Here is a 144,179-nt window from a genome sequence, read left to right as displayed (position 1 = left end):
CATTTGTCCTCTATCCATCCGTGCTTAGCCTTTTGCACTTCCTGTCGATCTCATTTTTGAGACGTTTGTATTCCTTTTTGCCTGCTTCATTTACTGCATTTTTGTATTTTCTCCTTTCATCAATTAAATTCAGTATCTCTTCTGTTACCCAAGGATTTCTACTAGCCCTCGTCTTTTTACCTACTTGATCCTCTGCTGCCTTCACTATTTCATCTCTCAAAGCTACCCAGTCTTCTTTTACTATATTTCTTTCCCCAATGGCTGTTAATTGTTCCCTTATGCTCTCCTTGAAACTCTGTACAACCTCTGGTTCTTTCAGTTTATCCAGGTCCCATCTCCTTAAATTCCCACTTTTTGAAGTTTCTTCAGTTTTAATCTACAGTTCATAACCAATAGATTGTGGTCAGAGTCCTTATTTGCCCCTGGAAATGTCTTATAACTTAAAACCTGGTTCCTAAATCTCTGTCTTACCATTGTATAATCTATCTCCAGGGTTCTTCCATGTTGTCGAATTCCAGTCACCCATGACTATTAAATTTTCGTCTCCCTTCACTACCTGAATAATTTCTTTTATCTCATCATACATTTCATCAATTTCTTCATCATCTGCAGAGCTAGTTGGCATATAAACTTGTACTACTGTAGTAGGCGTGGGCTTCGTGTCTATCTTGGCTACAATAATGTGTTCACTATGCTGTTTGCAGTAGCTTACCCGCACTTAGTAAAGCTACTCCTGCAGTACCCCTATTTGATTTTGTATTTATAACCCTGTATTGACCTGACCAAAAGTCTTGTTCCTCCTGCCACCGAACTTCACTACTTCTCACTATATCTAACTTTAACCTATCCATTTCCCTTTTTAATTTTTCTAATCTACCTGCCCGATTAAGGGATCTGACATTCCACGCTCCGATCCGTAGAACGCCAGTTTTCTTTCTCCTGATAACGACGTCCTCTTGAGTAGTGCCCGCCTGGAGATCCGAATGGGAGACTATTTTACCTCAGGAATATTTTACACAAGAGGACACCATCATCATTTAACACGAATACAATATGATTCTAAAATCCTGGAAGAGTAGTGTGTCTGCAGATGATATTAACACGCCAGCTGTTGGTTAGTTTGCCTGTGCAGATAGAAGTTTCAGCTTCAAGTGTTATTTCTTTTATAAATGTTCTTCTGGTTACTGATTTATTGCTGTATGAAATCTGTTTTCGCATCCAGCATTTTGATTTCGTCTTGCTTGTACTCAGCTCTTGTCACAACTCTAATGCTGTAACCTACGCTGTGACATTCATATCTGCCCATAAGACTTCAGCTGATGCCGTATTAAACCATAGAATTTGTGGCGCCCAGTGTGAATGGTAGCTCATCATGCCACTACCGAAAGAGACAAGTTGTTGGCGGCTCATTAGTTGCGTGCGTGAACCAGACTTAAAGCTGGTATCCACTTGCAACGAAAGTGATGCCACTTGGCCGACACTCCAGAGGAGTCACCGAAGCTATTTGTGGAAACACCAAAATTTCTGTGGAGCTTAACGCCACTTTTAGCCATTTGCGGGGCGGCGGCGCTGTCTTTTTATGATCAGCCAGAAAGCGATGGAGAACATACTAACCATAGTTTCCAGGCTGCAAGTCAACATTCTTCTTTTGTTCACTGAATGAAATGTTTCCACTCTGTTTACTCAGTGGGATCAGGATATATAAATATAAGTGTTGAGTTCTAACTGATTCAATTGTATTTAAGAAAATTTCACACGTACAACGTGGTAATATGCCTGATGATAATAATAATAATAATAACAATAATAACAATAATGTCTCTCTCGTGAACAACACTATGAGCAGTTCACAGGTGACCTCTACGGTACGTTCCCATTAAATGGTCTTTCGCCCTGACTAATCAAAGTTATTTGCTCCCCACAAAAATGGAAAATAATCTCAGCACTTGATACGCGGATTTATTAACATTACAGGCGGCACACAAACAGTTACTTGCGTGAAATCTAAGCGATCCAGGACGGTGTACAGTGCTCCCGAGTTCACTTCCTATTTGTACCGAAAACGTGTTGAGTTGCAGCGGGCTGCGACGTCACCTGAGGCAGCGTGTAAGCCGGAGCCGACGTTTGACTGACGCAGACCATATGTAGCTGGTTGCGAAACGAAGTAGTCACTGCCTCTCAGGCCGTATTTATACGATGGTTGGAACTTTAATAGTGGCAACTATTTATTTACAGCTTGTACAAAGTAGAAACGTGTTTCAAAGTTACTGACCTTCAAAGCAGTCACCAGCATTGTGCAAAACCCGTTGCCAGCAATGTGGAAGTCGTAGGATACTCTTAGCAATCTGTAGCTGTATGCTGTTCATTTTTGGAACACAACCTACGACCAGCTTAGAGACAGAAGTCATGACACTTTCAGCAGGACCTGACCATCATTTTGTAGGGCAATGCTCAAGCATGTACAATGCAAGCTGTCACTGATTTGTTTGACTGATGGGGCTGCTAAGTGCTATACCACCTGCTGCACTCCCTTGACTTAGCCCTCGTAAGGTCAACTCGATTTCTAAACTGAAGCATTCGCTTCAGAACTGCTACAAATTCGTCGGGAATAGAACCGCACCACTCGAATTGTCAACACTACTGCCACTGCTAAGAGTATCCTACGACTTCCACATCACTGGCAAAGGGTTATGCACAATGCTGGTGACTACTTTGAACGTCAGTAAAACTTTGAAACACGTATCTATTTTGTACGAGCTGTAAATAAATAGTTGCCACTGTTAAAGTTCCAACCCCCATCTATGGGCGCAGCGGACGGCCGAAGGGAACACCTGCAGTCATCCGCTCTATCCCCAAGTAGCAGCATCTAAATTGCTTCTTTCTCGGAGACATTTTATAACACTGTCATGAATAAATTTATAATCTTCGTAATTTTTGTATGAATAGAGTTAACCTCAGAAAAAGTTTCAGCTCACCTGCATTTAAACTTTGCCGTCTAGAATTTTTAGAATGGAACTGACAGTAGAACATCACCTCTGAACTACGTCTTTAAGAGACCTTGTATTCATTGGTACTTGCATCGAAGTCTTGAAACTTGTTATAGCTACATTATTTAATGGGTTTAATCACGTGCAGTAATGAGAACTTTCTAGCATTAACATAACTGATAATTAATCTACTACAAATAGGGACATTTTTTTTACAAACTTAGTTTTCAGTAAATTACTCGAAAACTATTAGAGGTAGAGCTGGGTGCGAAATGAAGTAGTCACTGCCTCTCAGGCCGTATTTATACGATGGTTGGAACTTTAATAGTGGCAACTATTTATTTACAGCTTTTCCTTTCATCCCCAGTGTAGTCATGTGGTAACACTACTTTCTTATGGGCCATTCTTGGATGTTTCCGCATCAAATCTTTATCCTGTAGTTGCCATATGGCCTCACATATGTGTTTTGATGAATCAGAAACACATGGCAGCAGAATGCCCACCTATGGGTCTTAAAAGTAATCTTTGTTATGAGGTGCCGTTCTAATGTTTCGATCAACTGTTGTGTGCTATTAGTTGTTGCGCTTTTGTACTCCTTTCTCCACGAATATTTATAAGGTAAGTTTTGCATAATATTGTTAAAACTGCAATGTATCACTAACTGTAAAATAATAATACATTTGTAACGATTTATACTCAGAACACTTACTGAAATGTGACTGTTGCCATTTGGCAACTATGGGAATTCATGTCTTGGATTTACATAACCTCAGAAACTGCTTCCTTTTTCACAGTTATCTGAGAATGGCGTTCACCCGGAAAAGTCTAACTGATAATGAAATGAGCTGCTGCAGATTCCAGATAGCGATAATTCAGAGTCTAGCTTTTCGTCAGATGAAGAAAATAGTCTCACTTCATCCAACAAGACTCTGACAGTGTTCTAGAATATCCACAAAGTAATCATACTGAAATACACATGCAAGGGAACGATTATAGTATTGAACGTGAGGACATCTGTAATCCACAAGCAACAAACACAGAAAGTAATTTCGTTAAAGTCAGTACCGCCATTAGACTTTTTTATTTGCAGTGCTACATTTACATGATCATGATTTTGGCTTTGAAGTGCCATTATCAGGTGTTTTAAGTGTTATACAGTGCCAAAGATGGCATACTGTCGTATTTGAAATACGAAGAAGAAACACTTTTCATGGAAGAAAGGTGATTTCGTTCTGACAGATGTCACACAGAAAGACAAAATACCTTCACCACCATCTGATGAAGGCCCTGACTCCGATAAATTATTTTCAGATGTTCATTGCTGATTAAATATGCGAATCCATTGCCATTGAAACAAATCATTACACACACAACAAAATGGGGTTGTCATTGATGTTTCTTGCAATGAAATAAAACAATGTATTGGTATTTTACTATTTATGGGCGCAGTTCCAATGCCACAATATAAAATGTACTTATCCCAATAGTGTCACTTTCCTCCAATTGCAGATGTTATGGGTAGGAATAGATTTGAAACTCTATGGTCGTATTTCCTTCTAAATAATAACAACAACCAGAAACCAAAAGGTGATCCCAAGCATGGCCAGTTATTCGAAATGAGGCCCCTGATAGATTCTTTAAGGAACAATATGTTGCAACTACCTCCAGAAGAGAAACAGAGCATTGATGAATAGATGATCCCTTTCAAGGGAAGAAGTTCTTTAGTTCAGTGTCTCAAAAACAAGCCTCATAAATGGGGATATCAAGTGTTTACTCCAGCTGGAGTATCAGGCCTAAAATATGACTTTGCAATTTATGTGGGTGATGAGCACAGTTTGGGAGTTTCAGGAGATATTGTTCTGACGCTTTGTGAAGATTTACCAGAGGGCAAGAACTAGAAAATATTTTTTGATAATTCGTTTACCTCTTTATAACTTTTAGACATTCTCAAACAGAAAGGTATTTTATGTGTTGCAACTGTTCGTTCAGACAGAATGTTACTCAACCCCATAGCAGAAAAAAGGAGCTGAAAAAGAAAGGAAGAGGGGCACTAGATTATAGCATTGATGAATCATCCAACATCATAGCAGTAAGGTAGTACGACAATAAAGCTGTGCAACTGGTTTCCACATATGCAGGTATAAATCCACAGGATAAGTGCAAGAAGTGGAGAAGAATAATCATTCAACCCAGGTAAATCGACCACTGATTGTGAAGAAATATAATGAACACATGGGAGGAGTGGATTTAGCAGACATGCTCGTAGAACTTTATAGGATAAATATCCTTTCCAAAAAAGGTATATGTGAATAGTTTATTGGTGCTTCAATGTTGTAGCTGTAAATTCGTGGTTGTTTTACAGATGTCACTTGAATCAGTGAGGCACATCATCTCATTTTTCTCTTCTGGATTTTCACATTCATATTGCTTATGGTATTACTATGACAGGAAATGTTGTTCATTGCGAAAGAGGAAGACCATCTACAGAAGATATACAAGCTCCAAAGAAGAGGTTGGGAGCCTCCAGGCCTATTGCAGATGTCATGAAATTGGTCACTGGCCACAACAGAGCCACCAGAAAGGTGCTGCAAGCAGAGTGTCATGCATAAAATGTAAGGTGTTCCTATTGTTGTGGCGATTTCTGCCACCAAATGTATCAGGAAGACCAAATGTAGCGGGAAGACACCAAATGTAATGGGTGGGGTAGGAGTTGCCATATTAAAACTCGGTGAGAACTTTCCAAATGATTTATTTGCTTCCACCACAGTGCTCCGTTCACCTCTGTCTGCATCACAGGGCCCCGCAGTGCTGAGAAAGCACCCCAGTGGCGTGTGCAAAGCAATGCTGTGTCGTGACGGCCTTGTATGACAGCTGCAGAGTTCCGATTACGTCAGGTTGGCTGTGCCAGCTGCCAACTCAGCAGCCATTGTCCCCATTGACTCTGCGCTGCTCTTCTGGGAGCAGTAGGCTGGCCCCACTGCTGCTTCTTCCTCGCTGGGGTAGCTGAGAATGCGGTGGCAACGACCACCCGCGATCTGGCGTCCGAATCTGCGGCCCTCGGCTCTGAAGTCTCCAGTGTGTGTCGGGGGCTGAGATGACTGCCCGTGTCAGCGAGGCAAAGAGTGGCCCGCCACTTGCTGGCTGTAGACCCTGCGTGGACTGGGACACTGGCACCCCATCTGTTGCTGCATGTAGGCCGGTGGTGTGATACGCCCCGCCGTCCAGGAGAGCTGCCACACTTGAATGAATCTCGTTAGAAAACAGCACCTATTATAGTCAGATGTGCACCTCTGTTTTGCCAAGCGCGTCACTTTGCATCACATATGCATTACACTTATGTTGGCCAGTGGCCCTCTTCTGCCTGTAACTTGCGCTATGGAAACAGCTGTGTGCCCCCTCTCTGGCAGTTCTACGCCCCTGTGGCCTCTATTTACCTTCGCAACAGCTGGTATGCATAACTTACTGCAATCCGGCCCACACCTGGCTGTAACTCGTGCTCCAAATATCGCTCAAAACTAACTTTCCCTATCCTAAATGTCTAACAAGTGAAAAAAATTACTTTATGTCTTTCCACACCAAGTAATAAATGAAGTTTTCTGTAACTTACCTTGACAGAATGTTTATGTTATGTTGTATAAGAAAACTTCGAAATGGTCATGTCATCCATATAAAAGTACATTCTCCTTGTAGCAATGACATTCTTCCTTGTACCACAAGCATACCTTGTATTTGTATTCAATTCTTAAAAATAAATGATTTTATCAAATTCCTGAAAATCATTTCATTGAGTACTAATGTTGCCATATGGCAACATTTTTTTTTCAAAATTGGCTGTTGAAAATTTTTGAGAACTTCAAATTATATTTCCAAATACATCCTAGGTAACATATTTAATAGCAAATTTTTTTTTAATCACATATATTAATTCAGGGATGAAAGGGTTAATGGTGTCACTTAGTTAATGTTTTTATATCAAATTGACACTTCACACCAATTTTCATCTTTCTAAGTCTAATATTTAGCGCCCTCAATTTTTCACAAAAACGTGAATTCTGACCAAAATATTATTGTGATCAAGTTGTAGCTTGTAACAGTTGATTTTGATATACATTTGCACATTCTGATCAATTTTTGGCGTTCTAGATTTATTATTTAGCGCCACTTGTTTTTTATTTAAAATGGCATATGTGGGAACACATATTCATCTGATCACTCTAAGATTTGACAATTTAAACATTAATACACTGAAGCATATATTGACAAAGTTTGAAAAACCAACTTTAATTTTTAATTTCTTCCTTAGATCATGGCACAGTGCTTTGTATGTTACGCACAGGTGCATTACGATGATGTGCGCTAGTAACAGTAAACTGGGGTAAGTCCCAGCACACTCGCTCGCCTCTGTATTTTTCAAATGATACAGGGCTTGTTTCGCCACACATTCCACAAACACTAAATTGGCTTTAACTTTGTGACATCACTTTCCTTCCCCCACTGTCGATTAATATCTTTCAACTGCCATCTCATACTTGATTTTCGAAGCGGCATTACTGTGTTTTCGTTTCCGTGTCAACAATTTTGCCTTTTGTGTGTTCCGTAGTATTTAAAAATATCTAAAAATTTAGTTGTTAGCAGCAATTGTACATTTATTCTACTGTACGAGAAACAACATTGTTTACGAATCACAAAAACGAGAGCTGCAAATGCAGTTGTTTGAGCATTGCTTGAAACTATGGATGTTATGTGTAAGTGTGTCACCAGCTGTGATTTATTTATTGCAAACGTTAATATAAGAATTTCCAATACCTACACCTGCAAAAATGACAAAGTGTTAAAATCTTATAAGAATGGTGCATCTGCAGGTGCGTATAGAACCTAAAAAGGTTGATACTTGAAAACTCTGTAGCAAATGTATAGCATACCCCCATGTACAGTCATACTGCAGGAGTAAATATATAAGCATTCAAACATGCCTTCAGAGTTCAAACATCACACAACAACGTTTGAAACTTCGTTTCACTGAAGCTAGTGCTGCATCTCTCATGTTAATACGAGGCTTTGTTAATAGAGCTCAAAATACAGCTCAACAAGTATTAGAAATTTACTTTTGTTATTCAAAAGTAGTTCTCGAACAGATTTTCATTTACAAGAAGTACAGTGTTTATGATTGTGTCTGGGGACCCTGTGTTATCTCTGCTCAAAACCCAATTCCGAATCCAACATTTATGCTTTCTCTTGATTTTATTCAGTTCTAATCCCATAACTTGGACGACAACACCAAGGTCTGTCCGAGTAAATTCACTCAGTGGTAAATCCTGACCTTTCTGGGGTAGTGGCTCACGATGTCAGACCACCAGCTGCCTGGCACTTGTGTAAGCTGCCACACTCAGTTTTAAATCTCTGGCAGTTCTTTTCAAGACTTGTGAAAATGACAGCAATGTATTAAATCTATTGTCGGATTTGTCATGCACTGTGTATGTGTTTGCCCTCTGGTCAGACTGCAGGTTGCATCGATTTTACGCCTTTGAGCCTAAATATGAGTTTTTATCTGACAAGGGAACCTTATGTACTGGACATATTCCACTGTTCAAAGGTATTTTGTGCCAGTGGGAACTAGTCAGGAAGAAGAAGTGTCAGCAATGGAACTAACATTAACAACTTCACAGCTTCCTTTGACAAGACTGTGGGAATGCTCCCCTATCTGACTTTTTGTTTCAAGATTCGAAATATCGTCCAAAATTCACTCAGACGAACTAAACTCAATTCTCGACTACATGTGATACTTCAAATAAGGGAAATATGAAATTATTTCCAGTTGCTATCCAGCACTTTGACTAAGAAATTGGGACGACTTCATCTGTTATAGATCTTTATGCAGACTCTGATGAAACATCAGCTTCTAGAGCCAAGAAGCTGAAAGACAGTGTCATTAATACTGGTCTTTCAGGGTCGCAACTGGTTGCTTTTCATACGGACAACTATTACATCAATTATTTTAAAAACCTATCTGATTTCGTGGATTTGGAAAAAATGTTGGAAGCATCACATCTTATTCCAGGACAGTATCACATAGGTCTACTCTGTACTTCACAATACTGTGAAACATGGACTAAAACTTCTGTCATACAATGTTGAATCGTTATTGGGTAGTGTATGCAGTGAGTTTTCTTCAAGTATGAAGGAGGTGAGTGAGTTGAAGAACTTGTTGAGTTCCTGCAGTCAGAGTACTCCACACTATTCCGGCATGTTCCTACACGATTTTTGACTCTATTTTTCTGCTGTAGATAGACTGCTTCAGTTGGACTCCTATTTTCTAAGATAGGATGAAGACAATACTGCCAAACTTATTTGGACATTTGTAGCCCATGAAAACGACAGTGAAGTGGACGATGAAGTAACAATCCTAGAGATTAAAATTTATTTTGCCCACAATGTTATGCATTTATTTAATACAATCAAAACATGTAGAAAGTGATTTTATATTGATAACTGAAATATATTCTTTATTCCTGAAGTTGCGTACGGAAATTATTAATAGACAAATAGTTCATTCAGTTTCAAGGTATTACAAGAGCTGAAAAAAATGTACGCAATGTGAACAAGCAAAATTTGTCGGAGAAGCTCAGCAAGACTAAACTAGGATTCTAGAATATCTAGAAAAATGGCTTGACTTCAGCGAAGATACAGTTTTCAAGCTTAGGTCTCAGTTAAATTTTGAAGAGCCCCTTAAATGAAGAACATAAAGAAACTCATAGGTTATTTCAACATAAATATAAACGGTGACGAACTGCTTTCTAAAACAGTCGCACTGATCAACGTTTTGCCATTCATAGACATTTCAATCAAATGGGTAACATTTTTTAAGAGACGCGAAGCACGTAATTTGCTGAAAGTTGTTCAACATGCGCTAGTCGTATCATCGTCCAATGCCTTTGTAGAGCGGATTTTCAGTGTGATGCTAAATATCTGGAGTAATGGAAGAAACAGATTGAAAGTAAAAATGGCGAAAGTTGAACTATTTTTGAATTTTAACTACCGTATGAAATGTGCTGTGTTTCCTAAATTTGTCAGACACGACAGTGGGAAAGAACTTGTTAAAGTTGTGAAGACAGAGAAGAAGTTTAACTTCAAAATATACCAGCAAAGAAATGGCTGGATTCACAGCATTAACAGAAATTATCGTGTTAAATAAATGCATGCTTCCTGTTGTAGCAGCTATAATGTATGTCTTGTGAATAATAATAATACATTTTTTAGTTGTCCGGTTTTAGCTCTAGTTATAAGACCCTAACTGCGTTATGGGTCTTTGCTTGCCCAGCTTGGGCGTATTCTTCCTGTGTCCTGTTATTTTCGCGTTTCTGTAATGTTGGTAGACACCTCGTCATCACATAGTTATAACAACTTTGCTTAATTTGGTGCGGCGCTTTCGATTTGAAATATTGACTGTTTGTGTTGTGTAATGTGTCTAAGTAATATCAATAATAGTGGTGATTGCGTGAGCTCTTGACTTTAATACTATTGTTTGATCCATTAGCATACACAGCCGGTATAAGAGGATTAGCGTTCAATAAAGTAAAATCTTCTTTTGTTTAGTTACCCGAATTTTAATTGATTCGTTGTTACTCAATTTTTGAGTCTAGTGCAGCAGGGGATGTAACCCGTTGGCTTTGAACAATGATTGTTTCTCAACATTCTCCTCAGCTCTTTCATCTTTCTAATACATGGTCTCTGGCGACTTGTGACGTCATTGTTCAAAGCCGACGGGTTGTATCCCCTGCTGCACTAGACCCTCGCAAACTTTAACCAATGTACAGTTCATTAACACAACTTTTCTAGTTGTATGTGAACACGTCAACTATAAACACAATAACCATCACTATTGCGTTTCACCTAAATGTGAATTGCTGTGTGGCACTCGTGCGAATTTCGCATAAAACATTCACCTCAGCATCTTTCTATAGACGCTACATTCCGAGTTAGCAACATTTGACCTCAACCCAGTGTAAAACTAATTTTAAAATCGTTTCAACTTTTCTTTATTTTGGAAGGAGACCACGTGCAAAAATTGGGGTCTAGTGCAGCAGGGGATACAACCCGTCGGCTTTGAACAATGACGTCACAAGTCGCCAGAGACCATGTATTAGAAAGATGAAAGAGCTGAGGAGAATGTTGAGAAACAAAGGAATGCGAGAGAGATAAACATTGATCTTGTCAAAAGCCGAGAAGCGATTCTTCTTAGTGTTGTACCTCCCTTCAGTAGCTAATAAGTGTTTTTTGGCTTTTTAAAAAAAATCTCACGAGATAGAATAAACTGATCCTACTTTATTAAGTAATAGTGTTTTTTGGCTTTTAAAAAAAAAAATCTCACGAGATAGAATAAACTGATCCTACTTTATTAAGCAATATCTTGTCAAAAGCCGAGAAGCGATTCTTCTTAGTGTTGTAGCTCCCTTCAGTAGCTGATAAGTGTTTTTTGGCTTTTTTTTTTTTTTTAATCTCACGAGATAGAATAAAGTGATCCTACTTTATTAAGCAATCAGTAAAAAAACGAAACTGAAACATAACAGCAAAAGCTGTTTTTTTATTGATTGCTTAATAAAGTAGGCTCACTTTATTCTATCTCGTGAGATTTTTTTTAAAAAAGCCAAAAAACACTTATCAGCTACTCTGCCTTGGACACTAATAGTATCCTATTTGTTACTTGAGCTGTATAGCTATACGCAACATTTTTATCTTGCTCGCGAATTGACATATATAGTGTCAGTGTGAAGGCGAAGTGAAGTACGGATACAAATTATAGTTGTGTCGTCAGTGTAAAGGCGAAGTGAAGGATGTTGTTGTGATGGGGGTTTCGGAAGTACACATTCGAAAATGTCATGCTGATACTAGAGCTGGAAAACGAAAAAAGATCGCCAGCTCCCACCCACCTCCCCAGGAGTCGGAACTCCCGCACCCATCAGAAGATACAGATGCTTCAGTAGCTGATAAGTGTTTTTTGGCTTTAAAAAAAAACTCACGAGATAGAATAAACTGATCCTACTTACGAATAGGTGGAAATACACGTACGTTACATTTGTAACCTGTTTCATTTTATATGTTTTGATTGTTTATTTAACCTTTGTCTTTCACTTGTCTTTTGCTGTTATGTTTTAGTTTAGTTTTTTTATTGATTGCTTAATAAAGTAGGATCAGTTTATTCTATCTCGTGAGATTTTTTTTTAAAAAGCCAAAAAACACTTATCAGCTACTGAAGCATCTGTATCTTAGGATCAGTTTATTCTATCTCATGAGATTTTTTTTTAAAAAGCCAAAAAACATTTATCAGCTACTGAAGCATCTGTATCTAATATCGAGCGATCGCTTTTAGATTCACATTCAATTATTTTAATGATAGTGCTTATTAGAACACAGAACTGCTTTATTATCTATGCCTCGAAGTGAAGACATTACTATCTATGACTAAGGAATGACGTCATTGTTCAAAGCCGACGGGTTGTATCCCCACAGGCGTCTAAAGCTACAGGCGTCTAAAACTAGCGAAATGAGGGATGCTCAACTACCGGGCCTACCGATAGATGGCTCTACCAGCTGATTACTGTCGTCTGTATTGCCCGCCATATTCGAATTTGCCAAGAAGTTTCTCTCGGTCTGTACGGTGTATAAGGAATTAAGGATTATCGAAATGGCGATATCTTGTTCCGCTTTCAATTGTACGAAGCTATGGAGTAAGGAAGTGACTTACCATTTCACAGGTAATAGGACTACCGATACAATACGATAACAATACAGACTTAGTGCGTTTGCTAATTCGATGTTTTTGAACAGGTTTCCTCTGAAGCACCCAGAGCCGCTAAAGAAGTGGATTACTTCCGTGAAGTGGAAAGATTTTAATCCTATGTCTTGCAGTTTTCTTTGTGGAAACCTTTTCCGGCAAGATGATTACGTAGTGAGTCCTGGAACATGGAAGAAACGTTTCAGACCCGAAGCAGTGCCATCAGTTTTTGACTTTCCGGCACATTTGATGCCACCAAATAAACAGCCACGACGACATGTTGTTAGGATTTTGAGTGACAACGATGCTTCTCCATTTGAGGTAGCTAATGAATTTCCTTGCTATGTGTGTGCTTTTTGACTTTTGTGAATTTATTTCGTACGGACACAAATGGGCTACACAGGTCTTAAGCAGAGTTGTAATACAGGTCCATATTTTTGTTTTTAGCGTTCTGTCCTGGAATCCGTGCTCGATTTGCCCACTGCAGAAGCTACTGATTGCATGGAGAATGTTGTCAATGAGAATTCTTCTGTGGAAAGCATGTCCCATTTATCCAATGCAGAAGCTGCGAATTGTGTCGAAAACGTTAGTATAAGGATGTTTTCACATCCCCAAAGTTTTCTTATAATATTTTTTCATCAAGCCTTGAGTTGTTTCAATCATACATAACGAAATTATTTATTTCAGAGTGCAGTTGGTTCTTCAGTAATTGATTGTGGTATACAGTCGAAAGTAGAAATGGAAGACAAGGCGACTGAAACTTGCACTTTTTTTCTCAGACACTGTGCACGAATTAAAACGTTAACTGAAGTGCGCCCGTGAAAAACTTCGAAGAAGAGAGAAGAAAGTGTTTTCCAAGGATGACATCATAAGTTCATTGAAGGAGAAGGGGCATCTTCCTGAGAAGTTACATAACTTCCTCAATCATCAGAAAGGAACACAAGTGGAATTAGTGTGCAATTTAGTGAACAACTCTCTCTCGTCAAAGGGTAATAGATACACAACAAACGTGAAAATGTTTGCGATGACTGTGTACTTTTATTCACCAGAACCATATGAATACCTGCAAAAATTAATGCCTCTGCCCCATAAATCATTAATTTCCAAATGGGTAGCAAGTGTAGACTGTGAAACTGGCTTCTTAAAAGATGTTTTTAAGTACATTGATTTGAACCCAGTTGTAAGGGAGCAGTTCAGCGATTCATGTCTAATTGTAGACAGTATGGCAATTAGGAAGCAAGTACTTTGGGACCAAGGAACTAAGCAATACACAGGTTTTTTAGACTTTGGTAGGGAAGTGCCTCAGTCAAAAGAAGTAATAGAGGCATCTTAGGCTCTGGTTTTCATGCTTGTCTCTATTAAAGGCAAATTTAAATGCCCGATTGCATATTTCTTTATCAACGGTGTACAGGCAAATAATCAGGCCACATTGATAAAATCTACTGTAGAGAGGCTGCGTAGTTCTGGCATTAGGGTTTGGTGTGTTACATGTGATGGCTGCAAGGTAAATATAAGCACTTTACGTTCACTTGGCTGTACTTTAAATTTTTCCAAGGGTGATTTTAAAAGGTACTTTCCTCATCCTGTGGAAAAATACAATGTTTATTGTATCTTGGACATGTGTCATATGATTAAGTTTGCCAGAAATTCTCTAGCAGAAGTATTTGCTATTGACTCTCCAACTGGCATTATTAGATGGCATTTCATTCAGCAATTGAACAAGGTACAACAAGAAGAAGGTATGACATTTGCCAACAAACTATCAGGACAATATATAAGTTATGTAAATAGAAAAATGACTGTTTCATTAGCTCCACAGACTTTGAGTTCTAGTGTGGCAGATAGTATAAAGTTTTTGAGGAGGGTTGGTGATCCAAATTTTAAAGGAAGTGAAGCAACAGTAGAATTCTTGTATAATATTGATAGGATTTTTGATATTCTGAACTCCATAAATCCATTAGGTAAAGGGTATAAGAGCCTCCTGAGGGATGACAACAAATCTTATTGGCTTGCTATTTTCACACACACTGAAAATTATATCAAAATCATTGGTGTTCCGTTGCTGCCCCTTGCAAGAAATACTTTTGCTTTTGGGATAATTTTCAATATGCAATCAGTCAGGCACATAGCTCTGGCAAGTATGCTTTGTGTTGAATCTCCTCTGAAGTATTTTCTAACATATAAACTGTCACAAGACCACATAGAGCTTTTTTTTCCTGCATTCGGTCCAGAGGTGTTTGGAACAATACAAATGCATACCAGTTCAAATGTGCCATGAGAAAGTTGCTCTTGGGTAACAGTGTCACTGCAATGAATGGGAATTGCTCAAATTTTAATGTGTGTTGTTTGCCACCTGTTTATGGTTTTCATGCAAGAAAGCATGTAGTAGAAAGTGATGAAAGTGCTGCAGAAAATGAAGTAGAGAAGTGGTGTGCACTTCTTGATGATAAGTTGATGATTAAGTTCTCATTTTACAAGCAAAACATACTGTATTATATTGCAGGGTATGTGTCATTGCACCTTTCAAGGCAGATCACATGCAAAGACTGTCTTCACATACTGAAGCCACCAGTAGTTAAATCTGCATTAGAATGTGATTCTCTCTATGCTTTTCCCAATATGGCCAATAAAAATGCATTTGTAAATTTTGTTAACCGGGGACAACTGGTTAAAACAAGTGACTGTGTGTACTCCGTTGTAGAATACTCAGAAACTGTTTCAGATGTTTCTGATTGCTGGGGATATGCGACAGAAATATGTACAGGCCTAGATTTTGCATTGTGTTAAAAATAAATTTGTAGATTACCCATTTCCTGCTCTTTGTCATGATTACCATTATGAAATTAGGACTGAGGACTTACATCAGGCTCAACTTGTTTGTAAGATTGCATCCCTATATTCCCGCATACGCTTAAAAACATATGAAAAAAAAGGCAGCTGAGAAAACTTTAAACAACAAATCAAGTATAAGGCAGAATTTAAATAAACTCATATTGTTTAATCATGTATAGTGCTAAAATTGGAAAATATTATGTAATGGGACATTCCATGCAGATGGGTGTGACATTTTGACAGATTTTTTAGAACTATTTTGTCCATAGATTTGTTGTGTAATGATGAACTTCAAAAGATGAATCACATTGAAGTAAAATTAACTCTTTACAATCTGTGTAGATATTGTAACAAAATTATAATTGTTTATTATACAAGCTTATATTAAGATGTTTGGTGTTACAAAATATGCACTTGCATTAAAAACAGGTGATTTGTGTGAAATTAATGAAAAAAAAATGTTCTGAGACTTATTTGACAGATGGCTTTAAGTGTGACAAAATGTTTCCCTCAATAGCTATGTCAACTTGTATTTTTCACTTTAAGAACAGTTTAATCACAGGATGGGTGTAATCTAGTGGAGTATGCAGTGGCCCTATGTTTCAAACAGTAATGTTTGAGGATACTCTGCAACATAAGAGCAATAAAATTGTTACTCTGTTAATTCTTGTTTTAATACTTCCTAGAATGAACACAATGTTCCAATTGATTGTAAGCATTCTTATTACTTTAGAACCTAATTTTTTGAATTTTGTCTTTATTCTGCTAGGATGTCTTTCTATTATATTTTGCTGTGTTGAGGAAGGGGGGGGGGGGGGGGGGGAATGCAAATATCTTTCTAGCACTACAAAGTACAGAATACAGTAATTACAGGAACACTTGGAAATCTAGGAAATTTCAGTATTCATGTTACATGCCTAATTTTCATCAACATTTACCTTAATTATACAGTTACACTTTTTGCTGATTTTAACTGTGTACTACATGTTAAAAAGATTTTGTTTGGTCATAGTAATAAAAGCATTTCATTTTGTTAGTTCATATGTCCCATACGGAACTGAAATTATCAAGTTATGATGACAATGGAAGGAAATAACATTAAGGAATCTTACTTCACAGAAATTGTGCAAAAATGGTTACACTTTTTGCTAGTTAACTTTAACATAAACCATTTAGTTTTCCATTAAGAGTGAAAGCAGTTGCACGAGTCACGTAAAGAACAAAGCTTCCCATAGGGAACTAAAGTACTTTACGTTTGTGTTATTGCAGACCCAAAGTATTGTGATCTTCATATTTCTATTTAAAAAAGTTTGTAACTCAAATTCACAGACATTTTGGAATCTGTACATACATGTGTGTAGCATGGTACTTTTCATGTGCCATGTGGAACCTTTAATTTTCTGGTTTAAATATAATTTATTTCATGAATTACCTTTAATACCAACACTGTCTGAATGCATTATTTACCATTTAGAAGAAGAAATATTAGTGTACAGAATAACAAACCTCATGAAAAATGTGAGAGATTGTTCTGTACAGAACTTGGAATGGCTCTTTATCAATTGCAGGTAAAAAGAAGGCTTCTATTAAATGTTCAAAGAAACCAGTCAGTACTTCTTCGTTCGCCATAGAGGTGATAAAGTAATAAAACAATTTACTTTTTTCAGAATTTCTGCTAAGTATTAAAAGTGTGAAGACCTATTCAATTAGTATTTGCTTTACCAATAACCTGTAGTACAAGCACACCTATAAGCAGGTAATTATGGGAGTGAGGAGTTACGTTAAAATTAAAGATACTGACTGTTATTACTTGCTCACAAAGCATTGTAGTTGCTGTACAGTTTATGCTGTATGTGGTGTACCTAATATGATTCCTAGAGGACATAATATGCTGTTATCCTGTGGGAGTGCACTGGTACCACACCTATTGAAAGGATATTTTGCTGTGGAATGGTTGTATCAGATGTCTGTACCAGAAAACAAATCTCCACTGTGACACCGTCACGTTCTTGGTATGCTATTAGCTATTATTACAGGAATACTCTTCACATGGAGGAGGAAGCATAGTGAGATTTTCTTTTTCATTTCCAACATTGTACACAACTTTCTTGCACTTTTATGTTATCACATTTTTCCCTTGATAATGGAGAAGAGAGAGGGGGGGGGGGGGGGGGAATTAAGTGAGCTTTCATAAAAAATGAAAACTTTACTTGCATCATTTGTTATTTTCAAAATGTTACTCTCTTTCCAAATACTGTTCTATTTCTTTTTGAATTTCTCAGGTTATTACATATTATTTACTGTACATTGTTCACCAATAATTCTGTTGTTACCGGATAGTTTGTAATGTGGCACTACCTTTGTGCCACTGGTTTTGGCTAGTGTACTTTTGCAGATAAGAAAATAGACTGGACTAGAATGTCCTGTCAGTATAGGACAAATTCAGACAATATGGAACTTTTTACACTAAATTTGCAATATAATGTCACCCTTGTCTCACACAGATTGTAGCAGCCATTGGGGTGTCTGTCTGGCCAGCTTCTGCAGCTTTCACTTCCAGATTGGTTTTTTGCTTGGGCCGTATACTGACAACCAGTCATTCCAGTGATTGACACCATGTCAAAGACTGGAACCAACATTCACAGAAACAAAATTCCATGGTTGTAATTCAAAGTGTAATTGATTTTGCACACTGACATGTTTCGAATTCAATTTTAAAATAAAACCATGGTACTAGTCATTGTTTGGGTGTCAGACTGGAAAATTACAGTTTTAAGACACCCCAGCCTTAAAATTAACAGCTGTGATCGAGGTTATTTTCAACAAGTTCCTTCACTTCCTACATCATCATGGATCAGTCCAATATAATATTATTACTAGACTTAACTTCCAAATGATACAAGTCATGCATTTAAGAGGAGCCTTAACGTTGGCCTTTGTGTTTGTCTCATTTAAATGTATGTCTTGTCTCGTATCAAAGACTGAAGCACTGTTAAAAACTGGTGCTTCTACCTTATCACTCAGTTAAAATACACCGTGTCATGTACAGGCGTTAATAAAATCATGGCACTTAAATTTCTGATCAAAGAGAGAGCCAAATTCGTAAGTGCGTGTTGCAATTACAGTGTCAGCATATATGCAGATCGGTGATGCATCACTTCAGATTAAGAAAAAAATTATGATTTTTTTTCCCTTTATACGTAAGTAATACTTTAATAGTTCAGTTGTAATTTCTGTTGTCACTAAAGATACCCCTAAGCAAACGATGTCAACTTTTTTTCAAGAGACGTCTTCACTATTTTCCACATTTGACTTTCCGAATTATACCTGTAGTTAAAAGCTTTGGCAAGTACGGTAATTTGTTGACCTCCATTGAATCTTAAATAGTGTTTTAAAACGGACAAATAAATAAAGCACTCGAAAATTAATAGTAAACAATTTATAGGTCAGCTTGTCAAACTTTCAAAACACAGTCAAATTTAGGAATTTCATAGCAGAACTGTCACTTTTTTTCTCGCTAGATTAGAAACACTTCATTATGTTGATGTGTAGATATCTAGAACATCCAACATAAAATACTTATGAGGGCGCAGAACGAAAAACATTTTCATTTCATCCGTGTTTTGACACTTCGCTTTTCGTCAAATTCAGATATGGCGGACACTCAATGATATGATCTCTTGACCGGCACGCACTAGAGCCATCTATCGGTAGGTCCGGTAGTTAAGCATCCCTCATTTCGCTAGCTTTAGACGCCTGTTCTAAAGCTAGCGAAATGAGGGATGCTCAACTACCGGACCTACCGATAGATGGCTCTAGCGCGTGCAGGCCAAAGATCATATCATTGAGTGTCCGCCGTATCTGAATTTGGCAAAAAAAGGAAGTGTCAAAACACGGATGAAAATGTTTTTCGTTCTGCGCCCTCATAAGTTTTTTTTATATTGGATGTTCTAGGTATCTTCACATCAACATATTGAAGTGTTTCTAATCTAGCGAGAAAAAAGTGACAGTTCTGCTATGAAATTCCTAAATTCGAGTGTGTTTCGGAAGTTTGACAAGCTGACCTATAAATTGTTTACTATTAATTTTATGAGTGCTTTACTTATTTGCCCGTTTTAAAATACTATTTATGATTCAATGGAGGTCAACAAATTACCTTGGTTGCTGAAGCTTTTAACTACAGGTATAATTCGGAAAATCAAGTGTGGAAAACAGTGAAGGCGCCTCTTGAAAAAAAAATTGACATCGTTTGCTTAGGGGTATCTCTACTGACAACAGAAATTACAACTGAGCTATTAAAGTATTACTTACTTATAAACGGAAAAATTGTTATTTTTCTTTATCTGAAGTGATGCATTAGCGATCTGCATATATGCTGACACTGTAATTGCAACATGCACTTACGAATTTGGCTCCCTCTTTGATCAGAAATTTGAATGCCATGATTTTATCAACACCTGTACATGACACGGTGTATTTTAACTGAGTGATAAGGTAGAAGCACCAGTTTTTGACATTGATTCAGTCTTTGATACATGACAAGAAATACATTTAAATGAGATAAACACCAAGGCCAACGTTAAGGCTCGTCTTAAATGCATAACTTGTATCATTTGGAAGTTAAGTGTAGTAATCATATTATATTGGACTGATCCATGATGATATATGAAGTGAAGGAACTTGTTGAAAATCACATTGATCACAGCTGTTAATTTTAAGGTTGGGGTGTCTTGAAACTGTAATTTTCCAGTCTGACACCCAAACAGTGACTGGTACCATGGTTTTATTTTAAAATTGAATTCAAAACATGTCAGTGAGCAAAATTAATTACACTATGAATTACAACCATGGAATTTTATTTCTGTGAATCTTGGTTCCAGTCTTTGACATGGTGTCTATCACCTGAATGACTGGTTGTCATGATATGGCCCAAGCAAAAAACAAACCTGAAAGCGAAAGCTGCAGAAGCTGGCCAGACAGGCACCCCAATGGCTGCTACAATCTGTGTGAGACAATGGTGACATTATATTGCAAATTTAGTGTAAAATGTTCCATATTGTCTGAATTTGTCCTATACTGAAAGGACATTCCAGTCCAGTCAATTTTCTTATCTGCAAAAGTACCCTAGCCAATACCAGTGGTACAAAGGTAGTGCCAAATTACAAACCATCCAGTAACAACAGAAGTATTGCTGGACAATGTGCAGTAAATAATATGTAATAACTTGAGAAATTCAGAATTGGTTTGAAGAAATAGAACAGTATTTGGAAAGAGAATAACATTTTGAAAATAACAAATGACACAAGTAGAGCCCGCATCTCGTGGTCGTGCGGTAGCGTTCTCGCTTCCCACGCCCGGGTTCCCGGGTTCGATTCCCGGCGGGGTCAGGGATTTTCTCTGCCTCGTGATGGCTGGGTGTTGTGTGCTGTCCTTAGGTTAGTTAGGTTTAAGTAGTTCTAAGTTCTAGGGGACTGATGACCATAGATGTTAAGTCCCATAGTGCTCAGAGCCATTTTTGAACACAAGTAGAGTTTTCAGTTCTTATAAAAGCACGCTTAATTAATTAATTAATTAATTAGTTTATTTTCCCCTCCTCTCTCTTCTCCATTCTCAAGGGAAAAATGTGATAACATAAAAGTGCAAGAAAGTTGTGTACAGTGTTGGAAATGATGAAAAAGAAAATCTCACTATGCTTTTAACAGCATATGCTGCTGTAAAGCTTGCTCCTCCTAAGAACATGATTTTTTCTGGTACAGACGTCTGATATAACAATTCCACAGCAAAACTTACTTTCAATAGGTGTGGTAGCAGTGCACTCCCATAGGATAACAGAATATTATGTCCTCCAGGAATCACATTGGGTACAGCATAAACTGTACAGCAACTACAATGTTTTGTGAGCAATTAATACCAGTCAGTATCTTTAATTTTAACATAAATCTTGACTCCCATGATTACCTGCTTATATGTGTGTTTGTACTACAGGTAATTGGTAAAGCAAATACTTATTGAATATGTCTTCACACTTTTAATACTTAGCTGAAATTCTGAAAAAAGTAAATTCTTTTATTACTGTATCACCTCTAAGGTGAGTTAAGAGGTACTGACTGGTTTCTTTGAACATTTAATAGAAGCCTTCTTTTTACCTGCTACTGATAAAGAGCCATTCCAAGTTCTGTACACAACAATCTCTCACATTTTTCATGAGGTTTGTTATTCTGTACACTAATATTTCTTCTTCTAAATGGTAAATATCGCATTCAGATATTGTTGGTATTAAAGGTAATTCATGAAATAAATTATAGTTAAACCAGAAAATTAAAGGTTCCACATGGCACATGAAAAGTACCTTGTTACATACATGTTACACACATGTATGTACAGATTCCAAAATGTCTGTGAATTTGAGCTACAAACTTTTTTAAATAGAAATATGAAGATCACAATACTTTGGGTCTGCAATAACTCAAACGTAAAATACTTTAGTTTGCTATGGGAAACTTTGTTCTTTACGTGACTCGTGCAACTGCTTTCACTCTTAATGGAAAACTAAATGGTTTATGATCAAGTTAACTTGCAAAAAGTGTAACCATTATTACATAATTTCTGTGAAGTAAAATTCCTTAATGTTAATTCCTTCCTTTGTCATCGTAACTTGATAATTTCAGTTCCATATGGGACATGTGAACTAAAAAGAAAAAAAAAAGAAAAAAAATGAAGAAATGCTTTTATTACTATGACCAAACAAAATCTTTTTAACATGTAGTACACAGTTCAAATCAGCAAAAAGTTTAACTGTATAATTAAGATAAATGTTGATGAAAATTAGGCATGTAACATGAATACTGAAATTTCCTAGTCCGCAGCTTGTGGTCATGCGGTAGCGTTCTCGCTTCCCATGCCCGGGTTCAATTCCCGGCGGGGTCAGGGATTTTCTCTGCCTCTTGATGACTGGGTGTTGTGTGATGTCCTTAGGTTAGATAGGTTTAAGTAGTCCTAAGTTCTAGGGGTTCAAAAATGGCTCTGAGCACTATGGGACTTAACTTCTGAGGTCATCAGTCGCCTAGAACTTAGAACTACACTAAACCTAACTAACCTAAGGACATCACACAACACCCAGTCATCACGAGGCAGAGAAAATCCCTGACCCCGCCGGGAATCGAACCTGGGAACCCAATGTGATTCATCCTTCGAAGTTCATCATTATACAACAACAAATCTATGGACAAAATAGTTTTAAAAATCTGTCAAAATGTCACACCCATCTGCATGGAATGTCCCATTACATAATCTTTTCCAATTTGAGCACTATACATGATTAAACAATATGAGTTTATTTAACTTCTGCCTTATACTTGATTTGTTGTTTAAAATTTTCTCAGCAGGCTTTTTTTTCATGTGTTTTTAAGCGTGTACATGAGTACATGGATGCAATCTTACAAACAAGTTGAGTCTGATGTAAGTCCTCAATCCCAATTTTATAATGGTAACCATGACCAAGAGCAGGAGCAGGAAATGGGTAATCTACAAATTTATTTTTAACATAACACAATGCAAAATCTTGGCCAGTATATATTTCTGTCGTATATCCCCAGCAATCACAAACATATGAAACAGTTTCTGAGTATTCTACAACAGAGTACACTTGTTTTAACCAGTTTTCCCCAGTTAATAAAATTTACAAATGCATTTCTATTGGCCACATTGGGAAAAGCATAGAGATAAATACATTCTAATGCAGATTTAGCTACTGGTGGCTTCAGTATGTGAAGACAGTCTTTGCATGTGATCTGCCTTGAAAGGCGCAGTGACACATACCCTGCAATATAATAGAGTATGTTTTGCTTGTAAAATGAGAACATAAATCTTATCATCAAGAAGTGCACACCACTTCTCTACTTCATTTTCTGCAGCACTTTCTACTACATGCTTTCTTGCATGAAAATCATAAACAGGTGGCAAACACCACACATTAAAATTTGAGCAATTCCCATTCATTGCAGTGACAGTGTTACCCAAGAGCAACTTTCTCATGGCACATTTGAACTGGTATGTATTTGGATTGTTGTTCACCTCTGGACCGAATGCAGGAAATGGTCTTGTGACAGTTTATAATTTAGCAAATACTTCAGAGGAGATTCAGCACGAAGCATACTTGCCAGAGCTATGTGCCTGACTGATTGCATATTGAAAATTATCCCAAAAGCAAAGGTATTTCTTGCATGAAGCAGCAATGGAACACCAATGATTTTTAAGCTTTTGATATAATTTTCAGTGTCTCTGAAAATACAAAGCCAATAAGATTTGTTGTCAAGTCTCAGGGGGCTCTTATACCCTTTACCTAATGGAGTTCTGGAGTTCAGAATATCAAAAATCCTATCAATATAATACAAAAATTCTACTGTTGCTTCACTTCCTTTAAAATTTGGATCACCAACCCTCCTCAAAAACTCTATACCATCTGCCACACTAGAACTCAAAGTTCCGCTTCCACTAAGGAAGGGATTCTATTTGTGTTTATCTGCTCTGCATAGTAACTAACAGTTCTTGATAAAACTTTACGTAGTTTTCGTGTTAGATTTCTTAGTGTTTTCTTGATCGTTTAGAACAGAAAGCGCCCTAAAACCGTCATTTGTTTGTTTCGCGGCCGTTAGCCACTAGTCACTTGAATCAGCAGTTGTCTTGTGACAGCCAGAGCGAGAGCACCAGCAGCAGCACAGTACTGTTTGTATAAAGCGTTTATTTTGCATTTTGTTTACGACCTTCCACTAAGGAAGGGATTCTATTTGTGTTTATCTGCTCTGCATAGTAACTAACAGTTCTTGATAAAACTTTACGTAGTTTTCGTGTTAGATTTCTTAGTGTTTTCTTGATCGTTTAGAACAGAAAGCGCCCTAAAACCGTCATTTGTTTGTTTCGCGGCCGTTAGCCACTAGTCACTTGAATCAGCAGTTGTCTTGTGACAGCCAGAGCGAGAGCACCAGCAGCAGCGAGTACTGTTTGTATAAAGCGTTTTTGTACTTATTTGCTGCGCTTAGCTTTTAAATAGTTTTTCTGGGAAAACCTAGCGTAGTTTTCGCGTCTCGTATTTCAGTGAGTGTTTCTTGATTATCAGAGTAGCTCATCAGAAGATTATCTTGGGAATTTGTCACCGTATAGGGTAGGGTAAACATAGTCATGTGTAGGGACTGTGGTTGTTGTGAGCGGACGCAAGGAGAATTGGCCACTCTTCGGGGGCAGGTGGAGGCTTTGTCTGTTAGGCTCATCGAGCTCGAGGCGCAGGCGTCGGCTCGTAGTGGCGTTGGGGCAACTGTGGTGAGACCTATGCCTACTCCGGTGGCCTTGGAATCACATGGAACCCCTGATGTCGCTGCGTCTTCCGGCAGTGAGCATCTTACCGGTCAGCCATCACTCCAGGGTGAATGGCGGACAGTGGTGGGCTCTCGCGTGCCTGGCCGAAAGGCGAAGGTGGGATCTGGCCGTGTGGCAGCTGCCTTACCCCTTTCCAACAGGTACGGGGTGCTTCCTAGTGGTGATGACATCGTTTCCGAGCCACCACAGGATGCCTCGCCTGTTGGGCCAGTGGCCGATTCTCCGGCAAGGTCCCGACAGTCACAGAGGGCGGGCCTATTAGTTATAGGGAGCTCCAACGTTAGGCGGGTTATGGAGCCCCTCAGGAAAATAGCGGGTAGGTCGGGGAAGAATGCCAGTGTGCACTCGGTGTGCCTGCTGGGGGGTCTCGTCCGTAATGTGGAGGAGGCCCTTCCGGCAGCTATTGAACGCACTGGGTGTGACCGGCTGCAGATAGTAGCACATGTCGGAACGAATGACGCCTGCCGCTTGGGTTCTGAGGCCATCCTTGGTTCCTTCCGGCGGCTGACTGATTTGGTGAAGACAACCAGCATCGCACGCGGAGTGCAAGCTGAGCTTAATATCTGCAGCATAGTGCCCAGAGTCGATCGCGGTCCTCTGGTTTGGAGCCGTGTGGAGGGTCTAAACCAGAGGCTCAGACGACTCTGCGACTATAATGGTTGCAAATTCATCGACCTCCGTTATTGGGTGGAGAACTGTAGGGCCCCCCTAGACAGGTCAGGCGTGCACTACACACCGGAAGCAGCTACTAGGGTAGCAGAGTACGTGTGGCGTGCACACGGGGGTTTTTTAGGTTAGAGGGACCCCCCCCTTGGGCGAAACGATAAAATACCTGACGGCTTACCAGAGAGGACATTATCATCGTTGATAAAGAACGTCCGTCCTCAGAGACCAAAAACAGGAAAAGTTAACGTAATATTGGTAAACTGCAGGAGTATCCAGGGCAAGGTTCCTGAATTAGTATCTCTTATTGAAGGAAATAGTGCGCATATAGTATTAGGAACGGAAAGTTGGTTAAAACCGGAAGTGAACAGTAACGAAATCCTAGACACAGAATGGAATATATACCGCAAGGATAGGATAAACGCCAATGGTGGAGGAGTATTTATAGCAGTAAAGAATTCAATAATATCCAGTGAAGTTATTAGCGAATGCGAATGTGAAATAATCTGGGTTAAGCTAAGTATCAAAGGTGGGTCAGATATGATAGTCGGATGCTTCTATAGACCACCTGCATCAGCAACTGTAGTAGTTGAGCGCCTCAGAGAGAACCTGCAGAACGTCGTGAAGAAGTTTCGTGATCATACTATTGTAATAGGGGGAGACTTCAATCTACCAGGTATAGAATGGGATAGTCACACAATCAGAACTGGAGCCAGGGACAGAGACTCTTGTGACATTATCCTGACTGCCTTGTCCGAGAATTACTTCGAGCAGATAGTTAGAGAACCAACTCGTGAAGCTAACGTTTTAGACCTCATAGCAACAAATAGACCGGAACTTTTCGACTCCTTGAATGTAGAAGAGGGTATCAGTGATCATAAGTCAGTGGTTGCATCAATGACTACAAGTGTAATAAGAAATGCCAAGAAAGGAAGGAAAATATATTTGCTTAACAAGAGTGATAGGGCACAAATCGCAGAATATCTGAGTGACCACCATCAAACGTTCATTTCTGAGGAAGAGTATGTGGAACAAAAATGGAAAAAATTCAGAAACATCGTCCAGTACGCCTTAGATAAGTTCGTACCGACTAAGGTCCAAAGCGAGGGGAAAGATCCACCGTGGTATAACAATCATGTACGAAAGGTACTACGGAAACAAAGAAAGCTTCATCATAGGTTTAAGAGTAGTCGAATCATAGCTGATAAGGAAAAGCTAAACGAAGCGAAAAAGAGCGTAAAGAGAGCAATGAGAGAAGCATTCAACGAATTCGAACATAAAACATTGGCAAACAATCTAAACAAGAACCCTAAAAAGTTTTGGTCATATGTAAAATCGGTAAGCGGATCTAAATCCCCTATTCAGTCACTCGTTGACCACGATGGCACCGAAACAGAGGACGACCGAAGAAAGGCAGAAATACTGAATTCAGTGTTCCGAAACTGTTTCACTGCGGAAAATCGTAACACGGTCCCTGACTTCAGCCGTCGCACGGACGCCAAAATGGAAAATATTGAAATAAACGATATCGGAATTGAAAAACAACTGCTATCACTTAGTAGCGGAAAAGCATCCGGACCAGACGAGATACCCTTAAGATTCTACAGTGATTATGCTAAAGAACTTGCCCCCTTTCTATCAGCAATTTATCGTAGATCGCTGGAAGAACGTAAAGTACCTAGCGACTGGAAGAAAGCGCAGGTCGTTCCCATTTTCAAGAAGGGTCATAAATCAGATGCGAATAATTATAGGCCTATTTCGCTTACGTCAATCTGTTGTAGAATAATGGAACATGTTTTGTGTTCTCGTATTATGACGTTCTTAGATAATACAAATCTCCTTCATCATAACCAACATGGATTCCGCAAACAGAGATCATGTGAAACTCAGCTCGCCCTATTTGCCCAAGAAATTCACAGTGCCGTAGACACTGGCGAGCAGATTGATGCCGTATTCCTGGACTTCAGGAAGGCATTTGATACGGTTCCGCACTTACGTTTAATGAAAAAAATACGAGCTTACGGAATATCGGACCAGGTTTGTGATTGGATTCAGGATTTCCTAGAAGAAAGAACTCAACATGTCATTCTTAACGGTTCAAAATCTGCAGATGTAGAGGTAATTTCGGGAGTACCGCAAGGAAGCGTGATAGGACCTTTATTGTTTACAATATACATAAATGACTTAGTTGACAACATCGGTAGCTCCGTGAGGCTATTTGCAGATGACACGGTTGTCTACAAGAAAGTAGCAACATCAGAAGACTCGTACGTACTCCAGGAAGACCTGCAGAGGATTAATGCATGGTGCGACAGCTGGCAGCTTTCCCTAAACGTAGATAAATGTAATATAATGCGCATACATAGGGGCAGAAATCCATTCCAGTACGATTATGCAATAGGTGGTAAATCATTGGAAGCGGTAACGACCGTAAAATACTTAGGAGTTACTATCCGGAGCGATCTGAAGTGGAATGATCACATAAAACAAATAGTGGGAAAAGCAGGCGCCAGGTTGAGATTCATAGGAAGAATTCTAAGAAAATGTGACTCATCGACGAAAGAAGTAGCTTACAAAACGCTTGTTCGTCCGGTTCTTCAGTATTGCTCATCAGTATGGGACCCTTACCAGGTTGGATTAATAGAAGAGATAGACATGATCCAGCGAAAAGCAGCGCGATTCGTCATGGGGACATTTAGTCAGCGCGAGAGCGTTACGGAGATGCTGAACAAGCTCCAGTGGCGGACACTTCAAGAAAGGCGTTACGCAATACGGAGAGGTTTATTATCGAAATTACGAGAGAGCACATTCCGGGAAGAGATGGGCAACATATTACTACCGCCCACATATATCTCGCGTAATGATCACAACGAAAAGATCCGAGAAATTAGAGCAAATACGGAGACTTACAAGCAGTCGTTCTTCCCACGCACAATTCGTGAATGGAACAGGGAAGGGGGGATCAGAAAGTGGTACAATAAGTACCCTCCGCCACACACCGTAAGGTGGCTCGCGGAGTATAGATGTAGATGTAGATGTAGAAAGTCTGTGCAGCTAATGAAACATTCATGTTTCTATTTACATAACTTATATGTTGTCCTGATAGTTTGTTGGCAAATGTCATACCTTCTTCTTGTTGTACCTTGTTCAATTGCTCAATGAAATGCCATCTAATAATGCCAGTTGGAGACTCAATAGCAGATACTTCTGCTAGAGCATTTCTGGCAAACTTAATCATATGACACATGTCCAAGATACAATAAACATTGTATTTTTCTACAGGATGAGGAAAGTAGCTTTTAAAATCACCCTTGGAAAAAGTACAGCCAAGTGAACGTAAAGTGCTTATATTTACCTTACAGCCGTCACATGTAACACACCAAACCCTAATGCCAGAACTATGCAGCCTCTCTAAAGCAGATTTTATCACTGTGGCCTGATTATTTGCCTGTACACCAGATTATTTGCCTGTACACCGTTGATAAAGAAATATGTAATCGGGCATTTAAATTTGCCATTAATAGAGACAAGCATGAAAACCAGAGCCTCAGATGCCTCTATTACTTCTTTTGACTGAGGCACTTCCCCACCAAAGTCTAAAAAATCTGTGTATTGCTTAGTTCCTTGGTCCCAAACTACTTGCTTTCTAATTTCCATACTGTCTACATGAATCGCTGAACTGGTCCCTTACAATTGGGTTCAAATCCATATACTTAAAACATCTTTTAAGAAGCCAGGTTCACAGTCTACACTTGCCACCCATTTGGAAATCAATGATTTATGGGGCAGAGGCATTAATTTTTGCAGGTATTCATATGCTGCTGGTGAATAAAAGTAGACAGTCGTCGCAAACATTTTCATATTTGTTGTGTATCTATTACTCTTTGAGGAGAGAGAGTTGTTCACTAAATTGCACACTAATTCCACTTGTGTTCCTTTCTGATGATTGAGGAAGTTATGTAACTTCTCAGGAAGACGCCCCTTCTCCTTCAATGAACTTATGATGTCATATCCATGGAAAACACTTTCTTCTCTCTTCTTCGAAGTTTTTCACGGACACACTTCAGTTAACGTTTTAATTCGTGCACAGTGTCTGAGAAAAAAAGTGCAAGTTTCAGTCGCCTTGTCTTCCATTTCTACTTTCGACTGTATACCACAATCAATTACTGAAGAACCAACTGCACTCTGAAATAAATAATTTCGTTATGTATGATTGAAACAACTCGAGGCTTGATGAAAATATATTATAAGAAAACTTTGGGGGTGTGAAAACATCCTTATACTAACGTTTTCGACACAATTCGCAGCTTCTGCATTGGATAAATGGGACATGCTTTCCACGGAAGAATTCTCATTGACAACATTCTCCACGCAATCAGTAGCGTCTGCAGTGGGCAAATAGAGCACGTATTCCATCACAGAACGCTAAAAACAAAAATATGGACCTGTATTACAACATTGCTTAGACCTATGTAGCCCATTTGTGTCCGTGCGAAATAAATGCACAAAAGTAAAAATCACACACATAGCAAGGAAATTAATTAGCTACCTCAAATGGAGAATCATCGTTGTCACTCAAAATCCTAACCACATGTCGTCGTGGCTGTTTATTTGATGGCATCAAATGTGTCGGAAAGTCAAAAACTGATGGCACTGCTTCGGGTTTGAGACGTTTCTTCCACGTTCCAGGGCTCACTACGTAATCATCTTGTCGGAAATGGTTTCAGCAAAGAAAACTGCAAGACGTAGGATTAAAATCTTTCCGCTTCACGGAAGTAATCCACGTCTTTAGTAGCTCTGGGTGCTTTAGAGGAAACCTGTTCAAAAACATCGAATTAGCAATCTCACAAGTCTGTATTGTTATCGTATTGTATCGGTAGTCCTATTGCCTGTGAAATGATAGGTCACTTTCCTTACTCCATCGCTTCGTACAATTGAAAGCGGAACAAGAAATCACCATTTCGATAGTCCTTAATTCCTTATACACCGTACACACCGAGAGAAACTTCTTGCCAAATTCGAATATGGCGGGCACTACAGACGACAGTAAACAGCTGGTACAGCCATCTATCGGTAAGTCCGTTAGTTGAGCATCCCTCATTTCGCTAGCTTTAGACGCCTGTTGTATCCCCTGGGGCACAAGACCCGTTTGCGACTTATATCATTGCCATCACAAAAACGTTTGTAAGTAACGACGTTTATTTATTTAATAGTTTGAGATGTAAGTTTATGTAACACGTCGAAGAACTCATTATCTTTGTATTCGTTTCACAATGAAGCAATTAGTAAAGATATGCGTACAAAACTTTACGGATCGAGTCGAACAGTTTTCAAATTTTAAACATGAAACTTGAACCTTGCATCACTGCGGATAAAAAAAATGAATTTAGCTGCAACAAACGAGCCCACTGATGTAAAATAACAGAGCCGCCGACTGTGTTGGTTGGAAGCTTGGGATCTTTTAAACGTAACGTGACAACAAAACGGAGGTTTACTTATAAAAATGTGCATTTCATTCGTGGAGCTGTTGTTATAATAGTAACTGTATTGGCTTAATTTTAAGAAACGTGCCTTGTTATTTTGGGCAATACAGTCCGACCACTGGCACTGTGTAATTAATATATGGGACTTTCGTGTCACATGTTAGTTCCTTCACATGCCTTCGTTGTCAGATGTTTGCTTTATACTACTTAGAAATTAATTCTTTCTGGAGTTCTTTTCTTTAATATGTTGTTTTCATGACAAAAATGCCCTGGTAGTTCGTATAAGTGCCTTATTTTATGCTGTTGTTGAATCTCTGCAAGTTACATATTTTGCCACATGCCAGAAATAGTTTTCCTCATCAATGTGGCAATTTAAATTCATGACATAAATAAACAATTTTATGAAAAATACAGACGCTTACCAAGTAGAGAAACTGTTGAGCAACACTGACTGTGCAGCTTTCAGAAGATAGATTGCTGTAGTTGGTTACTAGTAGTGATACTGTGTGGTGAGATTTGGCTTGCACCTGTAACAAGGTCGTGCAGTGAGCTTTTATGGTTTGCTTAAATTGGTTAGGCATGTGACTGGAGGGTTCTTTTGAAAAGGGTGCAGTGAATTTGCTTTCCCAGCTTGTGGTTGTTCACTAATGACCTCATTATTGACAGGCCATTGAACTTTCCTATTCAGTCAGGTTAACTTCAGATCATCGGTACCCCCTCACCAGGTTTTGATCAAATTATCACCTTTCTAACTTAGGTAGGCTTTGAGCTATGCTACAGATAAGTCTGCCACACAAACTTGCAGTCCAGTAATCAATATGGACTCAAGAAGTATTGTCCTTGTGCTATTGTCGATGCATATGGGGCATCACATGCAGTACAGTCACTACATTACAGGCTGAAGCTGATGTTTGGTACTGGTAGCTTCAGCTCACCCTTTCATTCCTACATACAATTGTTAGAGGTCCAACTTGGCAATGGAAAAATTGTTTCATTGCAGTTTTTTATATTTTCAAAACTATTCTTGTGTCACATAACATCTTATTGTTAGATCTGCACTCCCAACTTTCCATTCTTAAGCATGTAGTCACAAATGTTTGGTATGCTGTAGCAACATACAGTGAATACATCTGTTCAGTTAAACAGTATGGACATTCTGTATTCATATATATAAATGTGGTAAACTTATTTCGATACTATATTTAACATTTTTTTTCACCAGTAGTTCCCGAATGTGCAGTCTTTAGGTATGCGTATTGTTAGCCAAAAACATACAATTTTTGCATCTCATAAATACATTAAAAGGTGTAAACAGAAAGAACTCCATCCAGTGGTAGCATGTCAGTCAAAACCCATAGTAAATTTAAATAAACGTAAACTGAAGCTAAAAATCAATATTATTAGCCAAATGGCTATGCAGCAGATCACCAAAGTTAAGCGCTGTCGGGCTGGGCTAGCCCTTGAATGAGTGACCATCCTGTCTGCTGAGTGCTGTTAGCAAGTGGGGTCCACTCAGCCCTCGTGAGGCAAATTGAGGAGCTACTTGATCGACAAGTAGCTGCTCTGGTCTCGTAAACTGACATACAACCAGGAGAGTGGTGTGCTGACCACATTCCCCTGTGTATCTGCATCGAGTGACCTCTGTGAGCTGAGGATGACACAGCAGCTGGTTGGACAGGTGGCCCTTTGTGGGCCGTTCAGACGGGGTTTAGTGTAGTTTTTACTATCTAATTGGGCACAGCTCTTCATAAAGGTGTTTTATAGATTTGTTGTTCACAAGTAGTATAGGTAATCTCTGTATGCTTCTTAGATACCTGGTGCTCGGATAATAATATGTCGTATTCCAAATGCCTTTTGTATTATACTGTTTGTAGATTATGATAGGCCTATATTTTGTTATGACAATTATTTCTTGAGAATGTGTTATTAGCATTGACCTAGTTATTCTACTTTCCATGGCTTCGATGCAGAAAGCTGTAGGCATATGCCATATCAATTCAGGCAGGCTAGAAAAAAATCTTACGTTCATAGTCTTGGATGTTTTTAAATTTACCATGTGTTGAAAGGAGGACTAAGTAAGGAACATGTATTTTTTTATTTTCTCAAAATCTGCTCAGAGATACAGCCCTCCAAAGATGACACTGCGCATACCATATTGAAGATGCGAATTTTGGAAAAATTTTTAAAATTCTGTATCTCTGGAACAGTTCTGGATATTTTTTATTTTTTTTTTTCTTAAAGGAAATTGATTTATGATTACAAATAAATCCTCCATTTGGACTTACCTGTCAAAGTTCTTTTACTGTATGTAGCATTCTGAAAATTATAAAAAAAATCCAGTAATGTCTAGCCATAAAATTTTTATTTTTTTTATTTTTTCTGTTGATTAGTGCCATATAGTTCTACATTCTCTGAAAAGGAGAGCTGAACTTTTAGGTTTTATAAACAATAGAAATTTTTGCTATACATAAAACATGTTTTATTACATTCTCACGTAACAGGCTCATAAAAATCAAAACCTAGCCATGTTTAACATGATTTTAGTTTTGTAAGATGAGTAAGAGACTCATTTTTTTCAAGCATTTTAAATGGTTCCAAAATGTATGTGAAAGGTCCAAAGACTATAAAAAAGCTTCTGTATACTTGGTTTTGTACTGAAATTAGCCAGTCAATCAACTAAAAATGTGTTCCACTGCTTCAGTATATTCCTTTGATGTAGAGGGATGCCTACCTGTTGAACCAATAGGAACTGGAGTACTTGCAATCTTCAAAACATTGTGAACAGGAAGTGAGCATTGATGGCATTGTTGCTGTCCTTCAGCTTGAAACCTTTATCCAGTAGCTGGCCCATGTGGTAGGATAAAGTTCACCGTAAGTTCATTTAGCTTATAACTGGTGTCTATTATATCTGCCATCTACCAGTCACACACACACACACACACACACACACACACACACACACACCACCACCACCACAAACATCCCCCTTGCCAGTTTGTGAATCTGAATATTATCCAGCTGTTTCTGAGGTGTTGGCCGAATTAACAGAGTTTCTTGTTTCTTGCTTTTTAAAATGTGTGCAGTATGAGTTCGCCCATCACTTTTAGTCCAAAATGTGTCTTCTGAATTCCTTTCACAGAAGTAGTTTGTTTGGACCATTCTTCTTTTTTATGCTCACAGAATTCTTCGATTTCCTCTTTGGACAAAAGAATGAAGGCTGTGGATGTGTAAGATTTCACAACTCTCATAAAATCCTTTGCATTCTGAATTGCAGCTGTATTTGGTCTGGAAAGATTGTTTTGTAGCATGGTGCTTCAGCAGGCCGCCTACACCATCACAAGGCCCCTTCCCGTGACCAGTAGCCACTGTACATCCAGTCAGTTGGCACAAGCGACTTACTCAATTCAAACAGCTGGTAATGATTTTCAAAATGACTAGGAGTACCATCAGGAATGATGATGATCTTCTTTGCTCCTGTTTGCAGTTGAAGAATTTTGTGCATTGCTAGCGAAGCGTGTGCAGAGTCATGCCCTGTGTCATAACTGCAACACTTGTGGTCTTGTTTTGAAAATATGTAAAAATTGAAACCTGGTCCTTACTCCAATGATACCCTTGTACTTCTTGTGGGATAATTGCAGACCAGTTCTCAGCAAAATCACAGTGAAGCACCAAACATAGTTCTTCAGCCTTTACACAAACTTTCACTTCTGCAATGTGTTGTGTTGCAACTTCTTAAAGTGCTGGTGTGTTACTGCTTTCACTGAGCAATTACAAAGTTCATCAATGATACTGTCAAAGGCAACAGTTTTCTTAATTCATTTATTTTCCTCCCATGTTGCATATGTAACTTCTGCAGAGGTATCTGCTACGTCTTCCAGGCCAAGTATCGGTAAAGACAGTCCTCCCTTTCCAGGGCAGTCACCACATTCTGGAAACAAACAAGTATCTCGCTTTACGTCACAGACTGCTAATGACTTCACATGCCCAAGGATGACCATAATAGGGTTCTGGTCTTCCGAAGACTCCTTTTACGGACCTTACATTTCTTGATTTCTCTACCATGTACTTTGATTCTGAGGGGACGTTGTTCAAAATTGTTTTCTTTGAAAATGTCTCTGGAATAATAGTTAAAACTAGCACCTTTTCACTGGAAGATGGTCAGTATTCAACAGCTGAATTGATATTTGTGAAAAATTCCTGGCAAGAGGTGCAAGAGTGCTTTGGTTCATTTTCTTCTGAAGATGGAATTTCTACTTTGAAGAGTGTGGCCAGTTTTGCTGTAGTGTATTAATCCATAGCTTTAGTAATTTCTGTGCACTTTTCATGATGCATCGAGCTTATGATGATTAGACTTCACTGACCACAGTTTCTTAACAGAACTAACACCTACCTCTGTAGTTGACTGATTCAGGGTATTTAATTCTTGCTCTATTTATGCAAAATCTGCATCATGGGAGAAATAGTCAGCACACTTCACTTCCCTGTGACCCCAGTCAGAAGACAAGACTATTCAGTAAACAAATTAGCACTGAACAACTACAATACAGAAACCTGCCATGAACAACCCTGACAAAGACACTGAAAAAAACAAAGTGTAAGAAATAACTGCAACAAGGAAAGTGAAAAGAAATAACTGCAACAAAGACACTACAAAAAAACATTGTAAGAAAGAAATTAGTAAGAAACAACTTTAGTGAAAACATGCATTACCCTTGAAAGTTAAAAAAAAATTTAAATAAAACCTGTCCAGCTTAATAGTGGAAGCTCTCCTTTACAGAGAATATAGTACTGCATGGTACTAATCAACAGAAAAAATCTAACTTTTCTGGATCAGAATGTTTGGAAAAAAAAAAATTCTTTAAATTATAGGAAAAAAAATTCAGAAGGCAATAGTAAAAGAACTATGACAGATGTCCAAACAGAGTATATCATTGTAATCATAAAGCAATTATCTTTCAAATAAAAAAACACCTCTAACAAAATATCTAGAACTGGTTAGAGATACAGCATTTAAAAAAAATTCCAAAATTTGCATCTTCAAAATGGTGTTCATAGCATCGTCCTTGGAGGCCTGTATCTCAAGGCAGTTTTTTTTACATAAGCCTGAATTTTAACATATGCTAAATTCAATAACATCAGAGACTATGATATACTATGAAGGCAACTCCGTACATGAAGTGATATGCATTATGCCTGTACTGTTCTTGGACACTTTAAAGTTGGTTAAGTATAATGTGTTAGTCTTTTATATAGTAAATATTAAAAAGTTTGTAAGCTACCCTGAAATCATTCTGTTTGGCACTAAACTCTTGAGATGTTGAATTGGTATTGCCTTACGTTCCTTTTTGGAGGGACATATTTACAACATCACTGTAAATGAACAACAGCTCAGCTTACTGAGATACAAACTGAGAGCTTTTGTTGCTTTTTGGATTTGATGTCTTTAAGTATTTGTCAGCCTTATGTGTGGAATACCATAAAGAAGACATTAAGTTGCAGACAGGTTGAATTAAGATACTTACATAAAGCTTTCATCCACAGCCTTCATCAGTAAAAGAGAAATACACACAAGCAAGCACACCTCACCTCATGCATGCATAATTGTGCATGTCTGCAACTTAGCATTTCTTGTTTACAATAAGTAGCAATCTGTCTGCTCCTGCATTGTTGTTACTTCTACCTGGAGTTTCTATTGTTTGATTGTGTGTGGAATAGCTGTTCGTAATCCGGAGATATTTTCTTTACTATATTTCCTATATAAGTCTAGAAAATTAATCACGTTTTAAGCAGATCTTGCCAGATTCTGTGTTTGCATATCTGTATTGTATCTTTTAGTAACTGTTAAAACAGATTGGTGGCAAGTAGTGTTTTTGATGTTCAGGCTGTGGAGTAATTGCCGTGGGAAGAGGACATGGACTACTTACAGAAAGTGCTTGCAGAAATTTCAGTGAAAGTGGATAATTTTCCTATTGGAGCAGCAAATGTCCATGACAGTGTTTCACTAGAGTCTGAAATAAACACAATACAGTCCAAGATACAATGCGCTCAAGCTGATGTACTCATCTTACAAGCACTGACAGAAATTGGTGAGTTGTTCTGCTGCTCCTGCTCCATGTGCTTCAAGGATACATGACATATTTAGCAAAATCAGTTTAGTTTTTTGATAAACTTAAGCAAATCACTAATATTTAATTTTAATGTTGGTCTTCACAGAAGCATGAGATTCCACGTGACTGCTTTGACCCATGGCTTCATCAGTGTGGTGGAAATGGCTAGTTCCAGCATACACAAAATGACAACAATGACGTCACTACATACACGCACAGACAGATGCGAACAAAATTAAAAATGACACAATAACGTTTCCAAAAGTGAAATGGAACTAACGGGACAACCACAGAAAATTGGGGGTATAGGGCAGGGTCAAGCTAAATATACAGCAATAATAAAATGCTGCACCATTCCAAAACAAATAATATCCAAAAAAATTTAAACTACAGAATTCCGCTTCAGTAACAAAACCACAAGAATCGAACATTTCCTGTGACCTATATTGCTCAACCACAAAAGAGAGAGAGAGAGAGAGAGACTCTCATAAATCTCCCAAGTTGTTGCCACAAACATGACACCTAACATATTCAGCAACAAGACTTAAAAATCTTTCGGTCTTACCCATACGTACCAAAATAACAATTAAAAAAGTTAGACTTCTTTCTGCACAACAAACACCAACCTAATGATCTAACAAAAATTCCAAACACGTCAACAAAAAGAAAACCTTAATAACTCACCGAAAATACTTCCACAACCTATGTTATCGCACTAACTATCTGAACTCAAAACCATGTTAGCACGATGACAGTGAAAACTCAAATAAACCCAATACCACACATTAAGCTCAGCACATTCACATCCACCACCAGAGGGCATCATCAGATATAACAACACGACATGTACAAACACAACCAACTCAAAAACTGCGTGCTGTAGTGGCGTTGCACACCACAACTCTCTTTAAGTCACAGGTCATAACAGTCGTGCGGAATTGCACAATTCCTTTGTACTCTCTCATCATGCTTTGTGGAACATAACTTACAAGTTAGTAGTGCTTCATTTGCCGATCAATCATACTAACGATATTAGACATATAATGACTGTCCAGATTTAAACAAAATTACAGTTTGTTTACAGGTAAATGTTCGATTCAGAGACAAGGAAAAAACAGTGATAAATAGCTATTTTTTCCACCGCTAATAACTGGCATCATTAACCCACAAATCTTACAGATAAAGACAGAATACACAAATGTCGTATGTCCATCCCTTACTGCTGAAAAACTAAGAAACAGTTTATAAAATGGAGACATTATTTCTGAAGTGAATTAACCCTATTATACTGCACAAGAAATGTGGTTCCATTCAAAATATTCTCAGCACTTATCTTGATTTCCCATTTTAACAATTATAACAGTGTTAAATGCAAAATGGGCAAATAAATACAGAAATTTTTGGATAAATTTGTTACACCTGACATTTTTTTTTTCATTTATGTATTACATATTCCTGCCTATGTATTTATGTCTGCTAGTTCCATATCAATGCACCTAGTATATTTAAACAGTATAAATTATCTTTTTTCATTTATGTAATATGTATGCAAGGCTTTGTATTTATGTATGTATGTTAGTTATACATCAAAATACCTATGCTTATTAAACAATGTAAATGGCATTTGCTAAGAAAATATTTAGACTTCATCCCATAATTTGTACATTCACTGACGACTTCCACACACTATATGTTGTCTAAGGATGAATAAATAAATAAATGTCCTTATTTTACAAGAGTACTTTTAGCTAGCAAATAGTCAATGAACAGTTAATGTAGCAAGTTACGGCGCTGGAACAGTACTTACCTGCAAATTCCAGGGATCATAATTGTAAGCTCTATAAATGTGTCAGTCAGTTAACAGACGTAATTATTAGTGAAAACATGAGGCAACATGGAGATTTGTGAATGGAAGATATGTTGTGCAGTTCAGGGAAGCTGGTGATGGGTGAAGAATCTAGATGGCATGGGCACTGAGGCAGTTGGTTTAGTCATATAGTATACTCCAGTGAACACTGCCCAGTGTGACAATAAATGTGATAACGTACTTCATCAAAATCATTTGATTCAGGTACAAGAGAAACATCGTACTGCGGTAAAATTTCACCATAAATAAAGAACAGCTGATGTTAATGAACAGCATAATAATAATAATAATAATAAATTACTGGCTAAAGAAGTTCACCTCAACACATTCACATCTAACTAAATTATTTAACAATATGAATATAATAGAGGGAAACATTCCACATGGGAAAAATATATTTAAAAAAAAAAGATGATGAGACTTACCCAACAAAAGCGCTGGCAGGTCGATAGACACACAAATAAACACAAACATACACACAAAACTCTAGCTTTCGCAACCAACGGTTGCCTCGTCAGGAAAGAGGGAAGGAGAAGGAAAGACAAAAGGATTGGGTTTTAAGGGCGAGGGTAAGGAGTCATTCCAATCCCGGGAGCGGAAAGACTTACCTTAGGGGGAAAAAAGGACAGGTTTACACTAGCACACACACACATATCCATCCACACATACACATGTGTGGATGGATATGTGTGTGTGTGCTAGTGTAAACCTGTCCTTTTTTCCCCCTAAGGTAAGTCTTTCCGCTCCCGGGATTGGAATGACTCCTTACCCTCGCCCTTAAAACCCAATCCTTTTGTCTTTCCTTCTCCTTCCCTCTTTCCTGACGAGGCAACCGTTGGTTGCGAAAGCTAGAGTTTTGTGTGTATGTTTGTGTTTATTTGTGTGTCTATCGACCTGCCAGCGCTTTTGTTGGGTAAGTCTCATCATCTTTTTTTTTAAATAAATTATTTAACAGTTACATTGCAGACCCATACACATTCCCAGATACACTTGCACATGGAATAACCTATCTGAAACCTAAAGATCAAGCAGACACAGCAAACCCAGCTAAATATCGCCCTATAACATGCCTACCAACAATATACAAAATATTAACTTCAGTCATCACACAGAAATTAATGACACATACAACACAGAACAAAATTATAAATGAAGAACAAAAAGGCTGCTGCAAAGGAGCACGAGGATGTAAAGAGCAACTGATAATAGATACAGAGGTGACATATCAAGCGAAAACTAAACAAAGGTCCCTACACTACGCATACATTGATTACCAAAAAGCCTTTGATAGTGTACCCCACTCATGGTTACTACAGATATTGGAAATATACAAAGTAGATCCTAAATTGATACAGTTTCTAAACACAGTAATGAAAAACTGGAAAACCACACTTAATATCCAAACAAATTCAGATAACATCACATCACAGCCAATACAGATTAAGCGTGGAATATACCAAGGAGACTCATTAAGTCCTTTCTGGTTCTGTCTTGCTCTGAACCCACTATCCAACATGCTAAATAATACAAATTATGGATACAATATTACTGGAACATACCCACACAAAATCACACATTTGCTATACATGGATGATCTAAAACTACTGGCAGCAACAAATCAACAACTCAACCAATTACTAAAGATAACAGAAGTATTCAGCAATGATATAAACATGGCTTTTGGAACAGACAAATGTAAGAAAAATAGCATAGTCAAGGGCAAACACATTAAACAAGAAGATTACATATTGGATAACCACAGCGACTGCATAGAAGCGATGGAAAAAACAGATGCCTATAAATACCTAGGATACAGACAAAAAATAGGAATAGATCATACAAATATTAAAGAAGAACTAAAAGAAAAATATAGACAAAGACTAACAAAAATACTGAAAACAGAATTGACAGCAAGAAACAAGACAAAAGCTATAAATACTTATGCTATACCAGTATTTACCTACTCATTTGGAGTAGTGAAATGGAGTGACACAGACCTAGAAGCACTCAATACACTTACACGATCACAATGCCACAAATATAGAATACATCACATACATTCAGCAACAGAAAGATTCACATTAAGCAGAAAGGAAGGTGGAAGGGGATTTATAGATATAAAAAACCTACATTATGGACAGGTAGACAATTTAAGAAAATTCTTTCTAGAACGAGCAGAAACTAGCAAAATACACAAAGCAATCACTCATATAAATACATCAGCTACACCATTGCAATTTCATAACCACTTCTACAACCCTTTAGATCACATAACATCAACAGATACAAAGAAAGTAAATTGGAAAAAGAAAACACTACACGGCAAGCACCCGTATCATCTAACACAGCCACACATAGATCAAGACGCATCCAACACATGGCTAAGAAATGGCAATATATACAGTGAGACGGAAGGATTCATGATCGCAATACAGGATCAAACAATAAACACCAGATATTACAGTAAGCATATTATTAAAGATCCCAATACCACAACAGATAAATGCAGACTTTGCAAACAACAAATAGAAACAGTAGATCACATCACAAGCGGATGTACAATACTAGCAAATACAGAATACACCAGAAGACATGACAATGTAGCAAAAATAATACATCAACAACTTGCCGTAAAACATAAACTAATAAAACAACACGTTCCCACATACAAGTACACACCACAAAATGTACTGGAGAATGATGAATACAAATTATACTGGAACAGAACGATTATAACAGATAAAACAACACCACATAACAAGCCTGACATCATACTCACCAATAAAAAGAAGAAATTAACACAACTAATTGAAATATCCATACCCAACACAACAAATATACAGAAGAAAACAGGAAAAAAAATTGAAAAATACATCCAACTGGCTGAGGAAGTCAAGGACATGTGGCATCAGGATAAAGTCGACATTATCCCAATTATACTATCAACTACAGTAGTCATACCTCACAATATCCACCAGTACATCAATGCAATACAGCTACATCCAAATATATATATACAACTACAAAAATCTGTAATTATTGATACATGTTCAATTACCCGAAAGTTCCTAAATGCAATGTAACATATACCGTACAGTTACAAGGAAGTCACGCTTGACCGAGGTCCGCGTCACGTTCCATTTTTAACCAGACTTAAGTGTGAGAAAAAAAAAGTCAATAATAATAATAATAATAATAATAATAATTATAACAACACAGGCTACAGATCAAAATAGAAAAACTGAGAAAAGACATCGGACAGTTAACATAATTTATAAGAAATAAAATATCAGACAAAAAACGAAAAAGGTTAGGTAAAATCTCACAACAAGAAGTGATTGAGCAGTTAGATGAAAAGAAGCAGAAATTACAAGCACTGGCCAAACGTCTTAGAAGATACAAAAAAAGTGAAAATAGAAGGAAACAAAACCAAACATTCAACACAAACCAAAAGAAATTTTACCAGACAATAGGTGACTCGCACATTAAAATAGACAATCCACCAAACATAACAGACACAGAACACTTCTGGAGCAACATATGGTCAAACCCAGTACAACATAAGAGGCATGCACGGTGGATACAAGCAGAAACACACACATACAAGATGATACCACAAATGCCTGAAGTGATAATCTTGCAACATGAAGTCACCCAAGCAATTAATTCTACTCACAATTGGAAAGCCCCTGGAAAAGATAAAATAGCAAATTTCTGGCTAAAGAAGTTCACCTCAACACATTCACATCTAACTAAATTATTTACATTGCAGACCCATACACATTCCCTGATACACTTACTCATGGAATAACTTATCTGAAACCTAAAGATCAAGCAGACACAGCAAACCCAGCTAAATATCGCCCCATAACATGCCTACCAACAATATACAAAATATTCACTTCAGTCATTACACAGACATTAATGACACACACAACACAGAACAAAATTATAAATGAAGAACAAAAAGGTTGTTGCAAAGGAGCACGAGGATGTAAAGAGCAACTGATAATAGATGCAGAGGTGACATATCAAGCTAAAACTAAACAAAGGTCGCTACATTACGCATACATTGATTACCAAAAAGCTTTTGATAGTGGTACCCCACACATGGTTACTACAAATATTGGAAATATGCAAAGTAGATCCTAAATTGATACAGTTCCTAAACACAGTAATGAAAAATTGGAAAACCACACTTAATATCCAAACACATTCAAATAATATCACATCACAGCCAACGCAGATTAAGTGTGGAATATACCAAGGAGACTCATTAAGTCCTTTCTAGTTCTGCCTTGCTCTGAACCCACTATCCAACATGCTAAATAATACAAATTATGGATACAATATTACTGGAACATACCAACACAAAATCACACATTTGCTATACATGGATGATCTAAAACTACTGGCAGCCACAAATCAACAACTCAACCAATTACTGAAGATAACAGAACTATTCAGCAATGACATAAATACGGCTTTCGGAACAGATAAATGTAAGAAAAATAACATAGTCAAGGGAAAACACACCAAACAAGAAGATTACTTGTTGGATAACCACAGCGACTGCATAGATGCGATGGAAAAAACAGATGCCTATAAATATCTGGGATACAGACAAAAGCTATAAATACTTATGCTATACCAATATTGACCTACTCATTTGGAGTAGTGAAATGGAGTAACACAGACCTAGAAGCACTCAATACACTTACACGATCACAATGCCACAAATATAGAATACAGCACATACATTCAGCATCAGAAAGGTTCACATTAAGCAGAAAGGAAGGAGGAAGGGGATTTATCGACTTAAAAAACCTACATAATGTACGGGTAGACAATTTAAGAAAATTCTTTCTAGAACAAGCAGAAACTAGCAAAATACACAAAGCAATCACTCATATAAATACATCGGCTACACCATTGCAATTTCATAACCATTTCTACAACTCTTTAGATCACATAACATCAACTGATACGAAGAAAGTAAATTGGAAAAAGAAAACACTACATGGCAAGCACCCGTATCATCTAACACAGCCACACATCAATCAAGATGCATCCAACACATGGGTAAGAAAAGGCAATATATACAGTGAGATGGAAGAATTCATGATTGCAATACAGGGTCAAACAATAAACACCAGATATTACAGCAAGCATATTATTAAAGATCCCAATACCACAACAGATAAATGCAGACTTTGCAAACAAGTAGAAACAGTAGATCACATCACAAGCGGACGTACAATACTAGCAAATACAGAATACACCAGAAGACATGACAATGTTGCAAAAATAATACATGAACAACTTGCCATAAAACATAAACTAATAAAACAACACGTTCCCACATACAAGTATGCACCGCAAAATGTACTGGAGAATGATGAATACAAATTATACTGGAACAGAACCATTATGACATATAAAACACCACCACATAGCAAACCTGATAGAATACTCACCAATAAAAAGAATAAATTAACACAACTAATTGAAATACCCATACCCAATACAACAAATATACAGAAGAAAACAGGAGAAAAATTTGAAAAATACATCCAACTGGCTGAGGAAGTTGAGGACATATGGTATCAGGATAAAGTTGACATCATACCAATTATACTATCAACTACAGGAGTCATACCACACAATATCCACGAGTACATCAATGCAATACAGCTACATCCAAACGTATATATACAGCTACAGAATTCTGTAATTATTGATACATGTTCAGTTACCCGAAAGTTCCTAAATGCAATGTAACATATACCGTACAGTTAAAAGGAAGCCACGCTTGATCAAGGTCCGCGTCACTTTCCATTTTTAACCAGACATAACGTCTGAGACAGAAAAGAATAATATAATAATAATAATAATACAGTTTTGATATATATACTTAATTTCCCCTTGCTCAAATTATCATTTCATCCTCTATGAATTCGTCTATTGAATAGTACTATTTTGCCGACAGAATCTGCTATAGCCTCGTTTCTAAAATTTCTAACTTCCTATTAAATATTTTTTTGCCCATTAACTTGTTGTGTATTGTTGCCTCCCTACATTGTGGAGTCTGCGCATATAATTTCAACTGGCGTGTGGCTAGCATAACATTATTTTTGTTTTGTGTGTAATATGTATGGTTAAAATGATTCTCCTCAAATAATTTTTGTCTACTATGTAGGAAGATTATAATTTCATAACTCGGATAACAAAGCAGTACATTGATAGATAACTTTTTTATAGACCAAGATAAGTTTAAGGACATAAATGCTTATCCTGTTGAGAATGGTCTTCCAGATTATGGTGCACAGCTAGTTACAGTACATGACATAGCGCTATGCAGTATATCAAATCAGACTTTAAAAGCAGTGCGTTCAATTAACAATGTAAATACTGCAAACTTTAGGGAAAGCCTACAGCAGCTAGACTGGGATGAAGTGTATAAGGAACCTGATGCAAACTTGAAATAGAACTTATTTCACAACATATTTTTAAGGGTATTTGAAAATTGTTTTCCCAAGAAAATAGTGAAACATAATGCCAAGAAAACATATAAAAAAACCTTGGCTAACTAAAGGAATAAGAATATCTTGCAACCGTAAAAGAGAGCTGTATCTAACAGCAAGAGGGAGTACTGCCCCCGAAATTGTTCAATATTATAAGAACTATTGTGCGGTACTAAGAAAAGTTATTAAAAAGTCCAGAAGCATGTGTACCATTTCTGAGATCAATTACTCTGATAATAAAATTAAAGCAATTTGGAATATTATTGAAAGGGAAACAGGGCAACCAAGAGCACAGGAAGACTTTAGTGCCATAAAACTGAATGACAAGTGTACTAACAAACAATCAGAAATTGAAAATATTTTCAATAATCATTTTTTAAATGTTGTGGAGAAAATAGGATGCAGATTTTCACTAGAAGAGGCAAGGCTACTAATAGAAGAGGCCATACATGTGCAGTTTGATACAACTGTAATTCCACCAACCTCTCCCTCTGAAATCAGTAAAATAATAAACTCACTGAAAAGTAAAAGCTCTTACGGAATTGATGGCATTTCCAGCAAGGTACTTAAAGCTTGTTCCCCACAAATAAGTAGGATTCTCAGCCACATATGTAATAGCTCTTTGGAGCAGGGTGTTTTCCTTGATAGACTGAAATATGCCATTGTAAAACCATTGCATAAAAAGGGGATACGTCGAATGTCAACAACTACCGCCCAATCTCTCTTCTGACAGCTCTATCAAAAATTTTTGAGAAAGAAATGTATTCAAGAGATGCCTCACATATTTGTAAAAATAAAGTACTAACAAAATGTCAGTTTGGTTTTCAGAAAGGCTTTTCAACGGAAAATGCCATATACGCTTTCACTGATCAAATATTAAATGCTCTGAATAACCGGACATCACCCATTGGTATTTTTTGTGATCTCTCAAAGGCCTTTGATTGTGTAAATCATGAAATTCTTTTAGATAAGCTAAATCATTATGGTTTGAGTGGGGCAGTGCACAAATGGTTTAATTCTTACTTAACTGGAAGAATGCAGACAGTTGAAATAAGTGGTTCATGTAATGTTAAAACAGCTGATTCCTCAAACTGGGGGGCTATCAAGTACGGGGTCCCACAGGGTTCGGTCTTAGGTCCTTTACTGTTCTTGATATACATTAATGACTTATCATTCCACATTGATGAAGAAACAAAGTTAGTTCTTTTTGCTGATGATACAAGTATAGTAATAACAACCAAAAACCAGGAACTAAGTGATGTAATTGTAAATGATGATTTTCACAAAATTATTAAGTGGTTCTCAGCAAATGGACTCTCTTTAAATGTTGATAACACACAGTATATACAGTTCCACACAGTAAATGGCACAACTCCAGTAATAAATATAGACTTTGAACAGAAGTTTGTCACTAAGGTAGAATTTTCAAAATTTTTAGGTGTGTCCACTGATGAGAGGTTAAACTGGAAGCAACGCATTGGTGGTCTGCTGAAATGTCTGAGTTCAGCTACATATGCTATTAGGGTTATTGCAAATTTTGGTGATAAGAATCTCAGTAAATTAGCTTACTATGCCTACTTTCATTCACTGCTTTCGTATGGCGTCATATTCTGGGGTAATTCATCATTGAGTAGAAAAGTATTCATTGCTCAAAAACATGTAATCAGAATAATTGCTGGAGCCCACCCACAGTCATCCTGCAGACATCTATTTAAGGATCTAGGGATCCTCACAGTAACCTCACAGTATACATATTCACTTATGAAATTTGTTGTTAATAATCCAACCCATTTCAAAAGTAATAGCAGTGTGCATAGCTATAACACCAGGAGAAAGGATGATCTTCACTATGCAGGGTTAAATCTGACTTTGGCACAGAAAGGGGTAAATTATGCTGCCACAAAAGTCTTTGGTCACCTACCAAACAGCATCAAAAGCCTGACAGATAGCCAACTAACATTTAAAAATTAATTAAAAGAATTTCTAGATGACAACTCCTTCTACTCATTGGCTGAATTTTTAGATATAAATTAAGGGAGGGAAAAAAAAACTAACTTAAACATTAGTGTCGTGCAATATTTTGTGTAATGTAATATCTTGTACAGACATCTTTTATTAACCTGACACGTTCCACATCATTACGAAGTGTCGTATTCATGATCTATGGAACAAGTATTAATCTAATCTTGTTTCGTCAACCATAACAGAAAAATGTTCAGTCTTCTTGATTGTCGCCAGTACCTTTCTCAACACACTTTCGTAGTAGATCAATGATCTCATTTTGAATATTGTGGGACGTCCATTTATACCCCAAACGCCCTAATCTTTAAACTCAGGTATGTCGTTCTTTCAGAATACCAAGAATTGAAAAAAAAAAGTGTTTACATCTTCATGCCCTCTAATTGCTAGTCCTTGTCGGCAGAGAAACTGCACGGTAGAAAAAATTGTCTCAAGAGCTAAACGGCCTTTCTTCAGATCGCTATCTGTTCATCCAATTGGAAGGCCACACTTCGGTTAGTGATAGAATTTAGTTCAGAACACCTTTAAGTGTAAACATATTTTCATGAAGACGGAATTTTTCCAAAGCCTTTTTCCAGGTACAAAACCCTGCGGAAGTAAATGCATCTTTTATTATTTTTAATTCAAGAAAATTGTGATAGTTTTTTAGCATCTGCCTCTTTGTAGGTTTTGCAGAAAACTTTTTTGGTAGATGCTTCATATTCTAACCATGTATATTTGATCAACCAAGACATGAAATGATCTTCCCCAACTTTAACATTAGTGTCATGCAATATTTTGTGTAATGTAATATCTTGTACAGACATCTTTTATTAACCTGACATGTTCCACATCATTATGGAGTGTCGTATTCATGATCTATGGAACAAGTATTAATCTAATCTACATGGAGGGAATAGTTAGGATATGTAATTTCCGAAATAATGGGCGACCAGACTCTGTTTCTTGTGCAGTACACATGTATGTTACAATTCTCTTTTCCAGTTTCATATTTGAGATTCAGTACTCGAACTTTGCCAGAAAATTATCCCATATCTAATGACAGATTCAAAATAACTATAATAAGCAATTTTTAATGTGCATGTCACCTCAACAACAGAATTACAGGAGATGTGAAAAAATCATTTAAACTCAAATGAGAAATACACTGAGACAGTAAATGGTAAACATAAGACAACCATTAACATACTGTCCCCAAATGTTGGTCAAACTACTGTTTCCCTAGCTGTTTGCAGCATCAAATAGGACACTATACACACAGTGGTTTGCTGCCAAGTATTAACACACAACTACTGAAGCACACTCACTTGTCACTGTTACGGAAATGTGATTATTGTTTTGTAGGTATTAAACCTTGAACAGACACACCTATGTATAAAGTGCACCAACCACAGATAACGTCTTGTACTATTCCATCAGTTGTTGATTTACAATTGTCAGCCCATATGTGTTCATTCATTATTGCTTCAGCTAACATAGTGACAAGCTAACCTGTCTTATGTCCAAGAAAGCAGCGGTAATGTAAAATAAACAGCAAGCTAGTTGAGAAAAAAATTTACAGTCCATGCAAGAGAATGATGCAGGTTCCAAGCTAGAGGCACAATCCCACAATGAGGCAGTTGTCTGCAATATCATTAGCAATTAAGCTGTCAACTGGGGTCTGATGCAGCTGTGCTGTTTAATGCTTAAAGTGGGTAATCACTGTGGGGGTAAGACCTCTACATGGCAACAGAGTAGTGTAATTAAAGTTTATTTCTTTATTGTTTAATTAAACAGTGATTTAGCTCATATAGTGTAAGTTTATTTTTCTTTACTTGAACTAAAATTAAACTGTGATTTTGCTCGTAAATGTTTACCTTGGTAACATAAGGATAGCTGTTTTGTACATGTGTACAAAATACACCATGCCGCCACTCATGTTATAAAAAAATGGCACACCTACTTGAGAGGTTAAATATTGTTGTACTTTTACGTAATGGTTGTCAGTACATGTATTATTCAGATCTGTGAAAGAACTTTCTTTTTGTAAAACAAACTGAGAATTAAGTCTGTGGAGAATATGGAAAAGAGTTGTCGTGGTTTGTAGTCAAAAGAATGGTCCATGCGGCTCTCCAAGCTAATCTGTTCTGTGCAAGCTGCATCATCTCTGGATAAGTACTGCACCCCACATTCTTTTGACCCTGCCTCTTGTAGTCAAGCCTGGGACAATCTACACAATTTTTGCCCTAACCCATCCTGTCCCTTTGTACATGCCATGTACACACCTCCCTCCATTACTTCGTACCTTTTTTTATTTTTTTCTCCAGAATCTTGTAGACCCTCTTATCTGTACAGTTTCACTGGCATTTCATTTACATATAACTGCTTTGTAAGCAAATACTTTGAAAAAAAAAAAACTTTCTAAAACAAATTTTGTGTTTGACATTAACATATTGCTCTTCTTGCTGTTACTTCCCTGCATTTTATATCCTCTGTACATCTGTCATCTGCAATTTTTTCACTGCTAAATAGCAAAACTTATTTACTAGTTTGTTTCTCATCTAATATAATTCTATTGGCATCACCTGATCAAATTTGATTACATTCCATTACCATCATTTTGTTACGAAGAAATATGCTGTAGGCCACAACCTAATGCCCATACAACTAAAATAATTAAAAACTTCATGGTTTTATTCCTGAGGAATTCAGTTGCTTTTCCACATTTCTCCTGAGTTTTGGTTACTGTGTGCTCTATTGCTTTATTACGGAATGGATGGCAATTAAAAAGGGTCATCACATCCTGCTTGCTGTATTTGTGGTTATAGTGAATGTGGTGATCCTGATGAAATTTTTTCCATTCACATTTTTGCACTGACTAAAATAAGTGATAATTAAAAGGTTGACATCTTGGGTTGTCGGGTGTTCTGCCGGATATCAGCGTCGTACTTGCACGATATTTCGGTCACGTAGCTCGAGACCTTCATCAGGTGCGACCTGAGACTGCCTCAGGTCGCACCTGATGAAGGTCTCGAGCTACGTGACCGAAATATCGTGCAAGTACGACGCTGGTATCCGGCAGAACACCCGACAACCCAAGATGTCATTAGATCGCCGGGAAAGCCTGAAGAGTTACAATTAAAAGGTTGCTTATCAGATGAACATGAGGGATGGAGCAAAAGATCCTGTCACACACAAGTCACATCTGTGTAAATTGTAACATTGTTTTTCATTGATACTACTCATCCGTTTTGAGAGTTCTGAACAGTTAATAATTGTTTTCACTATTATTGTATCTTTGGGTTTAACAGTCAATAGTTATCATCCCTAATAATAATTATTAATTGTAATAAATAACACACCATTTTGGTAGTGTGCTGAAAGTTTCACATATTAACTCATTTTGATCACTTATTAAAATGTCGGCAATCAAGCAGTTTCCTGCTTTTTGCTCATCCCCATTCAGTTGTTCTTGCATCCCTCCTATCCAGATCCAAGTTCTACCACTCGGTGTTCACTCTTCCATGCTAATATTGTTTGCATTTTTCTTGTTCTTTATTACCTGCTAAAGCAGATCTAATTGTTGTCATTTTAAAAGTGATAAATGCAATATGTAATTTTGTGGTCCCCTCAGAATAACAGTGTTTTGGGTTTTCAGCTAAAAACTCTAATGCAAATAGAGGCAAAACGGATCACACACACATAGCAAAATATGAGAATGCTCTGGTGGATGATGCATCAGTCATAAATCACCCAGGAAATATGGCAGTTCTTGCAGAGGAGGCAGCAGCTCTACAGGAAGCTCTTGAAATGCAACCCGAAGAAATGGAGGATCAGCCCTTATCGTGTCGCTCACTCGTGGAGTAAGTGAAAGTTTTGTTATTGTTGTTGTTGTTCCAGTAAGCGATCTTCCCTATTTCCTTTGTAGGGTTCCCATACACCCTGATTTCCCTACGGTAGTCTTTTGTTCCCAAATCCTCTTAGGTGAAAAAAATGTCCCAGATTTTGTAGTCTTCAATCACATAACCTCGCAGAATGCTTTCTATCAGAACTATGGACACATTACTCATGCTTATTGCAATCTGTGAAAATATTATTTATCACTACTGCAAAGTAATCTGCTCACATGTAACCAGCATATGTGAACTCAAGTTAATTGTTGGTTGTTTTTCATCAATCACTTGATTCTGGTGAAACAGTTGTAGAACCATTAAAAGAACTGCCGAGCTCATTAGTGAGGGACTACCCCAATTGCACTATATTAGGTAGAGGCAACTTTAACCTGTTGAGTGTAGTCTGGAACTTCTATAGATGGAGTTTAGGTGGTACAGTCAGTAAGCCTTGTTTAGTGACCGTCAACACATTTTCTGAAAGCTGTTATGACCAGTTAATTCAACAATCCACAAAGAGTGGAAATATTTTATACTGTGTAGCTACAAAAAGGCCCAATCTTAACAGTGTCCATGTTGTCATACTAACAGTGGTTGGTAAAATTCATAAATCAATGGAGGTGGAAAGAGCAAATAAACAAGTGTTACCATCCCACTTAGACAACGACTGGACTTCAGTTAGTTCAAATATGACGGGCGTAGAAGAATTATGCGAAGAGTTTAAACTGATTGTAAATCAGGCTTGGGAAAAGTATGTGCCAAGTACTTAGATTACAGATGGAAAAAACTCACCATCGTTTAATAACAGAATTTGGAAAATGCTAAAAGAAACATTATTGCACTATCTGTCCAAAAACGCCCCCCACTCCTGGTTCTTTTGTGAGTTCGTACATACCACTTGCAGAGTCCTGAGTTATTCTGGTCCATTCTTCCTTCCCAGGCTGCTTTTGCTCTCCCATGTGGGCTTCCTTTCCCTCCATCCCATCCTTGTGCCTTCCCCTATGCCCCCACCTTGCCTCGTTCTTTGTTTTTATTGCTTTCATTTATGTTGAGATGGCTATCCACCTTGTTCTCTGTATTCCTTGTGATTTTGTTCCTCTTGCTTATTCTGTCTTCCTTTTGGCATTTTTGGTCCCTCCTTGGGGTTTGATCTCCACTTCTAAATTTTCTGTCTTTAGTGTGAGCCATTTGGGGAACAACTCCTTCTCTAGCATCTAAAATATGGATTCCTCTCTCTCCTTCCCATCTTCTTGTCTCATTATAGTCTGTCCCTCCCTCCTCTCCCCCTCCCACCCCCACCCCTTCAGTCCCGTTAGGTCCCCAGCAAGTGTAGCCAATCCATGTAGTGGGACTATTATGTCCCCATCTGGCTGAGCCCCCTGACAACACAGGGATCACACTTCAGGTACATAAACTATTGCCTCCCCATGTATGCCTAGAATTGGTTGTTCTTCATTCTGGAGCATCAGAACTCTTGGCAATGGCTACCTTGCCAGACAGTTCTTGCTGTGGCTGGGTGTTGCCCATGGGGAGATCCCGTGGTCAGAGTGGGTGGTATCAGTGTGGATGCTTTGTGTGAGCAACATTTTAAGCTCCCAAAAACTTTGGCATCTCTTTGGTTTGTAATTGATCATTTAATGCTGTTGCTTATGACCCAGCGGCCAACCCTTCCCTGACTACACCCTGGGAGAAGGGACAGGTTCGCCGGCTTGTGGTGAAATACTTTCCTTGCTACTTCCTATCTGGTCTCACTGGGACTGAAACCGGCACATTCACTATCACCAAGCTGTAATTTTTTGCAGTAAATATTGAAGAGTAGCCCTTCATGCTTGTGACCATGCTGCTGACATCCTGGTGTCCATTACTCCTCAACCAGTCTAGTTTGTCATTTTTCCTAGGGAATCATCCTTCAAATAGATGATGAACTCCAGGCCAATCTGGAATGACAGGACGTTCATTTTGTTTAGCATGTTCAGAAAGGTTGTACGGAAAATTGCACTGGTATACCAGCACCTTTATTCTGGCATTTGAGGGAGATAACCTTCTGGAGGTCAAGGTTGTGTGTTATTGGTATGACTTGAAGCAGTATGTCCCAGCACCCATGAGCTGATTTAGGTGCTTGTATTATTTCTTCACACTGTAGGGTGGACCCTCTATGCAGTATATGTGGACAACCACTCCTTGAGGGGAGTCCCTGTGTTCTGCTGCCAGTGTGTTAATTGTCTTAACAGTCACTCAGCATGTTCACCAAATTGTCTGGTTTATAAGAAGGGAAAGAAGATACAGGGGTATAAGTTCCTTGATCATTTATCCTACACTGAGTCTCATCAGAAATATGACTAGACTTCACTGTGTGGATAACATCTGACTTTGCCCATGTTATGTCCTTTCCCCTTCTCCCTCCTTATCCCAGTCCCACCCTCCCACTCCTCTCACCCTCCCCTGCAGTTCCACCCAGGGGGCTCATGGTCCTTTCATGAGCATGGTGAGCACGGGGCTCCGAGCTATTGCAGCCTTCCTTCTTTCCAGGGCTACATTTCCTTGCCCTTTCCCTCCTTTCCTCTCCTTGCTCCTTCCCCTTCGCCCTCTCCTCTCCCTCTCTTGGTGTCCTTGTTTAGGTTGGCCCCTCTATCCTCCTGGTTATGTTGGCTTTGCAATTTGGTTTTGTTGTGTGATTACCTCATCCTTTTGGCATTCCCTGGTTCCCATCTGGGGTTTGACCTCCATTACTAAATTTCTATTCTTTAGTGTGAGCCATTTGGGGAAGAGCACCTTACCTAGTGTGTCTGACGTGTGCCCTCCTAGTTCATTCCACCTTTTCCTTCACGTCGTTGTCTGATGGTAGGGTGTATAGCCAGCACGGTAGCGAGCCCTTGTGGTGGGGTTGCTATGTACCCTTTTGGTTGAGCCCCTGAGAACACAGGAATCACACTTCTGATACCTGAGCTGTGACCACCTCAGGTAAGCCCAGGAGTGGTTGCTTGTTGTCCTGGAGCATCAGAACTCCCGGCAATGGCGGCTGTGCCAGACGGCCCTTGCTGTAGCTGAGTGGTGCGTGTGGGGAGAGCCCCTGATCGGAGTGGGAGGTATCAGGGCGGATGCTATGCAAATGAAACGCATACAGATCCAGAACTCTGGCAGTTTTTCTGCGGCCATCTCTCTGCATGGAGCTTATTCTTTTAGTGCTGCTTCTTCTCCCCTTCAGCCTTCCCTTCCATGGCTACCCCCTGGGGGGAGGGTCAGGCTCGTCGGCTAGGGCCGAAACCTTTCCCCTGCTATCTGGTTTGCACCAGGACTGATGGGGATACTTTCACCAATACCAAACCTTCATTTTTTGTGGAACACGTTGAAGACAAGTTTGGTGAAGTGGACTCCCTGAGCAAGATGTGGTCGGGTTCGTTGTTGCTCAAAACTGCCTTAGCTGCCCAGTCTGGAGCCCTTCGTGCCTGTAACCATCTTGGCACAATTCCTGTGTCCATTACCCACCATCAGTCTCTGAATATGATTCAAGGTGTGATTTTTCACAGGGACCACATCCTTCAAACTGATAAGGAACTTTGGGACAATCTCGGATGACGGGGTGTTCACTTTGTTCAACGTGTTCAGAAGGGTCCGAAGGACAATCACATTGATACTGGTGCCTTTATCCTTGCCTTTCTCCCTGAGAAACTAAAGATTATGGTTTATCAATGTGATGTGAAACTGTATCCCACCACCTATGAGTTGTTTTAAGTGTTTGCGTTTTGGATGAATGTCTTCCTGCTGTTTGCAGGCCCCTCTCTGTGGTGACTGTGAACGTGTACTGCATGAGGGGAGTTCCTGTGTTCCCCATCCTGTGTGTGTTAATTGTCATGGCAATCATTCTCCACGTTCACCTGATTGCCCAAGATACAGGAGTATAAGTCCCTTGATTGTCTAACCTACACTGAGGCTTGTAAGAAGTATGTATGTCTTCACCCTGTGTCCAAGACGTCTAAATCTGCTTTAGTTACATCTTCACCCCTCCCTCCCTCTCCCTTACCCCAGTCCCGAACCCCTATCCTGCCCCCCTCCCCTGCGGCTCCCAAACCCTTCCCTCTGGGTGTCACTCTCCCTCCCCAGCCAGAGAAGTGTCCCACTTCTTCGGCGTCTGCCGGTCAAGGGTGCCCCTCCTGCGATACCCCTTCCCAGCACCTCCCAGGCCAAAGGTCTGCTGCCACACAACGACCACGAGAACCACGGTCTGTGGGCCCCCAGGTTGCCCAATCTCTTTCTGTTCCAGATCTTGCTGCAGCTGGCTCATTTATGCCCCACAGCCCTCCTCAGTCTCTAACAGAAAAGAAGACGAAACGTAAGTCCCGGGACAAGGAGCCACTGGTGTCACCAGAGGTCCCATCCCCACCTTCGCACCCTGATTCTGACCTGTTGTTCATGGATGGTTGGTGACGGGTGGTGACCAAGCGGCATGACTGGCTTCAGCCTGTTCAACCCCATTTTTAATCATCGTTTTGTGGTTATCCGATGGAATTGTAATAGATATTACCGTCAACTTCCTGAGTTGAAATCCCTTATTTCGTCTTACTCTGCAGCTTGTGTTGTTCTACAGGAATCTCATTTTACTGATGATCACTCACTGACCCTTCTGTGGGTTCCGTGTTTTCTGTCTAAATCGGGTCGGCCCCCTGCGGGCCTCTGGTGGCGTTTGTACGTTGGTCCCTACGGACATTGCTAGCATTTAGATTCGTCTTCAAACGACATTGGAAGCAGTTGCTGTTAGGGTCCACCTGGACTCTGAGGTCACGGTTTGCAATTTTTTTCTTTCTCCTGACAGGACTCATACACCTGCTGCCCTAACTGCCCTTCTTAAGGGGAGCTGGAACGATCCATCTCCTCCATGTTAATTTTAGCCAATAGAAGGAACATTTTGTCTAAAACCATAAAACATATTGCTCTTAAATTTGGACCACATGTTCAGTGAATATTTCTCTACAAAGTTATAATGCCATGTTAAGAACTATTTATTGGTTTTTGTTTTACAATTTTTTTAAACGGATGCTTATTTTTTCTCTAAAATTTTGCACTTTTTCTTGTATAACTCTTGAACATACAATATTTATTTTTTAAAATTTTTTTATTTTATTTATTTATTTTTTTGTAATTGGTTATAAAAATGAAGGATAAGAAGTAAACAATATTGTGTATAAATTTCATTGATATACTGTCAGCAGTTTTTGAGAAAATGTTCCTCAAAGATGAAAATTTTAACGTTCCGGGAAATGGCTTCCAAAGTTTTTTAATACACGCCTGCCCCCATATGATGGATTATCAGCATCTTCTTCTTTTTCCAGTGTTAGTTTCCTTTTCACCAGTCTCTTCTTCCCTTTTGCTGCATGTTGTAGGCTTTTCTCTCTTTTTCCTGCACCTCTCTGTCTTTTTTCATCAATTAGGCATATTGTGGAAATGGTGGTGTGTCCTGATTGGAAACCTAAATGTTTGAGCACATCACACTTGATAATGTTTCCTTCATTGTATGTTGCCAAAAATGCAATGTTTTTATCTGTACAAACACACTTTTGGGAATCCTAATCCCAATTAAATTATTTACACTTTCATTTGGATTTTGTGTTTTCCCATGTAAACACTTTTCCAATAAACTTGGCTGTGGTAAATGTCTGAACATGGGCTTAATTACATCAATTACAGCACCTGGCTAACTGTTTTTATCTGCATATTCTTTTTCTGATTGGTACTTACACCATGAGTCATCACCTGTGGGGCATAGTGCTTGTTGTGGGTGCTCATTTGTTGATGCAATATGAAAAAATAATGCCCATACCCTGCTCTCCTCATATGCTCAATGCTTCTTGTATTTTGCCTAATTGCACACCCATAATTCCTTTGCAGTCTATCTGTCAATCTTCCTCTTCCTCCAAGGGTCTTACCACCACTAAGCTTCTGGGATCTTCATGCCTGCTTTAGTTTGCGCAAGCAATCCCCCATGCGCTTCTGCACATGTCCAATTCACTCCTGTTTTTTAATGTGAATTTCATTGCCATAAGGTTTGAGTTCCTCTACAGCTTTATATCCCTTAGAATCACCATCTCCTAGATCATGTATCATACATTATACCACTCCTATGATATGGAAAAAATTGTTTTCACTCCCTCTACTTCCATCACTCCACTCGTGTCATGGAAATTTGCTTCACAACTTTCACCGTGTTCATCCTTGGTATTGCCCTTACATCTACAATGTTTTGAGAGAATAGAAGTATCAAGTACTTTGCAACTGTCTCCACTGGTAGCTGTCACAACTCCATTTAGAGACTCATGACCTCTACGTTACCATGATCCATCTGAAGCAACAGTTAAATCTCTACAATTCCCATAATCTGTCACAGCTTCTTCAACTGCTTTCTTCATTGTAGCATGAGTGATATCTTCAGCAGAAGACCCCACCAATTCATTATAAAATCAAAACTTGGTTGATGGTTTTGGCAAGTTCATAATTCCACATAACATTGTCCCTGCAGCACTGCCCTTACCAATGCAACGCAAGCCGTACACTAGCCTAACGTTTGTATCATACACCTTCTTTCCTCTATTACTATTATGAGAAATGCTGTTAGAGTTAGAAAACGAAACTTCTGCAGCACATTTGTTACACTTCAATAACATTTTACATGCCAAACCAATGTGTGAAGTTATTTTCAGTTCCAGTCCTCTTTCTTTGTAAACTTGGCATAATACGTTATGTTTCAAAGTATTAGAGAGCAAGGAAATGTTAGTTATTCAGTCACATCATCACTGTCACTTTCATAGTTTTCAAATTTTTCTTTGCTGTCACAGTGTCTTGTTGGAACAAGTTCTATCACATTCATTTGGAATAGTCAGTGAAGCAGTCTAAGCAGCGTCTCCCTTTGAAACAACAGAAGATTTCTTCTTCCACTCATCGTGCCTTTTCTTAAACACTCAATTGCTGAAACGGGGCATTTTGATATCCAGAAACCAAATACGTAAAACAGGTGCGAGCAAAATTCATCAAATACGCAAAATTGAATAGCTAAACAACACAAAGCAAACTCCACAAGTCAACGCACACGGTATAGCGCTCATGTGTACTGATATGAACAGACACTTGTCACAGAGATAAAGCCATACAACGTTGAAAACAAAACACTGTCTAATTCCACGAAGATACCCTGCTTGCAGCCAGCGAGTGGCGCCGTCAGAGGTGATACACACAGAGTTGCTACAACCGTTCACACGGCGTGTCAACTGTGCAGTGATAAAAAACACACTTAGAATTCACTTAGAAGGGTGAAACTTGATTTGTTTTATTCAGAAAACTCCAAATAATTTGATAGTTAAAAAAACCATAAAACGTTAATTTTGTCTTTTTCATCTTTCCGGCTCCCCCTAAGCATCTTCCTCCTCCTCGGGGATTTTAATGCTCTTCATACCTTGTGGGCAGTGCATTTCCATCTAGTCAGGGTCTTCTCATAGACCAGTTCCTTGCAGACCACGACTTGTGCTTTCTTAATGATAGTTCCTCTACTCATTTCAGTGCTGGTCATGGTACCTTGTCTGCCATTGATTTTTCTCTTTCTTCTCTCACCCTCCTCCCTTCATTAAACTGGTCGCCACACGACAACCTTTGTGGTAGTGACCATTTCTCATTGATTCTCTCGCTCCCTTCCCGCTCCCCGAAGGACAGGTTACCTCATTGGTCTTTCCAAAGCGCCGATTCCCTCTTTGTCGGGATGTATTGATGACGTCCTACATGACGTGTTTGACACGATTGTTTGCGCTGCTAGCCTTGCTGTAACGCGCTCATCTGGATCATTTCACCGCCAGCAAGTCCCGTGGTGTAGTACGGCCATTGCCATTGCCATCTGTTATCGCCGTCAAACTTTGCAACATCTTAAGAGGCACCCATCCGTTGCCAACCTTATTACCTTTAAACACCTTTGTGCTAAAGCCCGTTACTTAATCTTCCAACGAACCTTTTATGAATGGGAACTTCTTTCCACATTTTCTTCTTCTCATGATATGGCCCCTGGCACAGATCCCATACATAACCAACTGCTTCAACATCTCAGTGCTCCACAACGGCAACATCTCCGGGTGTTTAATCGTATTTGGCTCCACGGTGCTTCCCTTCTCAGTGGAGGGATAGCATCGTGGTTCCTGTCCTTAAGTCTGGTAAGGACTCCCTGTTTATTGAAAGCTACCGGCCAATTAGTCTGACAAATGTTGTTTGCAAGTTACTTGAAAGGATGGTAGCCTGTCGGCTCAATTGGGCCCTCGAATCTCGGGATACATTGTCCCCTTACTAGTGTGGCTTCCGAGAGGGACGGTCTCCAATCAATCATTCACTTCGCTTGGAATCCCTAGTTCGGCAGGCTTTTTCCCAGCGCCGCCATTTGGTTGCAGTATTTTTCGACCTTTGCAAGGCATATGACACGACTTGGCACCGTCACATCTTACTTACACTTCGGGGCTCACTCCCAGTTTTTACCTGCCAGTTCCTGTTCCATCGGTCATTCAGGGTTCGGGTTGGTACTGTTTTTAGTTCTCCATGGACCCAGGAGAGTGGCATCCCACAGGGTTCTGTATTGAGTGTACTTCTTTTCCTCATTGCTATAGATGGACTTGCGGCCTCTGTCGGTCCTTCGGTCACCCCTGCTCTGTATGTGGATGATTTCTGCATTTTGGTTGGTTCCTCTTTGATTGCCTCTGCAGAGTGTCAGCTCTGCATGGACCCTCTCACATGGGTTTCAATTCTCTCCTTTAAAATCGCGGGTGGTCCACTTCTGTTGCTGTACTACAATCCACCCCGATTCTGAGCTCTGTCTCGATGCCCAACGATTACCTGTGGCCCCACAGTTTTGTTTCCTGCGTCTTCTTTTCGACAACAAGCTCACTTGACTGTGTCATATCAGGCTTCTGAAGGTAGGATGTTTCCATAAACTCACTGTCCTTCACTTCCTTGCCCACATCTCTTGGGGTGTGGACCGCTCCATCCGTCTCCGCCTTTATAGGGCTTTAGTGCTTTGACTAGGGTTGTAAAGTTTCCGGTTCAGCTGCTCCTGGATCCGGTCCACCATCATGGTATCCATTTGGCCGCCGGTGCCTTCCCTACTAGCCCTGTTGATAGTCTCCTGGTTGAAGCTGGGATCTTCCCCACCCCCCCACCCCCTCTTTCTGTTCAGTGGTTCCAGCGCCTGGTTTCTTATGCAATCGCTGTCCATTCCTCTCCCACTTATCCTTCCTATTCTATCCTGTTCCTAGACCATGGACGTCACCCACCTGATTCCTGCCCTCAGGCAGGTTTACCAGTTGGGCTCCACCTTGTGTCTCTTCACTGAGATTTTCAGCTTCCTTCTTTGTCCTGTCTCCCACGTTCCCTCCCAAACACCCTCCTTGGTTAGTTCCTTGGCCCCGAATTCGGATGGATCTCCGCTGAGGTCCGAAAGATTCCATTTCCCTGATGGCGTTCCGTTGTTTTTTCCGCCAAATTTTATGGGAGTTTCGATATGCTGTTGTTTTTTACACTGATGGCTGTAAATCTGCTGATCATGTGGGATATGGCTTCATGTCCTCTGCTGGAACAGAAAATCATCTCCTGCCACTTACATGTGGCGTGTTTACTGCTTAATTCATAGCAATTTCCCAAGTCCTTACCTTTATGAAACAGTCCCCACTCATCTACATCTACATCCATACTCTGCAAGCCACCTGACTGTGTGTGTGGTGGAGGGTACCTTGAGTACCTCTATCGGTTAACAGTTTTATCATTTTAAACACTAATGGCGTAGATGCAACAATGGACTTACACAAAATGACCATGGCAACATTTAATTATTACATAAATGATAATTATGGGTCAGAGAAGGTACTTTTTGCTACTATCAAAAGAACACATACTACCGAGCTATTTGCATATTTATTTAACAAAAGTGATCAAGACACTACATATGATTGAAATAATTATTTACAGACCATGATATATATGTGACTGTCAGATAGGTCATCCGAACCAACCAGACGCAGAAGACAAAGGAGAAGACAAAAGCGTGAAACAACGAAATCTCTTTCTGATACACTACGATACAGAGATAATAGTAATTACCATTCTATGGGCACGTATAGTGGTTCCATTGTAGTTACATATTGATAAGTTGATTTACATTACTTTTTTTTTCCAAGAAGCAGTGCTGTAACTGTCATTGCTTGCTAAATTTCGTAGTTTAAAACAATTATTTATGCAGGAGGATTGTACAGACATACTATCATATGACTTTCACACTGAATCCCATATAGAGGACCTAGAAATAGGCACTCCTGACTGTGGGAAACAGCTTAGTGTTGAAAGCAGATAAGCTGCTAGGTCCCGATGGAATCCCAGTTTGGTTTTTCAGAGAGTACTCTCTGGCATGGACACCTTATTTAGCTTGCATTTATCATGAACCTCTCATCTGGTGTGAAGTCCCAAGCAATTGGAAAGAAGTGCAGGTGACTCCAGTGTATAAGAAGGGTAAGAGAATGGACCTGCAAAATTACAGCTCTGTATCCTTATTAACGGTTTGCTGCAAATTCTTAGAGCATATCCACTGTTTGAATGTAATAAATTTCCTTGAGGCAGAAAATCTGCAAACCGGCATGGAGCTTTCTTAATTAACGGAACGCAGTACCATATATCGTCCAGAACAGTGTGTGTCCATCAGAGAAATAGTATCATTAGGGGTGTCCTAAAGAAATTTTTGATAGAACTATCCTTGTTATCTATATAGAAAATGATCTAATGGAGAGGATGAGTAGCAGTTTGTGACTGTTTGCTGATGATGCTGTAATGTCACTGTTGACTATAGAATGATACGGGATGATGTGGGTAGATTTCTATTTGTGCGGCAAAGGGCAGCATGCTCTAAGTGTCGAGAAATGCAAGATACTTCACATGAATAGGGAAAACAGTACTCTAGTGTATTAGTGGTGTTCTGTTTGACACAGTCATATCATTTAAAGATCTAGGTGTAATGTTACAAATTGATATGAAATGGAACAAGCATGTGTGTTCAGTACAGAGACTTTCGTTAATTGGGAGAATTTAAGGAAAGTCAGGTAATCTAAAACGGAGGCAGTATATAGAACAGTAGAGAAACCCATTCTTGGGTACTACTGGAGTGTTTGGAATACCCACAAGGTCAGATTAAAGGAAGTCATCAAAGCAGTTCAGAGGTGTAATGCTAGATTTGTTACCTGTAAGTTAGGTCAGCATGCGAGTGTTACAGAAATGCTCCATGAACTGAAATGAAAATCCCTGGATGAAAGATGACATTTGTTTCACGAAATACTGTTGAGAAAATTTTGAGAACTTGTAACCTATTTCGCTTTGTGCATGAATATTTATCCATCAGTTTCTAACAGTTAGGCAAAAAGAACAATCATGTGCAACTTTCTAGAGCAAGTTGTTTGCAGGCATAACTGGTGGAATAGAGGCACATGCTAACTAGCATTGTAGCAGAACTATCTGCAGGTTTCTGAGAAGCAGCGAGACTGTAACCAGGTATATCCTAGATGCAATACTTAGTCTTCTCTCATTCTGACATGCTCCAACTGGATTTTACATAAACGGTGTTTGAGTTAAATAAAGGCCAGTGAGAAGGTTGGTTGGCCAGTAAATAAGCGCCAAATGTGTCTAGTAAAAAGGGGCAATTTTGTCGAGGCCCTGTGTCCTCCAGTTAAGTTGCTGTACACTGATAATAATTTTAAATTGAAGATAAATATGGTAAGCACCATAGTTCCCAAAGCCTGCACTGAAGTCACTAATTCCAAGTAATCATCTTCCTAACATAACTTCGACTAACTAGAAATCTCATTGGAATATCAAAGTGAGGTGCCGTGCAAAACTTTTATAACTGAAACCCCAGGTTAGTTCTGATACTCCATAGCACTTAAACCTACAAGGTTGTCCACTACTATAGAATTTACACATGCAATTGTGACCAGAAGACAATCTGCACTTACCTGCCACATCATAAAGTGTGTACACAATAAGATAAGAAGTGGAGTCCTGCTTGCCAGTAGCAGTGTGAGAGATGACATAGTAGTGTGACATAAGATTCGTTCATCCGATCCAGCCTTGTCTAAATCTATAGTTACTGTCAGTCAAGAATATAACTTTTAAGCACTAATGAAAGTCGATTCCTATGCAACTGTGAATTATTATACTTCACAAATGAACCATCAAAAAAATTATTGTATAGCTAAGGTTGAGCTGTCATCAGCTACAGGTCTGTTGTTAGGCAACACCCATTGTGATCTGCTGAAAACAGATCATACGCCAAGCTTCCTGAACATTCTAAATGCTTCACTTTTGCCCCTCTATGGGCCCTCTCTTTCACCACTCCAGAATGGCTAATGTCCTAGTCAGGCACACCTTATCAACCAGTGTGACACCTGCCTGAGTTATGATGTGCTACTCAATTAAAATTCACATAATTCCGTACCCAAGCGTCAGATTTGGATGCGGTCTGCATGTCAGTTATAAAATGAAGCAAGCATATATTTAGAATATGTTCCTTAATAACTTATTCTTTTTCTGAACTTAGTAAGTTACATGATGGTATTTTTTTGGAAATGTCTGTGGTCAGTGAAATAGCATATTACTGCCTAATCTCAAACAGGCATTCGCATCTGACTGCTGAATAATTCTACTGCCACTAATAAATGTTTTGCATAAGAACCACAAATGCATGGTACGAGAAATTAGGGCTTGTATGGAAGCAAATACAGTTGTTTTCTCCTTGCTCCATTTGAGAGTGGAACAGGAAGGGGAATGACAAGTTGTAATTCAAGGTACCCCCTGCCAAGCACCATTTAGTGGCTTGCAGAGTATGCATGCAGAGAGATAAGTAGATTTAACAAGACTTTTAATGAATAGTAACTGCTCAGAGGTAAGACTCAATCACAGCCTCCAGACCCAGACAAGTTTCACAATCAAATGATTGTTCAAAAGATTCAGGTAAAGGAAAAAGTGCCTTACTCAGTGGCTCGCAAGTTACTGGCTAGTCGCAAACCCTGTGTTCTCCTGTCTGGAACTTGTCGTTCAGATCTTGTTACCCCTCGCTCCATGAAGGTCATGGCTACTTAGACATGAGACTTCAAATTTGGTTCTGAGATTGTGAAGTCACCCAGTGTTAAGGTAGCATCGCAGTCTCCCTGTCCCGCTGTGCAACAAACTATCAAACTCTCGCCTAAAGGAGCAAAGTTGCCCACTACACAACCAGCTGGCAGGAAAAGGCAGGAGTAGTACTCACAAGAAGATTTCCTCTGTCCCTCCAGCCAACCACAACCCAAGTCTTCCTCTAACCAGAAGGGCTTGAAGAAGTCCACTAAGGACAAACGGTGTTCTCCTTCATCAACTCAAAAATCCTGCTCAACGGTGTCACCACATGGTCACTTAGCCCGGCTGGCCTCTGTCTAGTCCGTGTGCACCACCAACCATTTTTCAGCATTGGCCTCCACACGCTGATGTTTCTGTGGACCCCATGGAGCAGGATCCACCTGCTTCTGTGCCCTGTAGTAGTGACTCTACACCAGCTGTCCCTCGGCGGCTACCGAGTTGACACCCCTACATCTCTTCCTCCTCTTGACTGTCCTCCAATGGAACGTTCACGGCCTTCGGTCCCACAAAGAGGATTTACAGCTGTTTCTAGCATTGCAGCATCCCCTTGTACTCTGCCTTCAGGAAACGAAATTGCAGCCTCAACGCATCTCGTGTGCTCTCTGTCTGTTGACTCCTACCCCATCCACATGCTTGCTCAAGTGGCAGATTACTAAGGGTGACTGGCAGCTTTACTCCTCCCTGGCAACCTTTACAGACCAAGTTTTCCTCAGTTGTGACGACGTGGTGGACTAACCCACCATTATCCTTACTGCTGCAGAACGTTCCATTCCTCGCACTTCCTCTTTACCACGTCGTGTCCCAGTCCGTTTTACACCAGCCCAGTTGAGAGTCTGTTTGCTGAAGCTGCTGAAAGGTATGCATGCTGTTTGTCTGCCATGCGTGGACTGAGGCACGCCGCGACACAATTTGCTCACGGAGATGTGCTCTCCACGTTTTTAACCGCCACCCTACGCTGGAAAACTGCATTCATTGTAAACAGATGTGTGCAAAGTGTCGTCAGGTTCTTCGGGATAGCAAAAGAGCTAGTTGGATTTTGTTCACTAGTTCTTTTAACAGTTTCATGCCTTCCTATGTCGTGTGGGCCAACCTCAGACGGCTCTCTGCCACGAAGATCAATTCACCAGGTTTCTGGCCTGACAGTAGGTGCCGATATCATTGTGGAACCTGTTGCTATCTCAAACACCTTGCGCCACCATTTTGCGGAAGTTTAGAGCTCTTCCCACTATCACCCTGCCTTCATCCATCAGCAGCAAGTGGAGGCGGCTCGGGTGATACCTTTCTCTTCTCTAAACCGTTAGTGCTACAATGCTGCCTTCACTATGAGGGAGCTAGATAATGCTCTCAGTTCATCCCAGTCCGTCCCAGGGCCAGATGCTATCCACATTCATATGTTGCAGCACCTCTCTCTTGCGGGCAAGCACTTTCTGCTTAACACATACAGCTGCATCTGGGCTGAGGACACATTTCCCGGATGCTGGCGTGAAGCCACCGTCGTACCCATACCTAAAGTCCGGTAAGGACAAAAAACTTCCTTCTAGTTACTGCCCCATCTATCTTACCAGCTGTGTTTGCAAGGTGGTGGAACATATGATTCATGCCCAGCTGGTGTGGTGGCTCGAGTCTCGCCATTTACTCACAAATGCACAGTGTGGATTTCAAGTGCAGTGTTCTGCAGTTGACCATCTCATTACTTTGTCCACCCATGTCATGAATGGTTTTCTGTGGAAATCCCAGACTGGCTGTATTTTCCGATTTGGAGAAGCCCTATGACACCTGCTGGAGAACTGGTATCCTCCGTACTCTTTACATATGGAGCTTCCATGGGTGCCTGCCCTTTTTTGTACGGGCATTTTTACAAGACCGAGTTTTCAAGGTGTGTGTGGGGGGGGGGGGGGGGGGTTCTGCCTTGTCAGACACCTTTATTCAGGAAAATGGTGTGCCTCAGGGTTCCGTCCTGAGTGTCATCCTCTTTGCTATCACCAGTAACCCTATAACGGCCTGTTTCTTGCCAGGTGTCTCCGGCTCCCTTTTCGTTGATGATTTTTCCATATATTGCAGTTCTCCACAGACCAGTCTCACTGAGCGACGTCTTCAGAGCTGTCTTGATCGTCTTCATTCCTGGAGCATTGTCAATGGCTTTTGCTTTTCCACTGACAAAACTGTCTGTATAAATTTCTGTCAGTGCAAATGGTTTCTCCCACCATCTCTACATCTTGGGCCTTTTGCCTTTCCATTCGCTGACACTACGAAATTCCGGGGCTCCAGCTCGATAGGAAGCTCTCTTGGTCATCCCATGTCTCTTACTTGGCAGCCTGCTGTACGTGGTCCCTCAGTGTCCTGCGTATCCTCAATAGTACTTCTTGGGGTGCCGATCGAACCACACTCCTCCATTTGTACCGGTCCCTTGTCCGTTTGAAATGCGACTATGGGTGCTTTGTTGATGAATCCATTTTACGCCGTCCCAACACTATCCACCATCATGTCATCCGTTTGGCCACGGGTGTCTTTTACAGCAGCCCAGTTGAGAGTCTGTATGCTGAAGCTGCTGAAAGGTATGCATGCTGTTGGTCTGCCATGCGTGGCTATCCTTCCTATGCCTCCTTCTTTGATGATTCCTTAGATTGTCAGTATTGGGCTCGTCCCTCTTCTCTATTACCTCTTGGAGTCCGCTTTCGCCACTTGCTGTGGCGGCTTAACTTCACGCTACCTGCAACTTTCCCAGTGGGTGTGAACACTTCACCACCTTGGATTCGCGAAGCGGCCCATGTTAACCTTGATATTCATTCACTTCCTAAAGACACTACTCCAGCCTCGGTCTATCGCCTTCAGTTTCACAACCTTTGCATGGAACTTACTGCTAGTACTTTTGTATACACTGAAGGCTCTCGGACTGACCGTGGGGTCAGGTGTGCCTTCATCATTGGCACCCATGTCTTTAGATATCAGTTTCCGGCACATTCTTCAGTATTTACAGCCAAACTTTTTGCTTTGTATCAGGCCAGTGACACAGCCTCTGCTCAGACTCACTCAGCACCCTCCAAAGTATCTGTGTGCTGTACACTGCTCATCCCTTAGTGCATTGGGTCCAGGAAAACTGTCACTTGCTCACTCTTGGTGGAGCCAGTATCATGTTTCTGTGGGTCCCTGGTCATGACACTGCTGCCAAGGTTGCAGTCCTCATGCCTCAGCCTGTGAGTGCCTGTATTCCCTCTGTCAGGAGGTGTTGTCCCTTTGATATCGCCAATGGTCCTCCCTCCACAGGACTAAGCCAGGAGTAGATTATTTTAACTCGGCTGTGTAATGGGCACTGCCTTTTTAGCCATCGTCATTTGCTCAGTGGCGCTGCCCCACCACTTTGTATGCATTGCATCCAAATGAAGCACAGGCTGTCGCCTGTGTTATACTTTTTATGCGCCGAAGCAATATGGCGAAGGCCATTTAATTTTAAGTTTTGGATCTCCATTTTTGTATGGTGTTTTTTAGCCCTTTTCCCATATGTCTTGTTTAGCTGTCTCCTATACTGTCCATTGCGATTGACATATAGTAGTTTCCCTCATCTGTGTTTGTGTTGTATAGTTTTGACTTGGGTGCATACAACCTCAGTTGTTTTTTGTGTTCAAAAGCAAAACAAAACAAACAGTGACGAGGCAGTATCATCAGCCCTAAGTTCCATTGACTGCTTTGGACCAGTCAGTCTGTAGCGGTTCCCCTACTTTGTTTCTTCGTTTGTTGTTTGCTGTCCTCATTGTCGACTTACTGCATTGCTACACTGGCTGAAAAATGGGGTTTGTAATTTGGACACTGATTACAGTAAATAATGTAGCCAACAGATGCACAGTTGTGTTTCACAGATGTTTACTTTCACTTTTCACAACGTCCCATATAAACACTTGTTTTGTAAATAAAACTACCTTTTCCCGCTGTTAGTTACACAATGATGATGATAATAATAATAATAATAATAATAATAATAATAATAATAATGGTGTGTGATGAGGGCCTCCTGTCTGGTAGACCGCTCGCCTGGTGCAAGTCTTTCGATTTGACGCCACTTCGGCGACTTGCGCGTCGATGGGGATGAAATGATGATTAGGACAACACAACACCCAGTCCCTGAGCGGAGAAAATCTCCGACCCAGCTGGGAATCAAACCCGGGCCCTTAGGATTGGCGATAAGAAAATTAAATATAATACCAAATTAATTATTTATTTTTCTCTGTGAGGCTTGATGCTCCAGTGTAGCTGCCTATGTGCAGTGGCAGCTTCTACAACTGAAATAATTGTTTTTAATAAAACTGTACTTCAGGCCCACAAAAAGAAATGAAAAAAGTATTGCAAGACACCATTCTGCATTTATCTAGATTATTGTCTTTAATACTTTTTGCAATTAAAGGATTATTAAAATAGTTTGTCATTTTAAACACTAGTGGCGTCGATGCAACAATGGACTTCCACAAAATGACCAGGGCAACATTTAGTTATTACATAAATGATAATTATGGGTCAGAGAAGGTACTTTTTGCTACTACCAAAAGAACACATATTACCAAGCTATGTGCATATTTATTTAACAAAAATGATAAAGGCACTACATATGATTGAAATAATTATTTACTGACCATGATCTATATGCGACCGTCAGATAGGACATCCGAACCAACCAGATGCAGAAGACAAAGGAGAAGACAAAAGCGTGAAACAACTAAATCTCTTTCTTATACACTACGATACAAAGATAATAGTAATTACCATTCTATGGGCACGTATAGTGGTTCCATTGTAGTTACATATCGATAAGTTGATTTACATTACTTTTTTTAAGAAGCGATGCTGTAACTGCCATTGCTTTAACACATGGTCTATTGGTGTATCACTGCTGCTGCTGTTAAGTTGATGCATTGTTGTCGTTCTAACCAACACAGGTTCCTCGTCTGAAACTCGGTCATGGGGTGACTGTCTCATGACCGAAAATCGGGTCCTTATATGTCATCACAATAATAGGTACTGAAACTACACATTCTACAAAGTTAAATTTACAGAAATTACAATTAAAACATAACTCATTAAATTAACTGAATACATCAAAAAATTCCATCTTTTTAACAGTTTCTTCTACTACAAAAGTTAAGCCGAATTATTTGTTTAAATCTTGACATCAACAAATATAGTTAAGCAAACAATACTTTTGACAAAAGTGTTAATTACTTCAGAATTAATTAAGGGCTGGCTTTGCTAACATGTTTTTGAATAGAACCCAATAGACCCTTTAAGATTACTAGTATTTAGTCTTCCAAATGTTTATAATTAGTACAGAATTGATATTTGTGTATAAGTCAACAATAGAATTTAAATTACAAAACAATTACTGATTTCAACCCATAACAAAAGATACTACCAAGGAATAGTCGAAATAAATTAGAAAATCAATTACATACCTAAAACTAAGCACAAAATTAGATCTGGTGTCATATTCTTTAAAACTTAAGGCCAACCTTTCTCTTTTATGGAAATGCAGATAATATTCACATATGTTAATGCTAATTAGGTAAAATTGAAAAAATGAATTTTAAGGAGGCAGATGGCAAAACAAGAGGGGAAGTATAAATATCCTAGCCTGCTTAGTCACAAGTCTGATGAACGTTGCTTGAAAGAATAGTGTACTGTGATTTTGTGGGAACTTTGAATCACAAGGCCTTTTATACTGATAGCAATGTTGCTTCCAGGAACGGCAGTTCATACGTGGTCTCCCTGGTCCAGTTTAAAATAACCATCTGACAACCTTTTGCCAAGCACAAACACCATATCACTGTTTTTCATGATTCGCGTGAAGCATACAATACTGCCTGGCATCACCATGGTTCACAACAAGGGTTTCAGAGTTCCTTTACTACTTTTTAACCTCTTGGTCAACTTGAATGTTTTGGGTTGGTTGGTGTAGCTGCTGTCACCCATGGAAGTATGAGGACAATTTTTGTCATGGCTCATCCATTTATCCATGTGGCTAGTGATTTCTTCTTCGTACTATTAATACTTTGACATGTGCCGCAATTGTTTCTTTATTCATCTTTTCTGATTGTTTGTTTATTCTGTGAAACTGCAGATGTACTTTATAGGTTTCCTACTTCCAAATAAATGAAGTGAAAGTGGACTGCCAATAGAACATTGCTATAAACTCTGAACAGTTCTTCTACATGTTGGGAACATGTCCTATACACCAACTTCACTCCTGTTACAGTACAAAAATTGGCATGAGCAGGCTAGAACCTGGTATCCTTGTGACAACGAACTAACACCCTACTGGCTCTACGTGATGATGGCTCACAGCTATGCTTTTCCTGTGCTCTGTTGGTAAACTTACTGTTTACGCACATTCTACTGGACGACAGCACATAGCACAAACTATCGAAGCTTTGGTTGATAGTCAGTCGATATACAATGTTCGGTGTTGATCTGACTGACTGACATCCATAGGTCCATAAGTCATTGTAAGGTGATTGGAGTATGTACATGGATAGGACAACCTAAAGGGATAAGTTATACAGAAAACTGGCTGATCTAAGATGGCGACAGCAGTGGCAGGGGACCATTGGTTAGGAATGATGTTAAAAAGGTATGTGTCATAAAGTGTGGTAAAGTTTCTGTTGAGAACAAACAAGGTAAGAAGTGAAAGTAAAAGACCGAATGGTATATGTATTGCAACAAATAGATGCTAAAGTGAGAAAGAATTGGTAACAAACAACTGTATAAATGGTGGCTATTACTATGAAAACAAGGCTCAGACACCAGGCAGCATTGAGCATTAAAACAATTGATGTGTATAATTCTATGTAATCATAGAGATACAAAGCGAAGAGACTTGGCAACCATGAGTGCGAGAAATGTGTGTCTATTAGTGTTTAATCTTAAGTATGTAATCAGTGTTGGTATTTCTTGTGTAATGAAATGGACTGAGCAGCCATGAGTGCCAGAGCAGACTAGAAAATCACTAAGGTACTTAAATTTAAAGAAAAAAAAGAAGAAAGAGAAAAAGGGAGATACTGTTAAAGGTAGAATGTTTCTATCAAAATATTTGAAGGACTGAGGTCAAAAAAATTTAGTTTTATAGCCATTTTTAGGTAGGAGCTTGTAAAGAGTAGTGGGAGCATTCAAATCCTTTCAAGATTCCTACAAATAGAACTATGACAATATCATAGCTAAGCAGTCACAGCAAGTAGAATGAGTCAAGGCCACAACAAATCATTGTCAGCACTTGGTGGTGCTAGGACACCACTGCATGGCCTGTTAAGAGGTTTGTGAACACAGCCCACACCTGAGAGAGTTAGAGGGGGGGGGGGGGGAGAGAGAGAGAGAGAGAGAGAGAGAGAGAGAGAGAGCGCTTATGGACTGGCACTGATGTCTGCAATGAGGTGATGTCACCACACCATTTGTTCGAGCAAAACAACCCTTTCCTATCCCATATTTTTTGGAGGCTCTCGCTACCAAAGTGTCCCATCCCAACTGCTTCTTTTGACACCAACATTGCCACAGATAAGAGAATTGGTGTTCTGAGGCTGTGTGCTCAGATAGTTGTAAAAAGAGAGATTGAGTGTTTCATGAGTAAAGTAGTAAGTAGTAAGGGTGAGATAAGGCAGCAATCTGCTATCTCAGTGACCGCACTTACTCATGACTGCTTAAGTTACATAGTTAAGTAGAGTACAAGAAAGAATGATCATGGAAATTATCATGGTGTTCTGTATCAAAAATGAGATTGTTGGGCACAAACCACCTTGTTATCCAATGTTTGTGTCAGCAGATAATTTAATTGTAATGGAGCACTGGCATCCAAATTAGCTGGGTCACATGCTAGCCAAGTAAAACTGTTATAGCGTGGAAGGCAGATGAAGGTCTACTGAGATGTGTCACACACAGGGTGAGGCTAGAGTGAGGCAGAGGAAGGGTTCTGAAGTCTTGGCAGAAGGAAACAACTGGAAAATCTAAGATTAAGACACAGTTTGTGAGGACAGACCCCCCCCCCCCCCCCCCTCTCCATCAACAAGCAGTTGGACTCATCTCAGACCCTGAAGGCAGGGATAGGAGAAGTAGTCCACCATCCAGAAATATATATTTTTTTGAAACTGGTAAAATTATTTCAAGAAGTGTTAGGCAAGAATTTCTACTGGACAAAACCAGGGTAGGACAAGATATTATCAGTATTACAAAAAGTGTAAATATTAGAAAAGTGACTTGTCTGATGCCACAGTTGTTGAAATTATAAATAGGAGGTCCAAGACCATTGTGCAGATCAAAATGCTTTGAGCTTTGGCTGAGATAGGGCTTTTCTGGTGGCCACCTTAGTGGTGCAATAAGCTTTGTAGTTGGTGATTTTATGTTGACAAGAGTTGAAGATGACCAGTCCCATAGACTGTGACTTCAATTGATGTTACGAAGGTACAACTTTGTGACAAAACTTAGACGTAGACATTTTTAGCTTAAATGAACAAAGCTTATATCATGTTGTTATATCATCTCTTACCTTGTTGTCAGTAAGTTGGCCAATGCTTATAATCTGGTTGTGAATAGTAACTGTGGGTCCGTTTTATCATGTTAGTAAATATTGTACTTCCTTTTGCCAATCAGATTCAGAACTGTCCTGGCATTTTGTTTTCCTAGACCCATGAGACAGTGGCAGTATTACTGTAATCAGTTCCATTTCTTTCTTCTCCATCACAGTGTGTGGTGAGTAAAGCTTTGCATTTTTCTTATTACTAAGGTACACCAAACGAATTCTAGGACATAGCAGCCCAGAAATATAGTATGTCTTTACCCGAGTAGTGTGCTATCTATTTCATGGTGTATGAATCTCTTCCGGAGTTGCATTTTGTTCATGCAAAGATTCAGTAGGCCACACCAGTGCAAGCATGACATAAGAACAACTGCAGAGCAGTTCAGGTTTAACAGGTAGAGGACATGCAGATAGTCTTAAAGTACACAGAACAAAAAGGTGGGTCTGCATTATCACTTGATCAAACTTTCCTGTTATTTCTGCAGTTGAAGGATGTTATTTCTTAGTATATGTTGCATGAGCATTTTTGTGCATCCTTGTTCTATCTATTTAAACCAATGTACTAATTATTTCTGTGTGGTGTTCCTACCTTTTTAGATGACTAGTTTGTTTGAGAACTATAAATAAGGGTATTAATTTACTCACCTTTTATTTCTTTATGACCATCAATCTGAGAAAGCTGGGGCTTAGATTCCAAATTCTGCACCAGTTGCTGGAAGTTTCTAGTTTACCATAACATTAATATGGTGGATGTATCTGGTTTCAGATACAATAACCCTTCCGATTAACATCCCTTTAAAAAGACCACCACAGTACTCTCTCAATGCAAATGTCAGATTGACAGCTCGAGATATAACAACACAATGATAACCTCTATTCAACAGATGAGTCTTCCTCTCTTGTTTTTGATGAGATCGGCCTCATTGACATCACATGCCCTTTATTCGGTGACACGCTCTGCTTCTCCAAGCCAGGATGCAAAACCAAGGAATAATGAATTTGCCAGCCGGTACAACAACTCGTTAATGGCATCCATCTGCAAGATGGGACAATGATAGCAGTTTACAAGCACAAACAATGAGAACACTTCCAAACACTTTGAGAGTCTAAACTAATAAAATTTCTATCAATTGTGGCATTCATCATTTGTTGGTTAGGTAGATATTGTGTAAAACATCACCTTACCAAAGTGAGACATTACGCTGCATCTCGCCACTCTTAGCTGAATAATGTGTCACTACAGCTCCTGTACATAAATAAGTAACATTTGGCTATGATGACATTTATTTATGGAAATCCAAATAAGCCAGAATAGATAATTTGTATTATGTATATGGCATTACATTGCATTGCCTAATGTTATTAAAGTCCTCCTGAAACTTATCATCCCATAACCAAGGCCCATTTTTTCGTAGCAAGTTGAGTAATGCATCACTGTTCATCACTTCCTGTGGTACAAATTTACGAAAAAAGGGTGCTAGCCGAAAATAAGCTTAAAGTTTTTTTTAATTCCTTGGTGCTGTACAATTGCGTATAGCATAAAGTTTTTTTTGGATCAAGTAATATACCTTTTTCTGACACATGTCCTAAAAATTTGACTTGCTCCTTACCAAAACTAGACTTTTAAAATTGGCTGTTACTCCATAATCTACAAATCATTGAAGTACCTGTTGAATCAGCCTGATATGTTCTAAGCAAGTGGGTGTGGCCATTAGCATGTCGTCTATATACACAGTGACTTTGCTAAGCAATTCTTTTCCTAAGACCTTGTCCAGTGCAGATATAAACATGCCTGCGCTAATGTTCAGTCCAAAAGGTAGAACACGGAATTCGTAACTTCTGCCACCACAAACAAATACTGTATATTTTCGTCTTTCTTCATGGAGCTTTATTTGCTAGTAGGACGCCTTGAGGTAGAGTGTACTGAAGTATTTGGTATCGTAAAACTTTAAAAGCTGTTCGTCCAAAGTTGTCTGGTCTGTCTTATGCGTACTGGTCCTAAAATCTTTGCCATCAAGAACTAATCTTAGATATCCGTCTGGTTTACTTACTGATAATATAGGACTAGAATAGGGTGAAAATGAAGGAAGGTTGTATAATTCCTCTTTTAGTCATATGATTGATCTCTTCCCTTACTGCATCTCGTTTTGTCCATGAAATAGGATATGACATTACACAAAATGTTTCTCAGGTTACCTTCCATTCGGAAAGTGGTTGCACTGAGTGACTGTTATATGATTTATAAATTATAGAGAGCAGCAATCAGTTGTCCTTTTTTTTTTTTTTTTTTTTTTGCAGGTTTTATTACACAAATCCGGATTTTGGATAGTGCCTAGTCATTATCAATGCACTATTTTCTAATCTCGATGCATGTAAGTTCCATGTTGTTCGGGCATCAATCACAGAACTGTGAGTGACATCCAAACAACAGGGAACTTACATGCATCGATACTAGAAAATAGTGCATTGATAATAACTAGGCACTAGCTGATATCTGGATTTTCATAAAAAAACCTGCAAAAAAGAATGACTGATTGCTGTGTTCTATAATTTATAAAACAGAATGTTTCATTATCAATGTGTGCTTCTTGTTCAGAGTCAAATTTGTTTGTGAAACATACAGTTCGAAAGGAAGACTGTACTATTACATTTGACTCTGGTTTGTTTTTGTTACTTTTATCAAGTGTTTGACTAAATCAATAGAAAAAAATCTGATCCTTTACATAAAAGTGGCATTTACCTTTACCTGTGTCAGTCTGTGTTTTGTATGTTCTAAATGTGTCCATGGCAATAAGACAGTTAACTATAAACTTGCCAATTATAAGAAAATTGCACTTTACAGTAAAATGTGCAATTTGTAATGGAATAAGTGCCTGATGTTTTACCAGTTTAATCTTACTGCCTGTAGCAGTTTGCACCTAGCAATTTTGGACAGGAAATGTTGGAAATTTGCCTCTCTTCTTAAGTTAACAGAAAAATGCATTTGACATTAGGTTGGTAGTTGAACCTGTATCTAAAATTAACTGTGTGTCAATGTTAAATATTTTCACCTTATTGATTGCTTGTACTTGTTCATCCTGGATATTATTCATTGTATCTAACTCATGCTGATGCAGATCATCCTTGATGTCACCTTGTTCGTCAAATCTTATGAAACATGTTTGTAGTTTCACTGTGCCCCTACACCCTGAGAGGTCAATAGTATGGGGTTTAACTATGACCTTTGGGTTTTCCGTCTGCGTAGATTAGATTAGATTAGATTAGATTTACTTTCATTCCAATTGATCTGTAGTGAGAAGGTCCTCCAGGATGTAGAACATGTCAGAAAAACAACAATACACGACAAATATTTACAACGGAAACAAATAAGCTAATGAACCATTCCACAGGTCCCAAGTGGAATGATCGTCATTTTTTAATGAACAATATATGAAAGTCATCTTATAAATACTAATGCACTGAATTTAAAATAAAAAGTTTTTTAATTTATTTATAAGGTAATAAACGTGTAATATAACTACTATAATACTTATTTACAATGAACACATTACTGCACTGAAATGGTGCAGAAGTTAGATTGTACACACACACACACACACACACACACACACAAAATTTACAATGAACACATTATTGCACTGAAATTGTGCAGAAGTTATACTGTACATATATATTATGTACACAAATCAGTTGGTTTTACTGAGAAATTCATTAATGGAGTAGGAGTAGTTGGCCACCAATAAATCCTTTAGGCTTCTCTTAAACTGAATTTCATTGGTTGTTAAACTTTTTATGGCTGCTGGCAAGTTATTGAAAATGTGTGTTACTGAATAATGCACACCTTTTTGTGCAAGACTAAGTGACTTTAAATCCTTGTGAAGATTATTCTTATTTCTAGTATTGATTCCATGAATTGAGCTGTTGGTTTGAAAAAGTGATATATTTTTAATGACAAATTTCATTAAGGTATAAATATATTGGGAAGCAGTAGTTAGTATCCCTAGTTCCCTAAACAGGCTTCTGCAGGATGTTCTTGAGTTCACACCACATATAACTCTTACTGCATGTTTTTGTGCCCGGAAAACTTTAGCTTGGTTTGATGAATTACCCCAAAAAATAATCCCATATGACATTATGAAGTGAAAGTAAGCATAGTATGCCAGCTTTTTCATTTTTATATCCCCTATGTCTGACAAAATTCGCATTGCAAATAGAGATTTGTTAAGTCGCTTCACTGGTTGTGTGGTGTGCTCCTCCCAGTTGAATTTAGTATCAAGCTGTAATCCCAAGAATTCAACACTGTCCACTTCTTCTATCTGCTTGTCATTGTATGTTAGTCATATACTTGTGGGACACCCCTTACAAGTTCTGAACTGCATGTAGTGTGTTTTTTCAAAGTTTAGTGACAAAGAATTGGCTACGAACAAGTGATTAATGTCCACAAATATTTTATTAGCTGATCTTTCTAAGACTACACTTGATTTGCTATTTATTGCAATGTTTGTATCATCAGCAAACAAAAAGAACTTGGCATCTGGTAATGTTACTGATGAAAGGTCATTTATATACACAAGAAAAAGTAAGGGCCACAAAATGGAACCTTGTGGGACCCCACATGTAATTAGTTCCCAGTTGGATGATGCCTGATAGCTTGATACATGTCTCTTTCCTGCCAGAGATGCAAGATTTGGACCATTTTGCAGCATTTCCTGTTACACTATAATATTCTAATTTATTTAAAAGGATATTGTGATTTACACAGTCAAAGGCCTTTGACAGATCACAAAATATACCAGTTGCCTGCAATTTTTTGTCAAATGAATTGAGCACATTTTCACTGTAATTGTAGATAGCCTTCCCAACATCAGAACCCTTTAGGAATCCAACCTGTGACTTTGACAGTATGTTATCTGAGATAAGATGGTTATAAAGCCGATTGTACATTACTTTTGCTAAAATTTTTGAGAATGCTGGCAACAGTGAAATTGGACGGAAATTTGATGCTATTTCATTATTTCCCATCGTAAACAGTGGCTTAACTTCAGCATATTTCAGGAAATATTCCACTGATAACTGACTGGCTACACAGATAGCTTAATATGTTACTTAGCTCAGAATCACATTCTTTAATCAACTTTGTTGATGTTTCACCATACCCACTAGATGCTTTTGATTTTAAAGATTTTATGATGGACATTATTTCTGCTGGGGTAGTGAGGGTCAAATTCATATTATGGAAGTTACTTGAAATGTCTGATCTGAGTGACTTAATCCATTACTTGGAGTAATTTCAGTTGGTTACACGGTGTAGGTACTTCGCCAGTTTGTGTCGTTGGCTGCTCATGACATTCCTTCACAAGTGCTCATGTTGTTGTTAATAAAAGCTGCTGTGCCGTTATTTTGCCACCCAAAGGTTGCCTGCAGTACAGCTTACGGCATGGTTAACACATCACTTTATCGAGATGGTATGTTACGCGTCACATGGCTAGTCAGATGTTTGAGGAGTACAGTTCCTAATTCTATGCATGAATAATATTTAATAATCAATGGAGAGGTGAAAATGTAACACTGTGGCCTGACCTTTATCAAGAGTCTTAGCTGTTTTTCAGTTCAGTGCTCACTAATTTCTGTGTTTATTTTCGCAATTGTAGCTGTCACAGTCAACAAGCATTTGGACACACAAGATTTAAAGTTTGTTTTCATTATAGTGTAAACTATATGGAATAAATTCTGCTGTTTCTCATTATGTATATTTTTCAATTTAGCATTAGAGGTAATTATAAAAATCTTTTGTTCATAGTGCTGGTGTGTTAAGCTTCCATTTTGTGTTTTTCTCTATTCACATCTCAAAAGATTTGTTGCTCTGTCTCACTTGAACCAACTAGCATTATGGCTAGGGTAGAGGGTTGACTACCAATTGAAATATTTTGTGATTTACGTACTACTCTGGGATGTATTATAATTAGTGTTCACTGTTTTCTTATATTGACAGACGTATAAAAAACATTGTGCCTAAGTGTTCATCAGCTCAACTTAAATTATTGGAAATTCAAAACGATATCAGCCAAAAACTAAGAGAGATCCAAGAAGTGGAGTGTACACTTATGAAGAAGAAAGCAAAGTATGCCAGTGATTTGGTGGAACAGAAGAAACATTTGGATAAAAAGAGAAGTTCTAAAGATGAGGGATATGACAGGTTGGTTGGTATACATAAATCATAAGTTACAGGCATAGTATAAATATTGCACTTTGCAAACTAGTTTCTTTGTTAAAGGTTGTTGGTTGCAGAAAATTTTCATTTGTATTGTACAGAAATCCAGTCTGTAAGAGGGAGATGAACACACGACGGAAAATAATTAACTGTTGTCACACACACACACACACACACACACACACACACACACACACACACACACACACACACATCTGGTATTGTAAGTTCGTGTGTTTTGGGCATGGTAATTATTATTAGTATTCCTTTCATGAGAAGTTGAAGAGCTGCAATAAGTGCAATGCAATTGTTTTAATATTTATCACATTAAACAGATATTGTTAATGCAAGCCATTACATCCAGACAGGCAGTCTTCCTATATTAGCAGTTTCACTTAATGATGGTGATATATGGGTGCTCTAGTGCAGAACATTGCAGGAATTGATAGGAAAAAGTAAAAACTGGGTAAATGCACTTGCCAGATTAAAACTGTTTGCCAGACCAGGATATGAACTGGGAACCTGGGAAGCAGGAGGGGGAGGTACTGGCAGAATTGATGTCGTGGGTGGGGGTTGTGAGTTGTGTGAGGATTGCTAAGTTGGTAAGAATTTTGTCTGCAAAAGACAACATTCTGGCTCTGAATTCCAGTCTGTTGCATAATTTTAATCGGCAAAGAAGTTCAAAAACAGAAATAATCATTACCAAATACTATTAGCATTTGATAACTTAGAGTGGCAACAAATTTAGGTATAAAAATCATGAGGCATCGTCCAATGACTACAGCAAATCATAGGTTCCCTAAGATTCACACATTCGATAATAGTTTAGATTATTCCTAATCTGCTCGTACTGATTGTGCAGCATGTTAAAGATTTCTCCGATATAATGCAAATGGAAATAATTGAAGGACTGGTGAATGTGGAAACGTTAGTTAATAAAGGTATTGGATTAGTGCTTTGTTGAACTGTGTGATGGAGGAGGGGAAGTGTATGGCCATAGACTGTACATTGGGTTTTATGCACAGACTGGTTGTCTACAAGGATAACAAAAGCCAGAATATTGAATTCTCCATGCAAATGTTCTTTTACAAGGGAAAATGCTTAATCATGCTGCCATCAGTTGCCATACCACTGCAGAGATATGTGATAAAATGGCCTGGAGATGCCAACAACTTGCATATGGAAGTTGCATGTGCATTAGGTCCTTACTTAACAATGATTTGCACTGGTCCCATGAACAGTGATTCTGAAAGAGCAGTAGTCATACCCAAACATGAAACAGTCAACTGAACAGTTACAGATCTTACAGGCTGTGATTTCAGGCCAACCTGGTGTAGTGTCGTGTGACTACATCAGTGGAGCTCAAGTGGTGATGGCAGCTTCAGCAGGGGTGTCCACACTTGAGCTCAGTTAGTTGTAGTCCCAGGTCTAATAGATGAAATCCAGCAAATAATGAAGTCCATGACAACTTCAGTCACTTTATTCAGTATTGTATATGGCAAAATAAGACTACTAGTAACCTGTCTTTAAACAGCAAGATGTCAGGACTAAGTTCTTTGTGCCAGTGTCACCCAAACAGATCTGTGCCAATGCCTGCTTCCTGTGGGCAGGTCAACAGGCGTCTTTACTAGATGTGGTTCGGCCCAGCTTGTGACGGTCAGAGACTTCTGAAGTGGTTATGAGGACCTAGTCTGCAGTGTCAGCTGGCAGCATAGCTCCAAGAGCCACATTTGATGATTTACTGCTGTGATGGCAAATTCCAACAGAACTTTGTCATTGGTCTTTGTGGAAGCAAATGAGAGGCTGCTACATCTTGCCCCCATAGAAGAATTTACACTAAAGATTGAAATTGTTCAGAGTGACTGGAGAGAGCACAAAAGTTGACATGGAACAATAATTTTCTGGGATAATTTATCAGGATGTCGCTTTCAAGGACAACGAAATTCGGTAGTGGGTACAGTTGTGGATCCGTCAGCAGCCAACTGCATTGTGCAAAACAGGAGTTTATTATCTAGTCTCCCAGAGGGGATGAATGCCTTAATGTGTGTTGTGACTACTTTTGAATGAAACCATTCCATGGCCCCTCGTGGCAGGTGTTCGATTTTCATTTGACTGCTCCTTACAGTACTCTTGTCATTAGTGGAATCAGAGGGGCATATTTCTTAGGTTAGAATCATGTTATAAACCAACAACTTGAAAGAAATTGGAACAGGACAATAATATATGTAACAGTTTCTAGGGAAGTAAAATGAGTTTGTTTCATCAGAATATTGGGGGCTGAGAAACAATATAGGTTAGCTGAGCTTCTTGTGTGCCTAGATGATGTAGAAAGTCCAGAAATGGTAGATGTCCTGTGCCAGTCTTAACGCTATGTAACCACAGAGATGGAGAATTTGATGTCAACTATTATAGTCAATACAGTCACTGCGCGATAGCGATGGAAATGTTACCGATGATGGTGTCACTATAGTGGAGTTACTAAATGCAGTTTTCTGAATTCCTTCACAAAAGACGACGAAGTAAATATTCCAGAATTTGAAACCAGAACAGCTGTTAGCATGAGTGACATATAAGTAGATATCTTAGGTGTTGCGAAACAACTCAGATCACTTAAGAAAGGCAAGTCTTCCGGTCCGGGTGGTGTACCAGTCAGGTTCCTTTCAGAGTACGCAGACACAATAGCGCCTTTGTTAGCAACCATATACAACTGCTCACTTGACTAAAAGTCTGTTCCTAAAGACTGGAAAGTAGCACAGGTCAAACCAATATTCAAGAAAGGAAATGGGAGTAACCAATTTAATTACAGACCTATATCACTGACATCAATTTGCAGTAGGATTTTGGAGCACATATTGTACTTGAACATTATGAATCACCGTGAAGAAAATGACTTACTGATACATAACCAACACGGATTCAGAAAATATTGTTCTTGTGCAACGCAACTAGCTTTTTATTCCTATGAAGTAATGAGTGCTGACGACAAGGGATCTCAGATAAATTCCATATTCCTAGACTTCCAGAAGGCTTTTGATACCATTCCTCACAAGTGTCTATTAATCAAATTGCGTGCATATGGAGTATTGTCTCAGTCGTGTGACTGGATTAGTGATTTCCACTGAGAGGTCACAGTTCGTAGTGACAGACGGTAAATCATCGAGTGGAACAGAAGTTATATCTGGCGTTCCGCAAGGTAGTGTCATAGTCCCTCTGCTGTTCCTGATTTACATAAATGATCTAGGTGATAATCTGAGCAGTCCCCTTTGATTGTTTGCAGATGACGCTGTAATTTACCGTCTTGTAAAATCACCAGATGTTCAATTCCAATTACAAAATGATCTAGTGATAATTTCTGTATGGTGCGAAAAGTGGCAATTGGCACTAAACAAAGATACTAAAAGAAACCTGATAAATTTTGGGTATACGATAAATTGCACAAATCTAAGGTCTGTCAATTCGACTAAATACCTAGGAATTACAATTACGAGCAACTTAAATTGGGAAGACCACATGGATAATATTGTGGGGAAGGCGAAACAAAGACTGCGTTTTGTTGGCAGAACACTTAGAAGATGCAACAAACCCACTAAAGAGACAGCCTACTTTACAGTTGTCTATCCTCTGTTGGAATATCGCTGTGCAGTGTGGGATCCTTACCATGTAGGATTGATGGAGGACATTGAAAAAGTGCAAAGAAGGGCAGCTCGTTTCGTGTTACCGCACAATAGGGGTGAGAGTGAGATACGCGAGTTGGGGTGGCAGTCACTGAAACAAAGGCGGTTTTCTTTGTGGTGAGATGTATTTACGAAATTTCAATCGCCAACTTTCTCTTTTGAATGCGAAAATATTTTGCCGACACCCACCTACGAAAGGAGAAATGATCATAAAAATAAAATAAGAGAAATCAGAGCTCAAACGGAAATATTTAAGTGTTCCTTCTTGCCATGTGCCATTCAAGAGTGGAATGGTAGAAAGTAGTATGAAAATAGTTAGATTGAACCCTCTTCCAGGCACTTACGTGTGAATTGCAGAGTAACCGTGTAGGTGTAGACTAGCATCATTTTTGTGTAGAGTTAACTTGGAAGGAGGAAGAGTTGCAACATGTGTAAAAGTTGGACATGAAGTCAGACATATTGGGAAAAGCAACTTTCTTGTAGATCAGAACCCAGAGGTATGTCCTTGTGAATTGTTACTACAAAAATACTTTCTTGTACTTGTAACAAGCTATAGACAACCTCTGCTGAAACTTTCAGCCATTTATGAAAAATCTAGAGACATTATTGAGCTACGTATCAGACAAGAAGAAACAGTTAGTAGTTTGTGGAGATCTGTGTGTAGATTTTTTAAAATATTCTGGCAGGAAAAATGAACTGGAATCATTATTTGGCTGTTTCATTCTGATTTCAGTGGTAAATTTTCCAACTCGTGTGCAGCAAGACAACAGGATCCTGGTCAATGACATTTCCATGTATTGGCTGAAACAGTTAATGTGTTCCCAGTTGTTAGGCTTTCTGATCATAAGGCACAGTTAACTGAAAGAAACATTGCTTATTTCTGCTCTGAATTGTATGCATACAAAGCAGGAGGCTTACTCATGAGAACAGGGTACAATGTTTTAATAAAAAGTTAAAAGTTCAAAGTAAATTTGTGTTGGTGTTTGAAAGTAGCACTGAGCAAGGTGGTGCACTTCCCCGAATCAATTAAGGCAATTGCCAGGACGGTTTCTTCTGAAAGGGCTCTGCCAATTTCCTTCATCATGCTTCTGTAACCTGAGCTTGTGCTCTGTAATCATCCTTCCTTCCTTCTTTAAAAGTAGGTTTCCTAAAAAGTTGTCAAAATAAAATGTCAGCAGTGGATAACACCAGGGATTAAAATTTCTTGTAAGAGGAAAAGTGAAATTTATATAGAGGCCAGAATAAGTCAAGACCTCACATTACTTGCATTCTGCAAAATACACTGTAATATTTTAAGGAAAGTCATTAAAATGTCCAGAAAAACTTATGTTCTGACAGAAATTAATAATGAAGACAATAATATTAAAACTATATAGAAGATTGTGAAATGGTAGATAGGACAACCAGTCATTGTATAAGATTCCACATCAATTAAACGAAATTACTTTTGATGGATACTTCACAAATGGCAAGGATTATTAACAATCACTTTTTACATATAGCAACAATGGTTCAGTTGAAGAAGCAAGAGAATATAAAAGAAATTACTCCACAGAACTTTAACCAACTAGAATTAGCACCAATGTCCTTCACTGAAATTGATATAATTATAAATATTATAACAACTAAAAGCTCATTCGGTACTGATCAGAATTTCAAACAGAACTCTGAAAAGTTGTTTTAATTTAGTGTCTTTAGTGATTTACAAATAATGCTTCAGTGGTACAGAGAACTTTTCCAGGCGTTAAAATATGCTATTGAAACCTCTTTATAAAAAAGCGACAAGAAAGAATTATATATAATTATTATCCAGTTTCCTTACTGTCTTCTTCTTTCCAAAACACACTAAAGTAGTGCAGAGTAGTCTCACGTTTAAGTAGAAACAATGTACTTAGCACATCCCAATTTGGATTCCAGATGAGTCACTCTCCTGAAAATTTTACTTATAAATATACTCACCAAATATTACAAGTCTTGAGTTACACTCTTAGAAAAACTCATCTTCTATGGTACTGACACCTTTCCCCACAACTGGTTTGAATCATAATTAACAAACAGAATGCAAAATTTGTGCTGAATACTCCAAATAATGTTGAAAGGAGAGAGAATTTTAGTGATGGGAGAAATTACAAAATTACAAGGTTCAGTTTTGCATCCACTCTTATTCCCCATACACAAATTACCTTCCATTGAACATTTATGAAGCACAATTGGTACTTCTTGCATACAGTGCTAGAAGAAATTGTAAATGATGATTTCAAAGAATTATTAAGTGGTTCTTTGAAAATGGTGTGCCCCTAGCTTTGAAAAAATGCACTATGTTCAGTTTCGTACAACAATCAGTTACACCAACAATTGATGTAGCACATGAACAGGAGTCAGTAAACAGGGTAGAATGCTCCAGATTGTTGGGTGTATGTACTGAAGAAAGCTTGAGCTGGAAGAAGCATAATACTGAGCTACACAGTAGTAAAGTTGGGCGACTTTTGCTCTTCCTATAAATGCTAGTCCTGGAAAAAGAGATAACACTGCTGACATATTTTGGACATTTCCACTTTATTAGACCAATTTTTAATTCATAACTCGCAGCCCGAGAGAGAGAGAGAGAGAGAGAGACTTTATATATACATACATACACACAAAATTCAAGCTTTCGCAACAAACGGTTGCTTCGTCAGGAAAGAGGGAAGGAGAGGGGAAGACGAAAGGATGTGGGTTTTAAGGGAGAGGGTAAGGAGTCATTCCAATCCCGGGAGCGGAAAGACTTACCTTAGGGGGAAAAAAGGACAGGTATACACTCGCGCGCGCACATACACAGACACAAGCAGACATATTAAAAGGCAAAGAGTTTGGGCAGAGATGTCAGTCGAGGCGGAAATGCAGAGGCAAAGATGTTGTTGAATGACATGTGAGGTATGAGTGGCGGCAACTTGAAATTAGTGGAGGTTGAGGCCTGGTGGATAACGGGAAGAGAGGATATACTGAAGGGCAAGTTCCCATCTCCGGAGTTCAGATAGGTTGGTGTTAGTGGGAAGTATCCAGATAACACGGACGGTGTAACACTGTGCCAAGATGTGCTGGCCGTGCACCAAGGTGTGTTTAGCCACAGGGTGATCCTCATTACCAACAAACACTGTCTGCCTGTGTCCATTCATGCGAATGGACAGTTTGTTGCTGGTCATTCCCACATAGAAAGCGTCACAGTGTAGGCAGGTCAGTTGGTAAATCACGTGGGTGCTTTCACACATGGCTCTGCCTTTGATCGTGTACACCTTCTGGATTACAGGACTGGAGTAGGTGGTGGTGGGAGGGTGCATGGGACAGGTTTTACACTGGGGGCGGTTACAAGGGTAGGAGCCAGAGGGTAGGGAAGGTTGTTTGGGGATTTCATAGGGATGAACCAGGAGGTTACGAAGGTTAGGTGGATGGCGGAAAGACACTCTTGGTGGAGTGGGGAGGATTTCATGAAGGATGGATCTCATTTCGGGGCAGGATTTGAGGAAGTCGTATCAATGCTGGAGAGCCACATTCAGAGTCTGATCCAGTCCCGGGAAGTATCCTGTCACAAGTGGGGCACTTTTGGGGTTCTTCTGTGAGAGGTTCTGGGTTTGAGGGGATGAGGAAGTGGCTCTGGTTATTTGCTTCTGTACCAGGTCAGGAGGGTGGTTGTGGGATGCGAAAGCTGTTTTCAGGTTGTTGGTGTAATGGTTCAGGGATTCAGGACTGGAGCAGATTCATTTGCCACGAAGGCCTAGGCTGTAGGGAAGGGACCGTTTGGTATGGAATGGGTGGCAGCTGTCATAATGGAGGTACTGTTGCTTGTTGGTGGGTTTGATGTGGACAGATGTGTGAAGCTGGCCATTGGACAGATGGAGGTCAACGTCAAGGAAAGTGGCACGGGTTTTGGAGTAGGACCAGGTGAATCTGATGGAACCAAAGGAGTTGAGGTTGGAGAGGAAATTCTGGAGTTCTTCTGCACTGTGAATCCAGATCATGAAGATGTCATCAATAAATCTGTACCAAACTTTGAGTTGGCAGGCCTGGGTAACCAAGAAGGCTTCCTCTAAGCGACCCATAAAATGGTTGGCATAGGAGGGGGCCATCCTGGTACCCATGGCTGTTCCCTTTAATTGTTGGTATGTCTGGCCTTCAAAAGTGAAGAAGTTGTGAGTCAGGATGAAGCTGGCTAAGGTGATGAGGAAAGAGGTTTTAGGTAGGGTGGCAGGTGATCGGCGTGAAAGGAAGTGCTCCATTGCAGCGAGGCCCTGGATGTGCGGGATACTTGTGTATAGGAAAGTGGCATCAATGGTTACAAGGATGGTTTCCGGGGATAACAGACTGGGTAAGGATTCCAGGCGTTCGAGAAAGTGGTTGGTGTCTTTGATGAAGGGTGGGAGACTGCATGTAATGGGTTGAAGGTGTTGATCTACATAGGCAGAGATAAGTTCTGTGGGGGCTTGGTAACCAGATACAATGAGGCGGCCGGGATGTTTGGGTTTGTGAATTTTAGGAAGTAGGTAGAAGGTAGGAGTGCAAGGTGTCGGTGGGGCCAGGAGGTTGATGGAGTCAGGTGAAAGGTTTTGTAGGGGGCCTAAGGTTCTGAGGATTCCTTGAAGCTCCACCTGGACATCAGGAATGGGATTACCTCGGCAAACTTTGTATGTAGTGTTGTTTGAAAGCTGACACAGTCCCTCAGCCACATACTCCCGACGATCAAGTACCGCTGTCGTGGAACCCCTGTCAGCCGGAAGAACGATGATGGATCGGTCAGCTTTCAGATCACGGATAGCCTGGGCTTCGGCTGTGGTGATGTTGGGAGCAGGATTAAGGTTTTTCAAGAAAGGTTGAGAGGCAAGGCTGGAAGTGAGAAATTCCTGGAAGGTTTCGAGAGGGTAATTTTGAGGAAGAGGAGGTGGGTCCTACTGTGATGGAGGACGGAACTGTTCCAGGCAGGGTTCAATTTGGATAGCGTCTTGGAGAGTTGGATCATTAGGAGTGGGATGAGGATTATTTTTCTTCGTGGCAAAGTGATATTTCCAGCAGAGACTCTGAGTGTAGGACAGTAAATCTTTGACAAGGGCAGTTTGGTTGAATCTGGGAGTGGGGCTGAAGGTGAGGCCTTTGGATAGGACAGAGGTTTCGGATTGGGAGAGTGGTTTGGAGGAAAGGTTAACTACTGTGAGTAGATGGGAGAGACTGGGTCTGTGTGCAATGAGAGGATGTTGAGGTTTGTTGGAAAGGTTGTGGAGGGTGAGTGAGTTGCCTTTCTGGAGGTGCTGTTCTAATTTGCGGTTGGCCTGTAGGAGGATGCTCTCAACAGCTGGTGTGGATGTGGGAGAGGAAAGATTGAGGACTTTGATTAGGGATAGGAGTTGACGGGTGTGTTCATTGGCTGAGTCGATGTGTAGGTGAAGGATTAGGCGGGTGAGGGCTATGGATTGTGCAGTTTGGAACTGGTATAGGGACTGATGGAAAGAAGGATTACAGCCAGAGATGGGAACTTTAAGTGTGAGGCCTTTGGGGGTAATGCCAAATATCAGACAAGCCTGAGTAAATAAAATATGGGAGCGTAATCTGGCTAGGGTGGAGGCATGTTTGTGGAGGGAATGTAAATAAAATTTAATGGGGTCGTTGTAGGGATGTTGTGAGAGTGACATGGTATTAGAAGGTGGAAAGGGTAACATGAGGCTAAAGTGAAAATAAAAATATATAGGGAGAGATAAAGATGTGAAAAAAGTTGAAAAGGTGTTGGTTTGAGATGAGCTATGTTGATCCTATGCTGAACTAAGGTTGGTGAACAGCGATGGGTACAAAGGTTTGATAGTTGTATTGCCTCCAAAACACGTAAGGGTGGAGAAATTCTGGAAAATTTCGAAAAAACTGTGTGTAAATGTATCCGAAGGACTGGTTATGTACTGGCAGATTATGAAAATGAGGCTAACAATTGTCTGACGAAGAAATAATAACGTTTAAACCTGTGGGAAGCTGCTAAAAAATGTTCGGTTATGTGGGAAAAAACGGGAATGGAAATAAAATGAAAGTTGTTGGAAATAGCTGAAATGGTTGTTTAATGGGTGAAAGGAGCTGAAGCTGTGAACTAGTATTCACAAGTTTACACGAAATGTTTGTAAACTGGGAACAGTGGATTTTATAGCAGCGGTAACGTTGAAAGCGTTATAAATTTTTAGGTTATGGTTTGGAAGTAAATTATGTATTATTGAGTATATTTAGGCAGGGTAAAATGTATGGTAGATTACGGAAAAAAGGGAAGATGAATACAAAGTGAAACTACTTGTACAAACAAAAAGAGAAAGTAAGATGACAGAAAAGATTTCGAAATGCAACAGTGACAAAAACAAACATAATTGTTGGGTTCAAATTAATGATATAAATAAAATAGAAAGAAACGTTCCACATGGAAAAAATATATTAAAAACAAAGATTCCATGACTTACCAAACGGGAAAGCGCTGGTAGACAGACACAATAAAAAACCCACAAACACACACACAGAATTTCAAGCTTTCACAACCAACGGTTGCTTCGTCAGGAAAGAGGGAAGGAGAGGGAAAGATGAAAGGATGTGGGTTTTAAGGGAGATATATATATAATCTGAAGTGGCAGGCATTATCATTCCAGGAGGTGGTAGACGATACATGGATGTGGAACTTACCACATCATCATGGGTTTCATTGCACACATTCTACTACCTGTTAACGTCATCTAGTAAATAGTGCCAGATCATCCTTGATTATAGCACATGACATTTGGTGTTACAGACTCAGCAGTGCTATGCACCCATTGTGGACTTACCTCCTGGAAATACTTGGACTGGTCTGCAGGGATGTCATGAGGATATTGTTCATAGGACCGATCACTAGTAGATAGTGTGGACTCACAAGATACAGTCACATCTGCTGTTCTTCTTTGTCTAGATTATCGCTTATTTGTCTCATTTTCCATACAAGATTACCTTCATCTTCACTCCCTGTCCCCACCTACCCACAGAAGGTGTTTAAACTGTTTTGTGACAACTTCATGGTGAACTCGTGTCCCTGAGACTTTGCAGTACTATTTTCCTTTCCATGCTGCAGATCTAAACTCTGTTTCATATACTTATCTCAGAGGCTCAACCAGTGATGGCCTGGTATCGGAATTATGAAATTTGACTTTCCGAGCTCTTTGTGGAGAAGTTAAACGTTTACTGTGTTTCAGGTATCCAAAAACAACCTTAAATCAAAAGAAATCAAACAATGGAAAATCTAAGACGGGATGTAACAATAGTATGAGTAGGAAAGTTGCTACTCACTATATAGTGGAGATGCTTAGTTGCAGATAGGCCCAACACGAAGACTTCCACAATTAAAACTTTTGGCATTTGTCAACCGCCCCCCCCCCCCCCCCCCCACACACACACACACACACACACAAAGCGCATACACTAGTGCGCAAATGCAACTCGCTCACACGACTCAAGACTTAAGCCTGCACAAATTGAACATACCTTATTCAGCGTTACTGAAAAAAGTGCAAAATATTCCCGTTTTCCTAATGCAACAAAGAAAACAATCAAATTTTGACAGTTTAATATAGTCAGATAGATAAAAAATACTCACCAAGCGGCAACTGGAGAATAAACATAGAAAAAAAGATTTTACGTACACAAGCTTTTGGAGCTAATGGCTTCTCCTGGCAGTAAGGTTGAAGGGGAAGAAAGAAGTGTGGAAGAAAAGGACAAGAGGTTTAGGAAAAGGGGTAGAGTTTGGAAAAGTCAGCCCAAACCCCGAGTCAGGGGAGACTTACTGGATGGAATGAGAAGGAAAGACTGATTGTCACTCAGTCTTTCTTTCTCATCCCGTCCAGTAAGTCTCCCTGGACCCGGCGTTTGGGCTGACTTTTCCGAACTCTACCCCTTTTCCTAAACCTCTCAAGTCCTTTTCCTTCACCCCTCTTCCTTCCCCTTCTACCAGGAGGGGGGGGGGGGGGGGCACTGGCTCTAAAAGCTTGCATACGTAAAATCGTTTTATATATGTGTGCTCTACTTCTGCCGCTTGGTACTTTTTTTTATCTATACAATTACATTATATTTTCCTAATACAGTATATTTAAATAATCACAAAGTAATTTTTCAGACTTTCTCAGTGTATTATGGAACAGCCAGCTTGACTCAAAAGTTTGTTTACTTCAATTACATCACAACAATGAAATTTTCAGGTAGTTTTCCAACAGCAACAATCACCATTTTGTTTAGTGTTAAATAATCCCCCATTTTTATTGATGCTCAATTATGCATTGAATGTGTCGTATACGTAGTTTCTGAACTTGCAGTCAGATGATACGTGCTACCACATAATGTTCAATATTCGACACTGATCATAATAATAATTTTCTCATCCCAATATTATGTCATTATAATAAAATTGTCAATGGAAATTCAGATACCACAAATATGTTGGATCCACAGAAACCTTGTGATAAAAATCATAAACATAACCACAGACGAAAATTTTGGTTCAGTGGATTGAATAAGTCACCTTACACGTTCTCTAAAACCATAACACCAGTAAGTCCCTCATACATCACCATCCTAATATCATCATAGTTTCCATATCTCATTATAAATACCATAAACACCTCAGAATAAATCACAAAACTTAATCCCAATAGCTCCTATAAAACTGTGTAAACCTCATCGTAATACCATGAATATCACAAAATAAATTTCCATCACCTTCACATAACCCTATGATCTTCATAATACTTCAGATATAAAAGTCTCCTTAGTATAATTAAACAGTGGAAAATCCAGGATGGAATGTAATGATATTATGATAAGGGAAGTTGCTACTCGCCATATAGCGGAGATACTGAGTCACATATAGGCACAAGAAAGACTGGCACAAGAAACACTGGCACAAATAAAGCTTTTGGCCCCCCACAAACACACACACACACACACACACACACACACACACACACACACACACACCCTTAATATAATTGCTATACTTCAGCCAGTGCCAGTACTTTCTTTTAAATGAATTTTCTGTGCATTTGTGCCTAATAATTTTACTGGCAACACTGTCTTTGCATGTGCTTGTATGCAGTGCAGTTTTTAATTTTTCAAACCACTACTCAAGTAAAAACTTTCACAGAAACCTACCAAGGCAAAGTCATATTATTGTGAGTCTAAGTCAACATAAAAGATACAGTAATCCCTTGTCATACAGATGTTCTCAATATACAGTTCTGCTTTTAATTCACTCCTACTTCTAAATGTTTTCCTGACAACTGTTTTATAATTACACTCTGAAGTTTCACTGTTTTGAATAACGGGTTAGCATATGATTGATGATGTCAACACATGCACTGTTTGATTCTGATGTCGCACTACTTATCATGTTTTCACCTTGTACAGTTAGAACATCACTGGTTAACTCAGTTGGATGCTCTCTTTCAGGTAACAATACTATTTTCACTGGTTTTGCATTTACTCTAGTCTCCAAATAGTATTTCTGTAATTTATTATTGTCTTATATTTTATTGTCAGTTGTTTTGAGTTATTCACTAAGCAGGTTACTGTTCTCGCCTGACTGTTAATTACTTCATCTTTAAAAACTTTCATTTGCGCACCTGATAATCCCAAAATATCTTTCCAATTTAGCTGTCTATCACCTTCCAGTCTGTCTGTATCCTGATCCATACCTGACCCCCCCCCCCCCCCCCCACTGCTTTATTTTGATACCTCGTCAAATTTTCAAGTAGTTTTCCAACAGCAACAATCACCATTTTGTTTAGTGTTAAATAATCCCCCATTTTTATTTATGCTCAATTATGCATTGAATGTGTCGTATATGTAGTTTCTGAACTTGTAATCAGATGATACGTGCTACCACATAATGTTCAATATTCCACACACCAAACACACAAATAAAATGTCATGTATGTATCCTCCCTCCTCTGCACTTAGCTTGAAAGTGTTCTGTTGGTATTTTTATTCATTGTTAAGAAAAATTAGACCACATTGTTCTCTTCTTGGTTACGGCCAAATTACACTCCTGGAAATGGAAAAAAAGAACACATTGACACCGGTGTGTCAGACCCACCATACTTGCTCCGGACACTGCGAGAGGGCTGTACAAGCAATGATCACAAGCACAGCACAGCGGACACACCAGGAACCGCGGTGTTGGCCGTCGAATGGCGTTAGCTGCGCAGCATTTGTGCACCGCCGCCGTCAGTGTCAGCCAGTTTGCCGTGGCATACGGAGCTCCATCGCAGTCTTTAACACTGGTAGCATGCCGGGACAGCGTGGACGTGAACCGTATGTGCAGCTGACGGACTTTGAGCGAGGGCGTATAGTGGGCATGCAGGAGGCCGGGTGGACGTACCGCCGAATTGCTCAACACGTGGGGCGTGAGGTCTCCACAGTACATCGATGTTGTCGCCAGTGGTCGGCGGAAGGTGCACGTGCCTGTCGACCTGGGACCGGACCGCAGCGACGCACGGATGCACGCCAAGACCGTAGGATCCTACACAGTGCCGTAGGGGACCGCACCGCCACTTCCCAGCAAATTAGGGACACTGTTGCTCCTGGGGTATCGGCGAGGACCATTCGCAACCGTCTCCATGAAGCTGGGCTACGGTCCCGCACACCGTTAGGCCGTCTTCCGCTCATGCCCCAACATCGTGCAGCCCGCCTCCAGTGGTGTCGCGACAAGCGTGAATGGAGGGACGAATGGAGACGTGTCGTCTTCAGCGATGAGAGTCGCTTCTGCCTTGGTGCCAATGATGGTCGTATGCGTGTTTGGCGCCGTGCAGGTGAGCGCCACAATCAGGACTGCATACGACCGAGGCACACAGGGCAACACCCGGCATCATGGTGTGGGGAGCGATCTCCTACACTGGCCATACACCACTGGTGATCGTCGAGGGGACACTGAATAGTGCACGGTACATCCAAACCGTCATCGAACCCATCGTTCTACCATTCCTAGACCGGCAAGGGAACTTGCTGTTCCAACAGGACAATGCACGTCCGCATGTATCCCGTGCCACCCAACGTGCTCTAGAAGGTGTAAGTCAACTACCCTGACCAGCAAGATCTCCGGATCTGTCCCCCATTGAGCATGTTTGGGACTGGATGAAGCATCGTCTCACGCGGTCTGCACGTCCAGCACGATCGTTGGTCCAATTGAGGCGCCAGGTGGAAATGGCATGGCAAGCCGTTCCACAGGACTACATCCAGCATCTCTACGATCGTCTCCATGGGAGAATAGCAGCGTGCATTGCTGCGAAAGGTGGATATACACTGTACTAGTGCCGACATTGTGCATGCTCTGTTGCCTGTGTCTATGTGCCTGTGGTTCTGTCAGTGTGATCATGTGATGTATCTGACCCCAGGGATGTGTCAATAAAGTTTCCCCTTCCTGGGACAATGAATTCACGGTGTTCTTATTTCAATTTCCAGGAGTGTATTTCCAGTATTTTCACTCTCATGCCGCTGACTTTGTTACACAAATTTCATAATACAATTTTTCTTCTTCTGTCTGAAACGCAAAATTATATTATCTTCTTTACAAGCTGGACCGAACATCCACGTATAATGTCTCATCTGAGACATTGCCATTATTGAATCTGAATTATGTACTCTTCTAGCACTACACACTAGTATTTGAGTACATGATTAACCTCACAAGAAAAGGACAACATAATGTAAATTTCATACAACAATAATAGTATGAATAAAATTTTATTCTCATCTTTGTGGTAGTTCCAAATTTGAGATCCGTTACTTTCTTTGTCTAGTGATGGAATAGAAGTCCTGGGTTTTATATATCATAGTAAAGAAGCTTTTTCCTGATAACACTGTAAAATGTTTTATTTCAGATTTACAATACACACTCCTTTTATACTAAAAAATGTTTCTCCATAAGTGCACGTTTTTCATGATAATCGCATTTCACAGAGAGCATGTTTTAAAGTTAAAAACAATATACACATACAGGCCGGCAACTACAGATTTAGACAAAGGACACACACTTGATGGACAAGTTGCATAATGTCATCTCATCAATGACTGTTCTTGGATTACCTGAATCGGCACAAGTTTTGTTTCTGTGTATTAGAAATGACCTTCTGGTATGGTCTGGAAATGGTAAAAGTTGATTTCTTTATTATGGGACCTGCAGCTTATATTGTGCAGAAAATTGGAAAACAGTAATCTGCTTGACTTTTATTTTGGTATACAAGCTTAGTTCAGCTTTATTGCTTTCATCAGTATGTGCCCTGACATAGATGAACACATCACAACTTTGAATGAACCATTATTGCTATCTGTAGTTGTTGTTATATTATTTTCAGCAACATTTTTTAGCTGTTCAATAAAAACATGTTATATGTACAACAGCAAATTATCGAACAGCTTCGGAACATTGCTGAAAATATTACAACCAACTACTACAGACAGTGGTAATGGTTTACTCATAGTTGACATATGTCCATTGACAATGTCAGGACATGTACTGATGAAGGCATTAAAGCCAAAATAAGCTTATGTACCAAAATAAAATATCAAGCAGCATACTGTTTCCAAATACTCTGGTAAAAGTTCAAAATAATACCTATGTTGACTTCGTGTTTTTCAATATTGAGTAATTCAACTAAAGCTACAGCTTTTGAAGTTTACAAAACTGTAAGAAGAAAATTAGTAACATAGATTATTTTAAACAATTATAGAGTATAACTTTTGAAATTTCTAATTACTGTATCCCACTTTTGTAAGACAATAAATATTAGTTTTTCTGCCATGTGAATGCATTTATGAAAAGTTAAGAGTGTTTTTAAAACATAACAATAATTTTCTACCTGCTGAATAAATAATTTTCATGAACAATTACTTAAATAGTATTTTGGAAAATATCAGAATTGTTTGGCATTTTTTCATAATTTATGTAAAATAGAATCTGTAGGATAACTAATTTTTGTAGCACAACATTAACTTGCAGAAATTTGCAAAATTATTCTTACATTATGGACGAATTTGGAAACACAGGAGATCGAGCAAATGCACCGATATATAGTGTAACTATTTGGGAAACGTGACTCTCATAATTCATAGCCAAAAATCAGATTAAACATAGTGAAAAGAGGGTGATACTGCAATTTTATCTCGGGGTAGTTGTCATAAATCCTCATTTGTTGTAAGGGGTCCCCGTTAGTTTCACATTCCAGGGTTAACCGTGGGTACGTCACTACACCCTCTGATGGGTATAATTTTGTGAAAGACTAAAATTCCCCTGTGTGTCCGGGGATATACTTTCTTGTGGATGATACTAGAACAGTTTTTATGGGACTGATCCTTAGATCCTGTTTCCTATACAAGTTTGTGTGATGTTCAGAGTACATTGTGCCATTGTCACCTGCTAAGTATTACTGTGACTAAATCATCTGCATATCATTGCAAAAGTAACTCTTTAATGCACCACTATGTTCCATAGTGGTGGGGGAGAACACATCACGGACATCCTCTGGTGGTGTTCATCAGTTTTCTCATCCATTGTGGTGGCTTCTACCATTTGTGTACTCTGCGTGGCCATAGTCCATCTAGACACAGTGGTCTTAATGCAATGCTCTTCTGCAGTTCTAATCATGGATTCGAAGGTCATACCACTAAAAGCCCCCTCAATACCCAAGAAGATGCAGAGAACAGTTTCCTGACAGTGTAGAGCTTTTTTCAATATTTCCCAATAAGTTGGTGAAGTATAGTTTCGCATGGCTTGCGTGGGTGATAAGCATGTTGATTCTCACATAGAAAAACTTCAGTTACACTTCTTTCCCTAACATTCATATTAATAAGTTTTTTCTAATGTCTTCAGGAGAGAGGACAGACTAATCTGTCTAATGTCCTTCGCCTTCGTATTATTATTTCTCGCTGGCATCTGATTAATCCCTCTCATTCTTGCTGCAGCAGTGCCAGAAAGATTCCATCCAGGCCTGGAGACTTGGATGGTAGAAACATCCCCATTGCTCACTGGATGATGATGATGATGATTATTATTATTATTATTATTATTAATTCAACACATTCTTTGGCAGATTCCCTTTTCTCCCTTTGGTTGCTTGTAATCCAGTACCTCCAAGGGGCTGAATCTTGGTCTGTGATATCTGCCAGTGTGCATGGAGGCAAGTGAGTCTTGAGGAGCACATCTAGCATCTCATGCACTGTCCTTGTGTATCCACCATCCTCCTTTCTTAGAGTGCCCTCAGAGAGGGCCCCCACAAGGCAGAAGCGCGCCATCGGAGACGCCGGTAATCATGGGGGATTCTTCCACAATGGTTTCCTCACCTTCCACTATGTCTGCTCACAAGCATAAGTTCACTGAGTCTCAGCCACAGACAGTTCTTCCATCGTTGCCACAGTTCCTTGTCGTTTCTCGGTCTGATGAAGGTCACGACTTCTCCACGGTCAACCCTTTCATTATTCAGAAAGGTGTCGACGCAATTGCAGGTCCTGTAAAGTCTTGTTCCAGATTACGGAACGGCACCTTGTTGTTAAAAACAGTCAGTGCCCTCCAGGCACAAAAATTGCTGTGTACTTCACTTCTCCACACCTTCCCTGTCCGGGTAGAACAGCACCGTACTTTAAATTCCTCGCGTGGAGTCGTTTACACATGCTCCCTCGATGGATTGTCTGACGACGAAATTCAGCACTACCTGTCTGACCAGGGCGTAACGGCTGTTCATAGAGTTATGAAATGGGTTGACACGAACATCATTCCAACCCGCACTGTCTTCTTGACATTTGACAAAGTTCAACTCCCGTCCAAAATCAAAGCAGGCTATGAGATAATTTCCGTTCGCACTTACGTCCCAAACCCTACGCGTTGCTATCGGTGTCAGCGGTTCAATCACACCAGCCAGTCCTGTTCCAATCCGGCCAAATGTGTTACATGTGGCAAGGATGCCCATGAGGGTGCTTGTCCACTCCATCCCCTCGCTGCATCAACTGTATGGGTGACATCGCTGCTTCCCCTCGAGATTGCCCCATTTTTAAAGACGAAAAGCTCATCCAGGAAATCAGAGTGAAGGAAAAGGTGTCGACCTTTCTGCTTGAAAATTATTCGCCAGTCGACCGTGCCTCAGACAGGAAAATACAGCACTGTCCTTGCTTCTCCTCGGCCAACAAAGGAGGCGGCCACGCAGACTTGCGACCTCACCTTTAATGCCATGGTCGTTAGATCAGCCAGCGCAAAGATCACCCGTTCAACCTCACCACTTTCGCCTGCCCACTCTACGGCTCACCCTTCATCGGGTTCTGCTAAATCTCGAGCCCAAAAGTCAGAAACCAAGACTTCGAAAAAAGAGCATACTCATGAAGATTTTTTACATACCCCAACTTCACGACCGTCAGTTCCTCCTTCATCTAAACATCATATTTCCAAGAAGGCTAATAAGAAACCCAGTTCCTCTCCTTCTCCGCCACGGCATGTCTCATCTACAGCACCACCTGGCGGAAATCGCCCTCGGCCGTCTTCTTTGTCGCCGAGGCGCACTGCTGGCGGCCGATCTGTGTGGGATAACCATTACCCTTATCACTCCTCTCCCTCCCTCCCCCCTCCGACTCCTCTCCCTCCCTCCCCCCTCCGACTCCTCTCCCTCCCTCCCCCCTCCGACTCCTCTCCCTCCCTCCCCCCTCCGACTCCTCTCCCTCCCTCCCCCCTCCGACTCCTCTCCCTCCCTCCCCCCTCCGACTCCTCTCCCTCCCTCCCCCCTCCGACTCCTCTCCCTCCCTCCCCCCTCCGACTCCTCTCCCTCCCTCCCCCCTCCGACTCCTCTCCCTCCCTCCCCCCTCCGACTCCTCTCCCTCCCTCCCCCCTCCGACTCCTCTCCCTCCCTCCCCCCTCCGACTCCTCTCCCTCCCTCCCCCCTCCGACTCCTCTCCCTCCCTCCCCCCTCCGACTCCTCTCCCTCCCTCCCTCCCTCCCTCCCCCTCCAGCCCCCCTTCCAGCCCCGATACGTGGATGTTTGAGGCCTCATCAAGTTCAACTTTTGTGTCATCCATTTTGGTCCCATGAGAATTGGGGATATATCAAGTCTGGTACCGGCCGAATCTCACTTGGTGGAAGGATAATTACTTCGGAAGATCATATGGTACCCCTGACGCTCCATTCATGATGCATCTTTTCATGTGCTACGTACCCCTTGGTATGGAACACATCGCACCACACCTTGGCTTAGGCACCTAGGGAATTGAGGATAGACTATGGAAATGGAAGTGGGAAGATACGACGCATTGTGAGGACAGGCTTAATCAGATTTGTCTACTGACACCTGCCTCACATGGGAGACACATTTATTAGCTGCGCTACAGCTGGCATAGCCCTCAGCTTCACACTTGCCCTCAGGCCTCTCCACCTGCAGTGTCAGTGCTTCAAGGCAATGTCCTTTGTGGAGTGCAGTCAAGACACACTGCACATAATGCAATTCCTGCAGCAATAAGGCTGGAAATAGCATTTTGTTTACTGGCAGCCAGCAACTTGCAGCTCAATTTTAGCTGTTTGTTTTGCATTTCAAACTGATGTATTTATGTTATTATTCCTTATACTGAGAAATACTTAGGAAGGTTCTTAGTAGTTACATGAAGGTTAACAATATTAGGAAAAGGATAGATTGCTGTTCACCATAAAGATGGTACATATACTTGCAGATAGGTATAACGTAAAGACGTTACACTTTTAGCTTTCGGCTATTCAGAAAAGATGAGAGGGCAAAACACACACACACGAGACGACCATCTCCAGCAGCTTAGACAGGAATGCAGCTGTCACACTGAACAAAAACTTCGACTGGGCAGGGAGGGGGAGGGATAACTTAGTACAGATGGGGGGAGAGAAGCACACTGTCTAGCGGAGCACGCAAGGACGAAATGGAGGCATAGCAAGATCGTCAGGGCGTAGCATCGGGAGGAGGGGGAAGAGCAGGAAAGGAAGGGAACAGGGTAAGGGGGGGGGGGATGCTTTGCAGAATGCAGCACGCAAAGAGGGTGACGGGGATGTACTCTGCTATCCCTCTCCTTTCCCTGCCCTTCCAGATTGCTGATTTTGTTTCAACGTGACAGTTGCATTCCGCTCGGAGCTGCCAGATATGGCAGTCGTGTGTATGAGGTGTGCATGCTTCTGTGAATGAAGAAGGCTTTGGCAGAAAGCTAAATGTGAAATAGTTTTTCTGTTATGTCTGTCTGCAATGCTACATGTCATCTTTGTGGTGAGTAGCAATCCATCTTTTCTAATATTGTTGATATTCCAACCTGGAGTTCCATGATGTGGAGTTTAGTTTACTTTCATTGCATCATTTATATTTTATCATTCAGGAATGTGATGGACCTCAGAATCCACTATAATTGAGGTTACTTTTTCCAAACTGGTAATTTTTGCGTCCTCTGTATTTCATTTCAGTTTCTGATAGGTCATCTTCTGTTCAGATGTCAGACTCTATAATTGCTGTGCTATAAAGCCTCCATAGCATGAATATTCATAAAGTTTTCACTTGTAATTTTCAGGCTGCTACTTTTCTTCCCCTACTTAGACTTACTTTGTTCTTCACAATAATTTCTTAGAAGACGACTTCATCTTTTTAGTACTTGCCAAATCAAGCTAATATTTGGCACTCAGGGCATCACATCTTAAATTTTTATTCAAATAATCTTTAGAAATGGTGTTGCAAATTATTTTTCATCTGTAATCATCTATAGATTTCAGTGTGCTTTCTATGGAATCTGGAGATATTATTGCATGTGAATCAACTAAAAGCATAACTTCAACAAACTGCACATACATACATACGTACGCACATAGGCACCAGTTGTTCGTCTGCTAAACTTCACGAGAAATTGCCACTGTGCCTGGTAAACAATGTGCTATGCTATACACCTTCCATTTCAAACAAATTAGGCATTTGTGTGCCTGCTTGGGTTCTTGACATACTTATAGGCCAACATAATCAAGAGAAAGGTGCCCCTCAGGCTATTATGTTAAACTTTACCCTTCTTAGAATGACCATTAACAATATTGTTTTTGTTCATCTTGTAGTGCTGAGATGACTATGTAATAGCTGCAGCTAACAATTAGAAAACTAGAATTATAGGCTGAAACCAGAGACTTCAAATTTTCTTCAGATATTCATCAGTCATGTCTGTCATGGTTTTTAACTAGCCCAAATTACAACTGCAGTACATGACTCTTAGTTTCAGGGAATCAGTAAAGTAAAACTTTTATTCATTATGCATGAGTAGCACTGTAACTGCAACAAATGATTGTTGTCAGAAATGACTAAAACTAATCGCCTTTGGGGTGGTGGAATTTCTATTTTTCCATTATCAGTTTCAAGTGACTTATAGTCACATGGTACAAACCATAGTATTCGTTCATGGCATTGACTGGGGGGTGGGGGGTCATTATGTAGAGTTATTTGATTCAATAGTATTACTCTTGGTGCACAAATCACTTTCAGAAACATTGTTCATGGTAGTCATTTTTGTTGATTACACAACACTGCACACACTTAGTCACATGTTACCAATAAAATCCACTACACGAGGCAATTCTCCAAACAGAATTGGAGATTATGGTGCCTTAAGGCACAATGATTCCTTAACTTTTCTGGGAAAGTGTAGTGTCCTATCGAAAGAATGGCATACGAAACGGTAGTGCAAACAGTTGTAAAGCACTTATCCAGTGTTTGGTGTCCTATCAAGTTGACAGTATAGTAGGAACTGAACAAATGTAGAGGTGTCTTGCTAGGACCATGACAGATTGGTATATCACTTCCAAAAGTGTAAAACATGCTGGTTGTTGTTATGAAGCCCTGTTGAGTAAATTTAGAGGAGGAGTGTTTGTAGAAGATTGCAACTATTCTGCCACTACCATCCATCATACAATGCGGGTTTACTCTGCGAGAAAAGATTTGGCAGTCTGAATCTTCGGATTTCAGGAACAAACAAGGTGTTATCAAAAAGTAACGGGAATTTTTTTAATTTTGCAGTCTTTGTACTTCAGATTTTCAATTTTTTTAATATTGTTGGTGCACATGTTCCTGATGTGTGTTGGCACTTTCAGCCATTTTGAATATTTAGTTTATTGTTGACAGTCTGAAGGGTTATATGTGTTTTCAAGTGCTCAGTGAATTTTTACATTCAGAAAAGATGGATCACAGAATATGCATTAAATTTTTGCTTGAAAAATGGAATAATGTGCAACAACACATACAAAATGTTGAATATGGCTCCTTATGGATCCATTACGAGTAAGACAAGAGTTTGAGTGGTATAAATGTTTCAAAGAGGGTCGAGAAGACATTGAAGACTACAACCGCCCTGAACACCCTAGTACATCAGTTAATGACGACATGTAGAAGAAGTAAAGACAATGGTTCTAGAAAGTGTTCCTGCCTTATGATCGCACAGTTGATAACAAATACTACCTTGGAGTTAGGCATTGTTTGCGTGACAGTCTGAAGAAAAGACCAGAATTGTGGCTAAACCACTCGTGGAAATAGCATCACGATAATGCTCCCACTCTTGCCTCAGTGGTTGATTGTGACGATAATTTTTTTCCCCCCCTGCAGAAAACGACAGTTACATTGCCTCAGCCATCATATTCCCTGAACAGGGTCTCTTACAACTTCCTTCTGTTCCTGAGGCTGAAGAGAACAATGAAAGGACATTATTTTGCCACTGTTGATAAAACAGAAACAGAATCACTGAAGGAGCTGAACACCATAACAAAAGCTGAGTTCCACAAATGCTTCCAAGATTGCAAAAAAGTGCTGGTGCAAGAGTATAACATCTAGGGCGACAATGTTGACATTGATGAACAAATAAAGATACTCTAAGAAAAATGAAAATTCCCTTTACTTTTTGAATACACCTCTTAGATGCTGGGCATCTGTGTTATAGTAGGCACTCCAGTCTCTTCAGCTGTGTTTTCAAGTATGCTGAGCATTTGGATATTGTATGTCAAGGCAAATGCTCCACCAGTTTGTTGACCATTCCCAAGTAAAAGGTATGAAGAATCTACTCCATTTCTTTCCTCTTTTAATAGAAAATTTTACCTGCTTATTTATTAATTTACTTTCAGTGTTGTCAAAATACATTCAGTATGACAATGTATATTAATCTTTTTATACATACCTAGATTTAAGTGGTATGTAAGAACTCGACATAAAATCGATCAGTACCCAGTACAGACGTATTTTCAGCTTTTAAAGTAATCAGAGTTCCTTGTACTTATTAAATTCTCCGTGCCCATCCCATTCTTTTTAGCCCTCTCCATAGAATGAGGTTAGCTGCCAACTATGTTAAATATGTACAGGACAAGTAAGATGTCACCATGGCCCTCCAACATTAATCTTCTTTGCAGGAAGGACCTTCCTTAAACATTTAAATCCATCAAGAGCATTTTAAATGGAATGGATATTACAGCTGGTAACTGACATGGAAGTTTCCCTATGATCCTGACATTGTGTGTTTTGCCAATGATTGGGGTGGAGTAGATGGTAATGAGATGCATGTGGCATGATTGATAGAAGGAATGGTTGTTGGTGTGCGGCTCTTAGGATAGAAATGGGTTCTAGGAATGCCATAAGGTTTGATCACGACAGCTCAGATTCCTTGATAGAGGAAAGTCCAGAGGAGCTGCCCATCAGATTCTGTATTAATTACGTGATGGAACTAGTGCTTGTACAGGTTTAGTTTAGTGTATGTCACTGGAACAATTGAGTGAACTGTGAGACTAAAACACTCTGCATCTTCTTCTAATTTATAAGACGACCAGTGTGCCCTCATCAATTTCTTCCAGAATTATACAGTATATTAACTTCTCATGGTTGGGGTTCACAGTCATGTAGAATTTTTTTAAAGGACATCATACTTGCCATTGATTGTAGAAATTATGTATTTCAGTATTGGAATTTCAGCCTTTGGGACATATTCAAATGGTGCTGCAAGAGATTCTGCTTCAGCACATGTCAGACTTCAAAATCCTCCAGCATGTATACATGTAATCGTAAAAAATAGGCCTTTTCAACGTAGAAATTCTAGAACATCTGACAAGTGCAAAGCTCTGTAAATTATGAAATGATGTAAATTACATGAACAATTACCATTGTTAACATCATTCATGTAAATTGTTACAAATTGATGTTCTAGAACACTGTTTATGTGCAAACAGTGTAAACACTGCTTACATGTAAACAGTGTGCTAGAACATTGATTTGTAAAGATTTACATGAATGATATTAACATCAGTAACATCTCACTTAATTTGTATCATTTCACAATGTACAGTACTTCACACTCATCCGATGTTAATGTACTTCTACAGTGAAAAGGTCATTTTCTGACAATGACGTGTATACATATTGAATGATTTTGAAGTCTGACATGTGCTCAAGCAAAATTTTTTACAGTACCACTTGAAAATGGCTCAAAAGATGAAACTGCAATAGTGAAATAATAATTTCTACACTCAACTGCAAATGTGATGTAGGGGAATATGTTCCTCTTTAAATGGCTCTGTCAGAGAAATGGGGACCAGCTGCCTCAGTTCTCATTCCTTCTTCCTCAACAAAAATTTTGGCATGCAAATATATGTGCACTCTTTTAACACAGAACATTTTAAATCCTTTTACTCATTCTCTATTTGTAGTTGGCTTGAAGTTTAAATGTTTGCGAAAACATAAACTTGACCTCTTAGCAGCAAATAATGCTTGGCAGATAGGGACATACAAACCCACAAAAATACACACAGCATACATCTGCTTAAAAAACAGATAGAAGTTGGCTTGACACCTTCCTAAGAGACAATCTGAACTACTTCGAATCTGACTATGTAAGTGTAGACCAAATCTGCTTTAAACTGAAAGAGATAGTATAGATGGCAATTGACAGATATGTCAAATGAATTAATGAGATGTGGTACCGATTCCCCCCACCACACACACACACACACACACACACACACACACACACACACACACACACCTGCTTCCTCCAGAGATTCTGCTTGTATGTAAACTACACTAGCGGCAAGACACAATGAAAACCTTCACTGCACGATAACAAAGCTGATGTTACTTATGACAGCACCACTAAAGCAGTGTTGCTAAACACGGTTTTCTAGAGTTCCTTCACCAAAGATGATGAAGTAAATATTCCAGAATTTAAATAAAGAACAATTGCCAATATGAGCAACTTAATTGTATATATCCTCGGTGTAGTGAAGCAGCTTAAATCGCATAAAAGAAGGCAAGGCGTCTGGTCCAGATTGTACAACAGGTAGGTTCCTTTCAGAGTATGGTGATAAAATAACTCCATATTTAACTACCATATACAACCACTCGCTCATCGAAAGATCCATACCTAAAGACTGGAAGCCTGCGCAAATCACACAGATATTCAAGAAGGAAATAGGAGTGATCCGCTGAATTACAGATCCGTATCACTAATGTTGATTTTCAGTAGGATTCTGGAATGTACACTGTGTTTGAACATTAGGAATTACCCTGTACAAAATGATTTATTGCCAAGTAGCCAACAGGTTCAGAGAATGTAGTTCTTGTGAAGTACAACTAGCTCTTTGTTCTCACAAGTAATGAGTATTCTCAGCAGGGGATCTCGAATTGATTCCATATTTAGAGATTACCAGAAGGCTTTGAACCTGCTTCTCACAAGCGACTAATGCTCAAATTGCATACCTAAGGACTATATTGTCAGTTGCATGACTGGATTCGTAGTTTCGTGTCAGAAAGATCACAGTTCATAGAAATTGAAGACATTGAGTAAAATAGAAGTAATATCTGGCATTCCCCAAGGAAGTGTTACAGGCTCTCTGCTCTTCTTCATGTACATAAACAGTTTAGGAGACAATCTGAGCAGTCCTCTTAGGTTGTTTGCAGATTGTACTGTCATTTACTGTCTTGTAAAATCGTTACATAATGAAAACCAATTGCAGAGTGATTTAACAATATATGTGTGGTGTGTGGAAAGTGACAGTTGACTCAAAACAAAAGTGTGAAGTTATCCACATCAGTACTAAAAGGAATCTGCTAAATTTCGGTTTCATGATGAATCGCACACATCTAAAGGCTGTTGTTGTTGTCGTCGTCTTCAGTCCAGAGACCGGTTTGGTGCAGCCCTCCGTGCTACTCTATCTTGTTGCACCCTACATCCTTCTGAATCTGCATAGTGTATTCATCTCTTGGTCTCCCTCTACGATTTTTACCCTCCACGCTGCCCTGCAGTACTAAATTGGTGATCCCTTGATGCCTCATAACATGTCCTACCAACCGATCCCTTCTTCAACTCAAGTTCTGCCACAAATTTCTCTTCTCTCCAATGCTATTCAGTACCTCCTCATTAGTTATGTCTTCTGCCCATCTAATCTTCAGCATTCTTCTGTAGCACCACATTTCGAAAGCTTCTATTCTCTTCTTGTCTAAACTAGTTATTGTCCATGTTTCACTTCCATACATGGCTACAGTCCATACAAATACTTTCAGAAAAGACTTCCTGACACTTAAATCTATACTAAATGTTAACAAATTTCACTTCTTCAAAAATGCTTTCCTTGCCATTGCCAGTCTACATTTTATATCCTCTCTACTTTGACCATCATCAGTTATTCTGCTCCCCAAATAGCAAAACTCATCTCCTAATTTAAGTGTCTCATTTCCTAATCTAATTCAGTATCACCTGACTTCTGTTCAACTGCTCTTCCAGGTCCTCCGCTGTGTCTGACAGAATTAAATCATCGGTGAACCTCAAAGTTTTTATTTCTTCTCCGTGTATTTTAATTCCTACTCCGAATTTTTTTTGTGTTTCCTTTACTGCTTGTTCAATATACAGATTGAATAACATCGAGGATAGGCTACAACCCTGGCTTGCTCTCTTCTGAACCACTGCTTCCCTTTTGTGCCCCTCAGTTCTTATATCTGCTATCTGTTTTTTTGTACAGTTTGTAAATAGTCTTTTGCTCCCTGTATTTGATGCCAGCCACCTTTTGAATTTGAAAACGAGTACTCCATCATTGTCAGAAGCCTTCTGTAAGTCTATAAATGCTATAAATGTAAGTTTGCCTTTCCTTAATTTATATTCAAAGATAAGTCGTAGGGTCAGTATTACCTCACATGTTCCAACATTTATACATAATCCAAATCTCAGAGGTCAGCTTTTACCAGTTTCTCCATTTGTCTGTAAAGAATTCGTGTTAGTATTTTGCAGCTGTGACTTTCTGAACTGATACTTCATTAATTTTCACACCTGTCAACACTTGCTCTCTTTGGGGTTGGAATTATTATATTCTTCGTAAAGTCTGAGGGTATTTCACCTGTCTCATACATCTTGTTCACTGGATGGTAGAGTTTTGTCAGGGCTGGCTCTCCCAAGGCTATCAGTAGCTCTACTGAATGATGTCTACTCCTGGGGCATTGTTTCGACTTAGGTCTCTAAGTGCTCTTTCAAATTCTTCATCCAGTATCTCATCTCCCATTTCATCTTCATGTATGTCGTCTTCCACTTCCATAATAACGCCCTCAAGTACATCGCCCTTGTATACACACTCTATACACTCCTTACACCTTTCTGCTGTCCCTCCTTTGCTTAGAACTGGTTCTCCATACGAGCTCTTGATATTCATACAAGTGGTTCTCTTTTGTACAAAGGTCTCTTTAATTTTCTTGTAGGCAGTATCTATCTTACCCCTAGTGATATATGCTTCTATATCCTTATATTTGTCCTCTAGTCATCCCTGTTCAGCCATTTTGCACATACTGTTGATCTCATTTTGTAGATGCTTGTATTCCTTATTTGCCTGCTTCATTTAATGCATTTTTATATTTTCTCCTTTCATCAGTTAATTTCAATATCACTTCTGTTAACCAAGGATTTCGATTAGCCCTCATCTTTTTACCTACTTCATCCTCTGCAGCCTTTACAATTTCACCTTTCAAAGCTACTCATTCTTCTTCTACTGTATTTCTTTCCCCTGTTCTTGTCAATTGTTTGTTAATGCTCTCCCTGAAACTCTGTACAACGTCTGGTTCTTTCAGTTTTAGTCTACAGTTTATAACCAATAGATTGTTGTCAGACTCTACTCATCTGTCACTGGAAACGCATTAACTTTAAAACCCGATTCCCAAAGCTATGTCTTACCATTATATAATCTATCTGAAACCTTCCAGTGTTTCCAGGCCTCTTCCACATATACAAACTTCTTTCTTGACTCTTGAACCAAGTGTTAGCTATGATTGAGTTATGCTCTGTGCAAAATTCTACCAGGTGGCTTCCTCTTTCAATACTTATGCCCATTCCATATTCACCTACTACTTTTCCTTCTCTTCCTTTCCCCACTATTGAATTCCAGTCCCCCATGACAATTAAATTTTCATCTCCCTTCGCTATCTGAATAATGTTTTTTATCTCCTCAATAATGTTTTTTATCTCCTCATACATTTCTTCAGTCTCTTCGTCATCTGCGGAGCTATTTGGGATATGGACTTCTACTACTGTGATAGGTGTGAGCTTAATGTGCACCTTGCTACAGCAATGTTTTCACTATGCTATTCATAGTAGCTTACCCACGCTCCTATTTTTTTTTATTCATTACTAAAGGCTGTAAACTGAACTAAATACTTAGGCATTACAGTTATGAATAATTTAAATTGGAAGGGTCGCATAGATAATGCTGTGGGTAAAGCAAACCAAAGCTTACAATTTATTGGCAGAACACCTGGAAAAAGCTTACACTATGCTTGTCCCCACCCTACCCCACCCCTTTTTTGAGGCATTGTTGTGTGGTGTGGGATCCTCATCAGACATGACTGGCAGAGGACACTGAAGAAGTTAAAAAAAGGCAGCTCATTTTGTATTACAATGAAATAGAGGAGTGAGGGCCACAGATATGATACACACATTGTGGTGGCAATCATATAAACAAAGGCATTTTTTATTGCGGCAGGATCTACTCATGATGTATCAATCACAAATTTTGTCCTGAGTGTGAAAATTTGTTGTTGGCGCCCGAATCGGATCTCACGTGAAAAGATTTAAGTTTTTGTTTTTTCCCGCCCACGTGTGCACATGCACATGAGTGATCAACACAAAAGTTGCTGAAGTGGCATCACATAAAAAAACTTACAGCAGGCAGCCAAACTTCCCTGAAGGGGACTCCCAATTGATAATGCCATATGCCCATTTCATTTCGTGTAATGATCCCAGTGCTAAAATTAGAGAAATGTAGACGTAGAGTACTGATAATCATTCTTCCTGTGTAAATTTCGTGTATGGATTAGAAAGATGGAAAATTGATACCGATAGGCTATGTACCCTCTGCAACATACATAGGGGTTGTTTGCACTGTACAGGTGCAGACGTAGATTGTTCAGTGATTAGAAGGGCAACCTAATGGAGTTGTGGACTGTGTAGGTAGGATGTCACTGAAGCATGGCTTCATTTCATATCTTGAGACATTTTTTACTGTGATGAGTTAATGTATCCAGACATTAAAGGCCAGGGTAGTCTTTCTGCATTGTCTGGAAGTAGAAACATAACTGTTAAGGAGGATGTAGGAGATTTCCCAGGAGAGGGGTGTTTTTTTTAATTGGGGGGGGGGGGGTGGAAGTGGCGTAGTTGTGGTAGAGATAAGCCATGTACTTGTACATTAGTATAAGGAGACCACATTGTTGGTACAAGGAAGATGATAGGGTGGTGTTGGGCACAGGGAAATGTATTTGGTTGATTAGTTTTTATTATTAATATATATGCATGCTACATACCTTAAATGGTAAGGACTTATATTATACCACTATAAATCTGTTTGTGGTGGACAAAACTATTTGTGAGACTTAGATTGCATCATGTAACTATAAATTGATTTTTGGTTTGCATACTGGGTTCACAATCAAGTTTTATCATTAAACCTTACATACATTTGGGGTCTCTATTCCTCACAAGCATTGTTATCAGAAGCACAAAGTACAACAAGTATGTTTCAGCAACATAATTTTACTAGCAACTGGAACAAGTAAACATGCGGCTGATTACTCGTCAATCATAAAATGTAATACAGAGTAGAATTTTCACCTGGTATTGCTAATTTTGGTTCACCTCTCTATAGAAAGCCTCAGTGGAGCTATAAGGGGCATTCAAAAATAAACGAGCCAAAGGCAAAATTACAGAAACCAGTATCTGTATGTTAGAAGTATTGACCCTTGCTGTTGAGGCACTTGTCTCACTGTGACACAAGGCCTTGAATGGCTGTATCATATTATTTCCAGAGCTGCAATGTTAACCAGTTCCACACGTACAGCTGGACATCGTCGTCCGAGGTGAAGCGTTTGCCCCTCACAGCCGTTGTAAGGGGTTAAAACATGGCGTAATTACAGAGCGAGAGGTTCGGACTGTATGGAGGGTGGCCGAGAACCTTCCATTTGAATTTCTGCAGGAGTGCCCCGATTGTTTTGGCCGTATGAGGCTTTGCATTGTCTTGGAGCAGAATGACCCCACAGGTGAGATTGCCTGGTCATCTTGATTTGATTGCTTAGTAAAGGTGGTCAAGGTTTGCGAGTAACGCTAGGCAATCACTGTGGGAAGTGAATCAGAAGGGGACCACCTTGGTCAGCATAACCACCTTTCCTGCACTTGTGTAGATGGCCTCGTGCACGTGTGCGCGTGCGGTTTGTGTGTGTGTGTGTGTGTGTGTGTGTGTGTGTGTGTGTGTGTGTGTGTGTGTGTGTGTGTGTGGTGACCCTGGATGCTTCCACTGGAGACTTTGTCGTTCCGATTCTGGTTCGAAGTGACAATACTGACTCATCATCAGTCATCACTCATGCCAGAAATGCATTCCCTTCCTGAGCATAGCACTGCAGATGAGCAAGACAGTGGGCCATTTGACATGCTTCCTGGTGTGGCTGAAGACTGTGGGGCACCCATTGGGCACACACTATGCACATGTACAGTCCTTCCTTCATGATGGTGTGAACACTGCAGACACTCAATCCGACCACAGCAGCTACGGTTTTCACTGTCACTCAAAGGTGCTGGGTAATAAGTGCATCCACCAGCTGGATGGTGTCATTGGTAATGCAGTGTGGTGCTCCTGACTGAGCATAATCGGCTAACGACGCCCGTCCTTCCCTGAAGTGCTTGTGCCACACATTGATCCTTTCAAGGGACATGCAGTGTTCGCCATACACTTGTGACATTTGTCGATGTATGTCTATTCCTCGTACTCCTTCCACTGCCAGAAAGCAAACACCACCTCTTTGCTCTTACGTTGATGCCTCCATGTCACTGTTTTCAATGCGACCGGCAGCGTTTGATGATTAATGCATACTGCAGCTAGCTCTGTATAGTCACATCATGTACACGCATGCCCTCTAGCGACGGGCTGTGAACTTCCACGCTGTGGTCGGAACCACACCTCATTACACATCCCACGATATTACCCTCCTAGTCACCAGTTCGTGCATTTCAGACCCCGGCTCGTTTCTTTTTGAATGCCCCTTAGATATTTAACCAAAATGCTATCTTGAATTGGAAGTTCAGCCTCCCATCAACTGAATAACATTCCAAGTAGATCTGTTGCATCTGTATGGCATTGGGCATCAATGTTCTTTGGTCAAGAGCCAATAACTGACATTGTGGGGCTACACCTCGGGTTATATATGTACTGATAGTATTACTAATTGGTGGTGGTGGTGGTGGTCAGCATTCTTCTGTAGCACCATATTTTGAAAGCTTCTATCTTCTTTTTGTCTAAACTAGTTATCGTTCGTGTTTCACTTCCATACATGGCTACTGTCCATACAGATACTTTCAGAAATGACTTCCTGACACTTAAATCTATACTCTGTGTTAAGAAATATCTCTCCTTCAGAAACACTTCTGTTGCCATTGCCAGTCTACATTTTATATCCTCTCTACTTCGACCATCATCAGTTATTTTGCTCCACAAGTAGCAAATCTCCTTCACTGCTTTAAGCGTCTCATTTCCTAATCTAATTCCCTCATCTCCACGCGATTTAATTCGACTCCATTCCATTATCCTCGTTTTGCTTTTGTTGATGTTCATCTTATATCCTCCTTTCAGTTCAATATCCATTCTGTTCAACTGCTCTTCCAGGTCCTCTGCTGTCTCTGACAGAATTACGTCTGCATCATCTTCAAACACGAAAGTTTTTTTTTTCCCCCCCTCCATCAATTTTAATTCCTACTCCAAATTTTTTTTTTTTTTTTTTTTTGTTTCCTTTACTGCTTGCTCAATATGCAGATAGAACATCATCAGGGATAGGCTACAACCCTGTCCCACTCCCTTCCCAACCACTGCTTCCCTTTCATGCCCCTCGACACACAATTCCCATCTGGTTTCTGTACAAATTGTAAGTAGCCTTTCACTCCCTGTATTTGACCCCTGCCACGTTTAAAATTTGAAAGAGACTATACCAGTCAACATTGTCAAAAGCTTTCTCTAAGTTTACAAATGCTAGAAACATAGGTTTGCCTTTCCTTAATCTATTTTCTAAGATAAGTTGCAGGGTCAGTATTGTCTCACGTGTTCTAACATTTCTACAGAATCCAAACTGATCTTCTCAGAGGTCAGCTTCTGCCAGTTTCTCCATTCGACCGTAAAGAATTTGTGTTAGTATTCTGCAGCCATGACTTGTTAAACTGATAGTTTGGTAATTTTCACATCTGTCAACACCTGCTTTCTTTGGGATTGGAATTATTATATTCTTCTTTAAGTCTGTCTCGTACATCTTGCTCACCAGATGGAAAAGTTTTCACAGGGCTGGCTGGCTCTCCCAAGGCTATCAGTAGTTCTAATGGAATGTTGTCTACTCCTGTGGCCTTGTTTCGACTTGGGTCTTTCAGTGCTGTGTCAAATTCTTTATTCAGTATCTCATCTCCCATTTCATCTTTACCTATGTCCTGTACCATTACCATAATATTGTCCTCGAGTACATAGCCCTTGTACAGGCCCTCTACAAAGGTCTCCACCTTCCTGCTTTCCCTTCCTTGCTTAGAACTGGTTTTCCATCTGAGCTCTTGATATTCGTACAAGTGGTTCTCTTTTATCCAAAGGTCTCCTTAATTTTCCTGTAGACACTATCTATCTTAGCCCTAGTGATGTATGTCTGTGCATCCTTACATTTGTCCTCTAGTGATCCCTGTGTAACCATTTTTCACTTCCTGTCGATCTCATTTTTGAGATGATTGTATTCTTTTTTGCCTGCTTCATTTACAGCATTTTTATATTTTCTCCTTTCATCAATTAAATCCAGCCTCTTTTGTTACCCAAGGATTTCTACTAGCCCTCGTCTTTATGCCTACTTGATCCTATGCTGCCTTCACTATTTCGTCTCTCAAAACTACCCATTTTTCTTCTACTGTGTTTCTTTTCCCTGTTCTTGTCAATTCTTCATTAATGTTCTCTCTGAAACTTTACAACCTCCGGTTCTTTCAGTTTCTTCAGTTTTAATCTACAGTTTATTACTAATAGATTGTGGTCAGAGTCTACATCTGCCCCTGGAAATGGCGTAAAATTTAAAATCCGGTTCCTAAATCTCTGTCTTACCATTATATAATCTATCTGAAACCTTCCAGTGTCCCCAAGCCTCTTCCACGTACACAAACTTCTTTCTTGACTCTTAAACCAATTGTTAGCTGTGATTAAGTTATGCTCTGTGCAAAATTCTACCAGGCAGCTTCCTCTTTCATTCCTTATCCCCATTCCATATTCACCTACTACTTTTCCTTCTCTTCCTTTCCCCACTATTGAATTCCAGTCCCCCATGACAAATTTTGGTCTCCCTTCACTATCTGAATAATTTCTTTTATCTCCTCGTACATTTCTTCAATCTCTTCATCATCTGTGGAGCTAGTTGGCATATAAACTTGCACTACTGTGGTAGGTGTGGGCTTAAGAGTCCATCTTGGCCACAGTAATGCATTCAGTATGCTGTTTATAGTAGCTTACCTGCACTGCTTTTTTTTTTATTCATTATTGAGGCTTCCTCTTCATTACTCCTTTTGGTTTTGTGTTTATAAACCTGTATTCACCTGACCAGAAGTCTTGCTCCTGTCACCGAACTTCACTAATTCTCACTATTCTAACTTTAACCTATCCTTTTCCTATTTAAATTTTCTAATCTACCTGCCCGATTAAGGGATCTGACATGCCAAGCTCTGATCCGTTGAACGCCAGTTTTGTTTCTGCTGATAATGACGTCCTCTTGAGTAGTCCCCACTAGGAGATCCGAATGGGGGACTGTTTTACCTCCGAAATATTTTACCCAAGAGGACGCCATCATCATGTAATGATACAGTAAAGCTGCATGCCCTCGGGAAAAATTATGGCTGTAGTTTCCCCTTGCTTTCAGCTGTTCGCAGTACCAGCACAGCAAGGCAATTTTGGTTAATGTTATATTGCCAGATCAGTCAATCATCCAGACTGTTGCCCCTGCAGCTACTGAAAAGGCTGTTGCCCCTTTTCAGGAGCCTCAGGTTTGTCTGGCCTGTCAACAGATACCCCTCCGTTGTTGTTGCACCTACAGTACGGCTATCTGTATCGCTGAAGTACGCAAGCCTTCCCACCAATGGCAAGGTCCATGGTTTATTTGGGGGGAGGGGAGGGGGTAACCTACATAAATTAATGTCTTACACGAGCCTCCAGTAGTCTAGATATATTAAGCTATCATTTGGTCACCATACCCTAACCACTGATTGTTAAGTAGGCACCATTTGGAACACTTTGTCGACAGTTCTGTTTTTCAGATTGTTGCCAACCACAGTGACCCCAAGGTTGTGGCGCTGTAATTGCCTGACAGTGTTGTTGTGTTGCCTCTGTGAGTGGATGATTAATTGATTAATAACATTAATTGTACTTGTATTCAAATGCATTATGCAGTATGAGAGACAATCTCAAATGCAGTTCCAACACACCGTTGGTATAAGGGTCAACAACTATTGAAATCTGTTCATACAAAATGTTATGTTTCTATTAACGTTGTACATTATAATGTTCCTTTACTTCTCATCCCGTCCGGCAAGTCTTCCCTGACTTGGGTTATGGATGACTTTTCCGAACTGTACCCCTTTTCCCAAACCTGACCAGCCCTTGTCTTCACCTTTCTGCTTTCCCATTCTACCCTTCCGCCAGAAGGAGCCACTGGCTTCGAAAGCTTGCAAACTGTAATGCCTTTTATTTGTGTGTTCTCCCGCTGCCAGTCCATGAGTGGATTTTTATCTGTAATTACATTGCATTATAATGTTGGTAATGGTTTGAAACTGAACGCAATCATTCGAAACTAGTCACTAGTAAATTAAAAAAAAAAAAAAAATAATTGTGTGAGACTGTGATGGAACCTTAATAAATTATGTGGTCACAAATGTTGCTAAACGCTTTCAAGTGTTTTCGCTTCTATTCAGTTTCTTGTATTTCTGCAGCATTAATTAATTTAGTGTTCCTTTCTACAAATAAGTATCACATCTGAAAATGACCATCTCTAGTGCACATTCAGAAACACATTTTATTTCCATGTCAAAATTTGTACCATAGCAACTGATCAATATGAGTTGTGCATACCCATGAGTTGTCAGGACTGGAAGACATACAATAAAACATTCCCTTCTATCATCCTATAACCCTACAGTGGTCCTCCTACTTACCCATGTGTCCCTGAGGTAGGCTGCCAATGTTACTTTTTCGCAGTTGAATGCACCAACGTCAGTTAAAATTAAGCACATCTTCAAATATTACTGTCTCTGTAAGTATTCTTCTTTGTTACTGAGCAGGAAAACTATGCTCTTAAGATGCTATTAACATTAGTTCACATTTTTTATTCAACTGTTAGTTGCTAATGTTAATATAAAATACCGCTTAGAAGTGTGGGCCACATGAATACGTCATTGGGGCTTCATGCGGCCCACAAACAAGTTTGATAACCTTTGCTGTATGGAAACAGAAATATATTTCCATTAGCATTTTATCCTGCAGACAATTTCGTAGCAACAAAATATTGCATCTATTCACTTTACAACAATAAAAATGGTTTTGCCTCTGTGCAGTGCTGTTTCTGGTTTTACACATTCTGGGCTGGAATTGAATGGGAAGTCCTAATGCTCTATGCTTTAAATGTTATTTAATATGTTGGGTTAATTATTTTGAAAAATAAACTGGGTGTCGGTGCAGTGACTTTGGACATAATGTCGCATCTTGTTCTTTTAGGTAACAACACCTTGGCTGCTCCCAGGATTAAATGTCAAAATAAAATTAGTTTTGACTTTATACATGGAAGACTCTATAGAGCTGTTTCTTCTATGCACACTCTAAAGTCCCTTCTCAGGGATAGAGTCTAGGGAAAAGTACAACAAAATATACATGCTCTATGGTTGTGGGGTTTACCGTCACACTTTATTTGAACAAGATGATACTTCTCATTGACCAGTTTTAGTTAAGTACATGGATTGTCCTAAGATCCTTAAGACTAAAGTCTGTCTGTAAAGCTTTGGCAGCCAGACGTGTGTGTGTGTGTGGGGGGGGGGGGGGGGGGGGGGGGGCGCTTTTGTTTCTGATGAAGGCCTGTGAAATTGAGAATTGCCAGGATCAGGGAAATGACATGGAAGGACTAGGCCCCTTTATCATTTATCCCTGAACAACTTTTTTTTTAAAGAAAGCAACAGGTCCTTTTTGAAAAACAGGTAGGAAATTGACGTTAATTTGTGGTTACAAAAATGAAGGAATTGAAAATGTTGAATGAGACAGCATCAAATTACAAAAATAATAACAAATAAACAAATTAAAGAAATTAGACCTTAACAATATTGGCCTTTTTAAAAATTTTAAGGTAACAGTTTTAAATAAACCAACCAAACAAATAATTAAAACAGCTCTAGATAAATATCTTCAAGGAATTAGGCAGATCCCCAAAAGATTTACATCAAAAAACTTACAATAAAACTTAGAACAAGGATACAATGTGTATTAAACATTAAAGGGGAAACTTTTTGTGCAAAGCCAGTTAATCAAAGGTCTCTTGGCTAATGACAAAATTTCATTTAGAGTGCAAGTCTGATAACATAAGGTAATCAGCTTGAGCACTGACAACCGGGATGTGCAACTGCAAACAAACGGCAAACCATGCTAGGATATGCTAGTCGTGCACACAGCCACATGGAAGACAGGCCCATGCTGCAAGAAGCCACCAACACAGAACACTCTCCCAGCAACTCAGTAAATGCTGTTAACAAACAAGAAAGATAAGTGTCTAACTAGGTTATGCTACAAGTCAAGTCATTGTTTAACTTTGATTGCACCTATTGGAAATGTTATGCAAGTTGATATACCCTAGGAAATATGCTTGGCTAACAGAGAACTGCAGAAAGGGAGCTGTAATTTTTTCAAGGACTCAATAAACAACACTAGGGTCTAACTATCAGCTGGAGCTCACAACATGGATAATAGTGATATCCGAGAGCCCACTGGCTTTCAAAACATAGTCAAAACAAATATTAAAACATAGAAACAGCTGATTCTCTTGCATAAAAATTTAACAAACACATAAAAAAACTAGATAAGGCATAGGCTCTGATATAGCTGTTTGGCAACTGGGCACATTACATAACTATGGCAAATTTTTTTGAGAGGGAGTGCTGACCAGCAGATTAAGACAAGTTACTTCAAAATCACACAGAGCACACAGGGAAATTACACTATTCCTAAAATCACAAAGCTGGGTAATAAGGTGTGCAAGATGACTCAAAGAACTTACACACAAAGATCTGTTCGAATAGCTTGCAGATCAAGAAATCAGTACACAGAGCTGAACAATTAGACCTGTGCCTTCAGCCCAGTACTGGCTTAGAAGAGTGAATGGCAACCCGGATGTTGCACCAATCCACACTGCATGTGCATTGCTCCAAACACTGCTGCTGCCTCCAGACCCACACGGTGTGAAAATGCCTGTCAACTGTCTGCACTGCACTCTTCGGAGGTCTCTCGCCTAGACGTGTCTCCAGCGATCGCTTTTGAAGACTAGGTGAGGCAATAGGGAGTAATCTGTGCCCCCTGGTGAGACACCAGTTAAAAGCTATCGACAGTGAAATGAGCCTCCACAGCTCAGCCTATTTAAGCCAAATGCTTTGTTTGACAGTCCTTCTGTTTCAACTACTGCAACCCAACATCTCCTGTTTATGGTGAGTAGCAACTATCCTTTTCATAATATTGTCATTATTCCATCCTGGCTTTTCTATAATTAGAATAAAGCTTAACCAAATTAGCCTATACACGAAACATATCTATAATTCAATCACATTACAAAACTTAGTCATATGAAATACCTCAGTGTAAAAATAAACAAATTATTACTACTTGCTGAACCGTATCTTAATAAACACTTGGATTAAGTATTAGCTGCCTCTGGTCATGATAGAGGAGCAACTTCCTTAGTTTCCTTATTTGTTCTACTAAGCATCTGTCGTCACTCTTTCATTATAACGAAAAACCTGGTAATAACTAGCAGGTAACGGCCTCTTTGGCTAAATACTAGAGAAACCTTGTAATATTATCATATTTTGCACTTGTTTTGTATTACAAACTCATTGCCAACTAACAACCCCATTTCCTTAACTATTGTCAGTAAAAACTTACAAAAGATATTAAAAAAAGCCTTCTGTAGAACTTAAAAGAAACCAGTATAGAACTTTAAAAAATGAGTTTGTGTAACACTTGCTGATCGCATTTCTCCAGTGTACCTCTTCATCTGCTAAACACTCTACATTCCCTTGGAGAAAGCCCTTCTTTGCCTTACTTCAGCTTCAACAATTCTGTTTGTACATTCTTCCTTTTTGTCAGAACTGTTTCCATGTACTCTTCTAGCTTTATTTTCCAATGCCCTGTATGGCCAATCACCTTTTTGTTTCTTTAGTGTGCAGTAGCAACCACCACAGCTTACTGTTGGTACCTGGTAATGTCTAGTCTCCCTTTGGGAATCTCCACTTCCTTACGAGTTTTATTAAGAATATCCAGTTGTTCCAAATAACTTAAAATTTTACTCTCTCTGTCCACTCCTCCACAATAATTTTCTCCCATTCATAGGTTGGCATCCTACTGATTAATACTCTCATTAGAGGCTCTCACTTATTGGTTAAGGTAAGAAATTGGCCCTTGCCAAGTTCCATTCAAAATACGCATGGGGCTTACCCCATTTCAAGCTGTATGAGCTTGGATCCAGTAATTCTATGGTTAGTTTCTACTGGTCTTCTTCAGACCCCTATTTCTCTTGGAATTGCTTCCCAAAATCTTTCTAATTCTGGAATGCCTTTGCATTAATGACTCCCCAGTAACCAGTTCCACATTTAGATACCTGTCACAAATTTTATTTCCCCCCTGCGGGTTCGGGGGTTAGAATAGGCCCGCGGTATTCCTGCCTGTCGTAAGAGGCGACTAAAAGGAGTCTCACATGTTTTGGCCTTATGTGATGGTCCCCTCTCGGGTTTGACCTCCATCTTTCTAAATTATTCCGAAGAGCGAGCCAATTGGGGAAGGGCGCCTTACATGGTGCACTGTATCCGTCGTGCAATTAGACCTTTAGCCGGCTTTCACGTCGTTGCAATGGTATCCCGCTCGTTTTCGATCTTTAGGGCGGGGATACGTCCCTGGGTGCGATTACCACGCTGCCCTCTGCAGTGTTTCTTTTAACTGCGACGACGACCTTGGACAGTTTTGCACCTAAGATCCAGCACGGTAGCCAGTCCGTTGTGGTGGGGCCGCCATGTACCCTCTTGGTTGTAGCCCCCTGACAACACAGGGATCGCTCTACTGATGCCTGCGCCGTTAACTCCCCACGTATGCCAAGGAGTAGATGCCTATCCTCCTGGGGTATCAGGACTCCCGGCAACGGCCATCCTGCCAGGTGGCCTTTGCTGTGGCTGGGTGGCGCCCGTGGGGAGGGCCCTTGGTCGGAGTAGGTGGCATCAGGGCGGATGACCCGCAATGAAGCGTGGTACATCATCTCTCGCTGGCGGCCAGCCGCCAGCAGTCTCTAAGCGTTCTCGGGCTCAATTTAATGCTCAGAAGTACGATCCGAAAACGTTCCCCTCCCTGGCCACGCCGTGGGAAGAGCGTAAGTCCCAGGATGGAGGTAACAGTTATTCGCCCCGATTCTTAGTTTGCACGAGAGCTGATGGGGAGTCTTTTCTCTCCACAAAGCCTCAGTTCTTCGTCGAGCATTTAGAGGACAAGTTTGGGGAGGTGGAGGGCTTGTCTAAAATGCGCTCTGGCTCAGTACTGATACAAACGGCATCCTCCGCCCAGTCACGCAGGTTACTTACTTGTGACAAGTTGGGGGATGTTAACGTTACTATTACTCCACATAAGAGTTTAAATATGGTCCAGGGTGTTATTTTCCATAGGGACCTCCTTTTGCAGTCTGATGACGAGCTGTGCGCCAACTTAGAACGTAGAGGTGTTCATTTCGTCCGGCGCGTTCATTGGGGTCCGCTGCACTTCCAGCCTCACATGTCGAGATTGCGGACGCCCATCTCATCTCGATACTCCATGTGCCCCGCCTCCCATCTGCGTCAACTGCGGGGAGCACCATTCACCTTGCTCGCCAGACTGCAGAATATTCCAGAAAGAGCGCAAAATCATGGAATATAAGACCCTGGACCGACTGACTTATACTGAGGCCAAACGGAAATACGACCGATTACATCCAGTGCGAATGACAACTTCCTACGCCGCTGCTACAACACCTGTGCTAGCCCCATCAGTTTCGCGCCTTCCGGCCGGATCGACGAGTGGTACAACTCCTCCTGCCCCCTTGCCAGTGGGGGGCTCTACCCACCAGGTTGCTCCTGTTCCACCTCCCTCAGGAGCAACACCATCCCCCCCATCGGGGACGTCGGTCCCCGCTTCTAAGCCGGAGAAGTGTCTAACTTCTTCGGCTTCTCACGCTCGCAAGGGGTCCCTTGGGTCCCTCCCTTCCCAGGTTTCCACCGGCGGGAAGGCTGACGATCGACAGTGGCGTAAGTGCCCACAATCTGCAGGTCGAAGGGCTTCCCGATCCTCCTCAGTCCCGGAGACTGAATCGGTGAAGCCCTCCCAGCCAGTTAAACCCAAGGAGCAACGTGAGAAATCAAAGAAGAGCAGCTCTAAGCCCAAGGAACGCGCGGTGGTAGCCACCCCATCGCTACCTTCTAGCTTTGCGTCTGAGGACGAGGTGGAGATTCTGGCGTCCGCTGAGGACCTCGATCTCGCCGGTCCCTCAGACGCCGTGAATAGCAATAGCACTAGCACGGGTGCTCAATCGGAGGCAGCAGGTGACCCAGCGGCGTAATCTGCCGTCCCAGTCCCGGCACGCCTTTCTCAGCCATGGACAAAACCATCCTCCAGTGGAACTGCAGCGGTTTCTTCCACCATCTAGCTGAGCTCCGCCAACTTACCAGCCTTCACCCTTTCCTCTGCATTGCTCTGCAGGAAACTTGGTTTCCAGCAATGCGCACCCCCGCCCTCCGTGGCTATCGGGGTTATTATAAGAACCGAGCAGCTTATGAAAGGGTGTCTGGTGGCGTCTGCATCTATGTCCTTAACTCTCTTCACAGCGAGTCTGTCCCTCTACAAACAGCTTTAGAGGCTGTCGCTGTTAGGGTGTGGACGCCGCAGGCTCTTACCGTCTGCAGTCTTTACCTTCCACCGGAGGGTGATGTCGCGCAGCATGTCCTGGCTGCGCTGATAGCCCAATTGCCGCCACCTTTCTTATTACTGGGCGATTTTAACGCCCATAACCCTCTGTGGGGTGGGTCAGTGGCAACAGGTCGAGGCGCCACCGTTGAGCATTTATTGTCACAGCTCGATCTCTCGATTTTGAATGATGGTGCCTCCACACACTTCAGTGTGGCGCATGGCACCTACTCCGCCATTGACCTTTCAATCTGTAGCCCTAGCCTCTTACCATCTGTCCACTGGAGTGTGCATGACGACCTGTGTGGTAGTGACCACTTTCCGATTTTTCTGTCACTACCACAGCGTCACTCTTCTGGGCGCCCTAGCAGATGGGCTATGAATAAGGCTGACTGGGACTTGTTCTCCTCCACTGCCACTATTGAGCCTCTCTCAACTGATGCCATTGATGCGGTGGTTACATCGGTCACCGCCGGCATCGTCACTGCCGCCGAGTCTGCCATTCCCCGTTCTTCTGGGTCCCCTCGGCGGAGGGATGTGCCTTGGTGGTCGCCTGAGATCGCTGAAGCGATTAAAGATCGCCGGCGGGCGCTCCAGCGTCACAAGCGACATCCCTCCATGGACCACCTTATCGCCTTCAAACGGCTGCGTGCGCGGGCCCGCCTCCTTATCCGCCAAGGCAAGAAGGAGTGCTGGGAGCGGTATGTGTCCACCATTGGACTCCATGTCACTTCATCGCAGATCTGGGCCAAGATTCGACGGGTCTTCGGCTATCGGACCCCTGCCAGCGTCCCTGCGCTCTCACTGAATGGAGCAGTTTGTACTGACTCCGACGTCATTGCAAACCGCTTAGCAGAGCATTTTGCTATGAGTTCCGCTTCTGCGAATTACCCCCAGGCCTTCCGCTCCATTAAAGAGCGGGTGGAACGTCGGAGCCTTTCTTTTCGCACCAACGCTTCTGAACCCTACAACGCTCCATTCAGTGAGTGGGAATTTCAGAGTGCCCTTGCCGCCTGCCCTGATACCACTCCCGGGCCAGACCGCATCCACTGTCAGATGCTGAAACACCTTTCAGTGGACTGCAAGCGACGCCTCCTCGACCTTTACAACCGTCTCTGGGTCGAGGGTGAGTTTCCGTCGCAATGGCGGGAAAGTATTGTCATCCCCATTTTGAAACCTGGAAAGAACCCTCTGGAGGTGGACAGCTACCGTCCCATTAGTCTCACCAACGTTCTTTGCAAGTTGCTTGAACGGATGGTGAGCCGGCACTTAAATTGGGTGCTGGAGTCTCGGGGCCTTCTGGCTCCGTCTCAGGGTGGGTTCCGTAAAGGCCGCTCCGCCACCGACAATCTGGTGAGCCTTGAGTCGGCCATCCGTACAGCCTTTGCCCGCCGTCAGCACCTGGTCGCTGTCTTTTTCGACATGCGGAAGGCGTACGATACGACATGGTGTCATCACATCCTTTCTACGCTTCATGGATGGGGTCTTCGGGGCCCTCTGCTGATCTTTATCAGAAATTTTCTGTCGTATCGTACCTTCCGCGTGCAAGTCGCGGCCTCGTATAGTTCCTCCCTCGTCCAGGAGAACGGGGTACCCCAGGGCTCTGTCCTCAGTGTCTGCCTGTTTTTAATTGCAATAAACGGTCTCGCTGCGGCAGTAGGAAATTCTGTCTCCGCTTCCCTGTATGCTGACGACTTCTGTCTTTACTATAGTTCTATTAGCATTGTAGCAGCTGAACGTCAGCTACAGGGCGCAATCCGCAAGGCGCAGTCTTGGGCTGTAGCGCGTGGTTTTCAGTTTTCGGCTGCCAAGACCCGCGTTATGCATTTCTGCCGGCGCCGAACGGTCCATCCTGAGCCGCGGCTTTATCTTGCCGACGAACTTCTTGCTGTGGTGGAGACCCACAGGTTTTTGGGTGTCCTTTTTGATGCCCGGTTGACTTGGCTGCCTCATATCCGGCAGCTTAAACAAGCGTGTTGGCGGCATCTCAACGCCCTGCGTTGTTTGAGCCACACCCGCTGGGGCGCCAACCGATCTACCCTGTTGCGGCTCTACCAGGCGTTAATCCAGTCTCGCCTGGATTATGGGTGCCTAGCTTATGGCTCAGCATCCCCATCTGCGTTGCGGGTGCTGGACCCAATTCTCCACAGCGGGATACGCCTTGCCACTGGTGCTTTCCGCACCAGCCCTGTGGACAGCGTCCTAGTGGAGGCAGGTGTACCTCCACTGCGGTTCCGACGCCAACGTTTGCTGGCCGCTTATGCTGCCCACGTTTTTAGCTTGCCCGGGCATCCAAATTATTGTGTCCTGTTCCCGCAGTCAGTCGTCCATCTGCCAGACCGTCGGCCCCGGTCGGGTTGTCCGATCGCCGTACGCATCAAGGAGCTTCTCTGCGGGCTTGGGTTTTTCCCAGTTCCACCTCCTTTCCGGGCGCCTCTGCGTACGCCCCCGTGGTGTGTTCCTCGCCCTTGCCTTCGGCTCGACTTGGCACAGGGCTCGAAGGACTCGGTCCCTCCAGAGGCCTTCCGCCGCCGCTTTTATTCCATCCTGGCCACGTATCAGGGCTCTGGAATTGTTTACACCGACGGTTCGATGGTTGCTGGTCGTGTCGGGTATGCGCTAACTCTAGGGGACCATTCCGAACAACGGTCCTTGGCGGCTGGCTGCAGCGTTTACACTGCTGAGCTAGTCGCCATCTTTCGTGCCCTAGAGTATATCCGCTCCTGCTCAGGTGAGTCCTTCATTATCTGTAGCGATTCCCTGAGCGGTTTACGAGCTCTCGACCAGTGTTTTCCTCGTTCTCGTCTGGTGATGGCTATCCATGAGTCCCTGCATACTCTTGCGCGTTGCGGCCGCTCTGTGGTCTTTGTGTGGACCCCCGGTCATGTCGGTATCCCGGGCAATGAACATGTTGACCGCCTGGCGAAAGAGGCCACGAGTAAACAGTCTCTGGACATTGGCCTCCCAGAGACTGATTTGCGGGCAGTCCTCCGCCGAAAAGTTTTTGCGCTTTGGGACGCTGAATGGCGCAATCAGATCATGCCCAATAAACTCCGTGCCATCAAGGAGACGACGACTGTGTGGCGGTCATCCCTGCGAGCCAACCGCAGGGACTCTGTCGTCCTTTGTCGGCTCCGCATTGGCCACTCCCACCTGACACACAGTTATTTACTGCGCCGGGAGGACCCTCCTGCATGTCGCTGCGGGGCGGCTTTGACAGTGGCCCACATTTTATTGGCCTGCCCCCTTTTAGCTGTGGTCAGGCAGACATTTGCGCTGCCTGATACGCTCCCTGCCCTCTTATGTGATGACCCTGGTATGTCTGACTTAGTTTTCCGTTTTATTCGGGCAGGGGTTTTTATTATTTACTCTGAGTGTTTGTTCTGTTCTTTTGTGTTGATTCTGGCCATTGGCCTACGATTTTACGCTGAGTTTTTAATGTGTTCTCGGTGGTTGGCTTTTCCTTTTTATCTCTATGGTCGGCCAACCACTGTCACACTCTGTGTGATTTTAATTTGTTCCGTCTGATCTCTGTAGGAGTATTTCTTGTCCTGTGTCGTCTGACGTCTTTCCTGTTCGTTTTTTATTGTCTTTGGGTGGTTTTACTTTTTTTTTTTTGGAAAAAGGGACCGATGACCGTCGCAGTCTGGTCCCTTTAATCCCCCCCAAACCAACCAACCAACCAACAAATTTTATTTTCCTTTTATCACTTCGTGTTGATGGAAAAGCAACTTTGAATGTTAGTAAAAAGATTACACTGCATATTTCTTCGTCATGCTTGAAACATGGAAAGTTATTGGATAAGTTATTTACAATTTCCAGATTAAATTCGTCCACCAACCATTAACATCCTATTGTCATTGTTGGTGAGGGCATGGTACTTCCTTACAATTCTCATCTGTTTTCAGATTCCTCAAATTTCTCCTTAAAATCAGTAGTGAGAGTCCTACAAACTCTAGCCACACACTCTTACTATGTAGTAATCCCTCTAGTACTTGAAATGTCTGTGTAATTGACAATCTCTGCCCTGTGCTTAGTAATTTTACTTAACCTGCTTTTTTTGTCAGATATTGTGTACAAAATCTATAGGTACTGTTCCCATTTCCCTAGCCAGATTTTATTGGAATGTTTCTTTAAATTCAGTAAAGTTACTATTAATGTTCACATGTTTCCTTAAAATTTTGAATTCCTGTCTGATTTCATGTAACAAAGTTCCTTCATCCAAGAAACCCTCTTCCTGTAATTTTCTTTGTGCATTTACATTGGGTAACATTTCCTGCTCAGCTTCCATGGCAGTCTGCAGTACCTGCAAATAGTTGTTACATTTCTCTTTCAAGCATCTGTAACTTTTAATCAGTTCTTCTAGTTAGTTATAAATTGTATAATTGTTCTTTAATTATGTTACCATATTTACCCAATTTACCCAATTTTTATAAAATTTGGCATTCAAAAATACAGGGTCATCTTACATTAACAGATGGAGCTTTGGCTTTTGAGGTCATGTGCAGATTTATCTTGAAGAATTCAGAATTGCAGGGACGGGCAAACAATACTCGCATTTGATCAGTCTCAGATTTCCCAATATGCCAAAGTGCTTGATACAGTATTCACATTGCTTGAACAATCATACGGCATTTGACTTGGGCAGTGCCAGTCCAAGGGAGAAGTGAGAAACTATCAACTAAAACAGTCTATTGCTCTACTTAAAATTTGACAATTTTGTGAAAAAAGGGAGTAAATGGCATTAAATTCTATCGTCTTACAAACCCTAGTTGTATTTCAACAGGTTTGCAATAGAAAGTCTCCTACATGTATGGAGACTGTATACAAACATTAATGCTGCTTTTTAACATTCAAGAGCGAAAACTTTGTTCTTAAAAAAATCATTACTTGATTCTGAACCCAGATCAATATTTTATTTGATTCTGAGGAACTGTAACGATTTACTAAGTGGATTGCAAGTGAGAAATTCGGTCGCTGTTCATGCGTTAGAATACGAACATTGCCAGCTGTTATCATCTTTAGAATATGATAGTGACATTCAGGTGAAACAAGAAGGAAAATTAATTCAGAATGAAATGTCTAAGAAACAAAATAAATTGTATTAATTTGACTGTCATTTTTCTTGCAAGAATAAATTACAGCAATAAGATCTGTCATGGAGATAGTACCAAGAGGCCACAGTGAATCATAGGACAAGCAAAAATTCAAGAATTGGATGTAGTTGTGTGATCTTTTATTTATGTATTAATAGCTGTTGTTACATATTACTTGCACCCTAGAAGATATTTCAGTCTGTGTTTTGCATATGCTCAAGCACATCACTAAAGGAAAGTTGGAGGAGAACAGTCATACCAGCTGGGCTGAGAACTACACTGAAGTGCCAAAGAAACTAGTATAGGCATTCATAGGCATTTGTATTCAAATATAGAGATACATAAACAGGCAGAAGCAGTGCTGCAGTCAACAATCCCTATGTAAGACAAGTGCCTTGTGCAATTTTTAGATTGGTTACTCTGCTGCGATGCAGGTTATCAAGATGTGAGTGAGTCTGAATGTGATGTTATGGTCGGCACACGAGCGATGGGACCCAGCAACTTCGGGGTAGCAATGAAGTGAGGATTTTCCCATATGGCCATTTCATGTGTGTAATGTGAATATCAGGAATCCGGTAAAACATCAAAACTCCGATATCGCTGCAGCTGGAAAAAATTCTCCAAGTACAGGACCGACAACAACTGAAGAGAATCGTTTAGTGTGACTGAAGTGCAGCCCTTCTGCGAATTGCTGCAGGTTTCAATGCTAGGCCCTCAATAAGTGTCAGCGTGGGAACCATTCAATGAAACATCATCGATAACAGATTTTGGAGCCAAAGGCCTACTCGTGTACCCCAGATGACTGCATGAGACAAAGCTTCGTTGTTCACCTGGGCCCATCGATACCGACATTAGACTGTTGATGACTGGAAACATGTTTGCTGGTCAGACGAGTCTCTTTTCATATTGTATTGAGCAGATGGATGTGTACGGGTATAGTGACAATATCATGAATCCATGGACCCTGCATGCAGCAGTGGACTGTTAAAGCTGGTGGAGACTCTGTAACGGTGCGAGGCATGTTCAGTTTGAGTGATGTGGGACCCCTGATATGTCTAGATACATCTCTTACAGGTAACATAAACGTAAGCATCCTCTCTGATCACCTGCATCCTCTCGTGTCCATTGTGCCTTTTGACGGACTTGCGCAATTGCAGCAGGATAGTGTGACACCCCACATACCCATAATTGCTACGGTGGCTCCAGGAACACACTTCTGAGATCAAACATTTCTGCTGGCCACCTAACTCCCTAGATATGAACATTGTTGAGCATATTGAGATGCCCACTCATACTCTTACGGATTTATGGACAGCCCTGCAGGATTCGTGGTATCGGTTCCCTCCAGCACTATTTCAGATATTAGTCGAGACCCCGCCAAGTTGTGTTGTGGCACTTCTATGATATTAGGAAAGTGTACCAGTTTCTTCGACTCTTCGGTGTAGGATGGAGTGCAGGGAGAGTGTAACAGAGCAGTTGAATTTTTTCCATGTGTTGTGTTCTCCCCCCCCCCCCTGCCCTGCCCCCCCCCCCCCCCCACACACACACACACACACACACACACAAAATATTTTTGCAAATATTTTCAGTCTGGTTGTTAATATAGAATGTGCACAGGATCTAAAAATATCAAATATTGACACAGGCTTTCCGAAATTAACTTTACTATCTATTGCACTTCTTTGGCTATCAGAAGTGAGTTTACTTGAAAACTGTACTAATTACAGTCACCAACAATTTTAGATTTCAAAGTCATAGTTAATATGTAAACATAATATAATTACTGACTTTCTGATAGAATACATCAAAAAGATTAATATTGCCATATAGCTAATGATGAAAAAGTGTTAGTGAGGTATCTTCATTCATCATATGCCTGACTTCAGAGATCACATATCCATTCAGTTCACAGGCCCGCTTATAGAGGCCACCTGGGTAGGCCTCCTGGCATGCTCTGGTGAGTCGCCAAAGAAACACTTATCATTTAAGAGATTGCAAATGAGCACTCGGCCTATTCTGTAATTGTATTACTGTTGTCCAATCAATGTGTTAAGTGCTATGCACAACCTGTACTTCATTGTAGCTTACAAGTTGCTCTATAAAGTACTATGTTCCATAAATCGTGTTTGTTCTTGCTGTAGCATACTTGGCGACAAGTGAGGGGCATGTTTCTCCATGTGTTAGTGTCAGTGTTAAGTCACCCAAAAAATGTCTCAGTGGAAAAAATTGTCAAACGTGTCATTGCCCAGCAGCAAGTTTTCATGGAACAACAGCAGGCTCTCACCATCACTCTCAATCAAGTGTGTTTTTGCAGCAGATTACTCTTCCTGGCAATGCAACCATCACCCTTTCCTGCATGTGATGACACTCCTATGAGACACGGTTATGCCGTCATCTCAGAGTTTTTCACAAGGGCCATGCAAACATATGTAGGGCTTTCTTTCTTTTCTGGCTTTCGCTGCACATTCATCAATTGTTGTGCCAACTTGCGCATTTGCAAGAACTAGCCAGCTTATCATTTGATGGAATGTGCAAGCTTCTCTCGACTTATTACTGTTACAGAACGAACGTTGTTGCAATGCGTGTAGAATTTTACTGTTGTCAGAAACACCCAAACCCATCTTACAAAGCCTGGGCTGCAGAATTACAGGGTTTGAGCTGCCATTGTAAATTTGTCACCAGTACCCATTATGAAACCTACCCTGATCACTGTGAGAATCTGATGCTTATGGAAGTGCTGAATAAAGCACAGTCCTTCAAAGCATCACGCCGCAGGTCATCAGATTGTTGTGTGGGGTAAGTAATTGGAAGTTGCTCAGTCGACTCGTTATGCACACTGCAAGTGTGTCCAGGATGCTGGGGAAGCCACTGCAGCAGTAAGACCTCCAACTCAGTGTTGCGTGGGGGCAGCATCGGTTATGGCTACAGCAGCAACAGGCTGTGTCACAGCAGCAGCTGCATACCCCCTTCCATATTGCCCATACCGCTTCACTCAACGCAAGCATTCGCTTGCCCTAGGCATTGGGCTATTTGCAACATATGTCAAAAGAAAGGCCACATTGCATCGATGTGTAACTCCTCTTCAAACATGGTGAGCATAGTAGTACTGATAGGCAGAAACTGTTTCTCTGCAATCACTGAACTAATTGTTTATTGACTTGCGTGTGTTTAATAAACTGCTAAAAATGCAAGTGGACATAGGAGCAGCAGTAACTTTAGTAAACACACAAACATATATAGACTTTGGGGGGGGGGGGGGGTTCACGGAAGTTGGTTAGCTACACTACACAGGTCTCTCCGCTTCTGTCTTACAAATCTGTTGTTCACCCTCTCTCCTTCCTTGTCGTGGATCATTCCCATACCACAAACCTGTCAGAATTAGATGTGTTTGATGCTTTCGGTTTCTCCATTTGCCGATGAGGTAAATCTGATGTCAGATGAAGTTCCATATCAGGAACTGGAGTGCCTCTGCTCGGAGTTTTCGTCTCTGGTGGTTTTTTAGGCGCGGCAGGTGTCTTGTCACATTGTGAGGCTCTGTCAAGGTCGAATTAGACAGCCTTATGTCCTCGGTGTCATTCAGCGTATTTCTTCCAGTGAATGGGCGACACTACTGGTCATCCTTAAGTAGCCAACAGATAAGCTTCGCCCCTGCACCGACTTCATCGTTGCGATTAATGCACAGTCTGTGGTAGGTACTTACACTTTGGCCCGCTCTGATGAGTTGCTCACAAAATTATCAGGCGGCCTCTACTTTTCCAAGACTGATTTGCCAGAAATGTACCTGCAGCGTCTCATTGGATGAGGGCATTAGACGCCTTCTCTTTGTCAGTACAACTTTCGGCCTATACCAATATCAACACTTGCCTTTTGGTGTCACTAGCATGTCTGCAATTTTCCAACAGTTTTTTGAATGGCTGACAGTCATTGTGCCCAACTGCATCTATTACCTCAATGATATCGTTGTTTTGGGTTCTTCCACCGAAGACCACCTTAGAAATCTCTGCTCGTTGTTTTTTGTTTTGCAGTCTGCGGGTCTCAAGCGCGATCTTGCCAAATCTCAATTTTTCAGCCATGAGTTGAGAACCTGGGTCTTGAGATTACTCACACAGGAGTCAAGCCATTGTCAGCATGTTGCTGCGATTGCGGCTTTGCTGCAGCCAGCCTCTGTTAGGAACTGCAAGTGTTATGAGGTAAAGCTGGATATAACTTATGTTTTTACCGGACGCATTCACTGTTACTCGGCCCCTGCATATGCTTTTGTGTAAAAATGTGCCTTTTTTCTGGTCCCAAGCTGACTGAGTGTTCACCTTGCTTACATCTGAGCTTCAGTCTGCCCCATGTCTGGCCAGCCTGGTCAGCTTCTTGTGTTGGCTACAGATGCATCTCAGCACGGTCTTTGCGCAGTGTTGGCACACAAATAAGCAGACAGGTGGGTATGAACAACCCATTGTTTAAGCCTCTAAGACCTTAATTCCCACTCAGCAGCAGTATTCCCATATTGAACATACGCTTTAGCGATTATGTTCGCTCTCAAGAAATTTCAAGTCTTCTTGTGTGGTACCAGGTTGCATTTAATCACAAACTGTTGGTTGCTCTTCGTAACCCTTCAACTTCCATGCCAGAGAAGGCAGCAGCATATCATTTACAGCAGTAGGCTCTCTTCCTCTTCTGTTATCATTGTCAGATCCATTATCGGCCTATGGTGCAACACGCAAATGCTGATGCCTAATCTCGCCTTCCAGTCAGGCCGGGCCTGGCATTCAATCAGAATGAGTTGCTTTGTTTCTGTTCAAATACTGAGAACCAGAATGTGGTCAGGGACCAATGACCGTCGCAGTCTGGTCCCTTTAACCCCCATAAACCAACCAACCAGAATGCAGTCAATGGTTTTCCCATCACTCGTGCCACGATAGCGTCGGCTGTCATTGAGGATTCTGTACTTCATCAGGTCCTCTTTCATGCAGTACTGTTGGCTGGAAAAGCTCCCAGGCCATGCATCAGGTCCCTTGCATAATTGCTTTTTACTTCAGCACTGCCTTTGTGTGTTTGACTGGGTTCTTTTGTTAGCTACGGAGGACACTGTTTCCAGGTTGTCATTCCTGCTTCCTTGTGCTGTAAGTTACTGAGACTTCTCCACATTGTTCATTAGCATACCTCTCATTCCAAAGCTTTGTCGTGCCGGCGAGTGTATTGGCCAGGTATAGATGGGGGCATTAGGCAACTTATAACCACTTGCACTCAGTGTTCAACAACAGGCAGCACCGGAAGTGCGTATTTTCCCCCTGGCCGATGCTGCAACACCCATGGGAGCATCTGCATGTTGATTTTGATGGGCCCTTCCTACATCAGTATTGGCTTGTAGTGGAGCCTATTCCAAGTTTCTCTACATGGCACATTGTCCATCCACATCCTGGGTGGCCACTATTTTGGTCCAGTCTTAAGATGTTTGCATGGCCACTGAACAGAAGACAAAAGGGAAAGGAAGTTAACTAAAAATACACAAGAAATCAAGAAAGTAATGTTCTGGAAATAATAGCCTAAAGAAGAATGCCTAGAACCATTTTGTATAGGGAAGACGATATTCACAGCAGCAGTGGGTGCTGAGAACTACCTTGCATCCATTCCTTCATTGTATTTGTCTACATTTTGCAGTTATCAATAGCCACAGTTGTTGCCTAGTGACTATTACTCGTGCTGCAGTTGCTGGGTCCCACTGCTACCCACTATCATTAAAAGAGTGAACACAGTTTTTCATTCTGCAGTAACGAACTTAAGCATTCAGCACTGCTACTGCAGCCGTAGATGAAGATGAAGAGTAGCTGCAAAATATTATAAGGGTGAAGGAGGTCAAACTGAAGCATTGGTGTGTGAGCTTCTGAAAGGAATAATGAGAATAAACAAAACCGACTATTCATTTGGTAAAAGATAATATGTAATGTAACAAGGAAAATGGCCAGTAATGAAATCAATGAAAGGAAAAATTGATAGTTGATTTAACCCTGTTGTAAAAACAACAGCAGCAGCAGTTTTTATGCCTAATCAATGCCATAACCTTGAGTATATTGCGCCATAGCTGCCTTGTATTCCATTGTTGATGTTTTCTTGACACTGTTACAATGGCATCAGTTCGTTTTTGTTAGCTTTCTCAGTTTATTTTCTGAATTGTAAGCAACAATGTGTCGAATGTTGTAAAAAGTACAATGCGCGTCTGCTGGTGTGACGGTTGCGAGCTTTGTTCCAGCAGTCAGTGTCCAGAGGAAAGTGTACTAAAAAGTTGACTGTACTTATTTGTTGTTTTTTTATGCAAATTAAACGTTATTTTGGTTACACGGACATCTGAATGTATTTATCCATTTCATTTCTTTGACATGTTGTTCCAATTCAAATGGTGTATCAGACGAATAAATTTGCAAAATGCTCGAAGAAGGTGGTGATAAAGTTGATCCATACTCTTCAGACTTGGAGGAAGTAAAGTAAATTTGAGTGATGAAAACACTGAGTAATACCATGGCAGTGAATCTGAACTTGAATGTGAGTATGGTGATCATCCCGAAGATACAGCAGATGTAAGAGAGCTCTTTATTGAAAACACAAAGTTTCATATTTATGTGAAAGCAAGTGTGCAAATTCTATCAATCCAAAGAGAAAGGTGATGGTTATAACTGATGAAGTTAGTACTTTTTTAAAATAATTGACCTTGATTTTATTGATGAAATCGTAAACTACACAAATACCTAAATAAATAAACAGCGAGACACACATCCATTCTCATGCAAAAGAGGTAATGAAGTGACAAAATGATGACTGTGTTCAGGATTTTTCCCCAAGAAGAAGAAGAAAATGTCAATGTTGTCATGCTAATGTATGTGAATTCTGGGTAGCAGACGGAACAGGAATGAAACTACTTAGGACTGCAATGAGTTACAGTAGGTAACTGTTTTTTCTAAGCTGTATGCTGTTTGTTGATATAGAAATGAGGAATGTCAGGAGAAAAAGTGATGATGATCTGGATTTGCCAGATAAAACCTGCAAAAAAAGAAGGTAACCTCATAAAAACTGGTAAGCTGGCTGCAATTTGTACAGTATTGAATCCTTTGCTGCTAACTGTCAATGTGTTTACAGCTTGGTGAATTCACCACGATAGCTGAAATGCTTCACCCCTATGGGGACAGCTGTAAATGGATTCAGCAAATACCCAGCAAACCAGCTAAATATGGGACAAAAATGATCACTCTGTGTGATGCAAAAACATTTTATTGCACTAATCTGGAGGTTTATCGGCATACCACCAAAGAACAATATCGGGTATCTAATGCTCCCGAGGACATAGTGAAAAGATATATGGTGCCTATAGAAAATTCTAACAACCACCTTACACATGACAATTGGTACACAGGCTGCATCCTTTCTGAATATTTGCTGCTGGAGACTATCACTTGCATTGGTACAATAGCGAAGAACAGATGTAAAACTCTTCCAGAATTTCTCCCAAACAAAACAAAAGAAATTGGAAGTGCAATGTTTGGATTTCAGTAGGATAAGACCTTAGTTTCATATATTGCTTGTAAAAACTATGCTATCATACTTTTGTCTGATGTGCATGACATGTCGTCAGTGGATGAAGAAACACACAAACCTGAAATCATAATTGAGTACAACATGACAGAAGGTGGAGTTAACGTTGTATATAAGATGTACCATCTTATTACATGTTTTATAGCTGCACTACATTTTGTTCTACATATTTTCTGGTGATATTACTGTCTGTGAATTTACTCTTGCACAAATCAGTTAAGTGATGACATGATTGGACAATCTTGATTCACTTCTGAATACAATGGTGCTGCCGCTGCGCTGTTTTTTAATAATGTGGCTTATTATTGTGCAGAACACACTAACAAAATATTATGGCAAAATTTACATTATGCTCTTATGTCATCACTTTGAATTCTTTCTAGCCAGCTTGCAAATTTCCTATTGTGTAGCAACTTTGCATGAGATTTCTGTGTATACTGTCCCTTTACTTTACACATGTTTAGCACTAAAACAACAGCAACTGATATAAGAAACACCACATTACCATTGGCACTACAGATATGCACTGTGCATGCAATTGCAGATTTATTAATACTAGAGCGCATAACAAAACGAAAACGGGTGCATAACAATACGGTCACAAAACAACACGGAAACGAAGACATAATACCGTGTGTTATAAATGTTCAGGTGATATAAATTCAAGAGCTACTAGACACAATAGTACTGTTTGCTGTACGTAGAATGGATCAAGAGATTTTAAAAAATTATTTTACCATAAACCAACCAAATTTTTTTAAAGTCCACCATAATTCACACCAGCCAGTAGATGCAAAATCTGTACTCGAGACAGGTACTCAAAATCACCAAATTTAGTGAGAAAAATCAGTAACTTCACAATACTGATCCAGAGTCCAGTCAACAGCCATCCACACCACACCAGCCGAAAGATTAACGAACTCATCCTAATAAAAAGTCACAAACTCCACTAATTGTGTTTGTATGAATTTCATTAAGTACATACAAAATAATCAGAAAGATGTACCTGCTGAACGTCGGGTCGACAACAAGTCACCGGCATTGTTTCCAGGTAATACTGGTTCATTTTCTCTCTATCCTTTCTTTCTTCCTTTTCAGTAAAAAAACAAACAAAGATCTTGTCTACATTTCGATGTAATTTTTTTGAAAATCTGACAAATACAAACAAAAGCACACTTTGCTTACAATTAAAAACCACTTGAACAGCATATTCTATTGTCTGATTCGACAAACCATCCAACAATGCCCTGTGTGTACAGTAGCACCGCGCGCACACTCACAAACTGCACACTTCTATTGGGCAGGTGGTGTGTGTGTGTGTGTGTGTGTGTGTGTGTGTGTGTGTGTGTGTGTGTGTGTGTGTGTGTGTAGGTACGTTCCGAATGGGTGGCGTGCAATTCAAAAAATAGTCACATAAGCACCTTCTTAGAGAAAAATTTGAAATCATACTACACCTACTTTAAGTGGATTATGTAGCAAGTGATGAAAATTGTACTATAGTTAGTATAGTACTAGTACAGTAGGATAATATCAAGTTTAATTTGAGATTTGTTATGGGTGGACCCAGATGCTTTGTTGGGGGCGGGAGGGGGGGTGCGAACTTGAGCCTCTTAGCCCCCCTCCCCCTGAATCCACTACTGAATTGAAGGGTTGTGTTTTTTGTGCTAATCAGTGTAATTCTATCGACATTTGTAGACTGTGACCATATTTTATTAGTTATAACATGCTGATTAAATCTGAAGAAATTGGAGAAAGTAGGCATCAGATCCCAAGAGATTCAAAGCGATTACTAGGCAATGGTTGGCTGCAACAGTGAAAATAAAAACAATAGAAGACAAGTGGGTACCTTCGAGAGACGAAATATTTAAGGCCACAGAGGATCAAAATGCAGTGAATGAAACAGGCAAAACATAATATAGACATCTGGCAAATGAGATTGGTAGAATGCTCAAAACAGCAAAGCAGGGATAGCTGGAGGAGAAATGTAAAGCTGAAGAAGTATGCATGACTATGGGAAATATAGATGCTACCTATAGAAAAATTAACAGAACTTTTGAAGAAATGAAAAGCTTGGTTAGCAAGCCAGCACTCAGTAAAAAGGTGGAAGTTGAAAGGTGGAAGGAATATATCGAATGTTTATAAATGAAAACAAATGTGGAGATATTATGGAAAGGGAAGAGGAAGTAGATGATGAGATGGGAGATACGATATTGTGAGATAAAATTCACTGATCAGTGAAAAAGCTTAGTTGAAACAAGACACCTACAGTAGACTACATTCCCTCTGAGTTACTGCAGCAATATAGCTGATAGCAGAAGTATTAATATGTGTTAGTGGTAGAATATGCCATGTAAAAAAATTCCAACACATTCCATCCATTTTAAGAACTAATCACATACTTTGTAAGTGCTGTAGATTTGATGACTTGACACAAGCTACACTTCATTCATAGACACACGAAGTTTTATCTCTGATCAGGAGTATATTATTGTGTCATGTGGTTTTAAATCCATCACTGGCATAGCCTGGGGCTGGTGGTATAGTTATCAACCAAAATATCAGAAGAAGAAACAACGCAGTTCCAAAAACCATACCAAAATGGTAATGGGATATTTCACCTGGTATGCGAAGTACGAAATCGGCAAAATCCCCTGAGACTTCTAAAAGAATCTAGTAGTTTCAGTTGCAATTAAGGCAACTGCTGCCAGGTGTGAATATTACTAACTTATCAGGTTAATATTTCTTGGTTGGAAAATACCAACACAAATCCGTTACAGAACAACGGAAAAAGTGCTAGGAATAAACCTTGGGAAATATCACGTGGGGTTCCAGAGAAATGTATTGTCAGTATTACCTCGTGTATTCTTACAACTTATACTAAAAGATAGACAGAAGAAAGGCAAGCATATGTTCATAGCATTTGTAGATACAGAGAAAGTGTTTCACAGTGTGGACAAGAAGGTAGGAGGGATAAAATACAAGGAGCAAAAACTTACCTACAACTTTGGCGGAAACCAGATTATAATTCTGTGGATCAGGAGACATGGAGGGGGAGGTAGTAACAGAGAAGAGTACGAGAGAGAGAATTGTAACTTACCTGCACACTGATAGACCTATCAAGAAAACCAAGGAGAAAAGTGGGAACAAAATTAAAATTCAAGGACAAGAAATCAAAACTTTGCTATACGTGAAAAAATTGCAATATCATCAGGAAACTTCAAATGGCTTGGAAGAGACATTGGATGGAATTGGTAAGATTTTGAAAATGGTTCATAAAATGAACATAAAGTGAAGTAAAAAAAAAAAAAAAAAAGAGAGTGGGAGGGAATGGAATGTTATAGAATTAAATCAGATGATGCTGAGGGAATTAGATTAAGAAGTGAGGTACTGAAAGTAATAGATGAGTTTTGCTATTTGTGCAGTGATATAGCTGATAGCAGAGGTATTAATATGTGTTAATAGTTATTTACTGGAGATATTTGTTTGGACTGTAGCACTTAATTAAAATGACATCTGGTCAGTAATCAGTACAGTCAAGAAGAAAATAGCCATTAAAATGTGGTTTTACAGAAGATTGAAGATTAGCTGAGTAGATCAGAAAAATAAGAGGAGATCCTAAATCATATTGGGAGATGAGAAATTTATGGCATAAGTTACTAAAACCAGGTATCAGTTAATAGGACATACCCTGAGGCATCAAGGAAATATCAGTTTGGTTATTTGGTTTTGGGATGTGGTAAATTATAGAGAAAAGTACAAGGCTCAACTACAGTAAATGGATTCAAATGAATGTAGATCATAATAAAGCATACATGAAAATATTTGCAGGTGAATGTGCCTGACAATGTGTTTGGTGTCTGAAATGTCACAGGATGGTGGAAGGAGAGACAATGGGTGAAGGGTGTGGAGACCCAAGGTTTGAGGCCAGGATTATTACGGGAGTGGACAATGTGTTGTAAGGATAACTCCCACCTTTGTAGTTCAGAGAAGCTGGTTGTGGAGGGAAGTATCCAGATGGCTCGGGTTGTGAAACGACCATTGAAACTGAGCATGTTATGCTGAGCTGCATGTTGTGCTACTGGGTGGTCAACTTTGTTCTTGACAACAGTTTGGCAGTAGCAATTCATCCCAGTGGACAGCTGGTTGGTTGTCATACCATCACAAAAGGCTGTGCAGTATTTGCAGCAGAGTTGGTGTATGACATGGCTGCTTTTTTTCACAGGTGGCACAGCCTCTGATGGGTTAGGATAAGCCTAGCCTTTGACGGGATTGGAGAAGGTGGTGCTGGGTTGGTGGATTGGGCAAGCCTTGCATCTTGGTCCATCACAGGGATATGATCCCTGTGACAAGGGGCTGGGTGTGGCAGTGGCATAAGGATGGAATAAGATGATGTGTAGTTTGGGAGGATGAGAGAACACCACTTTAGGAGGGGTGGGAACGATCTTTAGTAGGATGTCTCCATTTCAGGGCAGGATGAGGGCTAATCAAAGCCCTGATAAAGGATATGGGTCAGTTATTCCCATCCAGGGTGATATTTGGTGACGAAGGGGGTGCTCCTTTGAAGCCATTCATTGGGGTGGTTGGGGGATTGGGGGTGTTGGAAGATATAGGAAGGGCAATTTGTTTGTGGACTTCATCTGGGGCTCTGCCTTTCTATGAAAACCTTTGTGAGGCTTTCTGCATGCTGGGCAAGGGAGTTATCATCGCAGGTACATCATCCACAGGTTGGTAGCCTGTGTGGAAGGGATTTTTTGGTGTTGACAGGATGGCAGCTGTTCGTGGTTAGCAGGTTCAAAATGGTCAAAGGTGTGGACAGACCCATCAGTGAGTTCGAGGTAAACATCCAGGAAAATGGCACATTGAGTAGAGGAGGACCAGACCAAGCGGATGGGAGAAAAGGAGTTGATTTTGTGAGGGAATGTAGATGGGGCACATAGGCCGTGGGTCAGATCATGATATCACCAGTGAACATGAACCAGACGAAGGGTTACGAGTTTCGGGAGGCTAGGAAGGTTTCCTCCAAACGGCCCAGTAATAGGTTGGTGCGGGAGGGTGCAATGTGGGTGCCCATGGCCGTGTCACAGATTTGTTTGTAAACTTCCCTTCAAATAAAAGTAGTTTCGAGTCAGGATGTAGTTGGTAAAGTAAATGAGGTGGTGGGTTTGAAGTCTGAAGGACATTGGGAGAGGTAAGGTTCAATAGTGACAAGCTGTGTAGGGAGGTGACATCAACAGTGACAAGAAGGGATCTGGGATCTAAAGGTGTGGGGATGACAGAAAGTCGGTGAAAGAAGTTGTTAGTATCTTTGATGTGGGAGGCTAGGTTTTGGGCAGTTGTTTGGAGGTGTTGGTCAACAACAACACATTATTTCCAGTTTCCTAACCTAACCCCTACCCCAGTGGACCCCTTGTCCACTTTTTTTCACCAGGTCAGAAACATATTCCTTTCTGTGGCTGAAACCCAGCCCCACTTTCTGTTCCTTAAATACCATAGAATGCCCTGCACAGCCTAACCATAAAATTCCCCTTACAATGATTCCACCCCTCCATTCACAGCGCACTTCACCTCTCCACATTTTGCCAGTCCCTATCCCTCACGAACCTGGTACTTCAAAAACATCTTTCCATGGCACAGACATCCCTGAACTACCTTGGTTAACTCTGCAAGATATTGTTATTGTGAAATCCTCATCACATACACATCATCTGTGAAACAGAACCCTTTCACTCCCATCACTTGGAGGAGCATTCCAGACAGCCCCTCCGTAAACTATCCAACCTCTTAACATCCTACTTCTGCCTTCGGGAACACTATCCATCAGCACTCATTCATCTCACATTGAACCCCCTTGTCAAGCCCTCATAGCACCCAGGCCCTGCCTAGCTGACCAAGTTACCACATCCTCCAAACTTCCCTCCCATTGCCCCACAAAATCCTGAAATCGAGGAAACCCAAAACATCTTCACTAACCTCTACACTAAATGCCCCAGTTCCACAGAACTGACAGTCCCATCCAGTGGCCTAAGTTTCAGCTCTACCCCCAAATTTAACACTGTTGGACTTCTCAAAGACTTGCTCTCTTTCTCTCGATTCCTACAGTGGAAACACTTCTTTGCCACCAATCACTACAACCAAAACCAACCTAATCCCAACACTGAACCTTGCCTCTCCGAGTTCATACCACTACTGTACTGTGACTCCCCTCCCTTTCCCAGATAACCATCCCCTAGTCAGCTTCCAGAAATTCCCTACCCCCGTCCTGGCTTCACCATCCTTCCCCAGGTCTCTTCGTAAGTGCACTAACCGTTTGGCAGCAGAAGGTGGGGTGACCATGCACAACCTGAAAACTAATCCAGTCCTAATCATCCTTCCTGCAGACAAAAGCTCGACCACTGTTGTGATGAGTCGCACAAGCTGTGCCAGGGTGATCCCATCCTGGCAGTCCAAAAAACCTCCAATTCCTACTGAAATTGATAGGCCTTCCACTCTTGTTGACCAACATCTCCAACCAATTGCACAAAATCTCTCCTGCCACATCAAACATTGCCTCCCAAAATTCCCAGTCAATAGTTTGGTTCAGGTTAATTGATGATATTGTCATGATCTGGACTCACGGTCAAGGCAGCTTATCCACAGTCCTTCACATTTCAACATATTGCCGGCTGCGGTGGTCTAGCGGTTCTGGCGCTGCAGTCCGGAACCGCGGGACTGCTACGGTCGCAGGTTCGAATCCTGCCTCGGGCATGGGTGTGTGTGATGTCCTTAGGTTAGTTAGGTTTAAGTAGTTCTAAGTTCTAGGGGACTTATGACCTAAGATGTTGAGTCCCATAGTGCTCAGAGCCATTCAACAGATTTCCTCCCAACTGCTTCACCTTGTCCTCCTCTACCCGATTCCTAAATGTTGACCTCCACCTCTCTGATGGTTCCAAACAGATTTCCCATGCCATATCCTCACACATGCCTATTCTTCCAGCCACCCCCAACAAAGGAGAGCCTCTATGTCACCAAATATTACCCTGGACTGGAATTACTGAATCATTTCCTTTGCCAGGGCCTTAGTTGTCCCTCATCCTTTACTGAAATGGACGTCCTACCCAAAATCCTTCCTGCACCTCCTAAAGTGGTGGTCCATCATACACCCAATCCCCACAGTATCCTAGTCCATTCCTATGCCACTCCCAGCCTCTTGCCACAGGGATATGATCCCGATGGCAGACCAAGGTAAAACACCTGCCCAATCCACCCACACAGTCCACCTTCTACTTAAGTCCTGTCACAGGTTTATCATACCGCTTAGAGGTTGGGCCACCTGTGAAAGCAGCCGTGTCATACATCAACTGTGATGCAAACACTGCAAAGCCTTTCATGATGGTATGACTACCAATCAGCTGTCCACCAGGATGAATGGCCACTGCCAAACTGTTGTCAAGAACAAAGTTGACCAAATGGTGGCACAGCATGCAGCGGAGTACAACAAGCAGAATTTCAATGGCTGCTTCACAGCCCACACCATCTGGATCCTTTACTCCAACACCAGCTTCTCTGAACTATGCAGGTAGGAGGTATTCTTATAACACATTTTCCACTCTCGTAATTGTTCTGGCCCCAATGTCAGGTAACATGCTTCCATTCTGGAAACATCCCCCAGCCTGTGGCTAAGCCATGTCTCTGCAATATCCTTTCTTCCAGGAGTGCTAGGTTTGCAGAAGAGCTTCTGTGAAGTTTGGAAGGTAAGAGACGAGGTACTGGCAGAAGTAAAACTGTGAGGATGGATCGTGAGTCGTGCTTTGGTAGCTCATGTGGTAGAGCACTTGCCTGCGAAAGGCAAAGTTCTGAAGTTCGAGTCTCGATCCGGCACACAGTTTTAATCTACCAGGAAGTTTTGAGATAATGAAGTTATTGCATACCATTTGAAGAGTGATTACAGACATGCTATCACCATACACAATATGTGTAAGTTTCATTTATTCAGAAAAATCAGTGGAAATCTCCTTAACTTCAAACAGTTTGATTAATGACATTGTCCGTGTCATCAAATTATTATATTGATATCTATTTTGGATTCATAACTTCTAAATAAAGTTTAATTAGCTTGTTTTTTCATAGATTGAAGTAAACAACCATTCTGTTTCTGTGTGGTGAAACACCTTCCCACTTAATATCAGACAGGCAGGGTCTACCAGCGATAGCTCTCTCAGTGAATGACAGAAGAAATAAGGGGCAGATGTAAATAGCTATCTTCTTTTCTGTAGATATTTCAGAGCCCAGCTAAACCTCCCTTTGTCCCAAAATTTTTTGAAAGTAAAGGTGCTGTTCCAACAAGGGCAACAGTGCTACTGTTATATGAAGACATCATACTATCTTGCGATGTATGTTTGTTCCCCAAACTGTGTTGGGTTCTTGTTTTTGTATTCTGTTATGATTGCAGATGGAATAGAGCAAAATTCTGTATATACATTTGTGTATATTGTAATATAATTTTAATTAGTGTGTGAACTCCTGATTTTTGTGCGGTTGTGTACTTATTTGTATAAAGTTGGTAGCATATTCTTCAGTAAACCCAAACCAAACGAAAATAAGTAAATCTTTTGTATAAAGAACTTACAATTTCAGTATTCACCCCAGAAAGTTATCCCCTTTCAAAAAATCATTATTCAAAAACTGCTGGAAAAATGTGCAACATTTATATATTGTTTGTTTTTGGAAGACTAATAATATCGTTTCATTTTCAGGAAGAGCGAGAATTTAAAAAACATCGCAAGTGAAATTAACATGATGAAAACTATTATACAGGCCCTTATATATTTATCACCAGAGTCGCGAGAGAAGAAAGAAGTTCTTGAAATACTTGAGTTTACAAGAAAACCTCTGAACCTTGTAACATATAGCACAGAAATTTAAATTGTGGAAGACTTCATTAACACTATTTAAATCTGTTTTATTTGCTAAGTAGGGAGGCCTGTATCATAAAGAGTTTTGCTTCACTGAGACCAGCAGTCTTCTGTGGATGCCGTCTCAACTTCAGCATTGACATCAACGATTCCTTCACACATGGCAACGGATGGTTAACTGTTGCTGTAGTACGAGGTGGATCTGGAGTCCCAAATGTATCTGGCCTGGAGAGCTTCGTGGACCGTGATGTTATTGCATTCCAAAAAAAAATATCCCAACCTAACCTCAAGTGGGCTACGCGACAAGCCCATACGCTGTAAGGCAGTTAGATTAAGCGACGAAAGTTAAAGTTTTCGTCCATAAGGCCAATGTAGGAACTTTAACTTCAGAATTTTCAAAGTGCAATAACTCATGCAAATAGGAACAGATTTAAATAAAAAACACATCACTGCAATCTACTCTTCATTCTGTTTCATTTGATATGTCTCTCATCATTATGCGACGAAAAGTCATCGGGTGTGCTTATCCCGTACGTATCGTCTATAATGAGGCATGGTGGCAGCGTTCAATGCAGTTGCCTGTGCAGCAGCAGCAGCGCGAATGAGCTGCTGAGCAGCGCTCGCTCGCTTATAATGGGTGGCCCAAAAAGGATGGTCGGATTTGAACTGCGTAGTACCATTGAAAGGTGAGGAGGGGGGACCACTGCCGGCCATCTGCAAGTCGGCCATTACACCCAGTTTGCCACGAGATGGCGCAGTGGACGGTCGAGCATCGTGTTTTTGCTGTGGAG

At 40.4% G+C, this 144,179-nt stretch overlaps 1 protein-coding gene across 6 annotated transcripts; it reads left to right on the top strand.

The window, feature by feature from the left end:
• The first annotated feature begins 30,718 nt into the window (after nt 1-30,718).
• Nucleotides 30,719-143,481, top strand: LOC126187663 (uncharacterized). Of its 6 annotated transcripts, none has more exons than XM_049928883.1 (5): nt 30,719-30,810; nt 36,991-37,195; nt 51,264-51,468; nt 79,200-79,403; nt 143,230-143,481. In XM_049928883.1, the coding sequence occupies exons 2-5, from the start codon at nt 37,021-37,023 to the stop codon at nt 143,396-143,398; spliced, it is 753 nt and encodes a 250-aa protein (XP_049784840.1). In that variant the 5' UTR covers nt 30,719-30,810; nt 36,991-37,020; the 3' UTR covers nt 143,399-143,481. The 6 variants fall into 6 exon arrangements, with proteins under 6 accessions (XP_049784840.1, XP_049784842.1, XP_049784843.1 ...); XM_049928885.1 differs by lacking the exons at nt 30,719-30,810; nt 143,230-143,481 and adding exons at nt 30,937-31,115; nt 114,920-115,506; XM_049928886.1 differs by lacking the exons at nt 30,719-30,810; nt 143,230-143,481 and adding exons at nt 30,938-31,115; nt 95,099-95,769.
• The last annotated feature ends 698 nt before the right edge of the window (nt 143,482-144,179 follow it).

The sequence above is a fragment of the Schistocerca cancellata genome, chromosome 5 (assembly GCF_023864275.1).
Source record: "Schistocerca cancellata isolate TAMUIC-IGC-003103 chromosome 5, iqSchCanc2.1, whole genome shotgun sequence".
NCBI classification, from domain to species: domain Eukaryota; kingdom Metazoa; phylum Arthropoda; class Insecta; order Orthoptera; family Acrididae; genus Schistocerca; species Schistocerca cancellata.
This window is presented reverse-complemented; position numbering and strand designations above follow the sequence as displayed.

Coding starts and splice junctions, on each gene's coding strand:
- LOC126187663 (XM_049928883.1), top strand. CDS start 37,021: ATGGACTACTTACAGAAAGTGCTTGCAGAAATTTCAGTGAAAGTGGAT. Junction 37,196..51,263: donor ACAAGCACTGACAGAAATTG/GTGAGTTGTTCT, acceptor TTGGGTTTTCAG/CTAAAAACTCTAATGCAAAT. Junction 51,469..79,199: donor TCGTGTCGCTCACTCGTGGA/GTAAGTGAAAGT, acceptor TTATATTGACAG/ACGTATAAAAAACATTGTGC.